The sequence below is a fragment of the Pipistrellus hanaki genome (genome assembly GCF_964339955.1).
Source record: "Pipistrellus hanaki genome assembly, chromosome: 2".
NCBI lineage: Eukaryota > Metazoa > Chordata > Mammalia > Chiroptera > Vespertilionidae > Pipistrellus > Pipistrellus hanaki.
The window spans coordinates 53,420,264-53,535,653 of NC_140504.1; the positions used below are offsets into that span (position 1 = coordinate 53,420,264).

Here is a 115,390-nt window from a genome sequence, read left to right on the forward strand (position 1 = left end):
GGACTTGTGTATCCTTTTAAATTACTTTCCTAGGATTTGGGGAGGAAGCAAAACTAGATGCATATGTTCAATCTTAATCCTGAACCCAATTTTAAAAATATTAATGAAGTTAAATGAATTTATCTTTGCCTCGATAGTTTGTGCCATATATATATATATATATATATATATATATATATACACACACACACACACACACACACACACACACACACACACTAGGGTCCTGTTGCATGAAATCCATGCACTGGAGGGGAGTCCCTCAGCCCAGCCTGGACCCTCTTGTAGTCCGGGACCCCTCAGGGGATGTCCACATGCTGGATTATCCTCCCTAGGGATCAGGGCTAAGTCAGCAGACATCCCTCTCACAGTGCAGGGTTCTCACAGTCCAGGACCCCTCACTCCTTGCCACCCTCCTACAGCAGAGGGGGAAGAGGCTCCCACCACCACCACTGCACTTGCCAGCCATGAGCCCAGCTTCTGACTGAGTAGCACTCCCCTTGTGGGAGCGCACTGACCACCAGGGGGCAGCTCCTATATTGAGCGCCTGCCCCCTGGTGGTCAGTAGGCATCATAGCAACCAGTCATTCCACCGGTCATTCCACCATTGGATCGATTTGCATATTAGGGTTTTATTATATAGGATATATTTGAAGGGTTGTTGTTGTTTTCATGAACAAAAAGATAGCCTTCTGTCATGAGGTAGATGTCTTGAATGTCCCATTCATAAAAATTCACTTAGTCCAGCTTAATGATGCCTATGTCCTTGAGTACTGACAGAAACACTGGCTACCCATGTTGAGGCCATATTTCTGGATCAGACCATGGCAGTTTTAGCAGACGCAGCAAGAATGAGGACCCTGGCCGAATTTCCTCGGATGGCTCCAGGAGAGTTATTGGTGATCCATCTTGCTCTCTCTGTAGCAAGGTGGCAAAAGTTTTTCTCAATATAGTTTTGGTGTTATCTTACTTAACCCTGGAAACTAGGAAGGCAGGAATCATTATCTTACTTTTTAAAATGAAGAACTGAGGCTCTGAGAGTTTAAATAACTTGTCCAAGTTTATACAAGCAATGCATTAGTTCTTGGGTCAGGACTAAGTCCAGGTCTACCAACTCTAGGACAATACTAAGTGATGCCACCTTTCAACATTCTAAAACTAATTTTATTTATTTTTTGTTTTTATTTCACATTTTTTATTGTTTTTACATCTTAAATTTTTATTGTCTTTCATTCTGATTTGCACACCCACCTTTTCCTTATTAATACCTTGGCCTTATATTGATTATTGATAGAAAAATAGTTATGATCCCAAGTCCCTGGATTGCCTGGCAGCAAAGAACAATCTAAGAAAATAACTTATAGTTATTATTTGTTTATGTGGTTTCGTGAACCTCAAGCCCTTCCCTGTATAACAGTAGTTCTTTGGGTCTTTGTATACCGCAATAAGAGAGCATGATAGAAAGATGAACCCAAGGAAATGAGATTTTGTGAAAGTGATACCTGAATGGTGAGCTGAAGTTTTTCCCCAGGATTGTGTCTAACGAAGCTGAAGAATGAAATCAAAGACCAGAAGATTTAAGCAAAAGCATGGAAAATTTATTGCAAGTAGATTCAGACTCTCTGCTCATGAAGAGGGTCCAATAATGGGTTGTCACTGAAGCCTTTTAGTCTAGGGGATTATATATGTTGTTACAAGCTTACCCTATATCTACCCATGGGGCCACCTGATTGATTCCCTCAATTGTTCTTTCTCCAGCAACAAACCTGGACTTCCCCTCTTCTTATGCCTGAACTCACCTTGTTGTTGCAGCCCTTCCCTGGTTTCACATACCTCCCACTCTGAGTCTACACATTGATATTTCTGCATGGTTGGTGTCTGTGGTTAGGCTTGCTCATTGCCATGTCTGTCCCTGCCGACTTTCCACCTGCCTTTGTTTTCTACTGGACCCCTGCCCTATCTGCCTGCATGTCAAGCTAACTCCTCTCAAAAGTAAAAGTTATTTATTTGATGAGCCTTAGCTATAGAATTGTAATTTTAGGTAATAAGGTCAACAGTTAGGTAATAAAGGGCTTCAGAGAAATAAATTACTGTATTTAAAATGCCTTTCTTAACAAGATCAGGAAAATAAAGTAGGAGAATATTTATATTCTGGTGGTTACAAAAATAATATAAACAATGAGGGAAATGAAGCAACACCTTTCAACATTGTTATTCACTCTAAATACAAGATTCCCTTTATATGTTTACTAATAGTTGTGGTGAAAACCAAGATTCATCTGAGATAATGGAAAATCCAGGGTATCAAAAAAAAAACCAAACAAACAAACAAAAAAAAAACCCCCACTATATACACACTTTGAATAATTACTAATTCCAATGGGTTAAATCTGAAAAGAAAGAAACATCAATTGTGCTATCAGCTCTTAAGTAAATTTTTGGGGGCATCCTGTATATATTGGTCTCTGCTCCTTGTTCCTGGCACACAGTTCCTAAAACCCTTGTAATTTCCCAAGTGATAACAACATTAGGAGCAATTTTTGCTCTAAAATTTGACCTCAGTGCCTGACACAAGAGTTCTTAAATAACTTGGAATTTCCCGGGTGTGGTAATGTATTTTGTTTTAATGAGGTAACTCTTAGTGAAATTCTGGGTGGGGGCTGGTCATCAAGGAGACCAAGTCACAGTTAGAAACTAGACATTCCTCTAGGAAAAAGAGAGAACTTCAACCCAGAACATGCAGACATGGCAAACTCACCACCACAAATAAAAAGGAAGTTCTTATATGGATGGTAAAAAGAAGGCTGTTGTGATAACCAGAGTTCTTATTTAGTTTTTTGACTAACATAGGAATAAGAGTTCCCCCTACAGGCCCTCCAGATTCCAATCTGATTTAGGTTAACTATTACTTTTTTTAACATATAACTTTCAGCCCCATACTCTATTCTCCAGAAAGGGAAGAGGGATTGGAAGTGACTTAATTTATTGATCCTGCCTACGTGATGAAGCCTCCATAAAAATCCAAGGGTATAGACCTGGCTGGTGTTGCTCAATGGTTAGAGTGTCTCCTGTGCATCAAAGGGTTGCAAATTTAATCCCTGGCCCCAGATGGGACGTGTGCAGGAGGCACAACAATGTTTCTCTCTCTTTCACTCTCCCTCCCCTACTCTCCCTTCCACTCTCTCTCTAAAAATCAATATCATGTTGTTGCTGTTAACCCTCACCCGAGGATATTTTTACTTTTATATTTAAGACTTCTGTGTTTTCCTGCTGAAGTAGGAATATAGCAAAATAAATTGGGAGTCCTTGAATACCAGTACCATAGGAGACAGGAGACAGCAGTTTACATCGTAAGAGTCTACCTTACCTAAGGAAAAGGAGCTGTTCCATGCTCCAACCTGACTCATTAGAATTCTACACTGGGATTGGGAGCCAAGGCCCAGTGTTTTGTTCTCTAGGACTATATTTCCTTCAAGAAATCAAGGGAGCAATGTTAATGAAGGTAGATTTTGTTTTTTGCAACTCATATTCCAATCATATATTTATCTAGAGATTTAACCACCCCATTTTGACATGTCATATATGTAAAAACATATATTAAAATACAACTAAAGTGACATATAATGTATTTAATGACATGTAACGAGAAAATGATACACATATAGTACAGAACTCAACCATTTAGATTGTTTACAGAAAACTTAATAACATGAGACAAATACTTGTAATGTTAAATGAAAAATGTAGATACAGTATTGTATAATTAGTAATTGAATAAAGTTATTTTAATTGAATAAAATGCAATTTTTACTCTCTTGTAGGTGGATGAAGAAACTAGAAGGGAGTACAAAAGAATATTGGCAGTGGTTTCCTTGAAGTATTGGAATTATGGGTGATGGAGTTTGAATTTTTTTAATGCATTTCTTTACTCCTTAATGTGCATGTGCTTTATTTATGATAACATAAATACTTCTTAAATGTCTGCAACTTTTAAAAAGCAATGTTTCAGAATAAATCCACTACTAAATATTTTAAGAATTTGAATCTAAAGCGCCACCATCTATAAAAGAAATGAAATACGTTCTGTGTCAGTGTAGGTAGGACAGTGATCAGCAGGTAATAGACATTGAAGAATAGATTTCAACTCAGTATAAGCAAGAGTTTTTCGATACTTAGAGCTGTCCTAGAATGGAATACTAGTAAGTTCTCTCAAGATGCTGCATGCTGAAAGTGGTCAAGCAGAGCCAGAGGGCTTTTTGCCCTAGGAGATGGTGAAGGGAGAAAGACGAGGAGACAGTGGGACTAGATGATCGCTAGTGCCCTTTTCACTGCTAACATTTTATCAACTTGTCACTCATTCATGTATTCATATGACTGCCAAGATGGTCCCCAATGATCCTTGCCTACTGATGGCCATGCCTTGTTTAAAACCTCCCACATTGAAGAACACGATTCATGGAATTGTAGGATATTGTAGGAAGGATGGAGTATGACTTCAGAGGCTATACCATAAAAGATACTGTGGCTTCTGCCTTCTCTTTCCTGAGTTGTGGAATAAGTCAGCTGCCATGTCATGAGGACACTAAAGCAGCCTGCAGAGAGGCCTGTGGAGAGGAAATGAGGACTCCTGCCAACAACCAGCAAAACACTTGCCAGCTATTAGAGTGATTCCCCTTGGAAGCAGATCATCCAGCCCCAGCAAAGCCTTCAGATGACTGCATCCCCTGCCTTCATCTTCACTGCAACTTCATGACAAACCTTAAGTTAGAACAACTCAGTTAAGCCATGCCTGAATTCTTTACCCACAGGGACACTAAGTTTGGTAATAATTTGTTATGTAGCATTAGATAGCAATACAATGCATTTTTACCTGATTTGTTTCACAACAAATTTGACATAATATTCTTTGATTCAGTCACTCTTTTGCTAATAAGAGTTTCTTAAGGAGGCACAATTGTTACAGATGCACAATAGCAGCCTATTCATTTAATAGTATGGTTTAGCTCAACACAGTTTGGTGTCTTAACATAGTCCAATAAGAACAATGACAACTTGGCTTTAGGATGATTCATCTTAATTCTTTTCCAATAGAAGAAAAAGAAATGTTCTCTTTGTTTCCTATAGTTTTGGTGTCTGTAGTTGTAGCTATAATTTTGTCATTTATATTTCTCAGCTTCTACCCATCAATATACTCAGAAGAAAGATATGCTAGAAAGTGCAATATGCATTTAAAAAGGCCCCCTCTCCTTTTTTTTTTTTTTTTTTTTTTTTTTTTTTAGCATTATAGCACCTAGCATAGAGATTTTTAAAATATGTTTAAACAAACCATAGGCAAAGACAAAAATTCTATAAATTGTTCTCATAAATAGATGACCAAATCACCTCTGCAGTTTTCTTGTGTGTGTGTGTGTGTTGTTGTTTTTTTAATCCTATGTTTTAACATCTGAAAGTTATGAGATATTCGGGGTAAGCTTGATTATCAAAGAATACCACAAATAACTTTGGATGGTGTATATCATCTGTGACAGAGTCAAAGAGATCTGTAGAATTGTAAGGGTTCTTTGGTGGAGGCGTAATTATTCCTTCACATCCAAGTGTATAGACTCCTGTAAGGACTCGTACAACATAAATATGTTTTCTCCCAGTGCTATCTGGTCTGGCGTATCTATCATTAGCAGAATAACTGGCATCAACAGCAAAATAAGTTCCTTTTCCATAGGCTACAGCTGCAGAGAGAAAGACAAAAGCCTTCATAAGAACATAAAATTATCACAGTATGCAGAACCATACCCAAACCTAAAAAGTAAATAAAATTTGAATGCAGTTATTGGTCACCACAGCCACATTTCTAAAATACCCTTCATCTGTCCTGGAAAGTTTGCCAGTCTCCTTTTGGGTGAAACAGAATGAGCTCTATCCTGACAATGACAGTATGGCTGCCATCTATGGCTACACTGCTTTGGTATGAATAGTCAACACTAGAACATCCATTCACCTCATTCTGATCAGTCAGATTACTTGCTTCCTTACCATTCTTCCCAGCATAACTGCGATTAAAGCCGTGCTGATTGACATGTGGCACTGAGTGTGCATCTGTCCCATGGAAGAGGATTTTCTCGTTATCTATATGTCCATTCTTGATATCCATGTGATTTTTCTTTACCTGGTAGCTCTGCCAGAGAAATTCGTTCTGTATCCTCTCAATCTACAAATGACAAAGAGCAAAACATCTGGATATGACCATAAAGCTCAGTACAGTGTCTGCTGTGGTCTTTAAGCAATAGAGAGAAGGAGGAGAAGGAAAATGCAAAAACCAGAAAATTCAGAGTGGGTAATGACAAAAGAAAAATTCTGAGATGTTCTACACTGAACTACTGTGGGTTGGAGAGTGGAAGACCAAACAGCTAACAAGATTGCTCCCATTCCTGAGTATATGTTGGGCGGTGAACCAACTTCTAGGCAGCTGTTGCTAAGATTATCTAAATGAGAGAATAGCCAGGCACCATCAAACCCCAGGAGCCTCCTCAGCTTCTTGTTTACACATTAATTTTCCAGATAGTTGCCCACCAGGAGTCTGAATGAGCAAACACTTCTGCCTGACCAACTCTGTGCCTATCCCAGAACTAGCCCGGCTTCATCTTTCCCCACACTCTTTCTCTATCCCCAGCCAATGTAAATTCTTTCAAACTAGTACTCTTCTTTGCCCTACTTGATGCAAAATGCTTGCTGACTCCAGGAAGGCTGGCATGCAATCTTTTCCACTTGGCACTGCTGCAGGAGTATAGACTTCAGGCCTCAGGACCTGGTCATTTTTCTTGGTAGCAATGACTCAAACAACACTTTTTTTTTTTTTTCAAAAGACTTGCAGCGGTGGAAGTTTAAAGTTTTGTTTAACAGTAGCTTTTTGCCTTCAGAAAAAGGGTAGGCTAAACGCATCTGTATGTTTTAATACTACTTATTATTGTTAACTACTTTTACATATAAGAACTTAAATTTATATTAAAATGTTTACCTGAAATCCCTAGAAATTTATTGACATTCAAATGCCTACTCAAAAATTTGTAATCATTTAATAATTATTTCCATAATTCTTTCAGATCTCCCAATCATAATTCTTCCTGCATTGCTCCAATTATGGTCACAAATCACCTCATAACTGCCTATTTTAATGACTATTTCTTTCCAGAGATATCAACAGCATTTCAAACCATGAACCACCCTCTCCTTGGAACTTTGTCCTTCAATTTTTTCCCCCCAGAAAATCATTCTCTATTGGCTCTCATTCCTTCTAGAGAATGAATTTAATTCACTAATCATCTATTGAACATCTAATGTGAATGAAGCACTGTGTTGGGTCTCTACCTTCAAAATACTTTCAGTCTAGAGGGAGAGAAAGACAAGCAAACAAACCACCACCCCTCGCTATGATAAAGGATGGATTAGGAGAACATACACGGAGTATGAAAGCATCAGAAAAAAAATCCAGATAATCTACATCTCGGAGGAGAGTAGGAAATCTGAGCAAATGGTGTTCTGGAAAGAAAGGCAGAAGAAGAGTTGAAGAAGAAGGGAGTGGACAACTGTAAGCAGATATTGAGAGGAAACCAAGTGATAAAAGCAGGAGGGAAAGTTATTCTGTTGAGTGTGATGGAAGCCTCATGATGAAGGTTTGGAATAGGAAATGGATGAGGGGGTTGACTGGAGAAAGCAAGGGAGGATTCCAGGTACCTGAAGGTTCAGCTAAGGTTGGAGACCATGAATTAGTAATGAATTTATGTAGCAGGAGAGAAGGTAAGTTATGGAATTAATTCAAAGTTAATGTTTTTTAAAATGGGTATAATAGAAGTGTAAGAGCCAATAATGTTGCAGAAATTGGGTAAACAAATTAAAGCGAGGTTCCAGTACTCCCAACAGCTTTAAACATAATGAAGCATCTCCTCCTTTAAATCTGTCCCTTCTACAATCTCTCTTTCTGATTCTCCTTCTTTCTCAAGAATTTTTACTCATTCCTTCGATAGGTATTATGTCCCACAATATACTAAGTACTGGGAATGCAGAGACGAATAGGAGGTGATTCTTACCTTACAAAGTCCGCAGCCAAACAGGGGGATCAGGCATGTGCAAACTTACCAAAGCACAATTTCATAATTGCTGTAATGTAGTTAAGTATACAATTTTATGGAAGAACCAGCTAGATTTTAAGTTACTGGGCTGTTGCACCCTGCTCTGATACCTATGGTATGATAAGGACCTTCTAATAAACTTCTACACTTTCCTGGCTAATATTTTTATGCAGCATAATGAATGGACATTGTACAATCTCTGGTCATCCATTCCACTTCATCCCCATTGTGGAGAAACTTCTGATTTGGGTGGAGTTGACCCTCCTTATAGTTCTAAAATGAAACCCAATTGGGTTAAATAAATCTCATGATAGGTTCCAATAGCCCAGGTCCAAGGCAATCAGTATATGGTAACTTCCCCAACCCATACTGGTTTGACCGTCCCACTCAACACAAAGCCTGGTATTCTTATCTAATAATTGTGTGACAGGACACAGTGTCTCTTCTGAAGAATGCGAATACGGGAAGCCGAGACTCTCTGTTTGACACCAGCAGCCATCCCATAATCATGAAGGGAATCCTGCCTTCAAATGAGGCTGACACTGTGAACCGCAAATCCAGAGAAACTGGATCCAAGTCATCATCGAACCACTGGATGAAACTGCTCCAAACACCGTCCTACTTCTGGACTTTCCATTAAGTTCCAATACATTTCTTTTTTTTAATCAGTTTCAGTGTTGCTGTTTTTTAATTGTAAGTGAAAATATCCCAACATATACATATAACTTTTGGGGGTCTCCTTCGTTATTGTTAATGCATGAATCATGAGATTTGAAGTTTATGGAACTTGAGTGAATCCAATCTATACTAATAATAAAAGGTAATATGCTAATTAGACATCTTCTGGACAAAGTCATTGTGGTGGGGAACAAGGCAGAAGAGGTTAAGGGCAATCAGGCAGGCAGGATAGCAGTTAGGAGGTGATCAGGCCAGCAGGAGAGAGTAGTTGGGGATGATCATGCCAGTAGAGTAGAATAGTTGGAGCAGTCAGGCCAGCAGAATAGAGCAGTTGGGAGCAATCAGGCAGGCAGGCAGAGGTGGTTAGGGGTGATCAGGCAGGCAGAATGGTTAGGGGCAATCAGGCAGGCAGGCAGAGTGGTTAGGGGCAATCCCACAGGCAGGCAGAGTGGGTAGGAGCCAATGGTCCCAGATTGCTAGAGGCATGTCCAACTGCCGGTTTAAGCCTGATGCCTAAAGGAGTCCTGGATTGGAGAGGATAAAGGCAGGCTGAGGAACCCCCCACACACATGCATGAATTTCATACAACAGGCCTCTAGTTAAAATATAGGATATTTAAAAAGAATCTTATATAAAAAGATAGCTTTCATGTTAGTTCTTCAATATTTAAGAGAAATCATTTTTAAAATGCAATATTACCTTCTCTATTCTGTAGGAAAAACAAGTCTGAGAGAATCTATTCTTCACAGTGTCATATTCTGACTGTCCAGGTTGTAGCTGGATCACACGAAACAGCTGCTGATTCATGTCAGATGAGTATTCAGGAATATTATCTGGAAAGTTAGCATTTGGAGAAACATGACCTTCATTACCAGGGATCTCTGAAAACCTAGGCATTTCTAATGCTCTTTCTTTTCATTCACTCATCTAATTCTAGTCTTTGGGATGGGAGGAAGCTACAACTCTACTATCCTAAATTTGGTAAACACAGAAGAAGTGAACAGTTCTGACACTAATACCACATAGGTTAATTAATGGTTTAGCTAAAATACTCAGATAAACTTAGATTCACTTGAAATGATAATTTTCCCAGAAATTTCTATGGAATTAATTCCATAAGAAGCTAATATGTAAACATGAAAGCTAATTTATTGGTGTTTTCACTTTTCTAAGTTCTATTTAGTGTGGCTCTTTATTATTTTTCTTGTGCACCACGATTATCTTGCTAAAGATGTTTCAAACACATTGTTCTGTATCCCATCTTCCTTGCTAAGTAAACATCACCTAAAGGAAATAGCCCAAGTGCTTACTGAATGCTTTCCCATAATCTCACAAGCTCAAAGTTTCCCTTTGCTTTCCAACAGCTTGCACAAACTTTAAACACACTGAGCTACATAGACATCAGCGTCCTGAGATGGTATGACTAGTAGAAATATGGGCAGATTGTATTAGAAAAGAAAATGCCACAATACCACAGATTAAAACCAAAGGATTTCTCCTTACAAACAAAGCCACAATTTAGCCATTTTTAGTGAAAAATATGCCAGGCCTGGGAGAGGGATCTAGGGAACTCCCATCTTGTTTTCCAAGTCCATTCAGGGAATGAAATCCTAGTGACAAAGAGAAGCATCTAAACCTAATCTGGGAGATCTTTCAAATTCCATTTTCAAAGAGTTTTTCTGGTAGGGTGTGTAGTTTCTGCAAATTCAGTTCTTTTCTTTCCCTCACTGTCCACCCCTTCCAGATCTTTTGGCCTAATCATTTGTAGTCAGAGGGGTTAGAGTTCTCTTGGACCTGCTCTTTGTTTTTCTGAATGCAGCAGGCAAGACTGGAAAGAAAGGTGAGTGTTTCTTTAGGCCCTCCCTTCCTTTCACGCCATGAGCTTACAGAGCAGAAAACCACCAGCACTTAGAGTCAGAAGACTCAACCTGTGACCAGCCATGTAAATCTTCATTTTCTCATCTACAAACTGGAGATAAGATCTGCTCTCTCTACCACCTTATGGCATTGTTACAAGTTTAAAGTAAGAGGCATTAAAGCCTTTCTAAACAAACACATGGTTATTGTTCTTAAAAAGTGATTGTGCTTGGTCTTTTCTACAGCCCCATGCTTCATAAAAAAAATAACATGTGAGCCACCTTTTTAAAAGAGTACTGGGCACTTTCTTGAGCTCTTTCCCTATAAATACCTTTTAAAAGATAAATCTCTCTCTCCTTTCCCATTCCTCGTGTTGAAGACAAATGCCCTCCTATACCTTTCCTTGTGTGCCTGCCTCAGTCTCCTCTCTACAAGTGAAGAAGAGAATGAGTGATAAAGTCAGAGTCCAGATGATATCAAATGAGCAACTGGGTCAAACTGGGCCTGAAGTATGTCTGGACTTTATAGACAGGTGAGTCAATGAATTCCATTTTTTTTGCTTAAGCTAGTTTAAAGTGGATTTTCTATTACTTGCTACTGCCAAATCCAACTAGTATTTCTCTTTATTTTGTGTGTGTGCATGGAGCTCTTACATGTACTGTGTGTTGCAGCACATTGAGGAGAATAGTTATCAGGAAGTAAGTGGAGGGAGAAATTAAATTCTTGCTGGTAGACAACAATTCTCAGTTTAGGAAGGCTGCTGGTGTCAGGTATGCCTCATTGCCAGTAAAACTCAGTGCTTTCTGGGTAAGTGCTCAAAAAAAGGGTAAAAACAGTGATTGCAAGAGGAGGCTGGATTTCTAGTTATTTTAACAGCAATATAGAAGTCATGAAATGGGAGAAGGTTAGATCAGAGGAGCAGGTCGATATAGATACTTTCACAGCAGGAATTTGTTTGCTCATGATGTAGTACAACCAGATGGCCCTGGCCTCTCTTTTCTAACATCTGCTTCTGATCACAGGCTAACTTGTCTAGAGGTGGATGATCAATAAATCAGTATTGACCAGCTAGTTCATAGCTTCAAGAGGCACTGATGGTCAATATTAAACAAAAAGGAAGAACATGAGATCATTGGCTTGGATTTTCAAAGTCTGTTCCCCTCTTTCTGATCTCTCAGCCCTTTTCCTCTCTTTCTGCTCATTTGTTATTCCTGTTTCTCAGGCATGATTTTGTCCTTCAGAAGAACAATCAGTTGACAGAGAGATTGTGCTCCATAGTTCCTATACTTTTCCCAAGTATTATAGGAGGTTTTCTGTAAAGCCCTAAAACTGATAGAAATAATGAGCATTTGCATTTAAACACTTTCTAAGTGATATTACAGATAACCACGTGATTTTTAAAAGAACATCTTACATGCAGCCTTGGAAAATGTGGACTTAAAGGTAGGTGATGGTGCTATTCCTTCTCTTTTCTTCATGCTGACATAGAATACATTCAGCAGCTCAGTTACAAAGAGGACAACTTTAACTTTTTTTAATGATGGAGTAGAATGTTCACATGTGAAGTCTACAATAGCATTGATTATGTCATCCGCAACTCTGATTGGGTTTTTCCCAGCATTTCCTGGAGAGAAAAAAAAAAAAAATTAAGTGACAAAAGTAGTTTCAGCTGGTGTTGGTCATGTGATCAGATCTGGCAAATGTAGTTCCTGATGCTAAGAAAGAAGAAAGCAACACCCTACAGCCAGAAACTGATCTGGCACCCATAGCTGGGTCTTGGTGTTCTCCAGCTGAACACAAATTATTTCATAGAGCACCATCGAATGTAACCACTCTGTAACCATGATGAATTAAGCCAAAAGGAGACCCCTGCAGAGTCATGTCTGACCACAGACAAAAATATGAAAACTATCCAAACCATATAAATGGCTCAACACCCCTATCTTGACTAATATGAACAATCAATCTTCATTACCAATCACAGCTTTAGCTATAATATATTCTAATCTTCTTTCAGATAATATACCCAACCATAGAATTGCATCCGCTTCCTGAAAGCATCCAATCCAAAGCAACGCCCTACTTACTTGTGACTGCCATGAGTCGCCTAGCACAAGCTCAAATCTATTAACAAGTCCTTTTCACAACTGCTTGCTGAGATGAGGCATAGTTCCCCATAGTGTGTACTCCTAGTGGTTTTAGCTGAAGGGAATTGGAAGTGCAGAGAAAAGAACATGCTATTTGGATGCAGAAGATCTGGGTTTATATCCTGGCTCTCCACTGATTTACTGTGTGATCTTACATAAGTCATTTGATCCCACATATTACTTTGCTAGGGCTGCCATAACAAAGTGCTATGGACTAAGGGCTTAAGCAACAGAAATGTATTTTCTTAAAATTCTGGAGGCTAAAAGTCTGAGATCAATGTGTTGGAAAGATTAGTTTCTTCTGAGGCCTCTCTTCTAGGCTAGTGGATGGACATCTTCTGGCTATCTCCACATGGCCTTCCTTCTGTAGCTATCAATCTCTTCTTCTAACAAAGACATCAGTTATTTTGGATTAGGGACTGCTCTAATAACCTCATTTTAACTTAATTACCTCTTAAAGGCTGTTTCTCCAAATACAGTCACATTCTGAAGTAGGAATTAAGGCCTCAATAGATGAATTTTGGGAGACACAACTCAGCCCACATCACCTCTAAACTTCAGTTTACTCAGCTATAAAATTAGAGTGATAATAGAAGATAGTAGATAATAGAGATAAGAATATGTTAGCAAGACTATAGTAATTAAGAGCATAGTGGTAAAAAAATAAATAAATAAATAAATAAAAGGTAGTGTAAAAAAAAAAAAGAATAGTTGAAATGTACAGGCTAAGCTGCCTAGGTTTGAACTTAGTTAGGTTGCCTTCTAGCTGTGTGACCTTGTGCTTTTATATTTTAAGTTCTTATCTATCAATGGGGGATTCATTTTCAAGGCTGGGTTCACATACATTGTAAGTTTTGAAATGTATACATCTCAGAAGAAGAACATAAAATTCCAAACAGAAAATTATGATAAAAGTGAATATTTAGAATCATAAAAGAAATCGCAACCAAGTATAAAAATTTAAATGCTGAAAATGTATTCCTAAGTCAACTTTTTAAGCTGTTTTCTAAAAATGCTCGCAGCCACTCCAACACCCAGCGCCCAGGGAAAACTGAGAACTCAAAGCGAGAAGTGACAGTGGCCTTCGCCCGTGGTGACCTCACGTTTGAAGTTTCATTAAATCATATAACCCCTCTCAGGACTTCTTTAAAAGCAGGAGCAATCAGGTGTGAATGAATCAGGGAGCGAGTGAGCTAATATTAACATCATCTTCAACTAGGAGCAAATGATTGTATGATATGATAGAGACGGGGAGGAAAGTGTTCCTAGAAACTGTGAGCAGGATGAATCTGAGCTTGTTGGTTAAGGGCAGAGACTGTATCTTAGTCGTGGCTTTATGCCGAGTGCCTTGCACGGGGCCTGGGTAACTGCATTTCAATCTAATGACTCCACAAATGAGGACCCAATTGGGAAACACAGCAGTAAACCAGCTGGGAGTGGTCTTATGGGTTTGGAAACGAAAAAGAAGGCTGAAGCTGAACCACCCTCTGGAAGAAGATTTAACAGGACCTGCTGACTACAGGGGTCTGGGACACAAAGAAGCAAGCGTGGTAGGACAGCTGGGAGTTCATGGCACCACAGAAGGAGGAAACTAGAAAATGAAATAACTCAAGAGATGATGATGAGTTTGAATTGTAATATCATCATGTTTCTGGTAACAGAGAAATCTCCCAGAGAAGATTCTGGAGAAGGTTAGAAATGCTGTTTTGGGAGTCAGTGCTGAAATGATCATTGATATAATGAGAACAAATGAGTCCCCCAAAGTGGGGGGGGAGAAATGAACAGTGGGAAAACCTTGATGGGCCAAACATGGAAAGGTGCTTAGGAAACCTAAAATAAGGAAAAGGATGGGTAAAAGGGGCTCAGGACCCTAGAAGGGGCTGACAGGTTGCCTGCCCATTTTCTGATTTACCTCACTATCGCTTTCTGGACTCAGCATTGAGTTTATTAAAAGTGAGGTTGTCTAAAGGAATCTGGGTAATTCTGAATCTTTGGCGATGAGAGGCTACAAACCTGTTCCAATGGCAGGAAGGGCAATAGACGTGTGCTTCCTCTGTTCACACTCTTTCAGAACACTGGAAACTGATTTCCTGACATCGTTTTCTCCCAGGACATGAATTATTATATGGCATGATAGGAATCCACCTTGTGTAACTATAAAATCTCTGTGAGGCTGTGTCGCTGGGGGGGGGGGGGGGGAAGGAAACACACACACACAGAACATTAGTTACAGGAAGCAACGCTGATTTTTGAGAAATGAAAATAGCTGACAAAGGAAAAAGCCCTGAAGATTCCTGACCAAGGGCAACCTCCCTCGATCGAGCTGGTTTCACTCTCTGGGACTGGGACAGGCTCATTTCCTTTACAATCCGGGTTATTCATTATTGAATATTTTGCACCTGAGTTCATTCACTCACTCCTCAAAGCCTGTGACATAGGTTCTGTTTTCTCCATTTCACAAATTTAACAGCAGCCAGCGGTGGTTAAGGTCAGCAGCCGAAGACTGCCCAGGATTTGAACCTAAGCAGTCAGTGTCCAGAGCTCTCAACTCCCTCTCTCCTGTCCAGAGGAGTAATTTATACCTCATTCGGCCAGATTCACTTTTCAAGGAGGTGGAAGTAGTGGACTGTGTGGTGTGGAGATGTGAAAGCATGAAAACTTCCCCTCCCTCAGAACCCACAGAGCTCATAGACACATGGAAATTAGCAGGGCTTGTTTTACGGCACCGCCTTTTTGCTCTCTGAGCAAAGCAAGGCTCCAGGAAAACGCAGCAGGAGAACTGGTGCCTGCCCGCCCCACCCTTCTGGCGAGCTTCCATCACGCAGGCACTCCCTGCTGCCCCTCAGGTGTCCACCTGCTCTCCTCTCCCAGGTATCATCCTTAGACTTTTCCAGCTGTCAGGCCAGCTTCATGCTCTGCTTCTGCCTTCCAAGCTACAGCTAGCTCTTGCAGCACACAAATAAATCCCTGCTGATGTCCTCCAGTTGGGACCAATAGTACCATCCTCTGATGTCTCTCCAGGAATTTATTCACTCCAGAGAAAATGTCTTAATCAGAGGAGAGCTATTAAGGTGGGAGTTTCAGGCATGACAATAGGTCAGTTGTGGGAATGTGCTGTCAAATGACTTCTCCAAATCATACTCAGAGCTGACTGTCTACTCTGCCGAGGTTCAGGCCTGGTTTTGAAGGATGAACAGTTTATGCTCACTCTTATAGGTTCTTCACCATGGTATAATAAAAAAATAAATATTTCATTCCTGGCTCCTGGTTCAGAGTTCCTGGAGCCCTTCGAATCCCCTGATGATAAGGTATCTATTATATAATACATTAACTAGAGGCCCAGGGCATGAAATTCATGCATGGGAGGGGGAGGGTCCACTCAGCCCAGCCTGCACCCTCTCCAATCGGGACCCTTTGGAGGATGTTTTATTGTGGGTTTAGGCCTGATCCCTCTCACAATCCTGGACCACGGGCTCCCAAACGCTCACTTGCCTGCCTGCCTGCCTGATTGCCCCTAACTGCTCCCCTGCGAGCCTGATCACCCCTAACCGCTCTGTGTCTCTTTCCCCATACCCTGTCCCATGCTGGCATAAAAATAAATAAATAGATGAATAAATAAATAAATAAATAAATAAATAAATAAATAAATAAAAATTTTAAGTACACTCCTGCCTGGTGTGCCACATCAGCAAACTGAACTCTCAAACCAAACCCTCCTTTTCCTGTAAATGTTCCACTTGGTCAGAAACATAGTATATTCAGACAGCTAATCCCCAAACACCAACTCTGAACCAACTCATATTTATTTCCTTGTTCCCTGATTTTTCTAACTAAAGTCTGATATACAACCCCAGCCAATCACACACTGTCTCCATGCTCCCACTTCCAATCCTCTGGAAAATTTGCCTTGCCCACAGTCCCTCAGGAAGAGTGCTCCGTACTTATAAGGCACTGCACGCCCCTCCACAGGTTGTTTTCTTAAATAAAGGACCTCACACTCATCATCAAATTGTTTTAGTTTTGTCATTTGACACATTTCTTTCACTTGGCTGTCCCTGAGTTGTACCCTTTACAATAAACTGGGAAAGGTAAGAAAAGTGTTTTTACAGAGTTCTATGAATAATTCTAGTAAATTGTTGAACCTGAGAAGGGGTTATTTGTAACCTCTGAATTTATAGCCAGCCAGTCAGAAGTACAGGTGGCCCCTGAGACTTAAAACTGGCATTTGAGGGGGGTGGGGGGGAGAGAAGGGATTGGGCAATTTTGTGGGACTGAGACCTTTAACTTGTGGGATCTGGTACTAACTTAGGTAGGTAGTGTCAGAAGTGGATAATTGGTTGGTGTCATAAAACCCCTCAGACCCACAAAGGCTCACTTAACCTATATAATGAAGAGGTAATATGCAAATTAAGCTTCATGTCCTCACAAAATGGCTGCCTATCCAGGCCGACAGGGGGGTTAGTGAGGGAGAACCAAACAACTGAACAAGCAGGCTGTGTGGGGCAACAAGGCCTGGGGAGGTGAGGTGTGAGGGGTGACCAGGGCAGCAGGGGGAGCAGTGATGGGTGACCAGGCCAGTGGGGCGGGAGGGGCAGTGACAGTCAACCAGACTTGCAGGGGGGTAGGGGGAAGTAAGAGGCAACGAGGTCAGTAGGGGGGGGGCAGGGGGGCAGTTAGGAGCAACCAGGCCAGCAGGGCGGGGGCAGTTGGGGGCTATCTGGCCGGCAGTGGGGGGCAGTAAGGGTGACCAGGCCAGCACACCAAGGTAGTGAGGGGCAATCAGACCAGTGGGAGAAATGGGCAGTTAATGGCAACCAGGCAAGCAGGCAGGTGATCGATTAGGATCCAGTGGTCCAGGATTATGAGAGGGATATCTACTGGTTTAGGCCCAATTTCAGCTGTTGGACATCCCCCAAAAGGTCCCGGGTTGGAGAGGGTGCAGGCTGGGCTGAAGAGACCCTCCCCCTTCACCCCCCGTGCATGAATTTCATGCACTGGGCCTCTAGTTTATTCATAAAAGGAGTAAAACTCAGGTTCATGCTGTGCTATGTGAAGTAGAATAAGACGGGTAAGTAAAAGGTCATTTATATAGCACTTTACAGCTTACAAAACTTTCTATACATTCATTTTTCCTTCTCATCCTCACAACCACATGTGGGATAGCCATTGTCATACTCCTCATCAGTAGAACTGTCTTATGGGTGAAAGAAGAGAAGCAAAGCTCACGGAGGATCCCTGAGTAGAAGGCAGAGCCTGGGTTAGGTCCCAGGCCTGGGTTCTTTTTAATTTTCAGGAAGAGACAGGCGGGATGGTGGGAGAGAGGACCTCTCCCCCACAGCCCCCACATCATATACCACCTGTCTCCTCTCCCAGTGAGCCCACCGTCTTCCAAAGCACTCATCATTTACTCCACCCATGGATCCTCTCACCATAGTCTCAGCCCCTTAAATTTCTATAGGTTGTAGGCAACAGCAACATGACATCATACCTAGTGCAGCACATTCATCTTCCACAGCTGGTCCAGCACCTTCTAAAATTGCTTTTGACACCCCTACAGAAGACATATTAATGATATAAACCATCTATTAATATTCAATAGGTAGTTATAGCTTTTGCACATTAGGCTTTTATTCAGCTCACCCTTTGCATAATCCATTGACATTCCTCTCCTTAGAAAATCACCTTTCTATAGCTGCCTTCATTCAATGGCAGGTGAATAAACAATCTGATCCACAGGAGGAGGGCACTGCCCAACAGCGGAAAGTCTCCAGTGTTTGCAGCTTTACCGTCTCCATTTGTACTGGGATATTTCTGCAGTTATTTAAGTTTTCTTTTTTTGCATTTTATGCTTACTACTTTACAAAATCAAATAAAAATATAAAAAGTTCTGAGACGAATGAGAAGCATGGATCTAAAAACTATGATAACCCTGAGCAATTTACTTAACTTCTTTGATTTTGTTATTTAATTTTGTTTGACTGGGTTTTTCGCAATTACACAGATAGTTGGCTGGCTTCAGTCCAATGAATCTTCTGGTCAAGGCTGCAGCCCCACCACCTTGGTCACATTTAAGGACAACTGAGTTCAGTGGTTGAAAACATGGACTTTGCATTTTGGCACACTGGGTTGGAATTGAGTCCACCACTTACTAGCTAACATGTGACCAGTCAGTTCCTCACCTGTTACACAAAGGCTGGCATAGTACTTTTCCTACATTGAACATTGAAAGAGATAATGGATGAGAATTACTTAACACAGAATCTGGCACACACAAAGTATAAATAAATGTTAGTTATTTCATCATCATGAAGATCTATTGATCTATTATCAATCTATCTACCTACCTACCTACCTATGTACCCATATCTACTTGATTATGAATTGTCTCTTTTTTAAAATCTCCTTTTTTCAGTTTGTTTTGGCCTCTGACTTTGCAATGGTGGAGGTTTTTCTCAAATAGGCGATATTTGTCGCTCCACATGTAAGAGTGATTTTGGAAGCTCCTTGTGCAGGAGGCTTGCTGACTGATAGGCTTCAGTATAAGGTGAGCAGGCAGTAACTACTGAACTTTAGGATGATCAGGTTCATCCCAGAAGGATACTCCCATCTCCTGTCTAAGGGGTATAAGCCCATCTGCTACTCAGAGAGCCCCACAGGGATAGGGGCTGGGCATTCACTGTTCACTACAGACACCTCACTGAAACCATGTTTTCAGTCTAGCTCCCCGTCCTCATCTCACCTGTTCCCAGTGTGCTAAGTCTGCAAAGCTCTCTGGTTCAGTGTCTCTAAAAAAAAATTACACCTCCCAACTCTGGCTAGGAAAGAGCAAGGGAAGTTACTGCTGCACAGGATAGGGGATAGCATCAAAGGTCGCTGATTTCCATCCAATTCCATTTTCTCCTCTTTTCATCCCCTGCCTTCCCACGTTCCTACTGCCTCCAGTTCCTGTGTTTCTAGGGGCTGTGGTTCTCTCCCGCAGGTACTGTTTTCTCCATTCTGTCAGCTGCCTCCACTGGCTAGCTGCTTCTGAAAATATGTTGCTATCTCTGTTCACTGTTGTTTTCCCTCCAACTCTCTTTCTCTGTGGGTTCATACCCTTTTAATTCCTTTACATTTGCTCTGTCAGGGTTTCAAGAGGGAGCAAAAATAAATGCATATATTCAATTTACTGTGTTTTAAATAATTGAATGTTCTTTATAGTTTTATAAAAATTGAATGAAGCCCTAGCCTGTTTGGCTCAGGGGATAGAGTGTCAGCCTTTAGACCAAAGGATCCCAGTCAAGGGATGTACCTTGGCTGCAGGCTCCTCCCCGGCCCTCACTCTGGTCAGGGCACCCGCAGGAGGTAACCAATTGACGTGTTTCTCTCACATCAATGTTTCTCTCTGTTTTTCCCTCTCTCTTCCACTCTCTCTTAAAGATCAATGGAAAAATATCCTCAGGTGAGAATTAATTTAAAAAAAAATTTTTGAGTGGATATTCTACAGACTCACTTCTGCATGGTAAGTTCCATAATATTTTTGCAATTTAGAAAATAGTTTTTTAAATGTTAAATCTTTGTTGTTGAAAGTATTGCATATGTCCACATTTTTCCCCATTGACCCCTTCTAGCTTTCCCTGGTCCCCCACCCCAGGCCTTTAGTATGCTATTGTCTATGTCGATGGATTATGTGTATATATGTATATATATATATATATATATATATATATATATATATATATATATATGCACTAGAGGCCAGGTGCATGAAATTCATGCAGAGGGCGGGGGGGGGGGGAGGGGGAAGGGGTCCCTCAGCCCAGCCTGCACCCTCCCCAATCTGGGACCCCTCGAGGGATGTCCGACTGCCGGTTTATGCAGTTGGGGGCTATCCGGCAGACGGACATTCCTCTTATAATCCAGGACTGCTGACTCACAACTGTTCGCCTGCATGTCATCTTGATTGCTCCTAACCACTTCTGCCTGCCAGCCTGATCACCCTCTAACCACTCCCATGATACTCTGATTGATGTCTAACTGCTCCCCTGCCAGCCAGTTTGCCCCCAACTTCCCTCTTCTGCTTGCCTGATCATCCCTAACTGCCCTCCCCTGCAGGGTTCATTGCCTCCAGCTGTCCTTCCTTGCAGGCCTGGTCCCTCTCAATTGCCCTCCCTTGCAGGCTTGGTGCCTCCCAACTGCCCTCCCCTGCTGGCCACATTGTGGTGGCCATCTTGTGTCCACATGGGGGCAACCATCTTTGACCACAAGGGGCAGCTATTGTGTGTTGGAGTGATGGTCAATCTGCATATTACTCTTTTATTAGATAGGATAGAGGCCTGGTGCATGGGTGTGGCCAGCTGGTTTGCCCTGAAGGGTGTCCCAGATCAGGGTGGGGTTTCCCTTGGGGCATGGGGTATCCTGAGTGAGAGGTCTGTGGTGGTTTGCAGGCCAGCCATGCCCCCTGGCAACCCAAGCAAAGGCCCTGGTATCTGCAATTTATTTACCTTCTACAATTGAAACTTTGTAGCCTAGAGTGGAGGCTTAAGCTGGCAAGGGCAGATAGAAACCTTGGATTCCTCTGTTGCCTGGGAAACCCAAGCCTCCCTTCTGCTCTCTGTGGCTGCAGCCATTTTGGTTGGGTTTATTTGCATACTTGCTCTGATTGGCTAGTGGGCGTGGCTGGAGGTGTGCCTTGTGAGTGTAGCAGAGTGCTGGTTAATTTGCATATTACTCTTTTATTAGGTAGGATACAAGTTCTTTGTATTAGGTAGGATACAAGATCTCTTCCTACCCAGCCAGCCATCCTATGTTTTATCTCGCCCTTTTAATTTAAAGATTAGTGTTTTATAATATACAAGATGTATCAGCATATGAGTAATGTATATAAGTTGTAAATAAATAGACATGTAGAGAGGGCATGCTCAAAAGTGTTATATCAAAGGGGCTGGTCAAATATTTTAAGGAAAATTAAGAAAAAGAGGTTGAATTTCATTTGGGTCAGTATACTATAGAGAGCAGTTATAGGAGGTGAGATGTATCAACATAAAAAGGGAAATAAAAATAGAAGAACTTAAAGCTGATTAAATTGTAAGTGTGGAATTTTGATAGTGCAGAGCTAAGAAAGGATGAAAGCTGACACTAGGTATAATGTATCAGATACACCCTACCTTTATATCACTTATATCCCATTTATGCTCTTTGGTAGTAGGCATTAGACGGCAAAGAAAGTCAGAGCGGTTGAGTGATTTGCCCAAGGCCACAGGATGGTAACTGGCATAGCCTGGATTGAAAGCCAAGTCTTTCTGATTCCAGGGCCTGTATATTTACAACACACCTCTCTGTCTACTCAGGGCAACATTAGCCACCATTTCCCTTCCAGAAATTGGTTTTATTAATGTTTACAATCAAGAATATAATTTAAATGAGGTACCTGATTTCAGGTTAAACATCCTTGTTGTTGAGTTTACAATAACATCTGCACTTTCTTTTGTAATATCTCCAATAGCAACCTGGAAAGTAATTGCACCAATTTTCATTTCATACACTGTGGGCCAAGGGCAAGTGACAGACCCAAAGATACCTGAAAAGAAAGGAGATGGGTGAAGGAGCAGCTGGCTCCTGCAGGAAAAACATGAAGGGTCTCTCCTTTCTTCCTTTCCCCTTGAAATAAATCCAAACATTGCCATGTCTCCTAGTCTATTAAGCTGCTGAGTGTTTTGGTTTTTTTTTTTTTATTATTTAAGGAAATCAGAAAACAATGTTTTGTAACAGTAGGAATATCTACATTTTCTTAGTTAAATAGGATGAGGCAGAAACATCTGCTTGACCATCTATCAATATTTGTCTGCAAAAGTTGCTGTGATGTTGAGCGTCTGCCTCCTGGTGTAAGTGCAGGTCATAGTGACTAGTTGTTCCACTGTTCAGTCAATTTGCCTATTAGCCTTTTACTATTTAGGATCTTAGAAATTCTGGCCTCATTACCAGTTATTTCATTCACAACAATATGATCTATTCTTTAGAACACACTGACACTTTCTCCATTACTGATTTGTTCTTCACAGGAATTTGTCTCTTTCTATGGGATTTCAACAACACCAAAGAGTTACTAAGCAAAGGGAAACATTGCCCCAGAAGAACAAATTAACCAGCCAGACCTTGGGTATTTCCAACCATGATAATCCTTTCCTTGTTGAGATTTCCACTCCACCATCTAGTGAATTTATTTAAAAATGCCTAGAGAGAAAGAAACACAGTTACTGACCACAACAATGCTCTGTAGAAATATTAACCCAATTCTTTGGAACATGAAGAATCATCAAACAGGAATAATCGTTCTCAATAGATTTTCTTATTTCAGAGACTTTTTAATCAAAGGGTTTTGATTCAATTTAGGAATTTCCCCAATACCAGTGCTGAAGAAGAAAGTGCTGTTATTTATACATCTACAAAAGACATCAGATTGCACTTAGCTTGCCAGAAAGACCAGAAGAGATATGTAACCATACCTTACGGCTTTCATCATCATCAAGATGTACCAGAAAGTAAACTTTTTGTAAGGTTTTCAGCCACGCCCTGGTACTAAATTTGGACACTTCTGAAAGGATTAGTTCAGCAAATACAGCTTTGGGAAACCCCAGATTTCCTGTTCCAATCATGGGAAATGTAATTGATGAGAAAGATAGCCGTTCTACAGTCATCAAACAGTTCTTGATTATATTTGCCATTATCTGAAATGTACAAAATTCATTTATATAAGTTAGGGCTCAAGCTGGTAGAAAACAGAAAAACTGTGGTTACAGCAATCCTGACCAAGCCCTCTCTGTTATCCTAGGTTTTGTCAGGGCTTATGGAGTCAGAATGAGAAACCAAGAAGAGGGAGAGGACATTTACAGAGATTCAGACTCATGCAGGAAGACTTTTACAGAGATTCAGACTCATGCAGGAGAGAGGGTCCCAACAGTATGAAAATGTTATGAGTATCTCGTTGCAATTAAAATTGATGTTTATGAAAAGTTTTAAATAACATGGGCAAGTGTTTATGTTATGTAAAAAAAAAAAAGCAGGATTAAAAATGGAAGAATATATTAACTAAAAATAAATATGCATAAAATAGAAGATAATATAGTAAAATGTTAATCAAAGTTATCTTTGTGTGGCTGGATTATGATTTTTATTTTTGTGCTTTCTGTGTATTTTCTGCAAGGTACACATATTACTTTATATTCTGAAAAAAAAAGGTTAGGGGAGTTAAATTAGGAATAGAGGTGAAAATTATATCATCAAAAGAAGGGCACTGACCCTTCTTCATTCTACACCACAAATATGGCTGCATTTCTTAATTATACTGAAGGATTATTATGCTAATCTAATCTTCAGACACCATTTCTGGAGAATCCCAATAATTGCTATTCCTTTTAAAGGTCAATTTTTCTGAAATAACTGAAAGTTGTGATGGACTCTTCACGAAAGGTAATAAAGATTTCAATAAATAAACAGGGCTAAATACATGTTAGGGTTTCTCAACCTGGGCCAGATAATTATTTGTTGTGGAGACTGGCATATGCCTTGTAGGAGATTTAGCAGCAGTCCTGGCCTCTACCCCTAGCTACCAGTAGCAGCTGTAACAGGCCAAATGTTTCCCTATGAGATAAATTCGGTTTGGTTGAGAACCACAAAACTATACCATGTCAGGAGATTAGCAATGCTACCAAATGAAATGGAGAACTAAGGACTTTTTTTTACCTGCAAAGAAGACCGTGCTCCATTATTCCAGTCTGGAGCCACAACATGGAGCACAGCTTTGTAGTTCAGATTGCAGCCACTTGTCATGAATATGCTACCCACTTTCTCCTCTGTTTCCTGCCTGGTGGCATTTAACTCTGTCTGGAGCATGGGACCAGCTTTACACAAAAGAGACTGAGAGAGTGATCCCTTTCCAAGCTGAAGATCCGCGGGTACAGTGTTGACAATGACATCGGCCTTAATGAAAACAGCAACAATTTGTGAGAGGTTGGATCAATAAATAACTACTGAGCACCTTTGACCTGCTAAGTATTGTGGGGTACTGCACAAGCTATGCTTTGCATCTCACACTGGCCTAACAGCCCTATCCTCAGGGAGTTTATAATCTGTTGTTAGCACTTAGACACTATAATCAAGTGAGCCCCAAAATTTAAAAATTAAGGAAATACATACCCACTACCATCAAGTCAAAAAGTTATGAGTCAGCCTAGAGCTATGAAAATGACTGAAACACCCAGAGATTAAAAAAAAATAATAATGAAATAAATGAAAGGCAGTGGCAGAAAGAGAAGCACACAGAAAATTTGAGAGAGACTGAGGAAGAAATAATTGCTTTTAGGCAGGCAGGAACTGAGAATAATTGTTTTGATTTCATTAGTATACATAAAGAAAAAATGGGTCCATCTGAAAGGGGGTTTCTGGTCAGCCTTAAAGGCCTAGACAAAGGAAGTTCACAGAAGTGAAGGTCAGCCTGTCCTACGGTACTCAGTTCTCTGATATCTGTGATCTGTGCCAAGACCATCTCTTTGGTGAGATGGGGTCATGGCCTGATGCCAATAGATATTATATATTCAGTTCACCTAATTTCATTTATTTCAATTTTTTTTAATTTTATTTATTTATTTATTTATTTTTGCTCAAATTTGGAGGGAGAACACTGATCATATGGATTTTGAGGATTCCAGTCCCTTAGGGAGCTCTTCCTCATTGTAAATGAAAAGGTGTTTGTGCCTTGGGACCAATAATAGTTCTATTTCACAAGTTAACAATCAGCACTTATAGGTCCACCATAATCTTAAATGAAGGTAGTTAATATAAACTGATCTCTGGACCCAAGAAGGTCTTTGCAGGGACAAGAGTGAGTGAGCCTTCAAAAATAACAAACAAACAAACAAAGAAAAAATTAGATCCAGCCCACTTTCTTCTCACTCCCACTTACAGCCTCACTCTCTGCTTACTGAATCAATATACTAAAAGGTAAAATGGCCTTAATGTCCAAATCAGTTTAAAAAAAAAAAAAAACACCTTTATAATAATATACAATTATTAATTGCTATAGAAATTCCAAAAAAAGGATAGGTATCATTTAGATTAGATTGTTTAGTAAAGTCTTTACAGAGAGGATAATGGCTAGAACTAAGACAGGTAGAAAGAACACAGGAAAGCATTCTAAGTAGGTAACTATCTAAGAAAGTTCATGAAATTGAGGAAGGTCAGAAGGTTGGCCCATTTAGTTAAAAAACTGTCTCAATGGTGAGAGACAGGGCTGGGAACAGACTTAGAGCCAGATGATGGAGGACTCTGAAAAGCCAGCTTTTTCTGAACTTTATCCTATAGGCAGTGTGGAGTATCTGATATAACAATGTTTTAGGAATATGCATCAAACAGCAATGTAGCGGATAGATTGGAGGGTGAAAGACTAAAGGCAAGATGGCAAGGCCAGTACCAAGGGGATGAAAAGAAATGGGTATGTACAAGACACCTGTGCAAGGAGGCTTGGAAACTCACTTGAGAGTGAAAGGAATTCAGAGAAGAAAGAGTTTAAGAGGACTCCAAAGTTTATACAGCATCATCCATGGGTGAGAATAGGTACCCTGGCATGATTTGACAAGAATTTAACAATCAATAGACCAATAGTGGAAAGACCGAGATCAGTGCTGGGGTAGTATTTTAACCCTGCCAGTACTGGCTTTACAATTGGTCTGAATAACCACTGCACTATGCCAATTCCTAGAGAGACAAAGAAATTTAGTGTGCTTTTGTGTCATTCAGTTTCTTTCTAGTCTGATTATATTCATCAAGCAGACTCATAATAGTCATCTACAGAGCTCACTATTATCAGTAGCAATGGCAATTACCTTTCTTGTTGTAAATTAAATAATTATAATTCCATTTTACAAATGAGTTTCTTGAGTTTGATTAATATCAGGTCAAGTCTGGTTATAATAAGATTAAACTTTTTAACCTGTAGATCAAAGTCCTGAACCCATATGACAAAGGGGTCTACAGACTGCATTTATTCTAGAGAACATGAAGTAGCTGGCTACCTTGTCTCTTCCACCTCATTAGCTGCAGCAAAAGCAAAAAATAAAAACAAAAAAAATTAATTCCTGTGGTTTATAATCCATAAGAGTCTAAATTTGTAAGAAATGTTCTCTACTCATTAGTCTTGAACATATGCCATTTGAAGGTAAATATCAAGTGTCAAAATGGTGGTGGCTATAGAATTATGAAGACTTCAAATCAATAATAGTTCTCAGCCCTAGCTACATCTTAGAATCACTAAAAATGCTTTCAAAAACCTCTAACACTTAGATCATATACCTGACCAACTAAAATCAGGATCTCTAAGGATGGGGCCTGGGCATTGATATTCTAAGTTTTTCAGATGGTTCTGAGTTGCAGTTAGGATTGTTTCATGGATGTCAATTATAGAGAGGACACAAGGCCTGCTAATTGATGATTCTGAGGAAAAGGAAGCAATAGGAGGACAGGGGCAGGCAAGAGCCGAGCTGAGCATTTAGTACCTGTACTGGTAACTTTTCTCCCTCCTCATTCCTGCCATGCCTCAGAAAGTGCTCTGGCAGAAGCAACAGGGTGTGTTTGTGAAGGGTGATATTATAGCATGATATACATATGTCTTCCCCATTGATGCTGATAGAACAGGAGAATAAAATAGAGTTTGGTTGAGAGTAAGTCAAGATAAGTTATCTATAACTAGAGGCCTGGTGCTTTAAATTTGTGCACAGGGGTGTATCTGTGTCCCTCAGCCCAGCCTACACCCTCTCCAATCTGGGACCCCTTGAGAGATGCCTGACTGCCCGTTTAGTCCTGATCCCACTGGTGGAATCGGGTCTAAACAGACAGTTGGACAACCTTCTCACAATGCAGGACTGCTGGCTCCTAACCGCTTGCCTGCCTGCCTGCCTAATTGCCCCTAACCACTTCTACCTGCTGCCTGATCACTCCCTAACCACTCCCCTGCCAGCCTGATCAATGCCTAACTGCTCCCCTGCTGGCCTGATTGCCCCTAGCTGCCCTCCCCTTCAGGCCTGGTCAGCCCAACTGCCCTCCCCTGCTGGCCTGGTTGCCCCCAACTTCTCTCCCCTGCAGGCCTGGTTCCTCCCAACTGCCCTCCCCTGCAGGCATGGGTCCCCCCAACTGTCCTCCCCTACAGGCCTCGTTGCTCCCAATTGCCCTCCTCTGCTGGCCTGGTCACCCCTAACTGCCTTCCTCTGCAGGCCTGATCACCTCCAACTGTTCTCCCTTGCAGGCCTGGTTCCTCCCAACTGCCCTCCCCTGCTGGCCATCTTGTGGTGGCCATCTTATGTCCACATGGGGGCTGCCATCTTGTGTGTTGGAGTGATGGTCAATTTGATATTACCTCTTTTTATTATATAGGATACTAAAATCATAATATGCAAATTGATTGAACTGCCGAATAGCAAAATGACCTTCCAGACAACCACGCTATGACACACACTGGCACCAGGCCAGCCAAGACAGGTGCGATGCGATTGGGGGCAGGCGCCATTGCTCCATAATTTCCCCACAGAGGAAGGCCCAGGCCACCCTCTGCAGAGCAATTGATGGGGAAGGAGATGGGGGGTGGGGGAGGGCTCCATGATCATTCGCCCTAGAGAGGGAGGCCCAGGCCACTGACTGGCAGGCTGCATCAGGTGGGTGGGGTCTCCCTCCGTGGGATGATTGATCTCAGGTTCCCTGACTATGCTGCCAGAGGATTCAGGCCAGGCTGAGGGACACCTCCGCCCCCTCCACACACACACACACACACACACACACACACACACACACACACAGCAAGTTCACAAATTTTGTGCACGGGGACTCTAGTAGAGAAATAAAAGAGGTAGGTTTGCACAACCTGGTTTGTGGTTAAACTTGGATCTCCCCATATGAGTACAGGTGGAAGAATATTGGAAATGGTAAGTATAACACTACATGAACTCCAGGTGGGTTTAACTTCTCAAACTTATACAATTTTAATTGTTAACCTTAAATCACAGAACCAGTTCATTGGGCCCCATTGTTCCTTTAAAGATTTACTAAATAGAACCACTTACACAGAAACATGAAACATCTCCACTTATCAGCACGAGTTTCAGACCTTCTTGGGTTTTGGTTGAGGCTACCTTTTGATTTGGGTTGTCATGGTATTTTGACTGTGAAGAAAACAGTAAAACACATTTAAAACACATTATCAGATAATGCTGTCTAAAGACTTTCTTCATAGGTATTTAAATAAAAAATAACTAATAGATTTCATAGACTTCTCTAACTCAACTCATAATTAGATTCAAAAGCAAGTAATTTATTATCACAATGTTTGAGTATCAACTGTATTTAATACCCTAACTTCTAATGAGTTCTTTTATTTATTATCCCAAGAATCCTAGTCTAGCAGACCCTGTCCATTTCCCCTGACTTACCACTTAAGGGTGCCTTATTCATATTGGCAACTGTATTTTCTGCCTGAGGACTTCCTGTATGTAGTGCCAACATCTGTTTTGCTTGCCAGTGTAGCAGAGAGGAAGTAAATTAAGCTGCCCTCCCTCACCCTCAAGCCCTCATTAAGGATTGACAGGAGCTGGTGTAAAACTATTCAAGTAATCTTGTCTCCCAGATAGGGCTCACTCTGATTTCCCCAGTGGGAATAAATAGTAAGTAATTTGATAACACACCCTACAGGGTTCTTTACTTTCCTATTTTAATTACTTGCAATTGAGCCCAGCCCATATGACGCAGTGGTTGAGTGTCGACCTACGAACCAGGAGGTTATGGTTTGATTCCCAGTCAGGGCACATGTCGGAGTTGCAGGCTTGATTCCCAGTGTGGGGTGTGCCGGAGGCAGCTAATCAATGATTCTCTCCCATCACAGAGGCTTTTATCTCTCTCCCTCTTCCTTCCTTTCTGAAATCAATAAAAACATATATTTTTAAATCACTTGCACTTGCTTCTGTCTCAAGTCCTCATCTGGGGGAACCCAAAGTAAGACACACCCTGCAGTCTCCCAAAATAATGCCTTAGTTTGACCATTAATCAGTCATATAATTTTAGGATTTAAAGAGTCAACACAGATCATCCAGGACAGAAACGTCATTCTTCTTAAAGGAAAAGAGTGTGCAAAGGCATGAAGTCACTTGCTCAAAGTCAGACTACTAGCTAATGAAAGAAAAACACAATACTTAAATTTGCTCTTCACAAAAGAGGAGCTCAGCCGAAACCGGTTTGGCTCAGTGGTAAAGCGTCGGTCTGCAGACTGAAAGGTCCCAGGTTCAATTCCGGTCAAGGGCATGTACATTGGTTGCGGGCACATCCCCGGTAGGGGGTGTGCAAGAGGCAGCTGGTCGATGTTTCTCTCTCATCGACATTTCTAGCTCTCTCTCTCCCTTCCTCTCTGTAAAAAATCAATAAAATATATTTTTTTAAAAAAAAAAAGAGAGAGAGAGAGAGGAGCTCAATGGTAAAAACATGCCACATGTCACACACACACACACACACACACACACACACACACACACCTGTGACAGACATTATTCATTGGTAACAGCACTCTTTTTCAATCAATCCAGATACAGTCTCAGAATCTTTCTCAACATGGAGCTCAGGCAACAACTATCATTTGATCAGCAATAACACATGAAATGAAATGTATTTTCCATGTCTGATCTAACTCAAAAAGGATATGAATTTTCTTTGCTTACAATAGTCTTAGAGAATTATTCGCACTCTATTTTGTGAAATAAACAGAAAACTCCAGAAGGACTGGGAATGGGCTTCTTGAACAATCCTTTTCACTTTCTCCAGAATGCCATTCTTCACTTGTACTCTCCTTCGTGCAACGTGGCATGTCAGGTGAAAGCATGAACCATGATCTCTCACATTCAGAATTCCTTGGGTATGGACTCTTTCACAGGCACTGATGTGAAGACTAGAAAACCTTTCAGCAGAACCAGCCACATTCTCTGTCACAATGTTTTGGCTGGTATTGTTAGTTGTGTTACAATTCTTTTCACACCCTCCAAACAACCTATTATTATGACCATTTCCTTGACATATCAATCAAAATCCTATTATCCTCTCTGCTGGCTTTTTATGTCCTCCCATACCATTGGCTTCACATTTGTTTTGGTGACTTGATATTTAGAAATAATATGAGAAAATTGTTTAGAAACTTTTCCATTCCAGGTCTTGTGTGCTACCTCCAGTCTTATTCAGCTGACTTGGGGCCATGTTACCTCACAGCGGCCCCTTCCCCTTTTATAATTTTCATTCCAGTCAGGTGACACTTTCTCTGCAAGCTTCATTCTTATGAAAGGATCCAGAGCCACCAGGAATGGTGCTGGCAGCTTTCTGAACAGTTCTTGCCTTCCAAGTAAGATTGTGTCCCAAGACTCATAACAGAGAAACACAGACAATGGGCCTCTCTTTGAAGAAAAGCTTTTTGATCAAGTAGGGGTTGACCACTAAAAAAATAAAAGGTAGATATCATTCAGACAAAATCTTTGGCACAAGAAGAAATCCTGACACTAATGAGACTCTGAAATACAGTATGTCTACTCTCTAAAATAGTACCACTGTCAAGCAGTTCAATGAAAGATGTGGCATAAAGGAATGAAGTGGAGTTAAACCTCACCTATTGAAATAAATCTATTCCATTCATGGTTAGTTTGCAGTGAAGTTTTATAAAATTAATCTGGTTTTCCCTCTGACATTCAATATAATATTGGAGAGGTGATTTTTTTTTTCTGGAAAAAAATCTGGCCCTAAAATTTTTTTTTAAAGTAAAAATAAAACAATGTGGCCCTGAGAGATTCAATAGATACAAACAATAATGCATGAACAATCAAAATAACCTATTAGAAGTTAAGCCAATGCCACTTTAAAAGAAGAGTTATAATAGTCAAAAATATTAAAAACAATTGTGTGCTGTAATCGAAAGAAGTCAAAATAATGTCAGATTCTCTAGAACAGTGATTCTCAACCTTCCTAATGCCGTGACCCTTTAATACAATTCCTCATGTTGTAGTGACTGCAAACCATAAAATTATTTTTGTTGCTACTTCATAACTGTAATTTTGCTACTGTTATGAACCATAATGTAAATATCTGTGTTTTCCCATGGTCTTAGGCAACCCCTGTGAAAGGGTTGTTTGACCCACAGGTTGAGAACTGCTGCTCTAGAAGCAGAGCCTAGGATGGGAATATGCAAGTGATTTATTAAACTTGTATCCTTGGGAGAAACCTGTAAGAAGTGAGAGAAGATAGATAATGTGGTTTAGGTTAAGCCTGGCTTCTGTGTGACCCTTCAAGGAGTTCTGGAGAATATAAATTATGTCATAGTTGAGACAAGAAAGCTGGGTTCTTGTACCTCCATACCAGTCAGTTATTGTCTATGGGCCCTCCTGGTTGGGAGATGAATGTAAACTCCCAGACACCTCCAGTTTTCAGAACTTCAGTCTCCCAAAGTCCTTCACAGCAAGACTTACAGCAGTTATAAGTGCACCTAATAAATAAGATATCCTAGGGCATCTGGAAGAGGCACCAATTGGAAGGAAGAACACTTAGGGAAGTCTAAAGATTAACTTTAGAAGAAAGAGAATGTGACTAACCCATGAAGTCATGTAAAATTATCTAAGGGATTTTGGCTGACAGCAAATTCAGTATAAACTAAAAGTGATGTAACTGTGTTTGATGAGGGGAAAGGTCACCAAATGCTGGCAGGGATACAAAGCAAAGAGAACTATCATTCATTGCTGGTGGGAATGCAAAATGATGCAGCCATCTTGGAAGACAGTCTGGCAGATTCTTATAAAACTAAATATGCTTTTGCCATATGGTCCAGCATTTGCTCTCCTTGATATTTACCCAAATGAGTTGAAAACTTATATCCACACAAAACCTACACATAAATGCTGATAGCAGCAAAAGAGCTTTATTCATAATAGCCATAACTTGGAAACAACCAAGATGTCTTTCAATAAATGAATGTCTAATAAATTGTGGTACTTGTGTAAAATAGAATGTTATTCAGAGATAAAAAGAAATGAGCTATCAAGTTACAAAAAGACAGGGAGGAACACAAATGCCTATTCCTAAAGTAAAAGCGCAACTCTGAAAAGCTACATTTTGCATGATTCCAACTATATGACATTCTGAAAAAGGCAAAACTATGGAAACAGTACATAGAGACTACACAGATATCAGTGGCTGCCAGGAGGTTGGAGGAGGGAGAAAGGAATAGGTGGAGCACAGGGGATATTTAAGACTCTGAAATTATTCTGTATGAAACTGTAATTGTAGTCACTCACTAGTAACATGTATTAGTTAAAACCCATAGAACTGTGGACAAAAGGAGCCACATTCTAACCTGAAAAGCTCAGGGAAAGCCTGCAAGGCAGTCTTGCAAACTCTTAAAGTACCCACAAAGGATGGTGTAAAGTTAAACTTTAACTAAAAGCAGTTATGGTGGGTAGTCACCTCCTAGCTGGTATCTTCCCTGACAAGGTTAACTTTTACTTAACTGAACCTGTCTTTTTGCATCTACTATAACATATCCTTGAAATGTTAGGGTAATTTGTTACTTCCCTTTTTTCCAGACCCCCTTGGGGCACAACCAAATATACCTGGGCACCAGGATTAAGACCATAAATTCCTTATTGTTATCATGATAATTGCTGACTGATAACTATCGTGCACCCACTTAAGTAATGTGTCTATCATTTTACTTTTTATCCAATCCCAGAGGTTTCCCTGCTTTGCTTTTCCCCACCTCCTTAAGCTATCACCAATGGATTTCATGTAACCCACTTAGATATCCTCTTTTGATGTAAAGTATAAAACAAAATGAAAAACCACCATTCTCAGGAGCATTATCCCAATCAGTTAAGATTCTGCTTTCTGGCACTTGTCAACATTTGGCTCAAATAAACTCACAAAAATTCTTTATAGGTTTGAATGTTTTTACATTAGAGTGAACACTCATGTATTGGACTTTAGTTAACAATGATGTATCAATGCTTTTTCATCAGTTAAAACAAATATACTACAATAATGCAAGATGTTAATATTAGGGAAAATTGAGGTCAGCATGCAGGAGGCAGTTGATCAATGATTCTTTCTCATCATTGATGTTTCTACCTCTTTTTCCCTCTCCCTTACTCTCTGAAATAAATAAAAATATATTAAAAATAAAATAAAATAATTTTAAATGGTACATATTTGGTCATATTATCCAAAATATAAACTACTTTGTGGCATAAGTACTTCAGGAGATTGTTATTGCCTTTAAAATGATTCATTCAATTTTCCAAATTCTTAATGTGCTCTTTGAGAAGTGATCAGATTCTGAATACATCATGAAGGTGGAGTGAACAGAATTTCATAACAGACTGGCTATGGGCTATGAGAGAAAGAAAGTTGTCAGCTTGACTTCCAGGTTTTGGCCTTAACAACTAGGAGAATGAAGTTGCTCTCAACTGAGAGGAGAAAGCCTGTGGATAATGCAGGTTGGTGGGGTGGGGTGGGGTGACAAGGTTGGGAGTTTTGTTTGGACATGTAACAGTTACATCATATGCTTTTAAGCAACCAAGTGAAGGCATTGCCTAGGCAATGAATGTGGACATTGGAGTTCATTAGTCTTGATGAAATATAAATTGGGAATCATGGGCACATTACATATAAATAGGTAGTATTTACAGCCATTAGGCCTCAATAAAACTATGTATAGACAAAGGGGAGAAGAGCACTGAATCCTATAATAAGAACTAAAGAAAAGAAGGTGAATGCATGAATAAAGAGAATGAGCAGCTATTGGGGTAAGAATAATAACAACCAAGGTGTGTTGTCCTAACAACAAGTAAAGAAAGTGCATCCAGGAGGAGAGGGTGATTAAGTCAAATACTGCTAAAACAGTGGCCAGCAAACTCATTAATCAACACAGCCAAATATCAACAGTACAACAATTGAAATTTCTTTTGAGAGCTCAATTTTTTAAACTTAAACTTCTTCTAATGCCACTTCTTCAAAATAGACTCACCCAGGCTGTGGTATTTTATGGAAGAGCCATACTCAAGGGCCCAAAGAGCCACATGTGGCTCATGAGCCACGGTTTGCCAACCACTGTCCTAAACCAAAAAGTCCCAAGTACTAAGAGATCAAGTAAAATGAAGACTGAAAAATGGCTAATGAGTTTTAGCAACCTGGTGGTCATTGGTGACCACAACAAGAGCAGTTTGGGTGGAATGAAAGAAGTAAAAGCCTCTCTTGAATTAATTTAAGAAAGAATGAGAAAAGATACTCAAGGTCACTAATAATCGGAGAAATGCAAATTAAAAAAATAAAAATAAAAAAATCACACCTGTCAGAATGGCTATCTATACAAATAAAAGGGTAATATGCTAATTAGACCAGATAGACTGGACATCTTCCAGATGTCCTTCTGGACAAAGCCACAGTGGTGGGGGCTGAGACAGAGGCAATTAGGGGCAATCAGGTCAGCAGGGGAGAGCACTTAGGGGCGATCAGGCAGGCAGGCAGAGGTGGTTAGAGGTGATCAGGCAGGCAGAGGCAGTTAGGTGTGATCAGGTAGGAAGGGGAACAGGTAGGGGCATCAGGATGGCAGGCAGAGGTGGTTAGGGGTAATCAGGCAGGAAGGGGAACAGGTAGATGGTCAGATGGTAAGACAGTTGCTTAGGCTTTTATATATAGAGAGACTAGAGGCCCAATGCACAAAATTTGTGCAAGGGGCTCAGCCCTCGAAGCCTTGGCTTCATCCAAATGTCATCTAGAAGAATGTCCAGAAGATCGTTCAACTATTCAGTCTAATTAGCATATGATGCTTTTATTATTATAAACTAGAGGTCCAGTGCATGAAATTCATGCACGGGGGCAGGGCGGGGAGAAGAGGGGTGTCCCCCAGCCCAGCCTGCACCCTCTCCAATCTGGGACCCCTTGAAAGATGTCCGATTGCCCATTTAAACAGGCAGTCACACATTCCTCTTACAATCCAGGACTGTTGGGTCCCAACCGTTTGCCTGCCTGGCTGCCTGGCTGATTGCCCCTAATTGATTCTGCCTGCCAGCCTGATCACCTCCTTACCACTCCCCTGCCAGCCTGATTGATGCCTAACTGCTCTCCTGCCAGCCCAATTGCTCCCAACTGCCCTCCCCTGCTTGCCTGGTCACCCCCTAACTGCCATCCCCTGCTGGCCATCTTGTGGTGGCCATCTTGTGTCCACATGGGGGCAGCCATCTTGTGTGTTGGAGTGATGGCCAATTTGCATATCACTCTTTTATTAGATAAGATTATTATAGTCTAGAGGCCGAGTGCATAAAATTTGTGCACTGGTGGGTGGGTGGAGTCCCTCACAGTCCTGTCCCCTCTCACAGTCTGGGAGCCTTCAGAAGATGCCCTTTTGATGGCCGCAGAGGCTCAGCGCAGGCTCCGTGTGTGTGTGTGTGTGTGTGTGTGTGTGTGTGTGTGTGTCTGTCCACTGGGGGCCTGTCCTCAGCTGCGCTGCAGAGGCTCGGAGCAGGCCCTCCTCTATGTTGATCTATTAGACTCCAGGCTGTGCCTGCGTGTTGTTCTCTTAGGCTCGGGGCCACCCCGAGCCCCTCCTCCTGAGCTGGTCGTGACCGTTACAGAGTCCTGACCTCATTTTGAATATTACCTCTTTATATATATAGATAGCCACGATATGGAAGCAACCCAAGTTCCCATCAATAAATGAATGGATAATAAAGCTGTGATACATATATACAATGGAATGTTCCTCAGCCATAAAAAATAAATAAATAAATAAATAAATCTTATCATTTGCAACAGCATGGTTGGACCCAGAGAGTATTATGTTAAGTGAAATAAGTCAATCAGAGAAAGAAAAATACCATATGATTTCACTTATGTGTGAAATCTAAAGAACAAAATAAACAAACAAAATTGAAAGAGATTCATAGATACAGAGTACAGACTGATGTTTGCCCAAGGGTAAAGGGTTGTGGGACTGGGTAGTTACAGAATAGTCACGGGAATGTAAAGTATAGCATTAGGAATATAGTTAATAATACTGTAATAACTATGTATGGTGATAGGTGGGTACTGGAAATATCAGGGGGTGGAGAGAGCACTTGGTGAAGTGTATGATTGTCTGACCACTGTGCTATACACCTGAAACTAATAAAAAATAATATTGAATGTAAACTGTAATAAAAAATAAAGAATAATATACATCAAAACAAATGGAAAGAGTGACATGAGAGAAAATGGGTGTGAGTAATTACAAACTCAATTGAGAAATTTTGCTGTAAAGGGAAGCAAAGAAATGAAGTTATACCGTGTTTCCCCCAAAATAAGACACCCTCCGAAAATAAAACCTACTTACAGGTTTCCTTCTGTGTGAAATATAAGGCATCCCCTGAAAATAAGGTCCCCCTAGGCTAAACATGAGAGATTTGGTCCACTGATTCTGAAAGAAATGGAGTCACAAGAAATTCACCAGGAAATTCAGGAATTGAATTATTATGATGATGTTCCAGAAGATGATGACATGATTGTCATTGAATAAATGAGTAAATTCTTGATACTGTAGGATTCACAGTTTGTCTGGTTTGTGTTGACAACTATCGTACTACCGTACCATATACAGGTAATAAATTTCCTTTATTTTCATTTAACAATAAATGTGTACCGTATTCTTCTTCATGGAAAAATAAGACATCCCCTGAAAATAAGACCTAGCGCATCTTTGGGAGCAAAAATTAATATAAGACACTGTCTTATTTTCGGGGAAACAGGGTAGGAAAAGTAGAGCCAAAGGAAATTTTTTGTGCTACTGCACACACACAAAAAATTTAAATTAAAATAAAATTATTTTGCCTAGATCACCACAGAGCCTTGAGTTAATTCATAACATATTTCAGTAGGTATGTGGTAGCTTTGACGTATTTCCAAGTCACTTATATGGCCCTTATTCTGATTCATTTGTGCATGAAATGGTTAATAATAACTGTAAACATAAAGAAGAGAAATTTATTACCTTTGTAGTCAGAAAACTCAACCAAGGCTGAACTCTCCTCTGGTAAATATTGAACATTGGTCAATCTTTCTCCATTTGGAGGATTGGTTATCAAAGAAAGTTGTTATGTAATTATTATCAACACAAGGTGGCAGATTTTCAACCCTTAATGGGTCTTGCACATTCCATAAGTCTTGGGAAAATCTGAAGTTGCTGAGCTCTATGGTGTCTGTCACAAACATTAACAAATGTCCAGCCATCTACAAATAAAAATCAGTTGGTACTGTAATTTCATTTCATATTAGAAGAAAACAGATTTTTTAAAGTAATTTTATTTAAAAGCCATGACTAAATTCTATATAAAGTTAAATTTCACAGTGTCAACTTCTACTTATCCCACATTGTCTACCCCGAATGCACAGCCAACATTAACAGTGAACTCCATTTGAGATTATTATAAAAACATGGATCAGCAGTTACCTTTTCAAGTGAAATCAAGTATATGCAGTCACATTGTAAGCTGATAACAGTAATAATGACTGTAATACAATATTGTTTCCTAGACCTAATTTCTCTTGGTCCCCTCTACTAATTTCACCACATTTCCATCTCTATTTGCATGTGTAATTCTCATAAAGATAACATCCTGTAACTATTAAAACTCACTGGAAAGTTGAAGGTACATGCACAGTGTTTAAGACAATACACTCAGATGTCAGAATGTCTAATTTGAAATTTTTATTCAAATACTTCCTAGCTGCATGACTGTGAACAAGTCATTTAATCCTCTCTAATCCCAGATTTCTTCACTTTACAATGAGGACAATAATAGTAGTATCTATCTCATAGTGCTATATGTTATGAGATAAAGTACATAGAAACTTAACTTAGTGCTTAACATAGACTAAGCACTTGATAAATGTTTGCTATTAGAAGTACCAGAAATAATATTACATATTCCCTTGTAGTTCTCTCACTGGGAGTTAGCGCACAACTTTTAAAGACCCATTGGGGGATGCCTGTAACCTCAAAATAAAATACAACCACAATTTTCAAAGAAGGGTTAAAAGCCATTGTCTGTCTTACCAGTATTTTTGAGAAAAGTGATGATAGCAACTTTAGTATCGGATATTATTTCCACCCTGAAGTCACCATTGGCTTCTCATAGGCCACAAATCAACTCCGAAAGCAAGGGTAGCCCATTCTCAGTCACGGCATCTTGGATATTATAAAATGGAACCAGCAGGGAGGCTTGCAAAGGGTCTTTTTAAAATTCATCTGTTTCATCAACTTCCATTTCATCACTTTACTCATTCTTTTGAAAAGGATTACTTTTGTACTGAGGTCTTCCAACTCAGCAATTTTTAGGGAGACAAAAACACTTAAAATGTTAGTTTTTATATCTGGTTTGAGATTTGAAAGGCCCTGTTCTTTATATTACTTGCTGATGTTTTTAAATACTTTTTAAAAATAGATTTCACTCATTGCCTTATTAAAAAAAAAAATAGCGACTCTTCAGCTAAATGATTATGTGAAGTTAAATATTATTCTTTGTAAAGACAGATTTATACTCACCCAATCACAGGAAAATGAAAGTAACAGATATGACAATAAATGATGGTGTTCATCCACTGACCTAAATAATACAGCTACAACTTGTTACTGAAAAGACAGGAGTTCCTGTTTCTGCATGATGAAAGGGCAATCTACAAAGCTAAGTAAAGTGCAAAAAGTGCTGCCTAGATTGGAGAACCAAGAAGGCAGCATCGGTAAACACCTGTACTTGCTGCCTCTCACAACCACATCAAAATTACAACTAAAAGACAGAACAACCATCATCCAGAACCACAGGAAATCTAGTTGAGTGGAAGTACTACAACCAGATAGGTGAAGAAAGCGCATTAAGACTGGTAGGAGGCACTAAAGTGGAGACGAGGAATGGGCTGGCACCCAGGTGCACTGCTTTTCTAATCAGGAGGAAGATACAAGCTCCCTCTTGCTCTGAACTCCAGTTCCGGGCAAGACTCTGGGGGACCCAGACACATACAGGGTGAAACTGGACTGTCTGGCATAGGGGCAGGAACACAAGGGCGGCTTTCTCTCAGAGGTGCTTGCAGGGGTCATTGTTTCTGCCCTGGGATCTCCCCAGTGCAGAGTTGACTGGCAGCCCTTGCTGTTTGCTCTGCCCTGATGATTCCGAGACCCCACGCCACCCAATTTACAACCCCACCCACGCTGTGCACAGCAGCTTTTGCATATGAATGGCCTGTCCTTTCAAATAGGCAGCAAGCCTGTCAAATAGGCAGCAGCTGGGTCAAGGAACCCCAAAGCTATCAAAAGAAGGCCCAAGGCTGGCAGCAGCTGCCTGCCTTGCTTTGCAGCTGGGCCTCATCTGGACACTTCCAAACCCAATACAGAGAGGAGGAATCTGCAGATCTTTCTGTAGCTACTGCTGGGTGGACCCCCCCAGTCGCTGACTTTGCACCTCCTTGGAGATCCAAAACCCAGTGTACCCAGTGGTCAGTATGAGACCATACCAGATTGCAACTCTTCACATCCATAAGTGACATACTCAAGGGGAAGACTCAGTGAGCACCAAAACCCCACTGAAGCAAGTCCTATCCCATAAGGGTATCTCCTACACAGCAGCTCTTCCATTGTAGACACAGCTGGTCCTCACAGCCAATTGGCCTAGCAGTCAATTCCTCCCACTGATACCAACATCAATCAAGGCTCAACTACACCAAGACTGTGCACACAGCCCACAAAGGCTCAACTACACCAAGACTGTGCACACAGCCCACCAAGAGTGTCCACCTGAGATTATTGGGGAGGCCAAGCCACTGGGCCTTAGTTGACACCTACCACACAAGGCCACTCTATCAACTCAAGGAGACTTAGCACCTATCCTATACATAGAAACAAACATAGAGGAGCAGCCAAAATGCAGAGACAAAAAAAAAAATGTCACAAATGAAAGAAATGGAAGAAAGCTAGCTACTGGATATAGAGTTCAAAACCACAGTTATAAGATTACTCAAGAATCTTCTAGAAACCTCCGAGGAACTTAGTAGACCTTCAAGGATCTTAGTGAAAATGCCAAGAAAATGGAAAAGGACCAGTCAGAAATTAAGCATACACTGACTGAAATAAAGAATAATATACAGAGATTCAACAGTAGATTAGAGGATCCCTGAATCAAGTCAAAATTTGAAATACAAAGAAGCAAAAAACATCCAACTGGAAAAGCAAAAAGAAAAATGAATCCAAAAATATGGAGATAGTGTAAGGAGCCTATGGGACAACTTCAAGTGTACCAACATCTGAATTATGTGGGTGCTAGAAGAAGAGAGAGAGCAAGATATTAAAAATCTATTTGCAGAAATAATCACAGAAAACTTCCCCCACCTGGTGAAAGAAATACACATACAAGTCCAGGAAGCACAGAGAACCCCAAACAAGAGGAGTCCAAAGAGGACCACACCAAGACACATCATAATTAAAATCCCAAGGGCAAAAGACAAAGAGAGAATCTTAAAAGCAGCAAGAGAGAAACAGTTAGTTGCCTCCAAGGGAGTACCCATACAATTGTTAGCTTATTTCTCAACAGAAACTATGCAGGCCAGAGTGAAAAGAAATATTTAAAGTGATGAATACAAGAACTACAATCAAGATTAACCAGCAAAGCTATCATTTAGAATTGCAGGTCAGATAAAGAGCTTCACAGACAAGAAAAAGCTAAAGGAGTTCATCACCACCAAACCAGTATTATATGAAATGCTGAAGGGTATCTTTAAGAAGGGGAAGAAGAAGAAAAAGGTAAAAGATAAAAATTATGAACAACAAACTGACAAGAAATACATATCTATCAACAAGAGAGTATAAAATCAAATGAATAAAAAATATGATGAACAGAATAAACTGGTGAATATAATGGAATCAGGAATATAGAAAGGGAGGGGACTGACAATTCTCAGCGGGAAGGGAGTCTGAGGGGTGTGAGAAGAGATTGGACAAAGATCTTATACCTATGGATGAGGACAGTGGAGATGGGATAAGGGCAGAGAGTGAGGTAGGAACCTGGTGGAGGGGACCTAACGGGGGGGGGGGGGGGGGAGGAAACTCTGTAATAATCTGAACAATAAAGTTTTTTTTTAAGTTGGTATTGTCCAGTTAGTGTAGTTCAGTGGTTGAGCTTCAACCTATGAACCACGAGGTTACAGTTTGATTCCTGAGTTGCAAGCTCCATCCCCACAGCAGGGTATGCAAGAGGCAGCTGATCAATGATTCTCTCTCTCTCTCTCTCTCTCTCTCTCTCTCTCTCTCTCTCTCTCTCTTATGTTTCCACTATTTATTTATGGAAAATTTCAGTCAGTTCAGCTCTTCAGTCAGTTCAGTCAGAAGTTCTTTGAGAGAATGCCATCGGCCTTGGCAACTCAGAGAATGGAGTCATCTGACTCACCCATCCTGCGGATAGCCCCGCAGATAGCATACTAGGTTTTAATCTGGCCATTGAACCTGCCTGTCACCTTCTCAACCTCAGCCAAGTTCATCTGAATGGACGCGTGGTTCTTGGCGCCGATGATGCGGTTGCTGGTGGAACATTTCCGCGGCACATACAGGTCCACAAACTCACGGCGTCGTTCTGCATATTGAGAGTGCACCTGCTGCCACCACCACGAGCACATGATTCTCTTTTATCATTAATGTTTCTTTCCCTCTCCCTTTCTAAAATCAATAAAAATATTTTTAATGTTAAAATAAAACACTGCCTGTTCACTAAGAAGATTGAGTATGAACAGATATTTATAGACATTATAGGGAGTACAGGGACTTCCATTTTTCATCGTGGACAATTTTACTGTGATCTTAAAACTGCCCTAAAAAATAAAGGTGGGCCTGACTGGCCAGCATGACTCAGAGCATGAGCATCAACCTATGAACCAGCAGGTCACAGTTTGATTCCAATCAGGAAACATGCCTGAGTTGCAGACTCAGTCCCTAGTGTGTGGCATGCAGGAGGAAGTCGATCAATGATTCTCTCTCATCATTGATTTTTCTCTCTCTCTCCCTCTCCCTTCCTCTCTGAAAAAAATTAAAAAAAAAAAAAATTAAGTGGGGTCAGCCAGTGTGGCTCAATGGTAAACATTGGCCCATGAACCAAGAGGTCCCTGATTCCATTCCAGATCAGTGCACAGGCCCAGGTTTCAGGCTCGATCCCCTTTAGAGGGTCTGCAGAAGGCAACCAATTGATGATGTTTATCTCTCATTGGTGTTTCTCTATCCATCTTCTTCCCTCTCTCTCTAAAAATAAATGAAAATATATTTTTTAAAATAAATAAATAAAGTGGGTATATGGGAACTCTCTGTGTCCTCTGATCAACTTTGCTGTGAATCTAAAACTGCTCTAAAATAGTCTTTTAAAAATGCATTTTAAACAATAAGTACAAAACTAAATAGTTCTAAATTAAGAATAGATAAGAGTACAATAAAAATTCCAGAAATAATATTTAACTTATCGCCGAAACCAGTTTGGCTCAATGGATAGAGCGTCGGCTTGGGGACTGAAAGGTCCCGGGTTCGATTCCGGTCAAGGGCATGTACCTTGGTTGCGGGCATATCCCCGGTGGGGGGTGTGCAAGAGGCAGCTGATCGATGACTCTCATCGATGTTTCTAACTCTATCTCTCTCCCTTCCTCTCTGTACAAAATCAATAAAATATATTTAAAAAAAAAATTTAACTTATCAAAAAGTGTAATCTGCCTTAACTGGTTTGACTGAGTGGATAGAGCATCAGCCTGCAGACTGAAAGGTCCTGGGTTCAATTCTGGTTGGTCAAGGGCATGTACCTTGGTTGCGAGCACATCCCAGTGGGATATGTGCAGAAGGAAGCTGGTGTTTCTCTCTCATGGATGTTTCTCACTCTCTATCCCTCTCCCTTCCTCTCTGTAAAAAATCAATAACATATATTTTTTTAAGTGTAATCTATGAAGTATTAAGAGGAATAAGAATGTGGAGAGATGAATCATAATTTAATAAGTATTGTTGGAATGTTAGTTTTATGAATTAGATATCAATTCATACTTCACAATAAACACCCAAACACAATATTAACCCTTGATAGGTTAAAACTGATAACTGTAGACACCCCAAAAGTAGTAGAATGAAATGCTATATCTGTTTAGCTAATTGTACCAAGGTAAAAAATTTTCAAATAATGAAACAAGATGTACAGATAACAATTTAAATAGAATCACATAAAACACTAAAACAATAAAAATAAAAAGATATCTACAACATAGCAGATACTCAAGAAAGGCAGGTTGATAAATTAATATAATGGAGTATAGGACCCTCTCCTCAGCCAGGGCAGTAGATTTCTACATTTCCAAAAATGGAATGAGTAGACTTGAGCAAATGAAATAGCTTCCTTTGTTCTTGGTTACAACATCTCAACACCATCTCAAGATGATAACTCTCTGTAATGTAATATATAAATTTAATGCAACCCCAATTTTGACACTGATCATAAGTTATAAGTTAGACTCGGAAACCAAGATGGCGGCATAGGTAAACACCTAACTGCAGCCTCACACAACAATTTCAAAAAATACAACTAAAATACACAATGGACATTATCCAGAACTACAGGAAAGTTGACTGACTGGAAATTCTACAACTAGAAGGAAAGAGAAAACCAGAAGGAAAATCAGAGGAGCTGTAAAAGCCTAAGGTACCGAGACACGGTGCGCACGTGGGGAGAAGACAGATTCGAAGAGGAGAGAGCAGTTGAGAGCCTAGCTGGCATTCCCTAGCAGGAAGGAGATAAAAGCTCCGGACTGTGCTGAACCCCAGTTCCAACTGCACTGAACCCCAGTTCTGGGCGAGATCCTGGGGACCCAGGCTCATAAGAGGGAATCTAGGCTGTAAGGCAGAAACTCAGGGGAGTGGCAAAAGGCAGAGCTCTGGAGGCGTGCACGTGAATGTGTGCATAGGACTGACTGTTGACTGTGCCGCTGGATTGCCCTAGCTGGAAGGAGACAAAAACTCCAGACTGCTCTGACCCCCACTTCCAACCCCATTTCCAACCCCACTTCCAACTGCACTGAACTCCAGTTCCTGGCTCATTGGGGGAGAGACTAGACTGTCTGGTAGCAGGCGAAACTTGAGGGCACCTTTCTCTCAGAGGTGCTTGCAGCAAGTACTAAAGGACACTGAGGAACACTGAGACTCAGGAGCCTCATAGGGTGGGGCTGACAGGAAGCCAAGGCTGTAGGCTCCACCCTGAAACTCTGCCCCATCTAAGCTAAGCACAGAGGCTTTTGCAATTTTCCAAGTCTAGTCTAATAAGGCTGATTCCCGGCATAGACACAGCTGATCCTCACAGCCAATTGGCCTGGAAGTCAGTTCCTCCCAGTGATATCAACAACAATCAAGACTTAACTACAATAAGGCTGTACACACAGTCCACAAAGGGGTACACCAAGAGTGTCCACCACAAGTAACTGGGAGGCTGACCCACTGAACCATATAGGACACCTTAGCACACAAAGCCACCCTACTAACTCAGGGAAGCAGCGAAAATGCCAAGACAAAGAAACAGATCACAAACGAAAGAAATGGAGGACAACAAGCAACTGGATATAGAGTTCAAAACCACAGTTATAAGATTTTCAAGAATTTCCTAGAAAAGGCTGAGAAAATAAACAAGACCTATGAGAATATGAAAAGGGATCAACTAGAAATAAAGCATACATTCTCTGAAATAAAAAATATTTTACAGAGTCCTAAAAACAGAATGGAAGATCGCAAGAATCAAGTCAAAGATTTGGAACACAAAGACCCAGAGGACACTCCTCCACAGAAGCAAGAAGACAAGAGAATCCAGAAAGTTGAAAATAGTGTAAGAAACCTTTGGGACAACTTCAAGCGAACCAACATCGGAATTATGGGGATCCCAGAAGATGAGAGAGAGCAAGATACAGAAAACATACTGGAAGAAATAGTGACAGAAAGCTTCTCCCACCTGGTGAAAGAAATACAAGTCCAGGAAGCACACAGAACCCCAAACAAAAGGAATCCAAAGAGGACCACACCAAGACACATCATAATTAAAATCCCAAGGGCAAAAGACAAAGAGAGAATCTTAAAAGCAGCAAAAGAAAAGCAGGTAGTTATCTATAAAGGAGCACCCATACAATTGTCAGCTGATTTCTCAACAGAAACCATGCAGGCCAGATGGGAATGGCAAGAAATATTCAAAGTGATGAATAGCTAGAACCTATAGTTAAAATTACTCTACCCAGCAAAGCTGTCACTCAGAATTGAAGGACAGTTAAAGAGTTTCACAAATAAAAAAAAATAAAAGCTAAAGGAGTTCATCACTGCCAAACCAGAATTATATGAATTGCTGAAGGGGGTTCTTTAGAAAGAGGAAGAAAATAAAGATAAAAATTATGAATACATAACTATCAACAAGTGAATCTAAAAACCAAGGGAATTAAAAAATCTGATAAACAATATAAACTGATGAATATAATAGAATCAGAGGTATGAAAGGGGAGTGCACTGACGATTCTCGGGGAAAAGGGGAGTGGGGGGTGCGGAAAGAGAGTGAACATAAACTGTGCACCTATGGATGAGGACAATGGGGGGTGGGGAAAGGGCAAAGGGTGGGGTGGGAACATGGTGAAGGGGAGCAATGGAGGAGAGAAAAAAATGAGGAACATTTGTAATAATATGAACAATAAAGATTTATTAAAAATTAAAACTAAGTTATAAGTTAATATTAAAGTTCATAAAAAAGATAAAACCATAGGAATAGTTAAGAAAACACTGAGGATGAAGAGCTCAGTAGGGGGACTAGCCCTGACATTAAAATATATAATGAAGTCTCTGCAACAGAGGAATAAACAGGTCAGTGGAACAGAAGTTCCAGAAACAGCCAAATGACATTAAAAAAAAAATGTAGCAAATGAAATAGTGACACCTCAAATATTGAGGCAATGCTAATCTTTTTAGTAAAGTTAACTAATGAAACAAAGTGGAAGATCTACAGGAAGTGATTTAAATGGATTCATAGAATTGGTTTTTGGACAACTGGATACCCATTCAGAAAAAAAAAAAAAAAAAAAAGATTAAATTAGATCCATTCCTCAAACCATAGACAAGAATAAATTCCAAATTTATCAGCGATTTAAATATAAAAAATATGAAAAGAGATTGCATGGATGATAGATAACCTGGGTGTTGGGGGGAAACTTTTAAAATATGGCTGAAGTCCAGATACTGTAAAGCGAAAGGTCAGTACATTTTACAACATAAAAATAAAAAATAAAAATTTGCGTAGGGAAAAAAGGCCACCATAAGCAAGCTCAAAGGACAAAGGACACACTGGAAGGAAATATTCATAATTTATACTAGAGATATAGACCAATATTCCTAATTTATAATATAAGGAGCTTTTTTAAAACTTTGAGAGGAAGAAGATGCCCCGCACTCTCTTCCGAGCAACTCAGCATGGAAAACCCCCAGAAAAGAGGGTTCTGAAGTACATGGGGTCTCTGGGCAGTCCTGCTGTGCCAGTGCCAGCGCCAGGCGTGGGGTCCCTGTCACCCCCTCCCCACTCCCCTCCCCCAAGGCACCCCTCACCATCCTCACGGCAGAAGAGCGCCAGGAAGCGGGGCGGGCTGCCCGGCTCCTGGCTGACCTCAGGCTCCGGCCTCCAGATCTCTTCAGGCTCTGGAAGTCCTCCTGCAACTTGGTGTGCAAGTTCTTCGGGGGGATGGGGTCCCAGAGCCCCGGGACTCTCACGCCAGCAGCTGGAGGCTGAGTGCAGCCATCCTCAGCTCCATCTGCCCCACCCAACAGGCTAGTGCCTAGATGTTTCATTTTCATTTCTCTGAAAACTGCTTCTGCCTTCTGTTGCAATCTTGAGGTAATAGACAAAAAGCTGCCTCGGATTTATGTCACCATTTTGGGACAGATGCTGCTGTCAGACAAATTCTGAGTCTAAATCCTGGGCTCTATCGTTTCTTAGTGGAGTAAACTCTTAGTGGCATCTGTACAGTGGGCATCAGCATAACTACTTCATGATATTCTTGTCCTGCTTTTTGTTTGTTTTTGTTTAATTTTGTGTGTGTGTGTGTGTGTGTGTGTGTGTGTGTTGTTTTTGTGGGTTGGTTGGTTTTTTGTCTGTTTGGTTGGTTTGTTGGTTGATTTTTTTGGAACATCAGTGCCTTACTCTTAGTTGAGCGTGAGGGCAAGACATTGACTGCCCAGAATATGAAGGTCTGGGAGAAGCCAGAGGGAAGTTGGAGAGAGCCGGACCTCAGGCACTGGGCGTGCACCTCAATAAAAAAACACAAAAAAACCTGCTGTCTGGTTAAAAAAAATAATCTATATTAGTTCCCCTTTATCCTGGGCATCCTATTCCTAACCTCCCCTGCTTTGTCTCCCCACACATCTTCAGAAAAATATCCTAAGTCCTTTTCATATGCACTGAGAGGGGCTGGAGTTGTTATGCCCAGATTTCAAGATTCCCCAAAGACCACCAGGGAGCCGGGTCCAATGCAAAAACAAAGAGCCTTTTATTCAAGCTCGAGCCCGGTCTCTCCGCCCCTACCGATGCAGCAGCAAGATGCAGAGAGCCCCGAGTTCCAAAAGTACAGCAGTTTTATAGGGCTTGGGTTGGTGGTGAGCTGATGCTTGGACCTCTGAGTTGGCTGATTCCGGTTGGTTGAGTGGGGGCTAGGGTCCAGTTGCTCAGATGGCAGGATACTTCCCCCTGCAATCCTAAGGGTGGGTTAGGTAACTGGAACATTCTTGTGGTTTTTCTCAGAAAGGGGTCATGTCAGGAACATAGTTACACAAGATGGAGGATACAGAACAAAATGGAAAAGGTCCTATCCTGCCCTTTCAGAATCAGGTCTAGCCTAACAAGACATTATTTAACTCCGCCAACATGTATTGAAAGCCTTTTATATGCCTGGCATTGTGTTAAGATTATAACGATGAATTGGACGCAGATTCAGTTTTCTCTGGAGCAAGCCTGAAAGCAAGGAGAAGAAAGCAAAAGAGCAGACTAATACACATTTACCTGCTGTTTCCTGGCAGAATACAGATGGTGCACTCAAAATAGGTAATTGAGGCCGGGACCCTTTTGGCTCAGTGGATAGAGCACATGTGTCAAACACAAGGCCCGCGGGCCAAATCCAGCCCGCCAGGCCTTGCAATGTGGCCCGCACCGCGCTGTCATCACTGCACTCCGCTGTCAGTTTATGACATTGTCAGTTTATGACTGTTCAGTAAACCATTCGGCCCGCGATTTAGGCTGGATTTTAGATTTTGGCCCCTTCTCTGATTGAGTTCGACACCCCTAGGATAGAGTGTCGGCCTGCGGACTGAAAGGTCCTGGGTTCGATTCCGGGCAAGGGCATGTACCTTGGTTGCGGGCACATCCCCAGTAGGGGGTGTGCAAGAGGCAGCTGATCGATGATTCTCTCTCATCGATGTTTCTAACTCTCTATCCCTCTCTCCTCCTCTCTGTGAAAAATTAATAAAATATATTTTAAAAAAATAGGTAATTGAGGAGAGTTCGATGAAGGGATCATATAGAAGGATGTGGCCAAAAAGTAAAGAGAAATGGCGAAACACCTCCCAATCTGCTTCTCCTTACCATCTAGGCTAAAAAGGCAAGGAGGAGGTATGTGCTAAGACTGGGAAGAGCCATACCTATAGGAGCAAGACATTGCAAGAGAAACATGGATTTTGCGAGACAGCAAGGGAGTGAGTCCCCCAACCACTCTCTTCCCTGAACCTCTTGCTGGCCCTTGGGTCAGAGCCCTCTCCAGCTACATAGCTCTGCTCTTTTCCTCACTCATCTGCTTTGTTCTGTGCCAGTCTGCTCTGACCTGTGCTGGTCTATACTCCAGTGAGACATCTTCTGAGTTTCAGCTCCAGACAGGGAAACACAGCTTTTAGTGGAAAGAGAAAGTGTGCTCTCAGGGCCAGAGGAAAGCGGACTGAGAAACCCCTGATGCCATGCTGGGGAGTTTCTAGGCCAGTGGCCCTAAAAAATGTGGACTGAAAACCACCACCAGCAGCAACAGCAGTTGAAACTTGTTAGAAATGCACATTCATGGCTCCAACTTCATACCTACTGGTCAGAAACTCTGGGGATGGACCTTAGCAATCTACATTTTATTGAGCCCTCCAATGATTCTGACACAAGATCAAGTTTCACAAGCACTGCTCTGGGCATTGGAGAATCACTAATGGCATATTATCAGAGGAGTAATGAGATCAGAGCTATTTTTCTCAAAAGGTAGTTTGCAGTTGGAGGAGGAAGAGAGATGGGGACAGAGTTTTATGTAAGTAATCATTCTTATAAGAGAACTATGAAAATGCCAATAGGGTAGTGAGATTTGAAGTGAAGGAGAGGCAGGACTAGTGATGATGGACATGTAGGACAAGAGGGAAAAGCCAAAGGTGCCAATAAGACTATATATCAATGTACTACTACTGTAACATATTTTATATTGCCTGTTTTCCCAGGAACTAGGGTTCCTCCTCTATAAAATCACAATTTCTGCAGGCCTTTTCAACTCCCATGCCAAGCAAATAAAGCTGTGGAGTTGTAGTCAATGAGAGAGAAACACCACATGACCTCACTCATTTATGGATAATAAAGAACATTATAAACTGATGAACCAAAAGATAGATATAGAGACAGTAAAGCAACAAGAGACAGTAAAGCAACAAGTAGACTGTCAAATTACAGCAGGTAGGGTAGGGAGATCTGGGGGAGATAATAGATCAACCGAAGGACTTGTATACATGCATATAAGTACAACTAGTGGACACAAAACTCTGGGGAAGGGGGGTATGTATGGAAAGGGGGGCAATGTTAAAATATGTGCACAGGTAATAATTGAATAAAAAAATGGGGGAGGATAAAAATTTTTTTAAAAATTTAAAATTTAAAAAATGAATTTTAATAAGAAAATAAATAAAGCTGTGGAGTTGTTATGCCCAGATTTCAAGATCCCCAAAGACCACCAGGGAGCGGAGACCAATGCAAAAGCAAAGAGCCTTTATTCAAGCTCAAGCCCAGTCTCTCCACCTCTACCGACGCAGCAACAGAACGCAAAGAGCACCGAGTTCTGAAAGTACAGCTTTTTTATAGGATTTAGGGTTGGGTGGTGGGGTGATGCTCAGACCACTGAGTTGGCTGGTTCCAATTGGTGGGGTGAGGGCCAGTGTCCAGTTACACCGGGTTACTTCCCTCTGCGTCTCTATTGGCTGATTTAAGGATGGGTTGGATAACTGTCACATTCTGTGGTTTTTCTCAGAAAGGGGTCATGTCGGGGACATAGTTACACAAGATGGAGGACACAATACAAAATGGAGTCAGTCCTGCTCTGCCCTTGCAGTGTGGCCTGCTCTGTCTTTTCAAAGCTCCATGTGAAGCAATGGTTGGAATGATAAGCCATGGCATTGTTCTGTATCACATCTTAGTTCACCTCACTTCCCTTTTTGTTTATCCTTTCTTCACTCACCTGGGTTTGCACCTCCCAAACAAGTTGCTAACATCTTGATTTTTGTGTAAGGCTCTGTTTTGGAGGACTCAGAACCCAACCAATAGAAAAGACAATGGTACCCAACTCCCATATGGCAATCAAAGCAAAACCAGTACTACACCCCAAGATAAATGTAAAAAGTAGCACAAAGGTTTGATTTTTCTGCAAATGATTGCTTTGATGCCACCTGTGATGTTGTGATTTATAATAGGGAATATGTATTTGGTATTTGTCCCAGTTTGTGGCAGACCTCCTAACATCGTTAGAATTTCCCAAAAGCTGAGAGCCCATAAAGATGTATTTTATGTTAACGAGGTGACTTATTATAATGAGGTTGTTATGGAATTGGCGTGGAAGAAGACAGTTGGACACTCGGAGGTTCAGGAAAAGCCCTTATTCAAAGCAGTGCTCCTGGTTCGGGGAACTCAAAGATCCAGATCCTGAACAACTTAGACAATGAGATTTTCTCCTTATATATTTCTGAGTTTGTTTCCTAACTACCAAGCTTCTGTAGTGGACTCGCCCAACCCCCCTCGAAGAATGGTTAATTTAGATTGTTTCTAATGCCCATTCTGGATGGTGCCAGTGACCTCCCTCTAGTTAAGCTGTTACATCCTTGATTTGTGGCCCTTGTCAATTGGAAGTATTTAGGTAAATAGGTCTTGCAAGACCAGATAATTAAGGAAGGGGCAGTGACTTCAGGAATGTGCATTAGGGACACTGATTAACTAGGTACAGAGTCCAGCTGCTAGTCTCCTACATTCTTTCACACATGGAGTTCACTATCGGCTAGCAAAAGTGTGCAGTAGAAGGCAGGTTACTGGAACAAATTCAGATTGCTAGCCCCCAAAAATGTCTTATGCTCCCCATCAAGGTGACTAAAAATCGGGTTTGGTTACCAGAGGAGCCAACCACATGATTAGAGGGTTGGAACTTTCAGTCCCACTCCTGACATCTGGGGAGGAGAGAGGTGCTGAAAATGAAGTTAAATCACCAATGGTTGATGATTTAATCAACTATGTCTATGTAATAAAGCTTCCAAAAGGACAGGGTTCAGAGAGCTTCTGGGTTGGTGATCAAGTGAAGGTGCTGGTAGAATGGAATGTTCAGAGGTCATGGAAGCCCTTGCTCTTTTCTACATGCCTTGCCCTGTGCAGCTCTTCCATCTGGTCGGTTGTTTCTGAGTTTTATCCTTTTGTAATACTCAGATAATTTAGGGAGTAAATTGGTTTCCTGGGTTCTGGGAGTCACTCTAGCGAATTAGTTGAATCCAAGGAGTAGGGGGTCGTGGGAAGAAGGAGAAAAGAGATGAAACTGCAGCCTACTCTTACCTTTGTAGTACTCTGTGTTAAGGAGGAAAACTATTTAAAAATGTGGTTTTTCACAGCTGAAAATGACAGCAATGAAGTCAAAGTACTTTTGCTGTACAAGGTATGTGTTGTAGGAAACCACCAGAATATCAACCTAAGGAAAAAGAAAGAGTAAGGAAAGAACACAGACCATCTGTTCCTAATATGTAACTTTATTTGAAGCAGATACAGCTGATAATACCTCACACAGAGCAAAAGCAACAATCTAAAGTTCGCCAACAACTCACACCGTTAAAATGCCAATGCACACACTACATTGTAATCAAGGATCTAGACCTAAGCAGGAACCAAATTTTTGTGTTTGTTTTTTTCTTAAGCAAATTTAGCTAAAAGTTTAATAGATACAAAATAACTACTCACGATGGTTAAGACGTTAAGGAATAATCAAAAATTCAATGTATCATCTAATATTTTTAAAGGCCTATCTTTTAGTTTAAGCTTCTTCAACTCCCTAGATAAAAGAAAAGATTCTGGGTTTTTAAGTTCTTCAAATAGGACTTCTATGGAGGAAAGGTGCTGTGAGCAATGTGTAGGAATGCATTTTTTAGAGAAGCCCAGATTAACAGGAACTCCCCAGTCACTCCATGGAGAAGTCCCTCCATGGGAGGCAGTATAGCTCCGGGGTATAGAAGCCTTGCAGTCAAACTATCTCCTTCAAATCCCAGCACTTCTACTTATTAACTATGTGACCTTTGTCAAGGTAGCCTTTCTTTTCATCAGTTTTCAAAATAGGGATACTAATAGTATCAACCACACAGATATAAAGATCTTATAAAGGGGACAAAATAAGTCCACAACAAATTAATAAATGTGTGTGTGTATCTTTAGGAAAAGAGAAAGACATCTTGTTCATCATTTTCAGAGAGAGGCTGGGATGGGATAACCAGATAAGAAACTCAGTTTTCCAAATCAGTGGTGAGGACTTCAGAAATGGCTTCTTACTCCTGCCTCTGCTAAAGATTTGGAGAGCATATATATCCCTCTGCTGGGGTATCAGAATCCTGAGGCAGGCAGCAAAAATATATTATGCACCAACTGGATATAGCAAGCTCTATAGCATGAAAAATAATACCCTTACATTATTTATTAGCAAAGGTTGCCCAATCTTTACTCCTGGCCATTTTTCTGGCCATCAGGGAGGGAAATGTGTCTTAATTTTCCTTAACCAAAGACTCTCCCCTCCCCCATTCACACTAGGACTTTACCTTTGGGGTACTTAAAGGGCTAACCAACTAACCAACAAAAAGTAAAGGACCACCCAGAGATGGTAATTTAAAAAGGATCAACTGGCAGCTAATATTTCAACTGAAGAGCACAAAGTACTCCATTCCCCCCAGCAATGGCACAAGAATGAGACACAATACCTCTGCAGCAAAAATCACATACTGGTAGATCTTTGGGGCTTTTATCTTCCATAAAAAGTGACAATTCAGAAATGACAGATTATCAGATTCTTACTCTTACATGAATCTCCTTGAGATGAGTATTTTTAAAGGTTGTTTCTACATTGAAATTTAGATTGGTATTTACTCTGCCTTTTCAACTGTTCTTTGGAATGCCTGGCTCAAATATCCTTCCAGCAGTCTTCTTACTCAATTCCTTTATCTTTCAGCTCCTTCTTGACGCGTTTCAGATAATCAGGATCAGGATAGCCATACCTACAAAAGGAAAAGCCCCTTAGTTTCACACATGGTTTTAAAGATTCTGTACAGCAGGTCCCTGGCATTAGCATTGTGTTGCAAACATTAACAAGCAATCCTGGAGGCGGATAATTATAATCACTTGTAAGTGTGCAGATGTGAGTCATTCAGCTAGTGAGTGAGCCTCACTGTCTGTCTAGGATCTGCCTCCCAACAAGACTTTTCATTTTCAATTTGTGGTAAGCAGTGACTCTAATAAAGTTATACTCTATATAAAAAATAAATATATAAAATGTATTAAAACATGTTATATATTAAAATATAGTATAGTATATATTTTTATTATATTTTTATATATTAATTTATATATTTATTATATATTTTATTTAGCATATATTGTACCACATATATATTTTTATTATATATATGTGGTATATGCTACAGCAGAATTTTCAAATTTGGAGAATTTGCAAAACCTTAGAACCCTTTTGAATATTAAGGATCACAGATATTCTATCTGAAATTACTAAGAACAACTGGGTTGCCTAAAATACAACTTTCACAACATTAAATAAGAGCTTTTCTAGAGTACTATCAGCCAAATAAATTAGGGACCTCTATGGACCGATGGGAGGAAAGGGTAAAAGGACGATCTTTAAAAAAGGCAAATAACATTCCTAGGATCTACCCTTCAAAAAACAGGAAACCACGAACCAAGTCATCTGAGATATCATTGATCTTGGATTCTGAAGACTCTTGCCTTTTGATACAAAATTTAATAACTGTATAATAACTATCATACAGTTAGAAGGTGATGGGAACTGATCGTCTGGCTTTAAAATTAACATCTCTCAAAAGACAGTATCCAGTCTCTAACTGGTTTGGCTCAGTGGATGGAGCGTCGGCCTGCAGACTGAAAGGTAAAGGGGTTCGATTCTGGTCAAGGGCAAGTACCTTGGTTGTGGGCACATCCCCAATAGGAGGAGTACAAGAGGCAGCTGATCGATGTTTCTCTCTCATTGATGTTTCTAGCTCTCTATCCCTCTCCCTTCCTTTCTGTAAAATATCAATAAAATATATATATTTTTTAAAAGATTGTATCCAATCCCACTGCTACAAATAGTCCCTTACAGCCATATCCTCAAATTGCCATAGCTTACAACCTCTAAATTCTGTTTAGCAATCCCTGTATTTCAAAACTTCTCACTTTTCTGGTCCCCCATGCCTGGAGGTTTTGTGGTGGATATCATTCCATGTAATGACATTTGTAGCTCCTGAAACTCGAGAATCCCCCACTGTGAAAATTAGCTTTTGGTCAAAGGCCTTTTGAAGCAGTGTCAAAACCTCCTGTCCTTCCTTGTTATCAGGCAAGAATGCAGTTCGATGTGTTCCAGAATAATGCATTCCTGGGCGTGGGTGCTCTTCCTGTGTGAAGACAGAACAATGTCACACTCACGAGTCTAAATTTTACTATACAGGATAGATGTGTTCATTTGCAGATAGAGTAAATTAAAAAAAAAAGTATAAAAATATTCTCATATTCCCAATAATTCATATTTATCCTCTTACCCTAAATTCATGCTGGGAATACCATCCACCCTAACACATTATCACCATCCACCCTTCCTCCCCCTTAAGAGACACAAAAGGTAAGTTCTAAGCTAACACTGTTAACTTCATCACTACTTAAAGCCTTAGAAATATGACCATAGCCGAAACTGGTTTGGCTCAATGGATAGAGCGTCGGCTTGGGGACTGAAGGGACCCGGGTTCGGTTCTGGTCAGGAGCATGTACCTTGGTTGCGGGCATATCCCCAGTAGGGGGTGTGCAAGAGGCAGCTGATCAATGTCTCTCTCTCATCGATGTTTCTAACTCTCTATCTCTCTCCCTTCCTCTCTGTACAAAATCAATAAAATATATTTTTTTTAAAAAAGAAAAGAAATATGACCATAGAAATAAGTCCCTGGGAAACCCACTAATTGGCAACAGCGGTCCCTTTTGCACTGGTAATCCTAGCACAGTGGAAAGAAACACAGGGATCTCAGAAACACTTACTGTTTGTGTGCCTCCTCTCATATAATAATCAATCACGATGGAGCCATAGCTTTCATAACCTGGAAGTGGCTCTCTCGTGTAACGGACAGACATCGTTCCCTCTGGCTGATTCCCTTTTAGGACACCATAAACAGTCTGGCACAAAGGGCAGACTGGCTTATATGTCATGGATCTGTTGATACAAGGGGTGCAGAATTCGTGCTTGCACTTTGGTAGAACTAGCTTGTTATTAATGGGCTCCATACAGATGCTACAGATATCCTCTTTCTTGTTCATTCCTGATGCCCCAGAACTGGCAGAGGGCTGGGATGTTGGTAAAAGTGTTTCTGAATCATTACTATCAACGTCCATGGGTGTTTCATGATCCTTATTCAATTTCTCTCCAGCTAATGTCTGTAAGACATATTGTTTAGCCTTTGCTACGTGATTCAGCAATCCAAAAAAGGTAACTGATTCTTGATTTACCACAAAGTCTACACCTGGATGTCTTTTTCTAAGGTTATCATCAAACTTGATCGCATAGAAGACCTTTCTCTCATTGCCCAAAGATTTCAGTGAAACAACTTCTCTCATCAGCTGACAAGAAACATGCTGATAGTCATCAATGAAATTTGCATAAGCATGCACAGACAGATCTAACTCCTTGTCCTTAGGTTCAAATAGAATGCAGGTTTTATGACCTTTCCCCAAAATCTTACTTTGAGTGTTGTACTTTTTTTCAATCTCTGATATCTCCTGGAATAATTCAGCTTCTAAAAGCTTGTAGTGAGCCGTGTCAACCTCAATTCCATTCTTCATCCACGTCGGAGTTATTATTTTCACAGGTACCTTGACCCGACTTTCAGAGATTTGAGAGACAAGAAAATGTCCGGCAGCTAAAATGTCATTAACTAGGTGAGAAAATCCCTGCTTGATTTTATTCGCCTGCTTCTTGTCTGCTAATACAACACATTTCTGCTCCATATTGCCTATGCTTTCCTGAAATTCTCTGACAAAAGTATCTTTAGCTGCTCTGAGGTCACTAGATGGACTTGAGATGAAGTATAAAGAGACCTCATTCGGAGAACTCTCCTGGATTTTTATTTCTACACCATATCTTTTCTCTATCGAGTTTATTTTTTCAGGGTAGGTATCTGTGAAGTATTTAAATAAATCCAAGGGAACTTTGAAACAACTGCTTTTTCCTTCTGACTTCGCTCCTGGTCCAGAGGGAGAAACACAGCTGTCCTGGTCCTGCTGATGGAGTGGCTCCCTCTCTGTTGCCAAAGGGGCTGATTCCTGTTTCTGCTCACTTTTTAGGAGTTGCTCGCTCAAGAAGTCATGTATTTTTTCAATATCTCTGAAGTCACCACAGACCGTCTCAATTCCATCGTGGCCCTTCTTTCTTCTGACATTGGGGCAGAGAGTGGTTATGTGTTCCCTCTGCTCTTTAGAGAATAGGTTACAGTTCAGGTCAGCTGTGACAGTAAGGAAGATCTGAAAATTTAAAAGGAGTAAATGAAATCTTTCAGACATCCAGGCCTACAGTCTCGCCTAAGGAGAATGTCTAAAGACTAGAGAAATAACTACTATGTCCTCCCTTAGAAGATTTGTTGTTTCAAATCCTTTTCACAGAGGATGGAGCACACTATAGCCCAGAGCGAGGTTCTCGGCCCTGTCTGCACATTTGAACCACCTAGGAAGTTAAAAGAGAAGGGGGCAAAAAAGCCAAGGCCTATGCACATCTCCAGAGATTCTGATGTAAATGTAGAGCCTGGACATGAGCATATTGTAAAGGCTCTGTGGACAAGCAATCTGGATATGCCACTATCTGTTTGATGGAGGGAAGGCACTTTGTCTTTTCAAGCAAGCTGCCATGGTTCTCACAAAAGAGTCTGTAAGCCAGGAAGGAACCCATAAATCTGAGGAGGATGTTTTTTTCCTCTGTTTTTTTCTAGTCTTCAACCCCCCTCCTTTTTTTTTTTTTTTTACTAAACACCTAAGTGCATGCAATGTTGCTGAGTCCTCTAAACCTGAGCCTTTAGTAGCTCAAGTATAAGGCAAGCACAACAAATTAGGCTAAAAAAATATATAGGCAAACTCAATGGAATAAAAAAAGATTTCTAATGTTCCCCACCACCACCACCTCCTCAAGATCTCTGCACATGCTATTTCCTCTGCATGTAACATCCTCTTTTTGGATCTTCCTTCAAAATGTTTATTGAATCCAGCCACTTCTCACAGCTTGATTAGAACCACCGAAGCCCAAGCCATTCTCATCTTGCACTTGGCCTACAGCAACTCCTCCTAATTGGGCTCTGACCTTCCACTCCAGCCCCTTTCTAAAATTAGTGAACCACGAAGCAGCCAAAGTGATCCTTTAGAGACATAAATCAGATCACTCCACTCCCCTGGCTCAAAACCATCTGATGAATCCCCTTACATTTAAGTGAAAATCCAAAGTCCTTACTTCCATCCCCAAAAACCTAACTTCTGGTTATCTCTCCAAGTTCCTCTCTTATCCCTTGCTCACTGCCCGCTAGCCCACTGGCCTCCGCTCTTGAAGCTTTAGGCTCAGGATGTAAGCTCCCATCTTGCCTTTGCTCTTGTGCTCCCCTCTACTTAGAACATTCTTTCCCCCAATATCCACTCAACTAGCTCCCTTACTCCATGCATGTCTTTACTCAGATGTTACCTCATTCAAGAGGTTTTTCCAGATATCCCAAAATAGTGGTCTTGTCACACTATCATTTACCCTGCTTTATTCTTCTTCCTAGCACCATCACTGTCAGACATCTATAATAATAAAAGTGTAATATGCAAATCGACCGAACCGACCAAACAGCAGACCACCTGGACGACCTTCTGGATGACCACACTATGACACGCACCAGCGCCAGACCAGCCAAGGTGGGTGTGATGCGATCAGTCTGGGGGGCCCCATAATCACCCCGTAGGGGGAGGCCCAGGCGAGGCAGTTGATTTGGGAGGTAGGAGGGGCTCAGTGAGCACCCAAAAGAGGCAGGCCCGTGCTACCCTCTGTACCGCGATTGATTGCAGAGCCCAGCTGGGTGAGCGATAGCCCCAAAGAGGGAGGCCCAGGCTACCCAGCTGGTGGCACTGCAGTGGGTGGGCAGGGCCTCCCTCTGAAGGTGATCCATCTGGGGGCCCTACAATCTGGGGATCCCACAGAGGGAGGCCCAGGCCACCGGCCAGTGATGCTGTGGTGGGTGTGCAGGGCCAGCCAGAAATCTCCCCATAGAGGGAGGCCCAGGCCAGCCAAGCAATTGCATCCCATGCCTGTCGCCCACAGAGGGAGGCGACTGGTGGCAGGGGAGGGAGGAGGCAGCACCTCACAGATGCCTAGCTGTGGCAGCAGCAGGGAAGGCGGGGGGGGGGGGGGGGGGGGGGGGGTAGGGCGCCAGCTGCCAGCAGCCAGGGGAAGGAAAGCCCTGATAGGCCCTGATCATTGCCAGGCCTAGGGACACTACCCTAGGGGTCCCAGATTGTGAGAGGGCACAGGCTAGGCTGAGGGACACCCTCCCCTCTGCATGAATTTTGTGCACTGGGCCTCTAGTTTTATTATAAATCTACTAGAGGCCTGGTGCGTGAAATTTGAGCACAGGTAGGGTGCCCAGGCCTGACTGGTGATCAGGGCTGATCCGGGCCTTCTGGCTGCTCCCTGGGGCCTTTGTTTGTTCCACCATGCCCCCTGGAGGTCAGCACACATCATAACAGGCAGTCAAACCCCTGAGGGGACAATTTGCATATTAGCCTTTTATTATATAGGAGGATTTGTTTACTATTAGGATCTGTATCCCTCACTAGAATTTGTGCATGGGTAGGGTCCCTATGCCTGGCCTGCAATCAGCGCCGATCTGCGGGGCAATCGGGGGTGGGGAGGGCCCCACTGGCACCTGCCTTGGCTGGTCTGGGGCCTATGGGCTGGGGGGCAGCTCCTGTGTTGAGCGTTTGCCTCCTGATGGTCAGTGTGCATCATAGAGACTGCTCATTCTACCGTGTAGTCAATTTGCATATTAGGCTTTTATATATAGGAGGAGGCTTTGTTTACTCTTAGGATCTGTATCCCTCATTAGAATGTAAGGTCCCTGAGGGTAGGGTCTGCTATGTAGCTGGCTGTGTCCCCAGCTTCTGTGACAGTGCCTGGCACACAGTAGGCAGTTGTTATTGATTTGTCAAAAGATTCTTGGCATGGCTAGCTCCTTCTCATTCAAGTCACAGGCCAAATGTCACCTCAGACTTTGTCTCTGACTCCTGGTCAGAAGTAGAAAGACCTCCTTCTCCTTCCTCGCCCTGGCACATATTACTGTGTAAAATTGTCTTATTTGATTTACTTGCTTATTGTCCTTTTATGTAGTGCCCTCTTCCTCACCCCCCGCCCTCACCCCCAAGCAGGGACTTGTTGTCCTCTGGGTCCCAGTACCTGAAACAGTGCCTGGCTCATAGTGAGTCCTCAGCCAATGGTTGTGAGACAATAATGTAATATATGGTGACTGGAGAGGAAGTGGCAAATACACATGTACCTCCTTTCAATACTCACCTTTTGGACACAGGAATCCACAGAATTAGGACTATGTTCTTCATTTGGATGCTTCTCACCAGACCTTGTCCGTTCTTGTGATTGTGTTTGCACTTGAGACATTCCATTCTTCTCTAATGAATTTTCAGTGGGTTCCAGGGAAATGGTCACATGTTTGTCATCAACCAGAATATGGTGCTCTTTTTGTTCCAACACTCTCTGCTTAGCTTCAGTGGAGACATTAAACACACACATACACAAAAACAAGGGAGTGATTTCAAATAATCCTCTATTCAGGCATCTGTACCCTGCCCAAGCACCCTCCCAGTGAGGGCTGCTCCCCGTATGCTGGGAGGGTGTTTATGTTTGAGAATGTGAGGGAACTATTCAAAACTCTCACTCGGGCAGCTTCAATTTTCTTGCACAAATAAAAGCTCAAGGGCAGTAAAACACTGACAACTCGTGACAAGTCATGTCTCTGAAACTGTTTCGGTTTCCTTTTTCAATCAGATGGGATAATGCTCATAAAGAGTGGATTGGAAAACAACAACAGCACAGGGAGTTGGCAGTGCAGACTCAGAATTTTGTAAATATGCACGTGTGTACTGCTATTTACAGGAAAAGGCTGGAAGAAATATACCAAAATGTTCACATTGCTTATCTCCAGATGTTGTTCTTTATTCTTTCTTTCCCCTCTCTTTTCTATGGTGGGCATCTTTTGTCATCCTCAAAAATAAGTCAATGGAATAATTATTTAAAGCATACAGGTGGAATAACTAAATAGCCAGGAGCGACAGACCTGTGGGGGACAGAAAGGTGTTAGAGCTGAGAAAGATGAGTCAGGGCCAGGATGCTGGAAGGTGTCCAAGGTGCAGCCAGGCCAGCTCAGCGACCCTGGGCTCCATCCTCCCGTGGGCTGCGTCTCTTGGCAGGAAGAGACCCCAGGTCCTGTGTCCCCACCACCACCTCTCCCCCAGGCGGTGCCAAGCTTTCTCCAGTCCTTTCCCTAGTTGGCTGGCTCTGGGTCTGCCTGGAACCCGTGAGGCTGGGCCCCAGGGACGGCCTTTGAGCCTCCATCCCCCCATCTACACTTACCCGCCCCCCCCCCCCATCCCGGACCCAGGCCTGCAGCTCACCTGCCCTAGGGAGCCTTTGCAAGGCCTTTACACACACACACACACACACACACACACACCAGCCCCAGGCCTTTGCACGGCCTTTACACACACACACACACACACACACACACACACCAGCCCCAGGCCTTTGCACGGCCTTTACACACACACACACACACACACACACCAGCCCCAGGCCTTTGCACGGCCTTTACACACACACACACACACACACACACACCAGCCCCAGGCCTTTGCACGGCCTTTACACACACACACACACACACACACACACCAGCCCCAGGCCTTTGCACGGCCTTTACACACACACACACACACACCAGCCCCAGGCCTTTGCACGGCCTTTACACACACACACACACACACACACACACTCCCCCCTCCCTCCCCCCGGGCCCCGGCCCCAGGCCTGCAGCTCACCTGCCCTAGGGAGCCTTTGCAAGGCCTTTACACACACACACACACACACACACACACACACACTCCCCCCTCCCTCCCCCCCCCTCCCCCCCGGCCCCGGCCCCAGGCCTGCAGCTCACCTGCCTTTTCCAGGAACTCCACCCGGTAGGCGCCGGAGCCCAGACTTTGGATCTCGCACTCCCCGCCGCCCGACTGCCGGCTCTGGAAGTAGCTCTGCAGCTTCCAACGTAAGTTAAGTTCGGGCTCGGACACCCGCACCAGCAGCGGGGAGGGCGGCCAGGGGCGCGAGGCCATGGCTGCGGGGGTCGGCGGGCTGCGCGGCGGCTCCGGGCGCGGCGGGCCGGGACTGAGGCTGAGGCGGGGGTGCGTCCCGCCCCCGCCCCGCCCGGCGCAAAGTTTCAGTTTCGCTTTCCCCCGAAGTCCCTCCCGGTTCCCCGAACGGCGCTCCCCTCCTCCCCCTGCAGCCTTCGCTCCCGCCGCCACGGGTGAGTAGCTCCCGTCCCGGCCCCGGGGTGGGCGGCGGGTGGTGGGACCGACGGCCGCGTCCCCTCCTGCGGGCTCGGGCTCGGGCGGGGGGAAAGCGGGGGGGGGGGGGGGGCGGAGGAGGAAAATGGGGGGGGGGGGGGCAGGCCGCCCATGTGAGGGTGAGACCCGCCAGGTGCTGAAGTCAAAGGAAGTTTCTCCTGAGCTTGTGATGCCTCCCAACTCTCACTGTCGTTGCCAGTACTGTTGTGTGCAGCTAACGTGCCAGTCCCGTCCCGAATTCAGGTGAATACACGCATTAAAAAAAAAAAAAAAAATCTGAAGTGGTTCCACTTCTGCTATGACATTGCACCAGTCACCTCCCTCCACCTGGATCCCTCAGACGGACGCTTCCTGATTTCCGCCCTCCTTCCTGGGCCGGGCCCGCTGCCTGAACCGGGTGCCCCTGAGAATAAAGATGAGAATGCGCTCGGGGTAGGCGAGGGAGGAGGACTGGGGAAGCAAACCTCTGGAAGGCCTCGGAGAGGGAACTTGAAGCAAAATCTTAGAGAGAGAGGTGGGGGTGGGGCTGGGGTGAGGGGATGGTGGGGCATCTGAGGCACAGAGAGCACTGGGGCCTTGAAGGAGAGGAGATGGCTGAGGGGCATGATGGAGGAAGGGGCTAGATCAGTGCTGTCCCTACACATGCAATGGAACCAAATATCTAATTTTAATGTTTAAAATGTTATGAGCCATATTTTTCATAAACAAGTGAAATCAATTTTAATGATGTTCTTTAACTCAGTAGGTTCTAAATGTAATCATATATATCCTAAATTGATCACCCAGCATGTGATCAGTGTTAAAAACATTTTCAAAATTTCCCTTTATTGTTGAAAGTTATACAGATGTACCCATTTTTTTTTCCCCCTCACGGAACCATTCTAGCCTGTCCCCTTCTCCCCACCAGGCCTTCACCCTTGTCAGTTCCATGTTTCTATGTCCCTGGATTTATTTTGTTCGTGTTTATTTTGTCCTTTAGATTCTACATATGAATGAGATGGTGTGCTGCTTGTCTTTGTCTGACTGGCTTATTAGATATTTTACATACTTTCTGTCATTCTAAGTCTTTGTGATCCAGTGTTTATCTCACACTTACATCTCAGGTGGGACTAGCCACACTTCAGGAGCTCAAAAGCTGCCTGTGGCTAATGGCCCACTCTGGACATACAACACGGGGCTAGACAGTGAAAGGCATGAAGATCAGTGGGAAGAACCGGAAGGGTTGTGAGCAGGTGAAAAGTCTTGAAGATCAGTGGGAAGAAACCGAAGAGTTGTCAGATGTGCATTTTGGAAAGATGGTGTTGACAACCATGTGGAGGACACTTTTGCAAGCAGGGATGAATGAAGGCAGAGAAGCCAGAGATGAAGTTTTTTTTAAAATATATTTTATTGATTTTTTACAGAGAGGAAGAGAAAGGGATAGAGAGCTAGAAACATCGATGAGAGAGAACATTGATCAGCTGCTTCTTGCAATCCCCCACTGGGGATGTGCCTGCAACCAACGTACATGCCCTTGACCGGAATCAAACCCAGGACCTTTCATTCCGCAGGCTGACGCTCTATCCACTGAGCCAAACCGGTTTCGGCATGGGTCAGTGTTTATGGAAAGCAATTCAGCAGTACTATCAGAATTACAACTGCATAGACTTTATGATTCTGCAGTTAGGAGTAGGAGGGAGCCTTTCACACTTCTAAATTTGAACCAGGAAACATAATACCGATTCAAACACTAAGATGTAAAATTAAATACATTTAAATTTTTAAAGAGACTGTGTTGACATAGCTCAGGCAAGAGGCCCTGAGGCCCTGAAGGGAAGTGGTCAATGGGTAAGAAGGATAGGAGCGCAAGCGACTTAGGTGTTTAGACCTAACTGATGGGTTGTTTATGGGACAGAAGAGAAGATTCTAGATTTCGAGTGAATAAATGATATAGCATTGATTAAACTGTGGAGTCGAGGAGAGAAAGCATGGACTTTGGAGGGAGTCGGGTGAGGATAGGAAGGTGAATCCTGTAAAGGTAAAGTGAAAGGTAACAAAAGAACCAAGTGAAGATGGTTCGCTTCTGCTAAGAAAGCAGAGTTTTGGGACACAATGAAATATAGAAGAGAGTCTATTGAGGTTAACTGCACGGAGGACACTGATGAGCAGAGGAGGACTGGGGGTGAGGCAGGAACCCACTGCAGTGGGCTGAGCAGGCAGTTGGCTAGAGGAGGGTCCATTTCTTCATGTTCCCGTGCAGAGAACAGAACTCGGTAGGAACCAGTGATGGAAAGTTGGGAAGGCTTTTGTTGCTATTGGTGTTATTATTAAAATTGAAGAGACTGTATTATGGGCAGAATGCTCCTTGCTCCTGATTTCTTTGGACATATATATACCCCCACACACACCCTTCAAGTGTATCTCTACACCTTTAAAGCCTTACCTAAAGGGGAAAAAATAAACAAACAAGAGCAACACCATCGAAAGCAAAGACTTACTTCTTTTATGAAAACAGCAGTGCCCTCTGGAGGCACAAATGCATCTTTCCTGGGACTTGACGATTGGACTGAACTTGCTGTTTTTCCTGACGTGGAAGAAGAATAGTGATCTGATGCTGTAGATAGCTGCACAAATTTTTTTTTCTATTACAAAGGCATTACAAATCATTTCAGAGGCCTGCTGCCAACTCTGGACAACAAGTGTAGGCTACTGTGTCATTAAGCATTTTCATTTCCACCTATTAGATAGAAAATCTTTAAAATAGTTTTTTCAGAGTCTCTGATTTTTATCCAGATATTCCCCTTATTAGATCAAGAATTTGTCACAAATTCAGTACACATACCCTTGACAGGCAAAACTATAACCCTTTCTTCAAACACTCTCCAGGGTTCTTCATGTTCACACAGAAGGCTGGTTTTTCCTCCCTGTTTTTTTTTATGTTGTTGTTTGTTGGTTTTTTTGAACGCTGTGCTCAGTCTTACCACTTGGTATCATTCTCCTCTTCCAGTTGTGAAAACCTGTTCCACCCTTCCAGGTCTGGTTCTAGCCTCACCTCCAGAAAGCTCTCCCTGCTGTAGCCCACAAATGTCCCTTTCCCTTCTCTGAACTGCCTTCATGGTTTCAGTTGGAACCTGAAGCCAAAGGATAGAAGGTGAACAGTAACTATGGCAGCAAAACAATAGTGCTTTTTCACTAGTAAAACTAAAACCTACTCATGACCAGAAATCATCATGTTTAGTTTTCCTATGGTACCAAATTCCCTAAGACTCTGGTCAGTACTTACTGCATCCTTTTGTATTCATTCCTAGAAGTGGATCATCATATTTGGGAACAGCAGTCTATGCTTGGAAAAGCAAAACAGGGTACAAACATTTGAAGATCCCAGGGTCCTAGAGGATGGAGTTTTCTAAGGTAAAGGCACTTATATATAAACATATATAAAACCTGGACTTTGAATAGCACATGAATAGTTCCATAATAGCAAGAAATCTGGGTCCTCATTTTGGTATTAATAGCCCAATTAAAGTTTCTCCTTGTACCATGTGAGACAAAGGGAATCCAGAATATGCTAATCTAATCAACAGAGGCAGCCTGAGGATGGATGATTTGTAAAAGTGACACCTCAATGTCATTTTGATTCTATATACTCATTCAGCAGTTCTGCTTTTGCTGAATGGCGGGATGGGGGAGGAGGATTATAGAGGAAGAATAAAAACAAAGAAATGGAGAAATTTTTCAACCGTAAAATTCTACTTTCAGGCTTGGGTCATGAAATAAGCAATTGAAAGTGGGCCCTTACTGGTGGCTGGGAAGGTGTAGCTGATGACTCTCAGGTCTCTCCATGTCTTCTGTTCTATCCAGAAAAACCCACAAACCTTTGGAAATTGGAGGCCTATCTGAAAGTTTTGGTAATTTGGGCTGTGACCTTTGGACCTTTTTATGTGTTAATCTCTAACCCTTCATCTTATCCTAAATTGGAAGTGCATTGATTGGCCTCTAGGAAGTGAGGTAGGATCAGTGTTTGCTAGAATAGTTAGTATTTCAAGTATATCAGGCACACAGATTAAACAAATTGATCGACCTGTAGGTGTTCCCCTTCCCCTCAAACCCAAGGTTTTTAGCAGAGTACCTGTTGCTTTGTGATTTTTAGGCTGTATCTGTTATCAGTGATCTGTAGTCATTCGGTTTCAATTTTTTTAAAACCACTCTCATCATGTTTTTCACAGGATGCTGGAGCAGCAGCTTACAATGAGAAATCAGGTAGGATCTCACTCACAGACTGGCTTCAGAAAGCCTTTACTCATATCTGTGCTCAGTGGAGAAAGGGGAGTGCAGAAGGAGACTGTATTCCCTGCAAGTGTTCAGGTGTGTAATTGCAGGACCTGAGGCACCCCAGACTGTGCCTCAGTTGGGGGACTGCTTCAGGGGCAGTGTGCGTCAGCAGGCACCTTCTCTTAGGGCTCCCATTGATCCCCTTCTTTGCACGTTATCTGCCACATACAGTAATGTAAGACTCTTCTGACCACAGCCCGAGGAATTGATCAGAAGAGGCGACCAACTGATGGTCCCTTGCTCAGTAAGGGCTGTAAGAGACAAGTGGAACCTGCCTAATCCTAAGGGTGGCCCACTTGAGATTTTCTACCAAAGTGCAGGCTAATTGAATCTGGCTAGTGCATGCTACTTCTTCTATTTGTTTATTTAACTTTTTATTTTTTTTTAATTGTTGATGGTACTACAGGTGTCCTCTTTTTGCCCCCCTCCACCCAGCCTCCGCCCCACTCCACACTATTGTCTGTGTCTATGGGTTATGCATATATGCATGCTGCTGCTTTTACTGAAGCTATCATAGGTCTTTCTAGGTAGTTGAGATGAGAAATATAGCTGAAGTAAAATATAACTAATTTTACCTATTTTAGGACGCACAGTTTTTCACATCTGTTAAATGAAACTACTCTATCAGCCGAAACCGGTTTGGCTCAGTGGATAGAGCGTCGACCTGCGGACTGAAAGGTCCTGGGTTCGATTCCGGTCAAGGGCATGTACCTTGGTTGTGGGCATGTCCCCAGTGGGGGGTGTGCAAGAGACAGCTGGTCAATGTTTCTCTCTCATCGACGTTTCTAACTCTCTATCCCTCTCAATTCCTCTCTGTTTAAAATCAATAAAAAATATATTTAAAAAAAAAAAAAAGAAAGAAAGAAACTACTCTATCAACTGGTAATGTGCCACGTGTTAATTGGCATTGTTTTTCCTTACTCAGTGGCATTCAATAATGACGTCTTAGGTCCCATGAAATGCAGTCACAGGTTAGGTTCTCAAAGAAGCAGAAACTGAGATGGAGTTAGGAATGCAAAAGGTTCAGGGAAAGGAAAAGAGATGAAGCCGGATTGGGCAGACGGAGCCATCAAACTGCAGCCTGAGATGTCCCTTTAGGGGAGTCCCACATTGGACATAAGTGGCCGTGATCAGCCACTGATGGGGGCCACCTTGGGAATAGTGTGATGCTGGCTGGAAAGCTAAAATGGATCCTGAGGGCTAACAACTGGAGGCTGTCAGCTAACCGTGTTCCCTCCTTCATAACCACATTGAGTGCAGATCTGAACTGCACAACTTATCTGCCACATACAATAATTTTTAGTCAGTCAGTTTCAATTCCACCAAAATTGTTCCATGAAACTAGAATATGATGTTCCGCCCATTTGCTGGCCCATGCCCCCCACAGAGCGTCCTTGACAAATGACTGATACGAGGTTGGATGAATATCCTAGCTCCTTTCCCTTCTGGTGGTATTACTCTGAGACACACTATCCCCCTGTGGAATTCTGCTTAATTTGCTTCATAACACATCCTTCACTCATTTCCTTCCCTTTTCTGTCTTACTTTCCCACTCTGCCCTCCCATCTCATACCCCTGGTGTTTTCTAGGATCAGCTCCCAAATAAACTTACATTTAAACCTTTACCTCAGAGTCTGCTTCTACTAGTAAGAGAGCACAGACTAAGGCACTAAGATTAAGCAAACAAGTTACCAATAAAGCCTCCACTTATTTTTGACTCATAATTGAATCCTTTCCTATATTTGTGCCTTAAGTGTAGTTCTTCCCAAACTCGCCATTTTAATGCAGATTTAAAAATTCATGAGCTCCCATACACATAGTTTTCTCACCACCATCATTGTATCATGGGAGTGTAACTACCACTTATGGAGTATTTACTGTATGCCAGACACTAGAGTAAGTTCTTCATGGCTGATTTACCATTGAAAAATCTTGGACATTCTTGATCTAATTACATATCTAGGTGAGAAAGATAATCAGGGAGAGGGATAGAGGAAGTTCTTCTCTCTTTTGTATATGGGACACTTAGTTTTCTGATGTGAAGTGGAATTACATTCTTTTCAAAGGAACTTTTACCCATTTCTTGATTTTATTATTATTTTTTTTTTTTAATCTCTCCTATTCCAGAGACTGACATTCTTGGAGAAAACTGTAGTTGGCAAATACCCATTAATTACAATGACTTCAAATTTTTACAAAATAATGAGAGTCTGCTGTGTGAAGTCCTCCGGAATAAATTTGGCTGTGTCTCTACCCTGGTCTCTCCAGCCCGGGAAAGTAACAGTGTGCCTCACCAAGTCTTCAGAAAAAGGCTGACTGCGGGACTAGAGCTATCTGTCTGGAAGGATGACCTCACCAGACATGCTGTTGATGTTGTGGTGAATGCAGCCAATGAAGAACTTAGACATGGAGGAGGCCTGGCGCAGGCCCTGGTGAAAGCTGGCGGCCAACAAATCCAAGAGGAGAGTGATAGGTTTATTTTCAAATATGGTAAAATACCAACTGGTGAGGTTGCTGTCACAAGACCAGGGAAACTTCCCTGCAAGTTCATTGTCCATGCCGTTGGGCCTCGGTGGGAGGAGAGGGATGCTGAGAGATGTAAAGCTGATCTGCAAAAAGCCATAAGAAGTATTCTGAATTGTGTCACCTCTGACTATTCATTTCCTGAGACAGTAGCAATTCCAGCCCTCAGCTCTGGGATTTTCCGGTTCCCTCTGGATTTGTGTACAAAGATCATTGTGGAAACTATCAAGCTTTATTTCCAAGGGAGGCAACCGGCCAGTAAATTAAGAGAAATTCATCTGGTAAGCAATGAGGACCCCACTGTTGCTTCCTTTAAAACTGCTTCAGAATTCATTCTAGGGAATAACGAGCTGGGGTCCTCAGTGAGTCAGGGAGCCATCCTTCCTTTCAAAACGATGGTTGTGAACAGAGTGACTCTCCAGATTGTCCAAGGACACATTGAACTACAGCAGGTAAGTCTTTGTTCCTCTATTCTTGCACTGCCAAAGGGGATCCCTGAATTGTTTATTACCTATCAAGTATGTTTTGAGTATAAACTATTTTAAGCACTGTTTAATCTTGTGAAGGTTAAGAGTATGGACTTTAGGGACAGACCATCTGGATTTGAATACTAGCCATTTACTAGCAGGGTGGCATGAATCTAGTTTATCTTTTGATCCTCAATTTTCTCACCTGAAAAATGAGGATAATAATAAGACATATCTTAGAATTGGAATTAATACACATAAAATGCTTAGAATAATTTTTGGCACATGACAAGTATTTATAACTATTATTGCTATTATTCTTAGGCACCATGAGGAAATAAAACAATCTTTGATTCCAAGGAACTTAAGATCTGTTCTACTCTTTTTATGTTAAAAAAAAAATTCTCTATTTGAAAAATCTCATTGTGAGACAAACCATCTGAACATTTCTAAAGCCACCTACCCATAGTAAACAATGTATTCATTAATACAGTGAATTCATAATATTTAAGAGTAGGTCAATTTGTGACAAAAGAGTGTGGTGGACCAAGAAAGATTACTTCAGAAGATGTGTATTTTGGATCTGATCTCAAGTTGTTATAGATATGAATTGGCAGGAGGTGTGGCCTGTTAGAATGACTTGATTAGAGAGATAAGGAGAATAATAGATAGAGAATAATGGGCTGGACCAGGTGGGGCTATAAGTTGTATTCTGAGTATATGGCTCTGTGCCACGGGCCATGGATGATATAAAGTGTGACTTAGCATTTAGCCAGGATTCCTTGGGCACAAAGGAGAGAGAGTCAGGATAGCAGTGAACTTAAGTATTTCTGGGTTAGTGCAGCTCCCCTGTTAGGCGTAGAGTATCTTGAGGATGGGGATCATGGCTTGTTCATCTCTGTAGCCCCGAACCCCAGTCTGGGCCTGCTTCTAGGTGTTGAGCAAAATATTGATGAGTAAGTAAAGGAGGAAACGGGTAGCAGGAACTGCAACAGAGAATTCTTTTTCTTCTCTGGATCAATAATGTCACATTTTAGACTCTCCGGTGGCTGCAATCAAACAGACTTAATCCTACATGAAAAAATACCATATACTGCCTGCAAGACAAGAGATTGAGGGGATGCCCACAAAATGCAATACAGCCAAACCTCAGTTCTTGAACAATTCGATTCTAGAACAACTTGTTCATGAAAAATGTCTTGGTTGTCAAACAAAACTTCGTTTCTAAAACTCTCTCATGCTGATACATGTATGATCAGTCACACATTTGTCAGGTGACAAAGAAGAGATTGCATGAGTATGAGTCAGTTTACTGCTAAACCTTGAGTTATTAACATCTCAGGAAATTGAACTGTGATTATTATGTGTGTTTTTTGTTTTTGTTGCTGCTTATTAAACTAGAGGCCTAGTGCACAAAATTCATGCACTCGGGGAGTCCCTCAGCCTGGCCTGCACCCTCTCACAGTCTATGAGCCCTCAGGGGATGTCCTGTGGGGAGCGGGCCTAAGCTGTCAGTCGCACATCCTTAGCGCTGCTGCAGTGGAGCGAGAGGCTTTAGCCACCGCCACTTTGTTCACCAGCCATGGCTGAGTGGCGCTCCCACTGTGGGAGCGCACTGACCACTGGGGGCAGTTCCTGCATTGCGCATCTGACCCCTGGTGGTCAGTGAGCATCATAGTGACCCGTCATTCCACCGTTGGTTGACTTGCATATTAGCCTTTTATCATATAGGTTATGTACAGTAAGTCTCATGGGTTCTAAGAAGGTTAGTGATAGCAGCAAAGTGAAAAGAAAGTTATGAGAACAACAATAGAGCTTAGACATGTACTGTATATAAGAAAGGGTAACACAGGAAATCATTTGGGCGTCTGGAACAGATTAATTTACATTATTTCTATTGGGAAAAATTATTCAGTTTTCAAACAAATTGCTTCTTGAGCAGTCTTCTGGAATGAATTAAGTTGAAGAGCTGAGGTTCCACTGTATTTACTTGATGTCATTAATATGTCAATTTAAAATTAAAGTGGAAGCATCCTTGTTAAATAACTTTTCATTTAACTAAAGTTTTATTGTATTATTTATTGCCAAAAACATTAGGAACCTTGAAATTCAAAAAGGAAGCAGTATCCCCAAATTGCAAATTCTGATTGTACTTTCAAAGTGATGCATTCATTAACATCCATGAGAAATACCCAAGTTACCCACAAAGGGAGCCAAAACCATCAGGGTGATTTAAGGGGATTTGGGCATGAGGGGAGGAAAAGGATACAACTCTGTTAGCACAGTTCTTAGAGCTAACTAGGTGATATTACTTAAAATACAGCCCAAGTGAATATACAATCTATTTCTTTTTTTTAACAGAGAGGAAAGGAGAGGAAGAAAGAGATATAAATATCAATGATGAGAGAGAACCATTGATTAGCTACCTCCTGTATACCCCACACTAGGGATAGAGTTCGTAACCCTGGCATGTGCCATGGCCTCCTGGATCATAGGTCGATGCTCAACCTCTGAGCCATGCCAGCCAGGCTGTGCAATCTATTTCTGAAAGGACAGATGAAAAATTTATAGGATAGGTGTGTGAGTAGCAGATATGAGGACCCCACCAAGATGGAGGCCTACTTTTCACTGAAGACTTTTTTGTCTCATTTGTACTTTCTTTAACTATGTACTACTCACCTTTAAACAAAATAGGCGAAAATTTCCTGAGAAATTTTATTTCCACTCTGTGTAAAACAAAACAGAAAATTCACACAAAAATAGAAAAAAGAGATGACAGTGGGGCAAGGAATGAAACCACTCATTGATAAAGCTTAAAATAAGTCACAGTGAATGTGCAGAATCTGGAAATATGGGAAGGATACACCAGCAAGGGGATGATAGATGTTTGCAGTAAAAATTGTATCATTCACACACTTTGCCTAATTACTGAATAGGATAAACAGATTAATCATATGATCACTCTTTGGAGATAAAGAGATTCTATCCATTATTAAATGATACTTTGTGGACTTAGGATCTTCAGAAATATTTTTCAAAACTCTTCAGGGAATTAAAGACTAAAATTAGTCATTTGACAAAAAGTAATTTGAAAAGGAATCCTGTCCATTTTTTCCTTTTTCAGACAGATGTAATTGTTAATTCTGTATTTAATTGGAAGTTTGAAAATGGTCCTGTATCGCAATCAATTCTACGACAAGCAGGACAAGAAATAGAAGTGGAATTTCTCAAAAAAAAGCAGCAGACATCTCAAAATTCCCAGTTAGTACTGGTCACAAAAGGATTTAAATTGGCCTGTCAGTATGTATTCCATGTGTTGTGGTTTTCAACATATCACTCGGATCAGGTAAGCTCAAAATAAATTTATCTTTTTGTTTTGTAGCTTGAAAGTCTCTGTCGAATTTCTATCGAATCATTACATTAATGAAATGTTATCAGATTGTATAATCCCCATTTTCTATTACACCTGTGAAAATTTGAAATACTGAATAATTTTGTTGTCTTTTTTGTTGTTGTTGTTAATCCTCACCCGAAGATATTTTTCCATTGATTTTTAGAAAGAGTGGAAGGAAGGGGGAGAGAGAAACATTGATGTGAGAGAGACACAACAATTGGTTGCCTCCCACACACACCCTAACCACAACCAGGGATCAAACCTGCAACCTAGGTATGTGCTTCGACCTGAATCAAACCTAAGGCTCTTCAGTCCACGGGCCAACGCTCTATCCACTGAGTCAAATCGGCTAGGGCTGTTGTTGTCTTAATAAGTTATCTTAAGAAGTTTAATCTAAAATATTACATAACACATGTCTAAATGTAAGTGAGTTTACCTCAAATAGGCATAGAAACATCCGTCTGCACACCATTCACCTCACCACACTGTACCCTGTAAGCCTTTTCCTAAGTGGGCCTGGGAGTCTGCCTCTCTCTGTTTCCTTCCAACTGTTAAGTTCCAGGAGGACCTGGATTTCCCTTATAGCACCATTCTAGTCAGATCTATTTCCTGTGGTGTCTTCCCATCTGCCTTTCTTTGTCTTTGTTTTGTCACCATTTCTGGTTCTTTCTTGGCTAGAGGGCCCTGTAATCCCTATCATCTCTATTTCTCAGTTTTCCTGTATTAGTATTTAGACAACCTTCCTGTATTAGTATTCATTTGGATGTTGAAACATTGATAGAAAGTTTAAATCTGCCAAGTATACTAGGAGAAATACATGGCAGACCTTAAAAGACTTTGAATAAATGCTGCGTATTCATTTTAACCTCTATCTCCTTTATTAAACTCCAAGAGCTCTTTATGTTGACCTGGAAGTGACAGATGAGTGGGGATAAACTGATGATTGGCTCTCTGACCTGGGCAGGTCAGCAAGACTACATAAGCTGGGAGAAATCATGGTGCCCAAAGGCCCTGAAGAGCACAAAAAGGACCAGTCCATCACTTCAATTTCTTCAGCCTTTTCATTTATCATCATTTAACCTTATAGCTATAATGGGTTCCCGATGGAGTGGGACCTTTTCTGCTCTCTGAGGAGGCATGGACATGATCCTGGGGGAGAGTGGAGATTAGCATTGTGAAATATGGGCAGGATCAAGGGGTAAGTTTTGACTTGAAGGCTGACCTTAAAATTGTGTTTTTGCTACAGAGATTGAAATGTGCAGTGAAGAAGTGTTTGGAAAAATGCCTAGACCTACATATAACTTCCATTTCCTTTCCTGCTCTTGGGACTGGAGGCATTGGTATTAACAACAATAGAGTAGCACAGATTATGTTTGACGAAGTTTTAGAGTTTGCCAAACATTATCCTGAAAAACAACTGAGTATAAACTTTGTGATCTTTCCTACAGACCAGGACAAACACAAGGTAAGTTAATATCTTAGAAATGTCTTACAGTTCATTCATTCATTCATTCATTCATTCAAATCTGTTTAGTAATCATGTAAGACACGGGGCTAAGCTGTATGGCATGGTGATTTTTCTGACTTGGTGAAATTTAACTTTCGTAAATTGTCCACCTCAGGCCTTCCTATATTAGTATGAGACATTAGAATGGCATTAGAGAAACTATGTTTAACCCACTATCTTGCTTCACTTTTTTTCTTCGTTGGCACTTATTCTTCCCTTTGGTCCTTAAAGGTAAGCAAATTCCTAATTCCAGTGTAGGATCCTATGCTCCCCTTTCTTCTTTCTTCTTCCAAGCACACAACTATCCTTACATTTCTGCCATAACTTCTGCGGAGTCCTATCTTCTGAGCCAACTTCAGATCCACAGCACCAACCCTCTCTCATTTCCACTCAGCTATCAAACTGTCATTGAAATTTAAAACAAATTCTTTGTCTTTTCCTCTTCCATCAACATCCTTGGGCAAGTCCTTAGCTTTAATATGGGGGTGATAATCACCATCTTCGGGAGCAGTTGTGAGAATTCTGCTCAATGCGAGGAGTTAAAACATGTAAAACACTGAAAACACTCCCTCATGTACAGTAAGTCCTCTATGAAAGTTAATTGTTATATTAGCTGTAATGGGATAAGGTTCACTGAGTTCTGAACTGAATACTAAATTAAGTGAATTGTTTGTTATCTTTTTTCCAATTAGATTAATTTTTTAACAGCAAGGGTGTATCTGACTACTTTTGCCATGTCCAAGTACTGTCCTCAAATTCATCCTATTGTTTCTTAATTCGCCTAAAGGTGGCTTCAGAGGGAAATCAGCTGTGGTGTAGGGGACTGTGTCTGTGTGTTTGAGTGCCTTTTGATTTCACTTCATCTCAGCTCTTTGTTTTTGAGTGGCCAGATCAGCTGAGTTTCTCACATGTGAATAGGTCACTGACATATTCAGCATAATTAGTATATATTGCGGTACTGTTCTGCCCTTAGAGTACTATCTCTTTGCTTTATTCCCACTTAGCTGGCATTTTCCAGAAGGACTTTCATGATGTTAAAGACTAAAAAAGAAATGAGATAAGGTACAGCACCTTACACTAGGTTTTGAAGACATAGGTTTCTGATTCTGTCAACAGCAGCATCAAAGTGCTAGTGTGATTTTCCAGGCACGTGTCTGGGTTCTGGGTATAAAGGGCCTTCTGAGGGCCTAGCCCAGAGCGTGGCTCTGAACATTAGTCCTCTTTCCCACCCCCAGCCTGTCTCTATGTGGGTTGTTGCCACTTTTTCTCCTTGTACAAGAAAACAGACGTATTGGTTCCAGCTTGCTCTTTCCTTGAACAAGTGTAAAGGTTCTTATTCCTTTTGCTGCCTGACTAGACACAAGGAGGTTTGTAGTGTCTGCTGATTTCCCCTGCTGACTTCAAATGATCAATGTGACATCACTGACGGTGGAGGTGAGAGGGTACCTGAACAATGAGCTCTTGTAAGCCAGTATCAGCCGGCACCAGCATACCTCTGCAACGCATCCATAGAACATGGTGGCCAATTACTCTGTGAGGTAGCCTGCCTTCTTGACAAAATGAATCAGCCTGTCCTTCAAATGAAATTCACCAGTTCCCCCCAAGCAGAGGACTATGATTGGGCCCTGGTTATATCTCTGAACTATTCATGAAGTACCATATCCCTACAAGAAGAATAAACCATGTCTAGAAAAGTTCATTCTTCCCAACCTACAATAAAAATGTACATGGCAGTTCCAACAAAAGCAGAAAGACTAGTCACAGTCTGAGGGCTAATAATAAAAATAGCTGCCGTGTTTTGCATCAGCCAAGTACAGTGCTAAGTAGCTGTCACATTCCATTCTCTCCCCATAAACCTGCGGTGAGACCACTATTGTCTTCTCCATTTTACAAATGAAAACTACACACAGCTAGTCAAATGGCCAAACCAAGATTCCAACCTGGTCTGTCTGTGCCAAAAACCTGTGTTCTGAACCACTACAGAAAAACAGGAAAAAAATAAATGGAGAGATGACACATCTCTCAGTTCTGTAACTCAAAGGAGAGGATGATCTTACACAGTAACTGACACTACACCCTAACATGGACCACCCCTTCAGGTTTGTTTCAATATCAACAATACATTACATCCATGTGGAGGCATGATGTGTGTGCACACATATGTATACCCTCTGGCCTTCTGATAAATACATCTCTCAGTGAGGGGTGTGTGTTCAGAAAGATCAGAGGGCAACTTACACATTTCTCACAGGGGCCTTACCTACAGGGGCAAGTCCCTACATTTCAGAAAACGGATTTGTCAGACATTCAGAGTTGACCTGATGCAGGAAGACCAGCCTACACTAAACTCACAATAGGGTGATACTTACATTCAGTGAGAAATACTTCACAGCTGACTGAAATACTTGTGTTCACCAGTATTTCATGGTGACAAAGACTACTGGTTGGAGCTGAGTATCTGTAAAAGGTAATGGTAGTCGTTCATATGGTTATTTAACAAATATTTATTGTGTATCTACCTTGTGCCAGGCAGTATGTCACAGAATAAGGAACACACTAGCGGCACCCTTCCATTTAGGCATTGGTCAATTGTGGACAGAGCTGGAAAGACTTCCAAATTCCACTTTTCCAAACTTCTTGCAGACCATCTGCCTGGTATCCACACATTCCTCTAAGTTATTGCTGCTGGTTAAGTTATAGATTTCTTTCCAATTTAACTCAAAAGCCTTGCCTAATTGATTTCTCATCCTGAAACACATACTGACATTTAAAGGGACTTTGAGAGAGAGCTGATTTTTATCTATTTTGTGTATGGCAGCTATTCTTAAGCTATTCATCAGTAGATAATTTATCTCATTTATTTTATTTCCAAGTTCTTGGACAAGGGAGTACAGGGAAGTTTCCCATAAGGACCTCTCCAGGTATAAAATATGATAAGATAGAAGGCCTTTGGCTCTGGAAATAGAAGCTGCAAATATAATTTATGAAGAAAAATGGCTTAGAGATTAAGAAATTTTTACCATCTTTTTTATGAAGTAATTACTGCCAATTGTATCAACTTTAAAAAAAAGAAAGACACTGGATATGGTAATTCCAAACTCTAGGAGAGATGAGTTTCTTTAAAACAGACAAATGTCTTCTATGTGCCAGATACAATAGTAAGCATTGTATAGGAATTGACCATTTAATCCGATCAACAGAAAAAGCAATGTGTTTGTATCTTTTTTAAAATCAATTTTTTATTAACTATAAGAGCTTCTGCCTGTTGGTTTTCTTTCCATTTTTCCTCTACTTGGTTCTCGTCCATGTTCTAACAGACTGTGGTGCTGCACTTGTTAGTCCCCAAGATTTTCCTACAGGCTGCTTTAGGTTTGTGGCAGTGGAAATGGGAACTCACAGAGTGGATGAGGTCAGGTGTGGTGTGTACAGGTAGAGGGAGGGATTTTGATGACAATGACTAAAAGCCCTGCTCTGCTCTGTTTTGCTGCTTATAGGCTTTCAGCACTGCAATGGAGAAGGTTAAGTCCAAGCACCAGCTTCCCAACAATTACAGTGGTGAGTAAGAACTTCATGGACCTGGAAGCAGCATCTCCCACCCAGGCTCATTCTATTCTTTTTTTCTTTTTTTTCTTTTTTTTTGTACTTTTTAAAAATACTTTTTATTGTATATCCTTTAAGTGTCTTAAATGAACAAACTTGTGGATGTAACACATATTAAAACAATTTGATATGGTCTGAATGTATGTGTCCCCTTAAAAATTTTTTAAATTTTATTTTATTGTTTAAAGTATTACAAATAGTAATACATGTCTCCTTTTTTTGCCCCATTGACCTTCCTCCAGCCTCCCCTACCCCCAGCACATGCTCTCACCCCACCCCCTACCCCTGTTTCTGTGTCCATTAGTTATGCGTATATGCATGCATACAAGTCTTTCTGTTGATCTCTTACCTCCCCCCCACCAATACTCCCCAGCCTTCCCACTGTAATTTGACAGTCTGTTCGATGCTTCTCTGTATCTATCTTTTTATACATCAGGTTATAATGTTCTCTATTATCCATAAATGAGTGAGATCATGTGGTATTTTTCTTTCACTGCCTGGCTTATTTCACTTAGCATAATGCTCTCCAGTTCCATCCATGCTGCTGCAAATGGTAAGAATTCCTTCTTTTTTATAGAAGCATACTATTCTATTGTGTAGATGTACCATAGTTTTCTAATCTACTCATCTGCTGATGGGCATTTAGACTGTTTCCAAATCCTTGCTATTGTAAATTGTGCTGCTATGAACACAGGGGTACATATATCATTTCTGACTGGTATTTCTATTTTCTTGTGATATGTTCCTAGAAGTGGTTTTACTGGGTCAAATGGCAGTTCCATTTTTAAATTTTTGAAGAAACGCCATACTGTTTTCCACAGCGGCTGCACCAGTCTGCATTCCCACCAGCACTGCACGAGGGTTCCTTTTCCTCCACATCCTTTCCAGCACGTGTCATTTGTTGATTTGTTGATGATAGCCATTCTGACAGGCGTGAGGTGGTTATTGTTTTGATTTGCATCTCTTTGATGATTAGTGACTTTGAGCATGTTTTCATGTATCTTTTGGCTTTATGAATGTCCTCTTCTGAGAAGTGTCTATTTAGGTCCTTTGCCCATTTTTTTAAATTATATTGTTTATCTTCTTTTTGTTAAGTTGTATGAGTTCCCTGTAAATGTTGGGGATTAAACCCTTATCAGAGATAACATTGACAAATATATCCTCCCATGCAGTGGGCTTTCTTGTTGCTTTGTGCAGAAGCTTTTTGTTTTGATATAGTCCCATTTGTTTATTTTCTTTTTAGTCTCTCTTGCCCTAGGAGCTGTGTCTGTAAAGATATTGCTACAACATGTATCTACAAAGATATTGCTTACATTCAAGTCCTTTAGCCATTTTGTGTATGGTGTAAGTTAGTGATTTAGTTTCATTTTTTTGCATGTGTCTGACCAAATTTCCAAGCACCATTTATTAAAGAAGCTGTTTTGGCTGCATTGTATCCTCTTGCCTCTTTTGTCAAATATTAATTGAATATAATGGCTTGTGCCAGCACCAGGAAGCTCATTCTATTCTTGATCATCTAAATTAATGAAGGGGAGGAGAAGAAGAATAAAGAAGCCAAATATATCTCATTGTGCTCCTGCTTAGATACCATCCTGCTCTATACCTGACCATGTTCTTGTTCAGTCCAGTTTTATGATATGAGCAGAGTGAGGCAAAGTTGCATTAGGTAATTCAAAGTGTAGATAGTTCATTTACAAATACTGTCTATAATTTTTCTCTAAAAAAAAAAAAAAAGTTCTGCCTTTCACAAACTGACTTAGCCAGCACTCTTTCTGCTCTGAATAAGCAAACATTTAAATGGGGTTACTCTTTAATAATTATAGAAAACACATCTCAGTAATAACAGATAACAATAAGTGGATTAACCCAATGCTATCCAAACCTAAGTAATCACTAGGATCATGATGGGAACTTTAAAAAACAAACACACCAACAAGCATATGTATCCTAGTAAGCTCTAACTCTACAGATTCTGATTCAGAAACTCTGGGTCTGGGCCAAGCATGTGTATTTTTCAATCCCCCCTAATCAATTTTGATGTGGAACCAGGTTTGGGGATCACTGAACTAAACTAATCCTGATTATTGGAGGCTAGAGAATGTTTAACTCTGTCTTACATTTCTTTTTCTTTTTTTCTTCTTTTTTTAAAAATATATTTTTATTGATTTCAGAGAAGGGAGATGGAGAGATAGAATATCAATGATGAAAGAGAATCATTTTTTTAAATAAATCATTTTTTTAAATAAATCTTTATTGTTCAGATTATCACAAATGTTCCTATTTTTTTCTCTCCATTGTTCCCCTCCACCAGGTTCCACTTCCCATTGTCCTCATCCAGAGGTGCACAGTTTTTGTTCAGTCTCTTCCTGCACCCCCCACTCTCTTTTTCCCTGAGAATCGTCAGTCCACTCCCCTTCCATACCTCTGATTCTATTATATTCAACAGTTAATATTGTTCATCAGGTTTTTTAATTCTCTTGGTTTTTAGATTCACTTGTTGATAGTTACTTATTTGTTGTTCATAATTTTTAACTTTATCTTCTTCCTCTTCCTAGATTCTGTTTTGGCGGTGATGAACTCCTTTAGCTTTTTTGATTCACTTGTTAATATATATGAATTTGTTGATCATAATTTTTTTTTTAAATATATTTTATTGATTTTGTACAGAGAGGAAGGGAGAGAGATAGAGAGTTAGAAACATCGATGAGAGAGAGTCATCGATCAGCTGCCTCTTGCACACCCCCTACTGGGGATGTGCCCGCAACCAAGGTACATGCCCTTGACCGGAATCGAACCCGAGACCCTTCAGTCCCCAAGCCGACGCTCTATCCATTGAGCCACACCGGTTTCGGCTGTTGATCATAATTTTTATCTTCACCTTTTTCTTCTTCTTTGTCTTCCTAAATAACCCCCTTTAGCAATTCATATAATACTGGTTGGTGGTGATAATCTCCTTTAGCCTTTTCTTATCTGTGAACCTCTTTATCTGCCCTTTAATTCTGAATGATAACTTTGCTGGATACAGTAATCTTGGTTATAGGTTCTCGCTATTCAACACTTTGAATATTTCTTGCCACTCCCTTCTGGCCTGCAGGGTTTCTGTTGAGAAATCAGCTGATAGTCGGGTGCTCCCTTATAGGTAACCAACTGCTTTTCTCTTGCTGCTTTTAAGATCCTCTTTTTGTCTTTTGCCCTTGGCATTTTAATTATGCTGTGTCTTGGTGTAGTCCTCTTTGGATTCCTCTTGTTTGGGGTTCTATACGCTTCCTGTACTTGTAAGTCTGTTTCTTTCACCAGGTGGGGGAAGTTTTCTGATATTATTTCTACAAATAGGTTTTCAGTATCTTGCACTCTCTCTTTTTCTGGCACCCCCATAATTCTAATGTTGGTATGCTTGAAGTTGTCCCAGAGGCTCTTTACACTATCGTCAACTTTCTGGATTCTCTTTTCTTCTTGCTTCTCCAGAGGAGTGTCTTTTGGCTCTTCGTATTCCAAATATTTGACCTGATTCATATTTTCCTCCATTCTGCTGTTGGATCTCTACATAATATTTTCCATTTCAGTCAGTTTATGTTTAATTTTTAGTTGGGTCTCATTAAATTTATCGGCCTTTTCTAGGAAATTCTTGAAAAACCTTATAACCATGGTTTTGAACTCTATATCCTCCATCTCTTTCATTTGAGATCTATTTCCTGAGAAGCATTTTCACTGCTTCCCAGAGTTGGTAGGATGGCTTTGTGTGTTTGGTGTCTTATATGGGCCAGTGGGTTAGCCTCCCCAGTTACCTGAGGTAGACACTCTTGGTGCTCCCCTTTGTGGGACTGTGTGTACAGCCTTTTTGTAGTAAATCTTTATTGTTGTTGGTATCCCTGGGAGGAATTGACCTTCAGGCCAATTGGATGTGAGTATCAGCTATGTCTTCTCCAGGATACCTTCTGTATTGGAGACAATCTTATAGGATCCGACTTGCAAAACTGCAATATCCTCTGTGCTCAGTTTGGATGGGACGGAGTCCGACAGTCTTGGCTTCCAGTCAGCCCTGCCCTTGTGCGCTCGCCTGAGTTTCTGCCTACCTCTGCCTTCCGAGGCTCCCCTGAGTTTCTGCCTGACAGTCCCAGATTCCCCAAGCAAGAGCACGGGTGCCTCAGGGGGCTCACCCGGAATTGGGTTGGGTCTCTGTAGTCTGGAGCTTCTGACTCCTTCTGCTATGGAGAGGCTGTGGCAGTCTCCAGGGTCAGACCTCTCTGCTCGCACTCACTCGCGCTCGCGATTGTCGACTCTGCCCACTGCGGCTCCCGGCTCCCTGGTCTCCCAGTCTCTGAGTCTCTGGGTCTCTGGGTGCCTCTCTCTACAGAGTCCACCCATATGAGCCTAGGTCCACGGGGTTTTGGCCAGGGTTGGGGTTCAGTACAGTCGGAAAGGGTTCAGTGCAATCGGGACTTCCTTTCCCTTCCTGCCAGCCAGGCATTCAGCCACCCTTCCTCTCTGTGCACGAGTGTCACCCTACCTCAGCGCTTTGTGGTTCCCAATCAAATCCGTGAGCCTCTCTCCTTTTTTCTAGTTGTAGATTTCCCACTCCGCCAGCTTTCCTGTCTTTTTGGATTATATCCATTCTGATTTTAGTTGTGTTTTTTTTTTAATTATTGTGCGAGGTGGCAGCTTAGGTGCTTACCTAGGTCGCCATCTTGGTTCCTCCTATTTTATCGATTTTTTTACAGAGAGAAAGTGAGAGGGATAGAGAGCTAGAAACATCAATCAGCTCCTCCTGCACACTCCCCACTGGGTATGTGCCCGCAACCAAAGTCCATGCCCTCGACCGCAATCAACCCAGGACCCTTGAGTCCTCAGGCCAACGCTCTATCCACTGAGCCAAATCAGTCAGGGCCAATTCTTCTTTCTTGATGATGATGGATTAAAGAAATATCAACACATGTTTTTGTTTTCTCCTAAAAAGTAATGTAAGCTCCCAAGCAGAACAAGAGTTAAAAAAAAAAAAAAGTATGCCTCCAATTTAAGAAACACTCACCACTCCCCTCCCATACCCTCACAGTTCTTAGTGTTGTATATATAAAACTTTGACTGACTTTTATTCAGAGGGGGCCATCTTCCCTCTCCCCTCCTTCACCCCCCACTTTGAAGTCTGTCCTGATACTTTTCCATTGTTCCTGATACCACCCAACTGCTACATTAGGCAAAATACATTAATTACCACTATTGTCCTGAGATCACTTACTGGGAGGAAAAATTATGTGAACACTGGAATCAGACTGCCCACACCTACTAGCTCCCAGGCCACCACGGACTAGTCCTAAAACCATTGGCAAGTTTCTTTTTCTTTTTTTTAATGTATTGATTTCAGAGAGGAAGGAAGAGGGAGAGAAAGATAGAAATATCAGTGATGAGAGAGAATCATTGATTGGCTGCCTCCTGAACACCCCCGCACTGGGGATCCGCCCACAACTCAGGCATGTGCCCTTGACCAGAATTGAACCTGGGACCCTTTAGTCCACAAGCCGACACTCTATCCACCGAGCCAACCCAGCTAGGGTGGCAAGTTTCTTAATAATTATGAGTTAGTGTCTTCATTTGTAAGACGGGGCTACTATTAGTACTAATAGTATCTCATTGGATTGTAAGGATTGAATAAAATATATAAAGCTCTTAGGATAATGCCTAGAATATAGCAAGTGCTCAACTTACTTTTTCCCATCAAAATGTTACTGAGATTCGTCCTTGTAGCTAAATTCACTACTTTTCATTGCTATAGTAATATTCCATGTTGACGGGCATGGATTATTTCCAGTTCTTGCCTGTTACAAACAAGAATGTAAACTTTATTGTACTCATCCCCTGATACACATGTGCCAAAATTTTTCTAAATAATATAATTATAGGAGTGGTTGCTCCAATTTTACATCTATCATAAATACCTAGGAGTTCCAGTTGCTCTGTGTCCTTCCCAACACTGGAGATTGTCAGACTTATGAATTTTTGCCAACATGGTGGATAATTTTTCATGTCCCTGGTTACCAATGAAGAGAAACATCTTTTCACACATATATGGGCCATTTGTGTTTTCTTTTCTGCGAATTCTTTTGCCCCGCTGGCTATTGGGTTGTTTCTTTTTAGTAATGATTTAAGGGAATTCTTTATATATATATATTTTTTTTAAATAAATTTTTATTGTTCATATTATTACAAGTGTTCCTTTCCTCCCCCTTCCCACCTCACCCTCTGCCCTTTCCCCACTCCCCATTGTCCTCATCCATAGGTGCACAGTTTATGTTCAGTCTCTTCCCACATTCCCCTCTCCCCTTTTCCCCAAGAATCATCAGTTCACTCCCTTCCATACCTCTGATTCTATTATATTCAACAGTTAATATTGTTCATCAGATTTTTTTTTTTTTAATTTCCTTGGTTTTTAGATTCACTTGTTGATAGTTACGTATTTGTTGTTCATAATTTTTATCTTTATTTACTTTCTCTTCTGAAAGAACCCCCTTCAGCAATTCATATAATTCTGGTTTGGTGGTGATGAACTCCTTTAGCTTTTTTTTTATTAGTGAAGCTCTTTATCTGACCTTCGATTCTGAGTGATAGCTTTGCTGGGTAGAGTATTTTTGGCTGTAGGTTCTTGCTATTCATCACCTTGAATATTTCTTGCCATTCCCGTCTGGCCTGCATGGTTTCTGTTGAGAAATCAGCTGACAATCGTATAGGTGCTCCTTTATAGGTAACCACCTGCTTAGCTCTTGCTGCTTTTAATATTCTCTCTTTGTCCTTTGCTCTTGGAATCTTAATTATGATTTGTCTTGGTGTGGTCCTCTTTGGATTCCTCTTATTTGGAGTTCTGTGTGCTTCCTGGACTTGTAAGTCCAATTCTTTCCCCAGGTGGGGGAAGTTTTCTGTCACTATTTCTTTCAGTATGTTTTCGATATCTTGCTCTCTCTCATCTTCTGGGACGCCCATGATTCGGATGTTGGATCGTTTGAAGTTGTCCCGGAGGTTTCTTACATTATCTTCAATTTTCTGGATTCTCTTGCCTTCTAGCTTCTGCAGAGGAGTGTCTTCTGGCTCTTTATGTTCCAAATCTTTGACTTGATTCTTGCGATCTTCTATTCTGTTTTTAGGACTCTGTATAATATTTTTTATTTCAGACAATGTATTCTTTATTTCTTGTTGATCCCTTATCATTTCTTGTTGATCCCTTTTCATATCCTCATAGGTCTCATTTATTTTATCGGCCTTTTCTTGGAGTCTCTTGAAAAACCTTATAAGTGTGGTTTTGAACTCTATATCCAGTCGCTTTTTGTCCTCCATTTCTTTCGTTTGTGATCTATTTGGTTTAGGCATTTTCGCAGGCAGCTTTCCTGATGGGGCGGGGTTTCAGGGTGGAGCCTACAGCCTCGGCTTCCTTCAGCCCCGCCCTATGCGACTCCTGAGACTCAGGGTCCTTCAGTACTTGTTGCAAGCACCTCTGAGAGAAAGGTGCCCTCAATTTTCGCCTGCTACCAAACAGTGTAAGCTCTCCCGCAATGGGCCCGAAACTGGGGTTCAGTTCAGTTGGAAGTGGAGTTGGAGGTGGCGTTCAGAGCAGTCTGGAGCCCCTGTCTCCTTCCCGCCAGGGCAGTCCTACGGCACAGCCGGTCGTCCCTTCTCTGCGCGCTGTGTGCGCGCCTCTGGGACCTCCTTTCGCCGCTTCCCCAGGGTTCCGCCTTACAGCCCAGCTCCCTCTGGATGAGCCTGGGTCCCCAGGGTCTGGCCTAGAACGGGGGTTCAGAGCAGTTGGGGGCCCAGCACAGTCGGAGTGTTTATCTCCTTCCCGCTAGGGAACGCCAGCCAGGCACTCGGCCTCCCTCCTCTCCGACTCCGTCCTCTCCACGCGCGCCGCGTGTCTCCGTACCTTGGGCTTTTACAGCTCCTCCGCGCTTCCTTCTGGTTTTCTCCTTGCTTCTCGTTGTAGAATTTCCAGTCAGTTGACTTTCCTGTAGTTCTGGGTAATGTCCATTTTATATTTTAGTTGTATTTTATTGAAATTGTTGCGTGCGGCTGCGGCTAGGTGCCTACCCGAGCAGCCATCTTGGATTCTCTGTATCACTATCTCTTTATATATTTTAGGTGCTGCTTCATCTATGAATTCTCTCTCAACTGGTCCACCCTCCCTCCCCCTCTTTCTTTTTGGAATTTGGGTTCAGAGCCACCCTAATCCATCAGAGATTCTTCTTCTTGATATATGTCTTTACTCCTTGTGGAGGGGGTTGCAGAGAGAGGTATACATGGGTGGGTTGGAATCAAATTCTGTTTCTTCTTCTTTTTTTTTCTTCTTTTTTTTTGCTGGGATATACTGTGTCCAGCAGCAGGAGCTGCTAAGCTCCCGGTGCTTGTGGAGGGGCGAAATGTCCTGTCACACACAGATTAGATGTAAATGAGAATCCCAGGTAGTGGAATTATGGGTATTTCCTTATTTCATTATACTTTGATAATTTTTCAACTTTTCAATAATAAACAGCTATTCTTTTTATAATCAGAAATACGTTTTTTAAAAAGAATTTTACTCTTTAAGCTCTGTTGCTTCTGAGATGTTTGATTTTTAAAAAAATATATTTTATTGATTTTTTTACAGAGAGGAAGAGAGAGGGATAGAGAGTTAGGAATATCGATCAGCTGCCTCTTGCACATCCCCTATTGGGGATGTGCCCGCAGCCAAGGTACATGCCCTTGACCAGAATTGAACCTGGGACCTTTCAGTCTGCAGGCTGACGCTCTATCCAGTGAGCCAAACCGGTTTCAGCCTGAGATGTTTGATTTTTAAACCTGGGATTAGTAAGAGGTGGAGGAAAATCCCATTCAGCAGGAAATAATAGTTGGTCAACATCCAGAGTGAAATCACAAGGTGAACTCATCTGTGAATTGGTAAATGCAACATAGAAGGGGCAAGGGTTGATAAACCCAACTCAGGGAATCTATAAACTATACATCTAGATTTCCTTTATACCCAACAGAGCTCTCAGATATAGTACTTAATTGAAGCTGCTACAGCCAACAACAGTGACAATATCCTGGGGCAAATACTGGCCATGGTGTATTGTTCTGCTCTGGTTTAAAACTCAACTGTCTTCTGTGGTTGTTTATGATAGTCTTTTCAGTCCCCCAGGAGATCAGAGGGAACCCAGAAAAGGAGCTGAAAGCTAAATCTCCTGCTGTCAATCTGATGGGATTGAACCCAGAAAAAACAAGTGAGGCCCAAGAGTGGATCCAAAGAATGCTGACCCTCCAGGATAAGCACATCATTGAGAATAATCATATCCTTTTTCTTGGAAAAAAGGAACATGACATTTTGTCTCAGCTTCAGGAAAGAGTCTCTATCTCAGAGATTATCAGTCCGGGAAAGGCAACTTTAGAGATTCAAGGAGCCCAGGCTGACCTCATTACGGTGGTTATGAACATTGAACTAATGCTGTGTGAAGTTCAAGAGGAAATAGCAAAAAAAAAGGAGCGAGCCCTTTGTAGCTTGTCAGGTGAGTAACTTTCTATTTAGTTGGAAAGTCAGCTCTCCCTGCTGTCCTTTTGGGTGTGATTATGTCTGTCTGTGTGTGGATAAGAGATAGAACAGAAGAGAGAGAGAGCGCAAACTATGCAGGTTCTGTGCTAGGCCATAAACTTGTATAACCATTTTGGGGCTCTGTTTCCACCAGCAAGGTTAATTATAAGTAAATAAACACACACTCACAATTGGATTTACTTATGATGACTTGATTACCTAAGAGGAAGTTACATGGAAAGCCAAGGGTAGCCCACTCCTAGGCAATGGGGAGGGGGGGGGGGGAAGCACATCTCTAGTTCTGCAGATGGAGCATTCAAATGTAGACACATTCCACTTGATTTTTTAAAATTGAATTTTATTACATGTATCTGTTGCTGGCAACCTTAGGAACCCTAAAATTACTTACTTTGAGCCTTCTCACTAAAATAAATTATTAATTGGTACTATTAAGTATATGCAAACAGCACCCATTTTGTGGAGCAAAAATCCATCAGGATGATGGGGAATTGGGGTCTGTAGAGATCCTTTTAACATAGTCCTAGAGCTAACTAGGAAATTATACCATTGGAAACACCACCTAAGGAGACAGAAGCTTATTTCATTCACTTATTCAGCTGATGAATATTGCATCTGTGATATGTACCACGCGTTGTTCTAGGTGCTGAGGATACAGTGATAAAATGGACATTGTTTTCACTAAGAATCTAATTGGGGATTCTGAGAAGCAGGCAAGGTTATTAGGAAAGAGGGTGAAAGTACTCTGGGAGCACCTAGGAGAGGCACCCTAACCAGACTTCTATTTTAGAAAGATCACTGCTTGTAATGTGGAGAATGGAATTATCAATAGTACAGCAATTCAGATGCAGGAATTTAAAGGACACCTTATTTTCACCGTGTGTTTATAAAAATTATTTAGGCAGAAATGGTCAAGATGAGGGGGAGTTTGCAGGAAATGTTGTAGCCACATTCCACAGAAAACTCAGTGTCCAAAAACATAGACAAAAATCATATGCAAGAATGAGACCCAAGATTATGATTTCTATTAGCTTTTAAAATGTAATGCTTGTGAATGTGTAAACTGACACTGATACCTCTCAAGAGAACAAGAGACAAAGAAATATTGATCTCCTGTAAAGCTTATAGCATCACTTTAACTGCATTTGTAAGGTTGAGCCCTCCTTCAGCTACTGGCAATTTAGCCATATAAGTACCTTGATCTGCTGCAAAGTGACATTTTTAGTAGCTGATGACTGCACTTCAGAGGCTCATACAGACTCATCCTCTCTTAATAAGGTTAAGATCATCATTAACAAAATGGATAAATTTGAAACGAACTCTTACTACAGAGAATACCAACTATCCATCAGAATAAAATTTAAATGATAGAAGTTAGGCATCACCTCTCTATTGTGTTGCTCTTTTAATCCTTCCTGGCAAACTTTTCTGGTAGCAAGAGTTTGTAAATTTTGAATCGCCAGTGCCTGGCATGTAATCATAATTCAATAAATGTTTGCTGAACTCAAGTCAGCTGGACTTAATACTATACTTCATCAATGTGAGCTACTGCTCTCCAGATTTAACTTAGAGACTCTTCCTTTGAGATTTCCTGGCTTTGGAGTTCCTTTGCTTGGGTGTTTTGTCCTTCCTGCCTTCCAGATTTACAACTTGACCCTCTAGCAAGTTTCTCTGGATGTATCATCTGCTTTTTTTAAATTTGGCCCACTCCATTAGAAATGTTTTGGGCACTAGGTTATTTTAGTATATGTGGTCTACTAGTAAAGTCAAACTCAAACAGGGGGGAAAGTAAGCCTGTTGGGGAATTTCTATTTTGTCCACCTGTGCATTTAGTCCAGTAAGGAGCTTCTTTGGACAATAGCAGGTAGTCCCTTGAACTTAAAAAAAAAGGGGAGGGGGGAATAAGTAAGTTAAAGAAGAAAGGGAGGAAATACATGACACAATTTAGTCTTAATCTCCAAATTTTGCTCTTGCTTGGAAGTGGCATATGAATGATGTATATACCAAATATTCTGCCAGAAGGCAGTGGGGAAAGCAAGATTTATAACTTGGATCTCCTTACTTATTAGCTGTGTGATATTGGGCAAATTATGTAAGTCTCTGGGTTTTAATTTCCTTATTTGTAAAATTGTGTTGATTATTTCAGTGGTGGAGGTATAATGATCATATGAGGTAGAGATACGAAATCTCTTTGAAAACCTTGCTGTGTTATATAAACAGCATATCAATTTTTTTTATCTCTTAACTAGTGACCCGGTGCTTGAAATTTGTACACCTTAAAAGGGAATTAATAGAGGAAATAATTTAATATTGCTATTTGTCCTTTCACTATAATAGAAGTGTCAGAGATGAAAGAAAATTAGTAAAATGTATATGAAAACCTTCTGTCATAGGGCTCACCACAGGACCCAGAATCAAATCCCCACCCACCCACATGCACCTCAAAATCACATGAGACCCAAATCCAGCCACCCCCACCACCACCATCAATTGGGCTAGAGCCAGACCCGGCCAGTCCCACCCTTGTCAAGCCCTGTCGGGCAGGGGGTGTAGCCTCAGGTCCCCTGGCCCGGTGCCAGGATGGGGGCAGGGGGGCGGCGTGCCTTGAGGTTCTCCATCAGGCCCTGCCAGGTGGGGGGCACGGCCTGAGGTCCCCTGTCAAGCCCCTCCAGGTTGGGGGGGGCACGCAGCCTCAGGTCCCCCATCAAGCCCCACTGGTCGGGTGTGTGGTCTGAGTTCCCCTGACCCAGCACTGGGGTGCACCTTGAGGTCCCCCATCAAGCTCTGCTGGGTGGGGGGCACGGCCTGAGGTCCCCTGTCAAGCCCCATGGGGGTGGGAGGGCATAGCCTCAGGTCCCTGCTGATTGCTCTTTAAGGCTCCTTTTGGGAACTTGGCCTCAGCTGTGGGTGCAGCCATCTTTGTGACTGAGCGATGGCATTTGCATATTCCCTCTTTATTAGATAGGATGTTTTCTTATGCCTCTTTTTTTGTTGATGTGCATCTTGACTGGAAGTACAAACATTTTCTATGAACAACACAGTTATATATCATCACTACAGCATTGATGAGGGGAGTATGTATTAATGCTTTTTTCCCCCTCATCTCCTCAACCTCATAATCCAAATCATCTGAGGACAAATTTATCAATCCTCTCTATTATTTTATGATATCTCACAGTATTGTAGCTCCCCTTGCTTTTCTTAAAAATATGTGGCATACAATTTAAACTGACTAGTCTATTCCTTCAAGTTAATTTGTTTCATAATATTTCTTTATAAACCTATTGCCTCGTGTTACTCATTTTTAGGACAATGGACTGATCAGCAACCAATACACCAAGATGAAATGAAAGAAAATAAGTTTCTGAAATGTCTAAAGCTTTCAACTCCAGAAATTCAGGATCAAAAGAAAAAGTTTGAAAACTGTGGTTTTCGGGTTATAAAGGTATACATAATTAAATGAAAGATTTGACTTGCCTTGCTATTAATCCATTTTTTCTATAGCCAACAAAAAAACAAAAAATCCCAACACCTGCTAATGGCTGTTGACCAGGAATCCCAGAAATAAGATGGAGAGGAGGCTAGAGATGGGAAGATACCACGATATAAGAGGCAGAAGTGATGTCAGGATATACAGAAGCATAGATCAAGACCCAATTAAAAGCTGCCTATGTTAATGCAAAATAAAAGGACTGGATTATAACTTAACACACTGCATTATTATATTTTTGTACCTATTTTTATCTCTCACCAAAGTATGAGCTTTAAGAGGGCAAAGACCGTAAATACATTGTTGACCATTTCATTAAAGGAATTGCTCAGTGCATTTTTATTAAATGAATTTATCAACGAAGGGACAGGGAATTTTGAAGACATAGAAGTCAAGTTAGGAGAGGGTTGGGGCCAGGAGAGACCCCTGTGTAACTTGAAATGAAAATCAAATTGCTTGCAAAGCTATATGCACATTAAGTGCCTTTATTTTTGAAGCAGTGCATCAGGCCATTTAAGTAGCAGTTCTCCAGTCTCTCTTCAGATTTTCGTTCCCTTGGATTCCAGGTAGAGAAGATAGACAACGTGCTTCTCATGGCTGCCTTCCAAAGAAAGAAGAAAATGATAGAAGAGAGAATGCCTGGGAAGCCTGTGAGCCACCGGTTGTTTCAGCAAGTCCCACAGCAATTCTGTGAAGTGGTATGCAGAGTTGGCTTCCAAAGAATGTACTCCGTGCCCTGCGGTAGGTGTCAGCCCGTCATTATTGGAGCTACTGTGGGGGGAATTGGTGAGCAGACATCAGCAGAGGACTCTCCACAAATAGCATTTGTTGCTGTGGTGAGGGGATCATTTGCAACTAGGATTTAGTGGCTAAGTCATTATTTTTATTTTCCTTCATATATTTTGTTGAAGGGTTCTTATTTTTATTTTCCTTCATACATTTTTTTGAAAGGGTCCTTATTTTTATTTTCCTTCATATATTTTGTTGCTGGCGGGTTTAATGTTGATGAAAGTATTAGCAGTAAGATGTACAGTTCAGGTTCTCTCCTTTCTGCGTTTATGTGTCTTATATACAGAGTACCCTGGAGCTATTCTTCCTCTTTCTTCCCCCCGTCTCCCCCCCACTCCCTCCTGCCCCACTTATGTCAAGCAAATTATTATCACTACCTAACCATTCTAATCCCTTAATTAAAAGGGCATTTTCCTGAACTTAATAAAGTTGGTCTTTTCTCTTCCATCCTCTTCACTTCCTATAGCCTGATATCTGATGAATGAATTCGATTTCATCTGGCAGGTGAAGTGACTAACATCTTAAGATCCCTCTCAGCTATAAGAGTTCTGTGTGTGGCTTCCATGTCTTTCTTCAGTTGTACAAAAATATTCATACAGCCCTGGCTGGTGTGGCTCAGCAGTTAAGAGTGTCAACCCATGCACCAAAAGGTCTCGGGTTCGATTCCAGGTCAAGTGTATATACCCGGTTGGGGCACGTGTGGGAGGCAGCCAATTGATGTGTCTCTCTCACGTTGATGTTTCTCTGTTTCTCTCCCCCTTCTTCCCGCCCTTCCACTCTCTCTGAAAAGCAATGGAAAAAATATCCTTGGGTAAAGATTAACAAAACAACAACATACTTCATTGCTATAGTGTCCCCGTTAGTTCTATTCAAAGAAGGCCAAGAAGTTTTGTAATTATTGTGGGAGATACCTAGCAATGCAGCTTGATTTTGCCTCGTCCATGAAATCTCTTCATCTTTACCCTTCAAAATATATAGCATGAGCCTTGATTTCTGGACAGCAAAGAGTTTTTAAATCTCTTTGCCCCAGAGAGAATATAAGCAGTACCTAGGGGGAAAATAGAGCATACCTCAACTCCTGGAGGAAAAAATTGATCAATGAATGCCCTCCAAGAAATCTTCCAGTGCAATCAGGAAGTTGATGATTGGTATGGTCCTTTCATTAGCAGTCTTAAAAACTCACAACTTCTTTTGCTCCTAAGCCACTGTAACTGGCTTCTCTGCACCCCACTCTTCCCGCCCCTCCACATACAATCAGCACCTTCTACTCAAATTACTCTAAGATCATCATTATCTTTCTATTTTCCAAATCCAGCGAGTGCCCTCTTTTCATTCCTGTGGCAGATATGGCTAATTACCTCTCCATCTGTAACCTATCTCTCTCCTGACCTTCAGGTCCATATTTCAAACTATCTTTTGGACATTTCTACCTATGATCCCATACCCAACTCCAGCTGAACTCTTTTCTTGGCCATATTTTCCCCTAAGACATAGGCTATTTCTTTCCCCCCCCCCCCCCCCCCCGCTTTCTGATACTCCCTAACCTGGCTGACACCATCATCATCTATGAGGTCTTCTAAGGTAGAAACTGTATCATCCTCCATTCCTTTCTTTCTCTCTTATATCCAGGCAGTCACAGAGTTCTGGTGACATATCAATAAAATTCTCAGCGCAGCCTCACTTCTCTATTCCTGCTGCCTTAGTTTACCTTCCCATAAGCCTACATGATTACCAGGTTCTACCTTTGCCTCAAAACACCTCTGTCTAACCTGTCCTTTTTTTTTTTTTAATTGATTTTTTACAGAGAGGAAGAGAGAGGGACAGAGAGCTAGAAACATTGATGAGAGAGAGTCATCAATCAGCTGCCTCCTGCACACCCACCACTGGGGATATGCCCGCATCCAAGGCCCTTGACCGGAATCGAACCCGGGACCCTTCATTCCACAGGCCAATGCTCTATCCACTGAGCCAAACTGGTTTCGGCTAACCTGTCCATTTCTCTTCCAGAATTATCGTGCTAAAAAATTACTTGCATGTTTAGCATCTACATTCCTAGTTATCTAGAAGGTAAAAACTCAGATTCCCTAGCAGAGTATAGAAGGCTCCAGCCCCACGTTATTTCACCAGCCTCATAACACACTGTTCTCCAACACTCTAGCCATGAACTTCTTAGAGTTTCCTGAATATGCTGTATGCCCTCATGCCTTTGTGCCTTTACATGTGGAATGTCTTCCCTCTTCACCCTTTCATCCCTGCAAATTCCTATTCCTTCTTTAAGACATAGCTCAAATGGCATCTCCTGGTTGACACTTTCCCGAACTCCTGCAGACCCAGTGAATTGCTTCCTTCTCCCTCCATTCCTTTGTTACAGCCTCTATAACTCTCACAAGTATACCAATTTAGTCCTACAAAATTCAGGTATGGTTTTCTTTATGGCTGTATAATTGAACTTCACCTGCCTTTTTGCTCCCAAGTCCACAGATGTGGAAAACTCCATCTTGACAGATGAACTCAGTCGTTTTCAGGGTATCCTTAGTCCCTTTGGAGTTTAGGCTCAGTTCCTGCAAGGTTTTGCCTTTACTTCTTCTCTTCTGAGAGTGTTCTCCATGATGGGACAAGCATTGAAAGGAGGGTGGTTTGGTTCATGGCCCCATCTGTCCTCTGCCTGTCAGTGTCCTCTGCTAGATAAAACACCTTTGGTCATGAGCACCTTCCTTTACTTAAATTCCAGTCCCCTTTGCTCTTGGGTAGTGTCTACACAGGGCACTCTGTTTTTCATGTCAAGGGAATTCCTTTCCAGGCCATGTTTGTATTCCTCCTACAGCATGGAAAGTGTTGGAGCGTGCACATCCTCCAAGATGAAATGTGTGGTATTTCCTTCTGGAAATCTTCCCTGGGTAGATACTTTCCACTCGGGGGCCAGGCTGGATGAGGGGGCTGAAAACAGCAGAGTCATGCAATGGTCCCTTCTCTTCTGGAAGTCCCCCTAGTTTTTCCGAGGTTTCTATTGGTTCTTCAGCATCTTGACTCCCAGGGCATTCTTGAGAGAGTATGACAGGGAAGTGAGTTCTAGTTATGTCCTCCCTGATTCTTCTCTTCCCATAAGGTAGAAGAAAGAACTTACATTTATCTTAAATGAAAAATCTGCTCTTAGAATATCTTGTATTGTTCTCTTTTCTGTTATAGGTGGTATAACAATACATGCTCTGAATCCTTCAGGCTTTTATCCTTTTGGTTCAAAAAACTCTTTTCCTCACTCAGAAAACCTAACTATCAAGGCCATACTTTCAAGACCATATTTTCTGCTTTAATTAAAAATAATTATATATTGCCGAAGCCGGTTTGGCTCAGTGGTAGAGCATCGGTCTGCGAACTGAAAGGTCCCAGGTTCGATTCCGGTCAAGGGTATGTACATTGGTTGCGGGCACATACCCAGTGGGGGGTGTGCAAGAGGCAGCTGGTCAATGTTTCTCTCTCATCGACGTTTCTGGCTCTCTATCTCTCTCCCTTCCTCCTCTCTGTGAAATATCAATAAAATATATTTTTTTAAAAAATAAAAAATAATAATTATATATTATATATGATATATATATTCAAATATATTCTAAGCTTTATATATTTTGCCACTGTATAAGTAGCAAGAATTCAATGGATGGAGGAACAAAGAGCCAGAAGAAACTCACAGGAAAGAAATCTTTGATATTTATCTCAAAATACTTGCTTGCCACATGAAATTGTACTATATTTTATGTGGGGAGTTCCCATTGTGAACTTTTGAGAATAGGGATCATGTCTTAGTCATTTTTGAAGCTCTAAAGCTTTACAGTCCAATATGGTAGCCATAAGCCAGTCACATGTGGTTGTTGAACATTTGAAATGTGTTTAATCTGAATTGAAGTACACAGTAAGTATGAAATATGCACTGTTTTTAAAGACCACTACCAAATTTAAAAAAAATATATAAAATGTCTCCTTAATAATTTTGATATTGGTTACATGTTGGAATGATAATATATATATGTGTGTGTGTGTGTGTGTGTGTGTGTGTGTGTGTGTATATATATTAGGTCTAGTAATAATTAATGTCGTTTTCTAATACTTTTTTAAATCGAATTTATTTAAACAATACAACAAAATTTAATCAACAATATAGTTGCCGTTGTTTTCTACTTCTTGTGCCCAACGCTCAGGAAGCATTTTAATCCCTCTGTTGTAAAATTCTTGTGATTTTGATGCAAAAAATTCGGTCAATGCATTTTTGAGGCATTCTTCATTATTAAATTTTTTTCCAAGAAGAAAGTTTTGCAAAGAACGAAACAAATGGTAATCGGAAGGGGCAATATCAGGAGAATATGCAGGTTGAGGGAGAACTTCCCATTCCAACTGGCGCAGTTTTTCAGCAGTGATTCTTACAGTATGCGGTCGTGCATTATCGTGGTGAAGAATTACACCCTTCCGATTAATCAGCGCGGGTTCTTTTTCTCTTAAAGCTTGGGCTAACCTTTCCAATTGGGCACTATACACTGCACTTGTAATGGTTTGGTTAGATGGTAAAAGTTCATAATGAAGAATTCCTTTAAAATTCCACCAAACACACAACATCACTTTTTTCGCATGCAAGTCAGGTTTTGGCGTGGGCTGCGGAGCCTCATTTTTGTCCAACCATTGAGGCCGCCTTTTCAAATTAACATACAGCACCCATTTTTCATCTCCAGTAACAATTTGCTCTAAAAACGGCAAACGGTTTTGACGAGAGAGGAGCGAACTGCAAATTGTGACTCTTTGATTATGGTTGTTGTCGGTCCACTCATGAGGAACCCATTTTCCAAACTTTTGGACTTTGCCAAGTGCACGCAATTGATTGGAAATTGTTTTTTGTGAACAATTTAAAGTTGTCGCAAGCTCTTGTTGGGTAATTTGAGGATTTTGCACCAAAAGAGCTTGAAGAGCTTCTTGATCAAAATTGGACACACGGCCTCGACCACTCTTGTCATCTAACGAAAAATTGCCCTCGCGAAATTTCTCAAACCAACGCTGGCATTTTCTGGCACTAACTGCATCTTGACCAAGAGCACTACAGATGTTTTTTGCAGCCTCACTTGCTTTTCTTCCTAATTGGAACTCGTAAAGCATGCAGTGCCGAATATGCTCTTCATTCGCCATCTTCTTAGCCCTAGTTCTGCAACAAAAACCAAACCAAACACAAACTTTTTCAAGCAAAACTTGTTAATTGCACTTCATACGTTCTGTAGATACCACGTGTTTGAAGGTTATGTCAATACAAGTCAACGCCAAGCAAGATTTTAAACGAATGTTTAAAAACGACATTAATTATTACTAAAAAGCCTAAAGGACTGTTATGACTGAACGCCTGGAACCACCAGTCAACCAGTCGCTATCACACACACTGACCACCAGGGGGCAGCCACTCAACGCAGGAGCTGCCCCGTGGTGGTAAGTGCACTCCCACAGGGGGAGCACCACTCAGCTGACCAACAGGTGCTAGAGGCAGGGCTCATGTCTGGTGAGTGCTGCTAGAGCAGCACAAGCCTCTCCCAATCTGGACTGACTGGGCAGAGCCTGCGGCAGGTGCAGCAGGGCTGGGATGAGCAGGAGCAGCAGGTGGTGTTGCACTGCCATTTTCAGACCGATCCACAGGCCATGCCGAAGGACCCCACTGGTGCATGGATTTGTGCACCTGGCCTCTAGTTTGAATATAATAGGTTAAATACATTTATTATTAAATTAATTTAACCTGTTTCTTTTTACCTTTTTTAATGTGGCTACTAGAGAATTAATATTATTTGTGTGGCTTACATTGCATTTCTATTGTTCATTGCTGCTCTAGAACCTGACACGGTGTTTGGTTAAGTCCCAAGTAAATGTAAAGAAAGAAGAGGAAGGTGGGGGAGGAAGGTGGGAAGGGACAGAAGGAAAGAAGGAAGCTATATTTAAATGTAAGCTATTATTATATTGATGATATCAGTGATAATTTGTCTTTTTTATTATTATTATTGCTATCAGAGAGGAAGGGAGAGGGAGAGAGAGATAGAAACATCAGTGATAAGAGAGAATCATCGATCGGCTGCCTCTGCACGCCCCCACTGGGAATCAAGCCATAACCTGAGACTGTGCCCTGACCGAAAATAGAACCTTAGTCTGCAGGTCAACGCCTTGTCCACTGAGCTATACCAGCCAGGGCATTGATGATAATTTGTCGTAAGGAACAACTTTGGATATCTTTGCTACAGACACAGGGACTTGGAACCAAAAAGTAGTGATTATTTGGTTTGGAGGACTAGACAGCTAATATGTATTAGTACCCAAATAGACAATATGTTTCTGCAGATCATAATTACCGTTTATATATATTTTTTCTTTTTTCAGACCCAGTGTATGGAGCTGGCATATATTTCACCAAGAACCTCAGAAACCTACCATATCAGGCCAAGAAAACATCTGCTTCAGATAAGCTGACATACGTGTTTGAGGCTGAAGTACTCACAGGCTCCTTCTCTCTGGGAGATCAGACAAATATTGTTCCACCACCATTGATTCCTGGAGCCACAGATAGATATGACAGTGTAGTTGACAGTGTCTCCAGCCCAGAAACCTTTGTTATTTTTAATAGTGTGCAGGCTATGCCCCAATATTTGTGGACTTGCATCCAAGAGCCTGTATGGTCACAGGATTACTTATCCAAACCAATGAAGTCATATCCACAGTTGACTTGGAGGGAACACTCAAGTGGTAGCCCTGTTGATTAATCTCTATAGAATTTTAACAACTGGCATGGCCTTGCTTTGAGAAACTAATCAATCATGACCATCAATGACTCAAAGCGTGGTTTGAATGTGTTAAGTGGGTTGTCTGTATGGACTAGTTGAGTTATTGAAGGGGCCAGTTGCATACTGCTAGCATCTTAGTCTTTATCTCCTGGGGCTGGGATAGATAGATATATACCATGATCCCTTTCCTTCAAGTTGTTCTTTCACCTCCTTTACTATAGGCAACAGAAAAATGTTTTGCATGCAATGAAGAGACTTTTCTAAGATATAATCCATTTTCTAAAGTGGTGATAGTGTAACATATTAGGAAAGCAGGATGATTTTATATTTTCCAGATAATCTTATACAGTGCTTTAGATAACAAAATAAATCACCTTTGCTTTGAAAAAATCACATGTTAAGTGAAATTATTTGAAGTGGGAGGACATTGAAAGGCTGATATTCTGCTGATAACCTGTGTGGATTCAGCCATATCAAGCAATGCAACTCAAGTACCAGTAGGCCAAATTATTAATTTACCAAATATTTTTTGACTACCAGGTGTGTTTCAGTCACTTTATGAGGCCTGGGGATATGGACAAGACAAATGTCTTCATACCGCTTTCAGCCTGACTAATTAGAAAGGCAGCTATAGACAACTTAATAAGTATAATTGGAATGAGAAATTACAGTTCTTTGGGAAAATATAAGAGGGAGAGGGACCATGGGTTGGAAACTAAAGGAGAGACCTGAAAATGTTGTAAGAGTCAGGTAAGTAAGGGATGCAGCAGATAGGGAGCAGAGTAGAAGAGTATTTATTCAAAGAGAATCCTATATAATAAAAGGCTAATATGCAAATTGACCAAACGGCAGAACGGCCAGTCACTATGATGCACACTAACCACCAGGGACAGATGTTCAATGCAAGAGCTGCTCCATGGTGCTCAGTGCACTTCCACAGGGGGAGTGCCACTCAGGCAGAAGTCTTGAGCCAGGATTACAGCTGGCAAGTGTAGTGGCGACGGTGGGAACCTCTGCCACCTCTGTGGCAGTGCTAAGCATGTCCAACTGATGGCTTAGGCTTGCTCTTCATGCCTAAGTTGTCAGTTGGACATCCCTGAGGGGTCCCGGACTGTGAGAGGGTACAGGCAGGGCTAAGACACACCCCCACCAGACCCTGAGTACATGAATTTCATGCCTCATACCTCTAGGAGTTCTTATAAAGGCTGAATCCACTGTGGCTGCCCCAATTTAGCTTCAGTTCTGCAATGTAGAGGCCAGCTAATTTCACCATGCAACTCTTGCCTATTCTGAAACCCATATTTCTCTATACTTCCAAACTTTTCTGATTCTCACATCCTCAACTTCTTTCATGAACACATTTCCTTCTCATCTTATTGTAGCCAGCATTCTTCCTCTTAAATGAAAATGCTTATTATATCACATGGTACTGCCCTTGGATATGGACAAGAGGGCCCTACTATGGCCTTCCTCAGCTGTGCCCACCTCCACAGAGCGAGGGATCCACAGGGTCATTGCATAGCTCACTCCTAAACCACCTAATAGGTACTTGGAACCCCCAAATTTCCTGCCTAAACAGTTCCACCTCTACTTACAGGGCCTGATTGGACATCTTTCTCAGATCTCTCCTCCAAAGGGTGGACAGTGTCACAGTCTGCATTGAGAATGGCCTCAGGGCCCTAGCTGACTTGGCTCAGTGTATAGAGCATCAGCCTATGGACTGAAAGGTCCCCAGGTTCGATTCTGGTCAAGGGCGCATGCCTGGGTTGCAGGCTTGATCCCCAGTGGGAGGCGTGCAGGAGGCAATTGATCAATGATTCTCTATCATCATTGATGTTTCTATCTCTCTCTTTCTCTCCCTTCCTTCCTGAAATCAATAAAAAGAAAAAAATAATGGCCTCAGGATGAATGTCTGCAGAGATAGGGCTTGGACATGAGGCTGAGGTATTTCTATGCCTATGGATTCGGCCTATGGCACAGATCTGAGGATAATAGGACAGCTTTGAAATAACTATTGATAGTATATATTTAATATGGATTTCAGAAGAGAATGGAGGAGAGGCAATATTCACAAGAATAAGAACAAAAGAAAATCCATACCAAGAAACAGTGAAACTGCACACCACCAAAGAAGTGATCTTAAAAGACTCTATAGAGAACAGCCAAATCATCTACAAAGGAATGACAATTAGATTGACAGTGCATGTCTATAGTAGGCAGAATGATGTCCTCCCCCGGCCCATTGCAAAGATATCCACACTGTGACCGGAATCTGAATGTGTTATCGTACATGGCAGAAGGAATTTTGCACATGTGACTAAGGTTACCCTTCGGACGGGAAGATTAGCCAGATTATTCAGATGGGCCCAATTTAATCACATATATCTCCAACAGTAGAGAACCTTTCCTAGCTGTGTCAAAGAGATAGCAGCAGGAGAAGGATTTGATGTCCTGTGCTGGTTCTGAGATGCAGGGAGTTATGTACAAGGACCAGAAAGAAGCTACTAGCAGGGAAGGCAGCTACAGCTGACAGACCATAAGGAAACCAATAACTGTCCTTTAACTGCATGGAATTGAATTCTGCCTGTACCTGAGTGAGCAAGGAAGTCGACTCAAGCAGGGGTCTTCAAACTTTTTAAAGTGGGGGCCAGATCACGGTCCCTCAGAGAGCTGGAGGGCCGGACTATATGAACTACTAATTCCTACTGTAACACCTCGGCTGCGCTCACTGCCCAAAAAACCTGGCGGGCAGGATCAGACTCCTCTGCGGGCCGCATGCGGCCCGCGGGCCGTAGTTTGAAGACCCCTGACTCAAAGGCTCCCGGAAAATGAATGAAGCCTTGCCAGCACTTTGATTTTAGTCCAGTGTGGCCCATAGCTGACTTCTGACTGACAGAACTCTGAGGCAATAAATATGTGCTCTTTTAAGTTACTAAGTTGTGGTTATTTGTTATAACATTAATAGTAAACTAATACACTTAAAAAAAACATTAATAATGGAAACTTGAAGACATTAGTATAACAATTAACTGTTCTATATTTAGCTAAACTTTTATTTTGCCTTTATTTTTTAATAAAGACACTCAGACAATAAAACAAAACAAAACTGAATTTACCAAAAATAGACTCTCATTTAAGAAACTTAAAATTTAAAGGATATTCTTTAGGAAGAAGAGGGCAAAAAACAAAAATCGAAGCTACAAGAAGACATGATGAGCAAAGAAATTGTAAATATGAATACATGTAAACAGTCATTGTCTTCATAAAACAGCAGTAAGAGGAATGTCTAGTTTGGGGAATAAAATAAGATTGAAATAAAATATTGAAAAATGAAGCATGTAAAAATGGTGGAGGGATGACTACAGTTAAAGGGGTTTAAAGTTATTGTGTTGTTCAAGAGATTAAAGTTTCTTACAAAGATTAAAATTTTTAAGGACAGATACTATAAGAAGAGATATAAAGTATCTCACTTCTAAATAGTAGACCCAAAAACAGGAATCTAGTTTTGGGTTCAGTTCTCAGTCAAGGCACATGCCCAGGCTGCGGGTCCCATCCCTGGTCCTGGCGAGTACTGGAAATAACCAATAGATGTTTCTCACTTTGACCTTTCTCTCACTCTGTTCCTTTCTCTAAAATCAATGAAAACATACCTTCCAGCAAGGACTTTTTAAAAAGGAATCCTATATAATAAAAGCCTAATATGCAAATTGTCCCCTCAGGCGGGAGTTGGACCAGGACCAGGAGTTAGACCGCTCACTATGACATGCACTGATCACCAGGGGGTGGCGTGGAACATAGCAGGCATCTGCACTGCAATGTGACTTCTCACTTGCTCCTGGGGTGGGAGTGATGGGGACGGAGTTGTGGTGAGAATGCAGGATGTCTGCCAAGCTCACTCTCACTCCCCCTGCTCTCCTCCCCTGGGATGCCAGGGTTCATGTGCCAGGGAAGCCCTTGCGCTCAGGTGCCAGGTGCCCACAAGGAGCCCATCCCACACCCGCCACAGGGGCCAGTTGGGCTCGCCGTGGGTTCAAGCAGGAGCCGGTCTGCAAGGCCAGCAGGAAGAGAGCATATACCCGCCTGGCATCCATACAGTGCCACTGGGTAGCCCAGAGGCTCACGCTGTGCCCCAGTCCATGCCATCCAGCCAGGCTCACCACATCTCCACCTAGGGACTTGGGCACCTTGACTCAGGCAGAGGGGAGCACCTAGGGGCCCAGGGCCCAGAAGTCAGCAGGGACCTGCCCTTCCACAACATATGCTCACAATTCAATCACAGGCTAGGCCTAGAGACCACAACCGTGCACGAATTTCATGCACTAGGCCTCTAGTTTTAAAAATCCTATATAATAAAAGGCTAATATGTAAATTGTCCCCATGGTGGGAGTTTGCCTGATTGGGAGTTAGACATGCACTGGCCACCAGGGGGCGGCATGAAACATGGTGGGCGTCAGTGACACAGCACTGGCAAAGGGCGGCAGTAAAAGGACTGCTGGACTTGATGGGCCCCAACAAGAGCGGGCCTGTGGTGGGGTGGTGGAACAGGTGAGCAGGCAGCACCAGACCAAGGTGGGTACAAGCGGGGGGCCCCCTGATCACCCCACTGATTACCCCATAGATCGGCCATGATGGCCGGCCAGGCCTAGGGACCCTACCTGTGCACAAATTTTGTGCACCAGGCCTCTAGTAAACATATAAAAGCATCTAGAAAAGCAAGGAAGGCAGATAGTAGAATCAGGAAAATAAGTGAGATAAATAGCACAAAAGGTTAGATGTAATTCCAAATATATGTGGCCATAATATGTGTAATTTGGACTAAAATTTCTAGTTAAATCACAGACTGATAGACTGGATATTGGAATCCAACTACAACCATACTGTTTAGAGGAGATATAAAAAGCATTAAAATACATAAATATTTAAAATAAAAAGATAGAAAAATGTAATTACCAAATACCGAAAGAAAGCTGATGTACCTTTATTAATAACAACAAAAAAGACTGTTAGTTAAAAAGTGTTATTAGGAGCCTGGCCCGCATGGCTGAGTAGTTGAGCATTGAACTATGAACCTGGCAGTCATGGTTCAATTCCCGGTCAGGGAATATGCCCTGGTTGCAGGCTTGATCCCCAGTGTGGTGTGTGCAAGAGGCAGACAATCAATTACTTTCTCTCATCATTGATGTTTCTCCCTCTCCCTTCTGCTCTGAAATCAATAATATATATATATATATATATATATATATATATATATATGTGTGTGTGTGTGTGTGTGTGTGTGTGTGTGTGTGTGTGTGTTAGGAATACAAATGACTTCTTTTTAAAAAAATATTTTATTGATTTTTTACAGAGAGGAAGGGAGAGGGAGAATTAGAAACATCAATGAGAGAGAAACATCAATCAGCTGCCTCCTGCACACCCCCCACTGGGGATGTGCCCACAACCAAGGTACGTGCCCCTGACTGAATCGAACCTGGAACCCTTCAGTCCTCAGGCCAATGCTCTATCCACTGAGCCAAACCGGATAAGGCTACAAATGACTTCTAATAATAATAATACTTTTGTATGCTATTAGTAACATAGCTCCAAACTATATAAAGCAAAAACTGACAGAATTGTAGGCAAAACTGACAACTCCACTATCAGAAGTTTAACATAGCTCTATGAATAACTATATCAGTGGTTTAAAAAATAATAATACTATAGAAGATTTGGATAACACAATTTTTAGCTAATGTACTTATTAGAACTCTCTACCCAATAATTAGAGAATATAGATTCTCAATTAAACTCTGAACAGTTATATATACTAACCGTATTCTAAGTTCAACAATTTGAAAGACATTTTTCATTTGGACTGTGTTCTCTGACCATCATCCGTGATGCTATTAACTCAGAAATCAATAAAAGAATAGCTTAAAAATAAATGTATGGGGATTAGCTATATACTTCAAAATAACACTCCATGGGTTATGAAAATGTAACAAATTAGTTACACTTCATGGGTCATAAAAATGTAACAATAAATTATAATGAAGACATACAGTTTGAGACATTAAAGCTAAAATAGTGCTTAAATTATTCATAACCTTAAAGCTTATGTTAAAAAATAAAGGTAGCAATTAACCAGTAAACATCCAAATTAAGCTAAGAAAAATATCAGAATAAATTTGAAAAATAAACACAAGAAATAAGGAAATAGAAAAAAATACAACATAGAATAAAATGAATAGCTATTTCTTTGTAAAGATTTGAAAAATAGACAAGTCTTTGGTAAAACTGATCAAGAAAAAATAAGAAAAGGTATAAATAAAGAATTAGAGAAATAAAAATAGGATATAATTAGAATATATTAGAGATCTAGAAGGTAATACTAGAAATAATTTTATGTTAATAAGTTGAAAATTAGATAAAAATTTAGATTTTCTTAGCAAACTATAACCTACCAAAATTGACTGAAAAAATAGAAAATCTGAATTTTTAATTATGTATAAGTTGAATTAGTAATTGAAAATTTACCTACCAAATAAACCAGTAAATTCAACAGGTTAAATTGATTTTACTAGTGACATTTATGTAAATCAATGCCCAAATCCTAATCAAAATATTAACAAATATAATTCAGCTTTGTATAAATAAATAAATCATGGTCAATTTGGGTTTATGTCAGAAATGCAAAGATAATTTAACTTTAGAAAATCTATTAAAGTAGTTCACCATATAAACATAGTTGACCCTTGAACAACTCCAGGGTTAGAGCTACCAGCTTCCCGGCACAGTTGAAAATCCCTATATACTGTAACATGACTCCCAATGGACACCCAAATCCATGGCTGCTCAATTCCCCTATATATAATACAATGGTGTAGGTCAATGCATATAGATGGCCCTCCACATCTGCAAAATCCCAACTGCAAATGGAATACATTATAGGTATTTACTTTTAAAATGTGCATATAAGTGGACCCATGCAGTTCAAACTCATGTTCCAGGTCAACTGTTATATTAAAGGGTATGCTCATTTCAATACATAGAGAAAACCCATTTGCTAAACAATTCATAAAATGATGTCTACCAAAAACCTAGAACAAGCATCATATTTTCAGGAAAACATTAAAACGATTGCCTAAAAAATTAGGGGAAAATGTTATTAATCACAGGAAATATAATTGCCTAAGGAAAATTCAAGAAAATCTCGAGACAAATGATTAAAATTACTAAAAACATTCTCAAAAGTTCTAAATAGAAGTTACACATAAATCAATCTCACTCTTATGCATGAGAAACAGTAGATGTAATGACTTCTTCTTACCATTACCATAGCAACAGCAAAAAAAAGTAAGGTAACTAGAAATAAATTTAACAAAAGATCTGTAAAAATTCATGAAAAAAAAATGACAAAATGTCACAGCAAGACATTAAAGAAATCCTAAATAAATGGTGAGATATACTATATTCCCACTCAGGGGAAGACTCAATATAATAGAGATGATTATTCTCCAAAACATTGATCTTATCAATTCAATACAATTTAAAAATCATTCCAGAGTTTCTTCATAAAAATTGATGGAGTAATTATAAAATTTATACAAATTGAAAAGGCCCAAAAAGAGCCAAACCAGTTTTAAAGAAGGAAAACAAAAGTGGAGGTGATTTGACTACAATATAGCATGAGTTATTATACAACCACAGTATTTAAATGTGTTATTAGGCCGAAACCTGTTTGGCTCAATGGTAGAGCATCAGTCTTTAGACTGAAAGGTCCCAGGTTCGATTCCTGTCAAGGGCATGTACATTTGGTTGCCGGCACATCCCCAGTAGGGGGTGTGCAGGAGGCAGCTGGTCGATGTTTCTCTCTCATCGACGTTTCTAGCTCTCTATCTCTCTCCCTTCCTCTCTGTAAAAAATCAATAAAATATATTTTTAAAAATATTAAATGTGTTATTAGTACATAGGTAGATAAACAGACCAACTAAATGGAACAGAAAGCTTCTAAACAGACCTGTGTTAATAAGGAAACTTGAGAATTTATGTATCTTGAATATATATCTCAAAAAGTAGGTTTACAGTTGTGAAAACAGAGTTTAGTCTAATATTTTTATTTATTAACCAGTGGCCTGATGCATGAAATTCGTGCACAGATGGGAGGGTTCCCTCAGCCCATTGGGTACTCCTTGACCTTGGGGAATGTCCAACTGCTGTTTTAGGCCCTGTGGAATCTCTCTGGGATTGGACCTAAACCAGCAGTTGGACATCCCTCTTGGAACCTGGGACCACTGGCTCCTGATCATCCCTAACTGCCTCTGCCTGCCTACCTGATCACCCCTAACTGCCCTCCCCTGCCAGCCTAATCACAGGAAATGTGATTAGGCTGGCAGGGGAGGCCAGATGTTCACCCCTGCTGGCCTGATCTCGCCCCCATCTGCCTCTGCCTGCCTGATTTCACCCCAACTGCCCTCCCCTGCCAACCTGATCTCACCCCAACTGCCCTCTCCTGCAGGTCTGATCTCATCCCCAACTGCCCTCCTCTGCCAGCCAATTTGGTTCTGATTTGGTTGGTTTCTAGGCCAGTCAGCATCTCTGGGCCTATCAATGGGGCCTGATCAGAAAAACTAGGCTGATCAGCAGCCCAAATGGAGGCCTGCAGAGAAATGGAAGTGTGGCTGCTGGCCATACTAGGAGAGAAAGAGAGAGGCAAGTGCTGATCAAAAGCTGCCACAGAGGCAACAGGCCAGTCCCTGCTTCTCTCTTAAGGCCTCTCTCTGGCCCTGATTCACAACCCCCTCAGCAGCCAGTGCTGAGGGCCCATGCCTCCAGCGAAGCAGTCAGGGAGCCTTCTAGCAAGCTGGCCCCTGTTAAGCCTGCAATTCTTCAGAGAAGGGTGCAGCTGAGAGTTATCAGTCAGCACTCAACAGCAGGTAGGGGAAGGGTATACTGGGTAGATGAAGGGGATACATCTGGCCACTACAAGTGGAAAAGAGTGACCAACTATACTGATTTGCCTGACAGATTTTAGCACCAAAATTCCTGCAGAGTTCCAGAGAACTCTTCCAGGACACACACACACACACTCACACACACACACACACACACACACACACACACACAAATTCCTGGTCTTCTGTGATGGGGGTGGGAGGTGGGGGGAGGGGGACTATAAAATCTACGACTGCCCCCCAAAATAGGGGCTGAAAGAAACATTGTTTTAAAATATATTCTATTGATTTTAGAGAGGAAGGAAGAGGGAGAGATAGAAACATCAATGATAAGAGAGAATCACTGATTGGCTGCCTCCTGCATGCCCCCTACTGGGGATCATGCCCGCAACCCAGGCTTGTGTCCTTGGCCGGAATCGAACCTGGGACTCTTCAGTCCACAGGCTGATGCTCTATCCATTGAGCCAAACCAGCTAGGGGCCAACACTGTTTTTAGTGTTGAATGGATATAGCATAGATTATTTGACTTGTATAGTCACTATCATTGTTTTTTTCCTGACCTCTGATATTGATAACCATGATTTGCAGTTCATAATGATCACCCATTGTTGCATCATTCTGAGGGATATCAACTAAGTATGCAATTTAGATACATTGTAATTGTAAACATTAGCATCTATCTTTGGCTTTGCTTGTGGAAGGTGAATTTTTAACACTGTATGGTGACCATGTATTGAGTTAAGATAACAAAAATGAGAATGTTTATAATACCAACAGCATGACCCATACATCACTAAAAGAGAAACAACTGTGTAATATTAATAACAGACAGAGGACAATATAACTGGACTAGAGGCCTGGTACATGAAATTCATACAAGAGTAGGCCTTCCAGGCACCTGGGACCCTGGCTTCCCTCACAGCCCTGGCTTCTTCTGGAAGGACATCTGGTCTAATGAGCATATTATGCTTTTATTATTATAGATTAGGAAGAAAAAGAACAAAAATAGAGCATACTGCACAATATGCAGAGAAGAATTTTGGATTGGGTATGGTCAAGAAGGGGGTGTGAAAGCACATATGGAGATTGAAATTTATAAGTCTGGAATGAGAAAGACAAGTACTTCAAAATCAATCAAAAGTCTTTTAGTTTCCCCCAAAGACAACCATGCTCAGTTGAAAAACAGTGGCTGCTGAATTATCTTAGGAATATCATATGAACCAACATGCATTATATCACACCTTTGATTGTTCCATGGAACTAAAGTTACATTTCCTGATTCAAAAAAAGTGTTCCCCTAGTTCATAAGGTAATTTGACTTAAAAATTTGAGTTATAATTGTCTTCTTGATATCTATTTAGATGTAAATGAAACCATATCTTGACCAAAGACCAAGTAGATTTGACTCACTTATCTGCTTTCAATGCAAAGGTTAACTTTGAAAAATTCTATTCAGTTTATAAACTTCTTACCAAAAAAAGTGAAAATATCTCACCTGGTAAATGCCTTACACAGAACTCTATTAAAAGAGGGGTGTTGCCAAACCGGTTTGGCTCAGTGGATAGAGTGTCAGCCTGCGGACTGAAAGGTCCCGGGTTCGATTCCAGTCAAGGGCATGTACCTTGGTTGTGGGCACATCCCCAGTGGGGGGTGTGCAAGAGGCAGATGATCGATGATTCTCTCTCATCCATGTTTCTAACTCTCTATCCCTCTCTCTCTCTTCCTCTCTGTAAAAAAAAAATCAATAAAATATATTAAAAAAAAAAAAAAAAAAAAGAGGGGTGTTGTAAATATTTCTCTCTTTTCTGAGTCCAGCACGGCTAAAGAGAGAGCCGTTCAGTTCCAGAGCAAGGGCAGCTGGGGATTGAGAAAATGAAAGAAAGAGTCAGACACAGAGGTAGAAGGGAAGAGCTGGGGCCGGGTAAGATGAGTACCCTCTGACAGGGACAGAGAGAGAGACCATGGCACCAGCCAATACAGCATGTTTATTTTATACAGCAAAAAAACAGAAAGTTTTACTAAAAGTCAAGACAAAGGAGATTATGTGCATTCTTGGGTGGGCCCAAGTCATATTCATTCCTGCTGCTTGGCTGGATTTAAATAACAAAACCCACCCCCTGGCACCTGGGCTGAAGGTCAAGCTGACAACACTCCTGCCTTTTGGCAAAGTGTGTTTCAGGATGTGGCTTTGCCAGATGCCACTGGATTCAGCTGACAATAACTAAAGAAATGCCCATGTACCTTCCCAGGTGCTCTCTACAGGGTGTGATTGATTACTGTGATATGGAGGTTTTCATAAGGAAATGTTGGTCATTTTAGTTTCCTCACAATGTGGAGAAGTGTTATGCCCAGATTTCGTGATCCCCAAGGACCACGAGGGAGCCGGGTCTGATGCAATAGCAGAAAGCATGTTCCATGCTAGCATGGGCTCTGTCCCACTTACACCGACATTGGCGTGGCGGAAGAGCACGAGCTTCAACAGATCAAAGGGTTTTATAGGGGTGGTGATGTCACTGCTTTGGCTGACCCTGATTGGTTGGGTGAGGGCTAGGGTCCAGTTACACAAAATGGAGGATCAGGAGTTCCGCCCTGCCCGCTCATTCTGAGGAGTTAGCCCCGCCCTAATCTTTCAGAAGCACTTAATGATTTTTTTTACTTTATTCAAATGGAAGGAGATAGCTTTCTTAAATTTCTTAAATAGCCTACAAGATGGCTATCATTACTGCCAGCCATAGAAAAGATGTTAAAATGTTGGCCTGCCATAAAATCATATTTCAAAGTGTGGCACAAGAAGAATGTCTTGCTCCAACTTGGAAATATGTAGAAGATGAGAATGGAGAGAAAGATTACAGTGAAACAGAAATAAACTTGTTGATTCTCCAAAACTGTCTAAAAATCTTTGAAGATGTCATAAGGAGTCTGGAAAAGGAACAACCAACTGCATCTGAGTTATTCAATGCTATATGTGGATTGTGACAAAAACTTTAACAGAAAAAAAAAAGACTAATTTTTTATAAGACTTTTTTGAAACTTAAAAAGAAAAAATCCCTAGAAAAAGGCAACCACATTAAACAGAACTTTGTGAGGAGAGGGTAAAGAGGGGATAAATGGTGATGAAAGGTGACTTGACTTGGGGTGGTGAACACACAATAGAATATACAAATGATGTATTATAGCATTGTACCCCTGAAACCTATATAATTTTATTAACCAATGTCACCCAGTAAGTTTAGTTTAAAAAAATAACTTTCTGAACTTCTTTATTAAAACTGTGACCTTAGCTGGACTCTAACTTCAGTTTCACAAGTTCAAATTACCTTTCTTCTTTTTTTTAAATCCTCACCGGAAGATATGTTTTCATTGATTTTAGAAAGACGGGAGGGAGAGAGAGTAACATTGATGTGAGAGACAAACATTGATCAGTTGCCTCCCCTACACACCCTGACAGGGGAATCAAACCCACAACCTAGGAATGTGCTGCAATCGGGAATCAAGCCTGCAATCTTTTGGTGTACAGGACGATGTTCCAACCAACTGAGCCACCCAGCCAGAGCCAAATTACCTCTATTCATTCATTCTTTCTTTCTTTCTTTCTTTCTTTCTTTCTTTCTTTCTTTCTTTCTTTCTTTCTTTCTTTCTTTCTTTCTTTCATCCTTGCACAAGGATTTTTTCCCATTGATTTCTAGAGAGTTTAGAAGGGAGAGAGACAGAAACATCCGCCGGGGCTGGGTAACCTGCACCTGAAGTATTTGCCCTTGACCAGGAGTCAGCCTGTGACCCTTCAGTCCACAGGCTGACGCTTTAACCATATTGCCACACTGGCTAGGGAAAATTACCTTTATTCCTTAAAGCCATTTTCCCCAGGTAAGAGAGTTTAACTTAATATGACTTACAATGTACTTCAGAGTGCTTTAAAAATGATGGGAGAGAGCCTGCATGATTAATTTATAGATGCAAAGGAACTGATTGACAAGCAGTTGGTTTACCAAAATAAGTCAGTAGATACAAAATGGGTAGACATTTTGGAGAGTTGGAAATGAATTCCAACAAGTTTGAAACTCTGAATAAAATCCTAAGTATTCTATGCTCAAACATGGTTGTTGAGAGAATATTTAGCTTGACACCATTTATACCAACAATAAGAATCAGTGCAGCCGAAACCGGTTTGGCTCAGTGGATAGAGCATCAGCCTGCGAACTGAAAGGTCCCGGGTTTGATTCCGGTCAAGGGCATGTGCAAGAGACAGCTGATGGATGATTCTCTCTCATCAATGTTTCTAACTCTCTATCCCTCTCTCTTCCTCTCTGTAAAAAATCAATAAAATATATATATTTTTAAAAAGAATCAGTGCAATGTAGACAAAACAAAGAGGAAGAGAGAGGGATAGAGAGTTAGAAACATTATATTTGACTGTATTTAGTTTCACCATTACATAGGAGAAAGTAGAAATGTCCTAAAGGCTCCAGGCAATTCAGGGAAATATTAATGAAAAAGGAAACAGGAAGACTAAAAACATTCCAATATATCATAGGATAGAAACATATTGCATTCTTTAATATAGGTTATATGTTTAATTAGTTCTACTGTTTTTACATTCTTCTTTAAAAGGTAGTACAGAAAAAACAAAATATTGTTATATTTTTCTCACACATTATTTGCTTAATTAGTCCTTAATTAGTGTGTAATTATTACATAGTTATTTATTTTTTCATGCATCAGATTGGCAAAAATAAAGTCAGCTATTTCCAAATGTTTCCAAGAATGTTTAGAAAAAAGAATCTTATATATTGCTTATGGAGTATAAACTGGTACAATCACTTTGTGAAATAATCCAGTAATATCTAATATATTTGTTTTATATTATTGTATAACAAATTACTAGAAACCTGGTGTCCTAAAACATAGGTGTCCCCCAAAAGTGTGAACAGCTGATTTTTATCACAGTTTGAAAATGAAACGTATTTTTAAAAAACACTGCCTTTATAATTATTTTAAGTGAGTATACATTTTGGGGGGACACCCTGTATTTATTATCTCACAATTTCTTCAGGTCAGAAGTCCAGGTACAACTTAGCTGGGTCCTCTGTTCAGGCTCTCACAAGGCTGCAATCAAGGTGTAAGTCAAGCCATCTTTTCATTTGGAGGTTTGACGAGGGAAGAGTATACTGCCAAGTTCTCTCAGGTTGTTGGCAGAATTCATATCCTTGTGGTTGTAGGACTGAGGGCCCTAGCTTCTTACTGGCTGTCACCTAGAGGCTATACTCAGTCCTAGAGGGCATTCACAGTTTTTTTGCCATGTGACCCTCCCTGTAGGCAGCCCACAACAGACAGCTACTTCTTCAGGGCCAGCTCCAGGCAGATGAGATACTTACATGTGAAATGGGATCGTGGAAGTGACATTATATCATTGTTGCCCATTCTAGTAGCTAAAGTCAAAGGTACTACCCGCACTACAGGGGTAGGAATTATATACAGCAACACCAGAGGGGCAAAGACCATGAGGCCATTTTAAATTCTGCCTACTATCTCAAATAAAGTTAAAGATGCAATGTCCTAGTACCTAGCAGTTTCCCTGTGTACACAAAGATATGAACAAGAATGTTCATAGCAGCATTGTTTGTATTAGCAAAACTATTGTTTTGTAGTTCTTAAATTTCTCAAAATACAAAAAGATATTGTCAGAAAGACATTAGCTAATAAAACACTACGTATGATATAACATTTTTATAAAAGCAACATAAATAGTGTGCCCCCCTAAAAATTTATACACAGTTTGAATAATTATATAAAGGGCAGCGTTTATTAAAATACATTTCATTTTCAAAATTGAGCTATCAGCTGTTAAAGTGTGTATACAGCACTAACCGGTTTGGCTCAGTGAATAGAGCGTCGGCTTGGGGACTGAAGAGTCCCGGGTTCGATTCCAGTCAAGTGCATGTACCTTGGTTGCGGGCACATCCCCAGTAGGTGGTGCGCAGGAGGCAGCTGATGGATGTTTCTCTCTCATTGATGTTTCTAACTCTCTATTCCTCTCCCTTCCTCTCTGTAAAAAATCAATAAAATATATTTAAAAAATAAAGTGCATATACATTTTTTGGGACACCCTGTACATCAGAATTCTCTTTCAGTAATGGCCTGCTGCTGTTGTCTTGAACAAACCCTCCCACCATTGAGAAAAACTGAACAAAATAAAAAACATTAAGGCACTGAACTGTTACCATGGCAGTGAAAATTTGTGGGTCCAAGATCTGGAAGAAAAGGGAGCCATGAGAGAAGATCTAGATATTTGCCATCCCTTTTCCCACCTGAGGTGATTGCTAATTCTGAAAGCAATGGCTGGATAAAGCATTTGGCTGTCTCCTCTAGCTTCAGAGGCCTGCCTGAGGAAAAGCCCTCGTAAATACACCAGACTTTTGGTTGTGTTAACTTAAAAATAAAAGGCCTTTCAAAGTGAGAGGCAACAAAGAATAGCTATTCAGGAAACACTGATTCAGAAAGAAACCCAAATAGTGTTCCAAGTAGAGACAAAGGCAAGGGATATTTATGAGAAAGTAAGGGGAACAATTACATTAATAGAAGGAAGTAATTTCTGTTGGTGCAGATAACAAAGTAGTGATGCTAATTCCAAACAGTTTTTTAAATGTTTAGTCCGGTTTTCATTAGTCTGGTAGAAATACTAGCTGCTTTCTTGTTATCTTTGCAGCAAGTTCTTTGGGGCACGTGTTGCATTCGGCCCAATCCAAAGGTTATTTTGCTCTGCTTTAACATTTGAGACATAGGATAGAAATGCAAGGCAGTTCCTGTGGGATGACAGCTCTGGCCCCATTTTAAAGTGACTCGGATATTATTCTTATAGTTGGGATCCTCAAAGGATACCCCAACTAGGATTAACGATGACCTGGAAATGAAATAGTTTTCACAAAGACTAAAGTCCGCCTC

At 41.3% G+C, this 115,390-nt stretch overlaps 3 protein-coding genes and 1 pseudogene across 8 annotated transcripts; 1 reads left to right on the forward strand and 3 right to left on the reverse strand.

The window, feature by feature from the left end:
- Positions 1–3,614: 3,614 nt before the first annotated feature.
- LOC311616340 (protein mono-ADP-ribosyltransferase PARP15-like) lies at positions 3,615–47,738 on the reverse strand (the record flags this gene model as incomplete). Its single annotated transcript, XM_084871630.1, has 12 exons — positions 3,615–5,726; positions 6,031–6,205; positions 9,501–9,634; positions 12,073–12,282; positions 14,819–14,986; positions 18,294–18,356; positions 22,215–22,364; positions 22,939–23,017; positions 23,290–23,511; positions 24,527–24,763; positions 28,891–28,989; positions 47,493–47,738. 12 exons carry the CDS (start codon positions 47,736–47,738, stop codon positions 5,437–5,439), a joined length of 2,073 nt encoding a protein of 690 aa, XP_084727756.1. The 3' UTR covers positions 3,615–5,436.
- On the reverse strand, positions 30,261–43,336 carry LOC311616407 (small ribosomal subunit protein eS21-like; annotated as a pseudogene). Its single transcript, XR_014797031.1, has 3 exons — positions 38,928–43,336; positions 37,863–38,101; positions 30,261–31,293 (listed from the first exon to the last, which is right to left on the reverse strand). The product of XR_014797031.1 is annotated as a small ribosomal subunit protein eS21-like (transcript).
- A 5,369-nt stretch (positions 47,739–53,107) lies between the features above and the next one.
- On the reverse strand, positions 53,108–62,859 carry DTX3L (deltex E3 ubiquitin ligase 3L; the record flags this gene model as incomplete). The annotated part of the gene is made up of 5 exons (XM_084871628.1): positions 53,108–54,449; positions 55,639–55,856; positions 56,488–57,963; positions 61,028–61,233; positions 62,685–62,859. 5 exons carry the CDS (start codon positions 62,857–62,859, stop codon positions 54,380–54,382), a joined length of 2,145 nt encoding a protein of 714 aa, XP_084727754.1. The 3' UTR covers positions 53,108–54,379.
- PARP9 (poly(ADP-ribose) polymerase family member 9) lies at positions 62,685–99,908 on the forward strand. 5 transcript variants are annotated; one of them, XM_084871561.1, is made up of 11 exons: positions 62,685–62,792; positions 66,378–66,480; positions 67,296–67,434; positions 69,529–70,376; positions 73,516–73,737; positions 75,032–75,250; positions 78,787–78,847; positions 88,039–88,410; positions 91,760–91,896; positions 92,508–92,682; positions 99,118–99,908. In XM_084871561.1, the coding sequence occupies exons 2-11, from the start codon at positions 66,466–66,468 to the stop codon at positions 99,495–99,497; spliced, it is 2,568 nt and encodes an 855-aa protein (XP_084727687.1). In that variant the 5' UTR covers positions 62,685–62,792; positions 66,378–66,465; the 3' UTR covers positions 99,498–99,908. The 5 variants fall into 5 exon arrangements, with proteins under 5 accessions (XP_084727687.1, XP_084727686.1, XP_084727689.1 ...); XM_084871560.1 differs by lacking the exon at positions 62,685–62,792 and adding an exon at positions 62,940–63,054 and having other exon boundaries at positions 66,381–66,480; XM_084871563.1 differs by lacking the exon at positions 62,685–62,792 and adding an exon at positions 62,940–63,054 and having other exon boundaries at positions 66,381–66,480; positions 67,296–67,329.
- Positions 99,909–115,390: the final 15,482 nt, after the last annotated feature.

What these genes read in the sequence shown, in the direction of transcription:
- PARP9 (XM_084871561.1), top strand. An exon ending in GCTTCCCAACAATTACAGTG is followed by an intron (nt 78,848 to 88,038) that starts GTGAGTAAGAAC and finishes TAGTCTTTTCAG; the next exon opens with TCCCCCAGGAGATCAGAGGG. An exon ending in AATGTACTCCGTGCCCTGCG is followed by an intron (nt 92,683 to 99,117) that starts GTAGGTGTCAGC and finishes TTCTTTTTTCAG; the next exon opens with ACCCAGTGTATGGAGCTGGC.